The 121,896-nt window shown below is 39.3% G+C and overlaps 2 protein-coding genes across 12 annotated transcripts; one reads left to right on the plus strand and one right to left on the minus strand.

The window, feature by feature from the left end:
- Positions 1–13,209: 13,209 nt before the first annotated feature.
- Positions 13,210–73,755, minus strand: OPA1 (OPA1 mitochondrial dynamin like GTPase). 8 transcript variants are annotated; one of them, XM_068953685.1, is made up of 31 exons: positions 73,589–73,755; positions 69,871–70,189; positions 69,479–69,575; positions 68,151–68,258; positions 66,927–66,980; positions 66,215–66,282; positions 60,399–60,509; positions 55,603–55,656; positions 53,406–53,510; positions 52,296–52,382; positions 51,175–51,288; positions 50,731–50,811; positions 50,229–50,303; positions 49,738–49,809; positions 49,501–49,600; positions 48,806–48,936; positions 48,215–48,287; positions 48,053–48,125; positions 47,208–47,323; positions 45,795–45,859; positions 45,076–45,152; positions 42,121–42,286; positions 41,457–41,609; positions 40,695–40,803; positions 39,983–40,062; positions 38,538–38,678; positions 37,067–37,183; positions 35,668–35,761; positions 33,606–33,716; positions 15,721–15,798; positions 13,210–15,192 (listed from the first exon to the last, which is right to left on the minus strand). In XM_068953685.1, exons 1-30 carry the CDS (start codon positions 73,615–73,617, stop codon positions 15,734–15,736), a joined length of 3,045 nt encoding a protein of 1,014 aa, XP_068809786.1. In that variant the 5' UTR covers positions 73,618–73,755; the 3' UTR covers positions 13,210–15,192; positions 15,721–15,733. The 8 variants fall into 8 exon arrangements, with proteins under 8 accessions (XP_068809786.1, XP_068809787.1, XP_068809789.1 ...); XM_068953686.1 differs by having other exon boundaries at positions 13,210–15,189; positions 73,589–73,754; XM_068953688.1 differs by lacking the exon at positions 66,927–66,980 and having other exon boundaries at positions 13,210–15,189.
- Positions 73,756–77,336: 3,581 nt separating this feature from the next.
- On the plus strand, positions 77,337–121,504 carry LOC104148850 (probable cation-transporting ATPase 13A4). Of its 4 annotated transcripts, XM_068953681.1 has the most exons (30): positions 77,337–77,475; positions 85,457–85,630; positions 89,105–89,242; positions 91,587–91,657; positions 91,750–91,830; positions 92,765–92,834; positions 93,654–93,788; positions 94,211–94,283; positions 94,941–95,072; positions 96,258–96,428; positions 96,881–97,038; positions 100,324–100,512; positions 100,888–100,949; positions 101,698–101,848; positions 103,255–103,341; positions 104,078–104,231; positions 104,862–104,973; positions 106,826–106,950; positions 107,960–108,123; positions 109,171–109,293; positions 110,137–110,216; positions 111,536–111,578; positions 112,497–112,606; positions 113,834–113,930; positions 114,684–114,756; positions 116,047–116,221; positions 116,701–116,918; positions 118,512–118,600; positions 120,312–120,392; positions 120,889–121,504. In XM_068953681.1, the coding sequence occupies exons 1-30, from the start codon at positions 77,422–77,424 to the stop codon at positions 121,108–121,110; spliced, it is 3,612 nt and encodes a 1,203-aa protein (XP_068809782.1). In that variant the 5' UTR covers positions 77,337–77,421; the 3' UTR covers positions 121,111–121,504. The 4 variants fall into 4 exon arrangements, with proteins under 4 accessions (XP_068809782.1, XP_068809783.1, XP_068809784.1 ...); XM_068953682.1 differs by lacking the exon at positions 109,171–109,293; XM_068953683.1 differs by lacking the exon at positions 100,324–100,512.
- Positions 121,505–121,896: the final 392 nt, after the last annotated feature.

The raw sequence follows: 121,896 nt of genomic DNA on the forward strand, positions 1-121,896 counted from the left end.
CAATATTTATCAGTGAGGGTAATAAACTTAGAAAACTTACCTGGGGACAAGATCCATCGTTTAGGGTTGTTAAATCAACCCTGGATGTTTGCTTCTTGCAGGTCTCCTTTAGTCCAATTAGAAGTTGGTAAAGAAACTTTCCCGTGAAATTAACTGCTTGTGTGATAGCAGAAAGACAGAACAGATGGTCACAGAGGCCCATTCTGGCCTTACCATCTATATATCTACCAAGCAGTAGGAATTGAAACACTCAAAACGAATGCTTACAAGCAGGCCACGTATCTTTATTTGTTCCCTGATGTCTTTCAAATTGCCCAGGACAACTTGTTAGAAGAAAATAAGGAAGGAATCTAAAAGGTAAAAGTACTTCTTTTCCTTATGAAATATTTATGTTGCACTGGAAAAATGGTCTTGTAAAAACAAACGAGAAAAAGCACAAAAACTGAGATTGGCTCAAATGCTTCATGCCAAAGGATCACTGAATTCAAATTTCCAATACCAGCAGAAACAAACAGCAGGAAAAACTTCACTTAAGTCAGACAACCCACACCTAAGCAATACCAAGCAACCTTGAAAATCCAAGATTAACGTTGACACAACAAACCAAGATGACCATCAATACGTGTTACACCTCAGAATCTCTCTCCTATTGACCAAGCAAACACCTCATTTCAGATACATCTCAGACCTAACAGTTCCGTTTTCAGTTTATTATAAGTAAAGTTAGTGTGTTTTATCTTGAAAATGTTTGCTTGAAAAGTTATACAGCCAGCTGGCCAATCCTTTTCTCTTTACTGTCTCCTAAAACCTCCAGTGTTGCCTTTAGGTGTTTTACTGGGACAGCCTTTCCCAAGTTAATCCTGCCTCTGTTCTTCACCACAGTAATTGCAAGCAAACTCCACAGCATTGTGGAATCACAGCTATGACTGAGCAAAATACAACTAAGTGGAGTGACATTCTGGGGGACCTAAAAAACTGAATACTGGGAAAATTACTGAAAAAAAAAAGGAATTCCACAAAGACTTGAGAATTTATGTCATAATTTCCCTAAGAAGTTTTAACATAAGCCTGGGTACACTTAGCACATTTCCTCAGTTCTCTGTCTTCTAACACGATATGATTCCAAGGGAATCCTTTTGTCTTTTTACTCTAAATTAAAGCTTACATATAGGAAAGCTATTTCCAAAAGGACCAAGAGAAAGGGGATTTTGACCGCAGCACACTTCAATAGTGAGGCATTTCCAGAGAAAAAGGCAATACCAAAAAAGTCACCCTTGTATTTTTCATCAGTCAGGTGGGTTTGTACAATTAAAACTCAGTGGTTTCTTGCAGGGCTCTGCTGAGGTCCCGAATAGCCCAATGTGAGCGTTCACTGTGGCGTGCCATGACTATTCTCTTTTCTCTGCAGGTTTGCCCAATGTAGCTCCTCTACTCCATGAAAAACTGTTTCTCCTTGGCTGTTGGAAAGGAGTTGTGGTTTTACTTGGCTGCACTTGAGCAGTGTTTCTGACGATGTCCAGGGTCAGGTGTTGGTAAACCACAAGAATTACTTACTTCAGGTCACACGGAAGCCTTTGTTAAGAAAGTGTTTCCTTAAAGCAAATGGCAATTTTCACACTAGCATTTACCATAAAATTATCAGGCCCAAGAAACCGGACAAATTCCAGAAAAATCTTCCTACATTTAAGAAGTTCATGAATGAACTTAAATTTTGATAGAAAAAATGTTTTGTTGAGGGATTTCTAGCCATTTCTCATGCTAAAATAAACTGTGCATGTAACGGCCAGTCCAGTCAACATTTCCAAGCTGAATGATTACGCTACACTCTGTTCCTTCTGCATTTGGCTTAATACTTGCTTTCTCTTTCTTTGAGATGGAATTGTTGGGGCTACTTAGAGTGAAGACTGAAAAGTTACTCTCCATTAAAAATCCTGATTATCAGTTGCTGAAAAAAATATTACCAAAACATAATTGCTCATGATAAAATTTGTTATGCAAATTAGCTGCTTCCAGATTATTTTATTGTTGCTGATGAAGACATAGTGAAAATGTTGAGAATCTGTAGACCTGTACTTAGGAACCTGGACTTAAGATTTATTAGGAGAGAATAATATTTCTCAATGTTTTCTTAACAGCAAACTTGCTTTTTGTTAGGGCAAGAAGCAGTTTTGGATTATTTTGAGGATTAAATTTGAAGCCAATAGTTTCTGAAAGACCGGAGATCGTGAACTGATGCTAGTCAATCACTTGAGCTAAGTTTATTGTGAAAAGAATAGTATCAACTTTGAACACGTGAGAAACAGCTACCTGAACTGGACTAGGAAAATGAGCTTGTGCTGTACACAGCTTTGGCAGGCTTGGACAGAACAACAGCCAGTTCAGCTGTCTACGTTTACAGGTAGACGTGAAAATACTGCAGCTTTAGAAGATGGACAGGCTTTTCTCGCTCACGAAGCTGATGACTACGAGCTTCCTTTGTCCACTTCCCAGCTATTGTTGCAAAAAAGAAAAAAAAAATTGTTTGTTTTTGCAAAAGCAAGAAACTGGTCTGCCTTCTTCTTCCTGGCTGGGATTTCAGTCAAGGCCAGCACAGTGAAGGCCTTGTTCTCCCCTGAGAGTTCAAGACAGTTTCGTTCAGGGAATATAGAGGCTTCAGCAGCTGCTTTCTGGTCAAAGGAATCTCATAAACAATAGGTGAATCATCCCCAAAAGCAGTCACTTGACATCAGCCACAAAGGCTTCCAGCTCCATGATCAACGAGCCTCTCTGTACTAATATAAGAAGAATTACAGTGCGTTTTCCTGAAGCATGGAGCTTCCCCTCTCCTTTTTGCTGGGAACACAATTAAATCCCCTCACCCTGGCTCTGTGAATTACCAAAGTCAAGTCAGCCAAATAGCAAAATGCAGACAGTAGATCATAGGCCTTGTCCCTTCTCAGCACCTGGCGGAGAACTGCACATTGGCCTCTTCCTTGCTCTTTGACCTTTGATTTCTTTTTAGCCTGTGACTGCATTAACCTCAAAGGCAAGGCTGTTGTATTTTTCTGAGATACAAAGGAAAAGGAAATATCAGTAGTTCAACGCAAGAAGGCAGTAAGCAGCACAGGCTATACCTATCTGCGGGTCCAGTAGGGGTATAAGAAGCTGTAGTTTTATTTCTGAATGCATCTGTGGAGGGGACCAATCTAGAGAAGCAGGGTCCAACAGTTCACAAAGGCTCACTTTCTCTGCAGATTCAGCTTCAGGTTAATGCTTCATATGTAGTGTCTTAACTGCAGCAGGATACTTTTCAAACAGGTTCACCATCATCCAGCTTCTCTACCTTCATCTTGCAAACGGTGGCCTACATAAATATTCCAGGCAGCCCATGTGCAAATAAAAACTATAGGTGAAAGTAGAGGTGTGCAGCAAAATGAAGACAGATCTGCTTTAAGCCTCACCTAGAACCTAAATATGAAATAAACAGAGAAGCATTAGTGAAGAAAGACCAAAGGTAGCATAGAAAAAACCTCTGTTAGTGATACCTCTGCCCTTCTGGAGGAGACCTGTTTCCATTTAATGGCACACAGCTGAATTACTCTAGTCTGATTCAGAGTGATTATTCACATGTTGTTAGCAAGCAAGTGGAGCTGGAGATGATAGTGAAGCAGAAGAGAGGGACCATGAAATGAAACTATGGAGGCTGGGACTAAAATGACCCTGGATCTTCACAGAAGTTGGGGGTGAAGTTTAACTTTGAAGTGACGGCAGGAGAAAGGCAAGGATCAGTGCTCTATACAGGTAACAAGATGTCTTAGTGGAACTTTTTGTCAGCTGCGTCTTCGCTTGTAACCATTTTGTCTCTTCTAACATGCTATCATGGAAGAGAGGAAAAAAAAAAAAAGTAACACTGGGCTTTCAACAAAGAATATTCCTACCAGAGAGACAAGCATTAGCTGTACTAATCCTCAGTGATTTTTTTATGCCGAGTATTATTCTCCACAATCAGGCTTTTGAAGCCTAGTCCGGACTCCTCAGCATAAACCTGCAACATAATAATGGAGTAGGAAAGATAGCTTTCCAAAACAGAAAACAGCTCCTTCAACAGAAGCTTAGCCAACGCCCTCCAGTGTTTGCAGGAAGAGTGGCTTGTTTCAACATGAGTTTGGAGTAACCATAGCAGAAAAAGGATGTTTGGTTTCAGAGAGCAGGCAGTAAGTTTATATTGGCAAAGCAAACACTTGCAACTCCAGATCACAACATCCTTTGTTGTTTACAGAGTGCGTTATGCCAGAATCAGACGCAAAGATGCACTTCACGGTAACAAAAGAGGACAACGCCATTATCCTGCAATTGTCAACAGTGTTACAGTGCTGAAGACTTTAGTTCAATATTTGCTAAGCAGTAAAATGAGCAGTGCCTGTCAGTTTGTTGACTTAGATGCATCAGTTACTAGAAAAACTAAATTGGGTAGACAGCAGTTCAGTTTTGACTGCTGGGGTCCGAATTCCAACTGTAGAACTAAGTGCTATTGAGTTATATTCAGATTAACAGGAAAACTATTGAAATCTTGTTCTGATGCTCTGTCATCAGGCTAGAGCAAACAAGTGTCCTTACGTTGAGACACTTAAAGTGTAACATCAGCTTTGTTAGAGCCAGGCTGCAGACTGAAATTCCAAGAGGGATTTAAAATGCTGTAAGCATCCTTCCTGGAAAGGGTGAAAACCTTATAAAAGAGCTGCCTTCACCTTCATGCAGAATGATCACTGCAGCCTCACTGACAGATGTCCTGCAAGCTTGAAGCTATAGCAAATGCTGGCATAGTGGTACATTTGTACCAAACTATATTTCTGTTCACAGTCAGCTATGTCTCAGTGCAGCCAGAAAGGCTGCCGCTGTCTATCCCTTTTGGGAAGGCCAATGAACCTGGGAAAGTACCTGCCCCTCACTTACGCAAGGATAGGTAAACAAGAAGGGTTAGTACTGCAGTTGTGCCCCGTCCAGGGTAAGCGGCACAGTTCCTAGATTGCAAGCAGACTAAGGGTCCTTCCCTTGAGTTCAGTGTGAAGCTTCCCACTGTCAAATCACGTTATTATTTATTCACGGCTGCAATCGGTGCATGGGAGAACGAAAAGCTGTTGGAATGGGGTTGTGCCAGATCACAGGACAGAGGGACAGCTTTGCAAGGGCTTGACTGGTGAAACCTACTATAACCAGTGCCTTTGTGTTTCACTAGGAGATGCTAGGAAAACATTTTCCCCTGTCCTGCCCAAGAAAACTAACTTTCACAAGGATATCCCCTACCACTCACTCTTCTGTAACATGGTGTCCTGCATCACATGCGACTGCTTCTGTTCTTAACCACATGGAATCTAGATACTGCCAGTTTACAAACTAGTAAACACACAGAAACGGGCACCACAAATCCCTAGTATAATTAAGGGCAGAGTCCCCCCATTTGGCTTCATCCCATGCTTTCCTAAGACAATGCACATATGTCACAGAGATTCCTCTCCAGCTAATCCAAGCTCTAAGAAAGGCTTTTCTTTAGATTTTAAATGAGGCCTCGGATGCTAAGATACCATTCTGTTTTCTTAAGTAATGTCACAAGACTTCTCGTTTGGCCACACAGTTGCTCTTTAGAAATGAAAGGGTGAGTCCGTGCGCTTCTGCTTGGAACAAGTGGCAAAACCACTGCAAACTTTTTTTTATATAAAGAATAGAAAAAAAGAAAAGAGAGGAAAAAAGATCAGGAACTCAGTTCAGTCACTCTGGGAACCCAGCCTTTATGTACTGTTTACCAAAAGGATGATCTGGGGAAAGGGGTGAGAGGCAAATATGAGCATTAGATCTCACCTGCTGATCCTCAGGAGTCATGAATATTCTTATAATCCCTGTCTCTTGGCCCAACAGGCTACAAGCCTTTTCATTACAAAACTCAATTTCACTGAGGGTCTAGGAGATGTTCTAAAGGCCAGCAAGTGTTATAATATTCCCTTGTTTCCACATGAAAATAACCTGTTGCCACCAACCAGTCTCCAAAGTTTCTTCTCTGCTGCTCAACCACTTATAACATTTGTCCTTCAGACTAGATTAGATGCTTAAATAAATTCTGTCCTGGGGTATGTGCAGACCAATGAGAAAGTCAAGATTTCTGGTGTAGTCAGCATGTTTTTTCATTGCAGATGTACGTGCACGTAGTATAGATGTGGAGATACAAATATATTTATGAATTATACTACACACTTCTACCTAAAACCTAGACAGCAGAAATGAAATAGAAAAGGGATGTGAACAGTTGTGTGTGAATTATACTGTATAAATTTTTCAAGCCAGATGGCACTATTATAAACATCTAATCTGAGCTTCAGGCCAGAGAAGGTCACCTGGTGTGGGTGTAATTTACATGCAATAGGGCAGAGGAGGATGGAGGAAGAAGTTTATTCTGGCTAGAAAAGCAAATAGGGTATGTAAAAATGTGTAACAAAGTAGCGTTCAGAGATGATGCTTCATAATAGAACCTATGGTCAGCTGTATTTCCATAAACCTTGGCCGATATTAGTTCCCAGATATAATTCTGATTTTCAGGTATTGGGCAATGGAAAGTAATTATCTTTAACTGAAAAGGGAAGCATTATCTCTCCCAGCTGAAGTGATGAGACTATGCAACAACTGACAAGGCAAAAAGACCTTTTTAAACAGGAAGCTCTTATTTTCCTTATGGCAATACTATCCAGTGGCAACTGATCTCAAGTCATGAAACTCACATTTAGCAGATTAAAAAAAGCTTCCTTGCAACAAGATCTAATCAATTAAGAGTTGCCAGATAAATGTCACCAACATGAAAAATAGTCTTCTGTCCATTAGCTAGAGTAGAGGTACCACATGATAAGAAAAAAAGGGATGGCATCGCCTTCCTGGTTATTGGCGGAAGATAAGGCGCAGCAATTCACTTTTAAGGACTTTATACAGTCAATATTCATGCTGGCCTTGCTTGTGAGAATGTAGGCAGAGCCTCACATAAAATTATGCATCACCAGTATTAGAATCCTGTGAGTCATTTAAGAGCAATTTTTTTTTTTTGGGGGGGGGGGGGGGGGAGGTTATTCTGTTTGTATGAAACATTTAATCCATAATTAGTCCTAAACCACAAGAATAATTTGCACAGACAAACATCTTTCAGGTGAAGTGGGTCTGAGGCCTACAATGATTAGATGAGCTCATCTTCCACCTGAGATATAGAAATGTACCACTGAGGAGTCACAAATGAAGTGTGAGCAAAGAGCTTGTCTTGGGGATGCCCTGAATCTGTGCAGGCTGCTGAAGTTTGCTTTTCAAGCTTAATCCTATTTGCATCATATTATGGCATTACCATGAAGTTTTATGAGCACCTACATAAAACACATCAATATGCATAAGCATCAAAATGATAAACATACCTTCAGTCTGTACCTTCAAGCTACAATGCACCATCATAAAGCCATTACCATATATGTATGTTTAAGAGAACACTCTTACCTGGGGCTCTTACCCTTTCATTTCTTTTTTCCCTTTTATGTCTGTATATCTTTCCTACTAACTCTGAGGCCAGATTAGCTGAAGCTCTTGCAGATTTGTACTAGCGTCTGCTTCACCTTGTGGAAAGCTCTGTACAACATGCATGCAACACGAAGCGATGCGTCCATATCAGGAACAGGCATCCCACCGAATTTCTACTGGATTAAGGAGAAGGAGGTTGTTGGTACGTCTCCCATTTTCCTCTCAAAATGTATGCTGCTGTTGCAGGTCAAGTTTTCCAGAATATTTCCGCAAAATACTTTCATGAATACTAAATCTGAAATAAAGTAGGTTGTTTCCTAGTGTGCTTTAATTATAATTTCACACTTCAAATACTGCAGATTTACTGCTATGTACAATTAGGACTTTCAGGGAGTAACATGTGTGTGTTATATTTGACACCTTAGGAATCCATCACTCCAGAGGTAAGAAGGACCCTCAGAACATCACAGTATTGACTATGCAGAGGGTAAGCTTATGACGACTATGCAGGACGGCTAAGGTGACATTCCCACCTCACATTTTGCTGTTGGTCATGTTCCTTTATTTCTCCTTCTACAAAAGCATCTTCAAGGATGCACAGTTCTGGCAAGTCTGGTATAAAAGGACAGAGTGCTCCCAAAACTCAGCCTTGGTATGCAAGAAACCAGTGCTTGCCTTATAATCAAATATATGATCCAAGATCAATCCCTAACAAATCAAGATCACTCTCTTCAAACCTAAGCGCTTTGCCACTTTCAGACCAGGGTTTGAAAGACTTCTTTGCAGACAGTTGTTGTCTAGTGCATACTGTAATCAGCTTTTGCCTCAGCAACTTCTTCCCGACTAGAAAATGAAACACTGGGCTGTTCAAAGGTTGGTTTTGTTTGCTTCTTGAGTGCTCTTAAGACAGATGTTTCAAGGCATGAGAGAGGATATAAATACATGCACACTGAAAAACAGGTGTCCAGGTGTTTAAGCAATGCCAAACGTGAAAGAAGCCAATCCGCTGCCTTCTCCTTTAATCTGGCAATTCCAAGGGACCAAGCGTGTCAGGACTTCTACCCAGAACGCTTTCCGCTTGGGTGAATTCAGACAAGGTCTGCATTAACTCCCCAACCTGCAAGAAATTATTTGAAACAAAAGGTTCGTATATGTCCCTTTCCCTCCAACAAGCCTGGAAACAAATGGTACAGGAATGAGGTCAGAAAGGAATCATCCGCCTACCATACCACTGAATTCATTTACCTACCTCAGAGCCCATTCAGGGAAAGGGGTGGGATGGAGAACAAGGGATGATATAAAGCAGAATGAAGCTCTGGGGTCGCTTGCTACATTACAAGATTTGACAGGCCTTTGCCAGCCTTCAGCTTCTTTGTGTCTTTCACATAATAGAGAAACACAAACTGAGCAGCCTGTGATCTGAGGGTTGCACTATTAGACGGAGCAAACCCTTTGCAAATGCTAATAGTATTGTAGCATCCTGTCAGGCAGCAACACAAAAAAGGATGTTGATTTTCACATGAACCAGAACACACTCATTGTAACGAAGGTTGCAATGAATGTTGCATCTCTAAACATCAAAAGCCATAGGCAATTGGCTTGTGGAGATGAGTCAAAATACTGCTATAAAAGTTCTTAAGTATACCAAGCATACTGTTACCTTAACATTTAATTTTGTGAGGCTAATGAAAAGAGAACAATTTACTGAAATGGAAGTGAAAACGATCTCCGGTTAGGATTTTTGTAGTGAAGTCATTTCTAAATCTAAAGGGGCTTTTGTTATCTACTGTACTCCAGCAGTCTGGAAGCGATGCTCCTTTATGAAACACAAATGTGCAGACTAAATCAAGGGCACAGTTTATGTCATTTCCAGATGGTAAGGTTGCTAGTAATAGAGCATAACTAGAATGTGTTTGTCCTTTGCAATTTTAAGTATGCAGCAGCTGTCAATCTTGTTCAGTGACGTCCAACTCTTTCCTAAAAAAAATTTCTCTAAAATGTTAAAGAGGATAGAACACTTAAACTATTTCTGTTATTAAAAATATAGCCTTCTAGGGGACTTCACACCTTTCCCTGTATTGGGAATGGTTTAATCCGAGATGTTAATAAATGCACCACTCTGACTAACCTTCAAAAGTTCATCATCCTCCTCTGGGTGAAAAAGTTGATCATGATACATCTTGTTGGCAGTCACTACCAAGTATAGTTAAGGAGTCCGTTTTAGAGTGAACAAGATAAGAACACACAGATTAAGATGCTTGGCTCCTGAAGCTATTTCAGACCCTACAGATTTCCACCAGCAGCAAGTAGCAGCCTTCTGTGAGTGTTCTGCAACATAAACACAAAACCGTTTGTAGCTATGCACAGTGAACAACTCTAGAAGGAATTCTAGCCATTTCTGTTCAAGAGTTGGTTATAGAACAGCCAATTCCAGGAGTTGATTCTAGAATCCCCTCCAGAGCTGAATCCGGCATCATGTTGGGAACCCCACCTAGAATCAGCCTAGAAGCACTTCTGGAATAGCTGCTAAACCCAGTTCTCAATCTTATTGTAGAATCACTTCTAGAGTAAGCACTCCCCAACTAGCTTACAGAAGCCACCCTGGAAGCTCATCTAGAGACAATTCTAGAAATGCTTCTAGAACCCGGAGGTCAATTCTAGAATTGTTTCAAGATCTATTCTAGAAGCACTTCTAGAACTATTTCTTGAACCACTTTCACAGTCAAAGTAAAATCATGCCTGTAATTTTTAGCGTTTGTTTGCAGAACAATAGACTGGCAATTTCACTTTCTGATGGGCTGAAGCAGACAGGTGACGGCAGATGGCAGCAAGATATGTGCACTAAATGGGTTTTCCATTCCAGCACCACTGCATAAACAATTGTTACAATCCCTGCATTTTCCAGCTTCTTCCCTTTGTTTCTATATAGTATTTAATTTAAAAAATTCCCAAAATCTTAACAAAAAAAGCCTTAACAGAACAAGGCTGTGATTACAGGTACATAGAACGTATAGCATGTGGTTCTCTTCTGACAAACCATGGCTTTAAGAGCTGTCCAGTTACATAGAACCCAACTTGCAAGGGGACTACATTGCATTTTATTTACCTTACCTAATGAAAACTAGCATATGCTTGATCTCTAAAGATTTCTGCAAGGGAAGAAAGATTACGAGACTAATGAGAAAATAAGCCAGGAACCAATAGCTTTAAGCTGAAATTATAAAATAAAATAAAATAAGCAGGTACCTTAGGGGATAGTAATGCACTGCAAGGGTATCCTATTAAGGAAAGTGACAGAATCCATCAAGACTTAAGGTTACTCCAAATCTTCATGTCAAGATGAAAACACATTTTTTTTTCCTTAAGTCCTATATTAAGCTCTATAAAAATATATATTTATTTCCATTATGCAGGAGATCACATAGTCTCACAAAATATCTTCTAGTCTGGAAAACAAGCATCTGGAACCATCCTTGTACAAGAGACAACATTCTGTGGAAATACAGTAGTTTATGCTAGCATGGCAGTTCTTATCAAAGTTGTACTACTTTCTCTCTGGGCTTCGGAGATGTGCAGGTTTCTCATTCTCAATCCAGTCTGTTGCTTCCTGAGGAAATGAAAGCAACAGGAAAATATGGGAAACTAGTTTATTAGCTGCTGTTTTTTCAGCCAGGCATACGTGCTAAACTCTTGTGAGGGACTCTAAGACCCGAGTAGTTCTCACCACCGTACAACCCTTCAGTGTGAGGAAGTATGACCGGAACTTTTCCTGAAGCACCTCAGAACCCACAAACACATTCCAAATAGTCAAAGAAAACTTCTGCTGCCATTTTGCAAAAACACAGAGACCATCACAGACTCAGTTCATACGACAATACTTTCTCTGACAACAGAAGATCCCATGAACATCTCCAAATCTCACCAAGATTTGGACCAGGACCAAATCTCACCGAGAATAAACAGTTTTGACTCACTCAAAGGGCCTTGGGTCAGACTTACACATCCCATATTTCAACATTTTTCAACTGAAATGATGAAATGTCTTGTACCTTTCTTAATACAATTTTTAAAGTTCTTAAGTTCCTTTTAAGATATATCAAAATGTAGACTCTCTAAACCTCAGCTCCAGAAACATATCAATACTCAGTTTAGGTTCAAAACGTATTCAATCAGAAAACAGACTAAAATATCCTTGATAATGAAACAGAACACACTAGTGTGTGTCTGGAAGGGCTAAGGATTTTGCTCGACATTTTCACCCCCTAACCTGACACTTTTAGCATATTTCCAAGTTTTTCATCTGTCTCAGTCTCGTAACTTAGGATGTGATTACTAGAAACTACTACAAAAGAGTAACTCTGCTGACATTTGTAAAAGGACCATTCGTCTCATTTTCACGAAAAATTGACAGAAAAACCCTTTGCCATTAATATTTAACTCTAACTTCTCTGTTAATGGAAAAATGAATTATCTTTCTTACCTGGTACATCAGGCTTTGGAAATGAAATATTCATTTATGTAATAATTATATATGCATTCCTCTATCCTCTCCCTAATCTCAAAAAGTTGCAGAAATTATAGATTAAACCTTGTTACTCACAATACATGGCTTTATGCAGAATCTTAAAATAGCATAGATAGTACAGAAAAAGTATCCTAGGCTTACAAAACATGTAAGTTTTTTGGAGTTTTAGTTAAAAATATTCTACTCATTTTACTAATTTCAAATCTGTTTTGCATAGCTACAGTGACTTTGCAAAATTCAAAATTTGAAAATACTTACACTTTTCCATATCATATGAACGACAAACAACCGTGTTTACTATCTAAAAATTGTGTGCAACATAATCAGCACATCCTTCTCATGCTGCTTAACATAATTACAGCTAAATATCCAATAAGACATTCCTTACATGGAGTAATTTTAAAGTGTTCAGCTAAAACTGTTTACTAAATATATTTTTACTTTTGGTATCTGATGTTAATTTACTAGAGTTAAGCACAACTTACCATTACTCCTCTTTCCTCTATCCTAAAAAACTAAAACAACAACAAACAAACAAACTACAAAAAACACCACAAAATTGCCTTTTCCTCATTTGTCAAGATCTTTTTTAGTTTTGTTAGTTGAAGATATTCAAGAAAATAAATTAATGCAGTTATAATTCTTTACTGGCACTAGTATGCTTGCGTCTACAATTTAAGATTTGCAGAGCAAACACGCAGCCCCTTCAGTATCACAGTTTTACAGTGAATATTTTTTCAATTATTTTGCAACATTTTTTCTTAATCTGCAAAAATAGAGTAAATACTCCTGAATTCACTGGTGGGTAAGCTGACCGTTCCATAATTCTCAAATTCACTGTCCCAACAAGTATGTTTATTTTAAGTGCAGCTAAAACATTAAAGCTCCACAGCCAGTATTCGTTTATACTTGGAAAACATATATAGTATCTAAGCTTCCAGAGAGAGAAGCTTTCAACAGTCCCATGATGATTTTTATAATACATCTTGTCTAAATGCTGTCTTATATAAATGGTAAGGTAATTATTAATTTATATAGTAAAATATCACACTTAGCACAATTACCCCCGAGTTAGTGCTGACACAGCACTTTAGAATTAGACATTTTAATATTATTAACAGTATACCCTTTTTACAGTTTAATAAGTGAGAAAAGGAAGGCCAAAGTGACTTTTAAATTAGGTGCAATAGCACCGTGTTCGAAACCCACATTTTATTTTTCCTTCAGTTACATTTGTACTCAATAAATACCTAATTTTCATGGAATACAACATGCTAAGTCTTAGATGAGCAGCAGAGAGAAGTCAGAAGTAAAACCATAATAATATCACACTAAAAAAGATTAATGCTGGACCACTGGATGTGACATTTTGCAACATTTACATTACATAGAAGTTTCAAACAGTGATCTCTAAGTAAATGCAAAAGTTTTTTTTTTTTTTTTTTTTTTTAAACAAAGAGGGATTTAGCGTGAGTACAGACATATTTCACTTGCTATACAGCCTATGGAACCTGCCCTCAGAATAGTGCATTCAGAGAATGATGATCACACAACCCAATTTTTCATTTTTCCATCCTCAAACACTTGTTTTCAGAAAGTGGTTTTAAACAGAAAAAAAATCTCAAAACATGCAGTTAGGTCACCTTGAAATATTTAAGCTTTCAACATCACTTTATTAATAGCTCTGTGTTAACTTTTCATACACTGGACTAAGTATTTTGTGTCTAAACATTTGGGGGAACACCCTACCAAATTTTCTACGGTTTCCTCTGAGACTAAACAGAAATAGTAAGTGTCAGTACCTGTTCAGATCCCTCTCTTTTAATTGCTGAAAGTTCAAAATCAAGTTTTTTTTCAAGAGAGGAAAATAAACCTATGTCAATTTTTCAGCCTACATGATCAGACAACTGCAAAACAAACTTGTTTAAGCCTAATATTTCAGAAGTGTATCCAGATCATTTGATAAATATAGTTTGTTCTATCACAATTGATTGTAACGTGTGGGCATAACAATTTGGAGGTGATTAATCACCAGGCAGCTATGACACAGTGCCTAAATTATGCTTAAATTTGTCAGAATTTCTATGGCAACACTAACTAAAAGGCAGTAAAAGAATGACTACGTTAACTGACTATTTTTACTCTCATAAATGATAGAAATCACATGGCTATGACGGGACCTTGTACATAACATTTGTATAACAGTAATTTTGGTCTTATGAAAGACGTTAGAAAAATGAATACATTTTTGCTTTTTTTAAGTTAAAAGGGTTGGACAAATTGGAATTCTACAGAATATCTTTCTACATTCCACACACATTCAATCAGTTTACATTGCAACTAAGGGAAAGGGAAGAGTTAACAAGGAAATCAGAATCTGTGCAATCCCAAAAATGAAATGTAATCGGTTATGATTCAGAGTAACAATATATATTAGGAAAGAATCAGTAAAAGGAGCAGCTGTTGACATTATTTCCTGAGCCAAACCTTTTAAGGTGTCAGTGAATAGCAGTCTGTACTTTCACTTGAAAGCACTAGAAGAATTCCTTGGATGAGGTCTCTCAAGAGTTTAAGAGTTTAACAAAATCCACAACTTCCTCTCAAGATCACTTTTTTCAATACCAGGCTTTCTAAATCTGTACCAGAGTGATCAGAGAATGCTTCAACACACAGCATAACAAATACGAACGGCATTACTTAGAAGGGCATGTTAATGTATATACAAATACTAAAACTTCATATCAAATTGCCAGGATCGTCTGCAGGCAGAAACTGACAACAAATAAAACCACTTTATGAATCTGATCCAGCCCCACCATACATAACAGATGCCAAAAATAAAAGCCTTTCTTTCATGAAAAGGAAAAAAAAAAAAAAAACTTTTAACTGTACAACTTCGGCAAGCTCCCACGTTATTTCAGCAAGACACAAGTCAGATTCCTCTGTCATGTACATCTAGCTTCAAAAATTAACAGAGTGGTTGAGTTTTATTTGAACTTCTCAATCCCATGAGAAATTATTTCCTTTCTCCTACAACATTACAGGATGCTCCACAAAAGATAGGAAAGAGTGGGATAGAAAAGCCATTTCACTCAGTTTTCTTGTGCAAGATATCCTGGAAAAGGCTGCATTCTTCTGTAAAGTTGCTGCTGAAACGGAAAGGAGATTACTTCAAAATGTATGCAAATACAACACAACAACTTAGTATTACATATTTTAAGAATTAATACAGAAGAAATAAATTGGGAAGCAATCTGAACGCAAATAATTTTTGCTTGCAATATATAGTGCCTTTTAGGAAAGGATTTCAAATGCTTTATCACAAGAAACGTAACTATCTTAACTTTTCCAACTAGTCATGACCTCTTTCTTTTAACATAGATAAAAATAATAAATTGAGAGTAATCAAATAACCTGAAGTATTTAACAGTATCTGAATAACTAGTCAATAATTATATTTTACCATGTTTAATATCAGCTTGCAGCACAAAAGGTAAAAGTGCAGTTCTGCAGATTAGAAGAAAGAGGAAGCAGTAGCCAGGCACTGAAATAAAATAAAAAGGAACTTGCACAAGGGCTGTATGAAAATATGTGCCTGTAAGAGGGAGATGTATAATTATTTTATACAGAACACAGAGAAAACCGTAACAATCCTCTTATGATCTAAAAATGATTACCTGTTTGAATAATCTATTTTTCTTGATGGAGGGCTTCAATGAAGGCTTCAAGTTTTTCCTGGATTTCCCGAACTTTTTCTGGAAGAATTAAAGAGATCCTCATTCAAATGTCTAGCTACTTTATTAAGAGCATACCCAGAAAGAAAAAAAATTCCCCCATACATGAACAAAATTAAGTCTGCCATCAATATTACGCTATACTTTTCATTTCTTAATAATTAAGATTTGGTAAAGTTATTCTGCATCAGAACAAACGAAACCCTTCCCCCTTTAAAGAACTTCTACAAATATACTTTATATCATTACCATGCTAATTTATAATTTCATAACTTACCAAAGCAATCTGACACCAAAAAAGCTTTACTCTGAAAAGCTGAAATTTCCATTAATTCATGAACAGCGGAACTACTGTACACCGGTTACATACAGGGAGTTGTTATCCATTAAACAACGTACACTAATCCCTTTCTCTTTTAACCAAATATCCTCATTCTCCACAGTGTCACAAACACCACTAATCATTTGAAAAAGAATTCAAAGCTAGTGCTCCTCCGGCAGGTAAAATTTTAGGGAACCAAATGTCAGTATTCAACACACCTGTACAAAAAAGAACGCACAATATTCAGAAAGTTTAATGCTTACAGATTGTTTCCTTGTATTTCAGTAGTAACCAGACAGACACGGTCAGAATCATATTTTATAAGAACACCAACGCTGGGAGCTTATTTCCCTAAAAAATTCACGTCTTGAATATAACTACAAATAGTTTATAGGAATAAGAAGTTAACACTGATTGGAAAAAATACAGGGCTTTAGGCATTTTTCCCCTCTTTTCTCAATTCCACACAACACTTGTTAGCATATAAGCTATTTGATTTATTGAATTGCTTATGAAGTAAGATTTAGAACCTAGTTGGAATCCAGAGCCTGTAAGATTTCCTGCTTCTCTGTCACCACATCCTCATTTGAAGACCCTTCTGTGTGTGATTATAGCTATGAAAAACACATACTTCAGAAATATGAAGGAAACAGATAAAAAATAAAGTTAGATGAGCACAAACATATAAAACCTGTTTTTTCTTTCAAGCTAAAAATATGATCAGTTAAAGCCTTATATTCCCCTTTATGAGATATAAGCTTTGGGTAAACTCTAGCTTTTTTTATTGTTAATATTTTCTTCTCTTTAGCAATATCATATGTTATAAATTTATGTTATTGAACTGAACTAACTGCCTAATAGAAAGAAGAATACAACCATCAGCCTTAAATAATGTACATAAGTATTAGGCAAAAAGAAACAAATATGACCTACAAAGGGAGTGCTCTAAGAATGCAGCTAACAACAAAGTGATAATCCCCTAAACAGTTATGAAATCCATTTTAGAGTAGTAGTGATAATAATAAACCACAACAAAACCCTGTAGTATTGTTTTAACAGAAGCAGAAAATGTTACTTAACTTTCAAAATAAAAGAATATTAGATGAAATAGTCTGCATGGGAACGAAAACGCCCTAAACTTCTACCCTATCTTTACTATATGATTCCTAGATGATAAAGAACAAGTCATTTACACTCTCAAAACTTCAGTGCCCTCTTGTTCAAAAAGAGATAGTGCTCATCTACAAACACAGGTGTACCGTGAAGCTGACTCTCAGTGTAGGTCATAAAGACACCCCACAACCTTCTCTAGTTCCAGCTACTTTCCAAGCACTGTAGTATTAAACTAAGATTACAGTAAGCATAAGAGAAAAAAGGCTGTATTTTCAATTTGGAAAAAATTAAGGAGGCAATGGAACACCAGTAGCTGATTTTTAACTGGAGGGAGGGAAAAAAGAAAAAAAAAAAAAAGCCTGATTCAGTTCAGCAGAGAAAATCTTTGAACTCTGCCTATGAAAAAAAGATTCCTATGATCACTTCTTACTAAGCAAGTTCACAAACTGTTTCATTACTGTGTTTTTAAATCAAAGAAGAGTAGGCATTGTTTGCACATCAGTATGTAAACCTTCCATGTAAAGAAAACATTAATATTCTGGCAGTTTTTAGGCAGATACTTAGTACAGCTAGTAATACTGATGATCTGTGCATATTTACAAAAGTAGCCCTTGAAACAATGTCCTGTTGTCTTGGACAGAGTCAATACATTTTTGCAAATTATTAATTCTGCACCTCACTTCCCAAAACGAGCAGCGAGTGCTAGTGATAACTGGGGATTAAATCTAAATGCCCCAGAAGGACTCTTCATGTTGTGTTCTCACAACATGGTTTTGATGTGGATTTTCTTTTTATTTTTGCTATATTCTTTCCCTAAACATGCCTTTCATATTGATCAAGCCAGTAGACTAGTTTTAGTAGTATTAAATGCAAATACTTTCCCTTCTCAACCCCTGCCTAATGAAATATGCCAGTCTTGCAAATTAATAGCATCAGCAAAATCCGTAACTATTATTTCACTCTAAAAAAAAAAGTTTTGTGCCAACAAAACCTATTTTAATTTTCTCATTAGGGCATATTAAAATAACAGGATGGCAAATATTTATTCCACTAGAATGTACTGAATCAGCTGTGTTTGCTCAGAGAACAGACATACTAAAATTGCCTCTATATTACAAGCATTTTATTAGTTTTTATACTTGGACAGAATTGAAGTGATTGCTTAACTGTAATAATTATGAAGTCTTGAGGTAATTTAATACTTTGAAAAAAACATGCCAACTATTCTTAAAGAAAAGTTACAATGTCTGCCAAGGAGCTGCAATTATTCATGCTAAGCTTAGTGTTCCTAGAAGTAGTAAAGTCTATAGCAGCAGCAGCAGCAACCAGCCAACATGTAACATTTTCTCAGAAGCCTGTACTGTACCGCAGAGAAACAGTATGCCGTTCAGTTTACTCTCTAAACAGTATAATGCCAGAGTTTCATACTTAATACAACATGCAGCTTGATGTGCCAGTAAATGTAAATGCTTGGAATGGATTTTGCTGTTGAGAAGAGGGGCAGGGTCTGCAATTCTGGAATAACTGCCAATAATTTCATCAATACCAGCTGACATGTCATTTGCAACAACAATAATTGTTACAAATTAAGTCAGATGTTACCTGCCTTCACTTTGGGGAATTTTTTAGACCCAGCTCTCTTCTGTGTGAAACACACAAACTGTGTGCCCCAACTTTCCAGGGTTATGATTGACACCTAGATTGAAATGTTAACAACTTAAACCCCCCTCAGAACAAAATATACATTAGTTTACAAGTGTAGCAACATCCCAAACCCAGAATGCCCTTTGGGTTTCAAATAAGAACCTTTACTAAGGGACAGACGAAGGTGACGTGTTGCTCTTGCTACATATTGCGATACTGTGTTTTTCCCTGTGTAAGCACCCACCTTGCTCACGTAGGATTTCTGTAACACCCTGAATTACCCCAGTACTGTTACACAATGCTCCAATATCACAGAAGGCTTTTAAACTACTATTGTGTTACTATAGTTTTATATACTAAACGACTGCATAGTCATATACGCTATAGCTGTAGTTATAGTATAGTTTTATTACATTGTACTTCAGAGATTGACATTTAAACTATCGCTTACAGTGAATGACAGGAAGACAACAGGGTCTTTGATAGTTTTAATGAAGGCTTGAAGTTATGAAAACATAACTCTTCCAGCACCTGTTAAGCAGTGATCAAAAAACCAAATGAAATCAGTGAAGAATAACTGTAACAAAACCCGTCTCCATCTTTAGAACAGTGAAATTCACAGGCCTAGGGGCAATGAAAGGCTATTCTACTTTCCATTTATCCCATGTTTACCTAAAAGATAAGCTCTTCCATACATCAGCTCATTATGCCTCTTGATCTGGTCATGAATATTCCCATAATCCTCCCTCCATATCCCATAAAACTTCACTGACAGAATGAGGAAATTCTTTATTCAGATGTCTTGAGATCCTCATTCATGCTTAGTCTCTCCTTATCTCCATATGAAACGATACTGCTGCCCACTCATTTTCTTTTCATTAATCCTGTGACACTAAATCTAGAAAGCTCAAAACCAGACTAATTGATCTGTAATTAGGATTTGAATAAACCACGAACACAACAAGAAACAGCCACAGATAAAGTTTGCTTTTCCTAATAACATAAGCTGGTTAGAAGGATACCCCCTCAGAAATTAAGCCTTATAAAGGACTGCTTGCTTACCGATTGCAACCTTAGAGGCATATATCTAAGACTGTCTAATAATTAGCACAGTCCAGAAATAAGAGAATCAGTGCTAAGATGAAACCCAACTAAAAAAAGTTATCTACCAAGCAAAGCTCCTGAGCTGACCAAATAATATCAAAATAATATAAACAGAGAACTACACAGCTAAGGTATGCTATTGAATTATTTCAACTGTATTTAAACTTTACACCATGCCCTAAGTATCAAGAAAAAGGTTTCTGGATGTTTTCCAGCCGCATTAGTTGCTTTAATGAAAGATGCTTCCTCTCGCCACAAAACTGGTCTTCCTTATACTTCTAAGTGAATTTTGAGACATTCAAATCATACATACTTATATGTAAATAAGAAACAGTTTGAGCACAGAACTTTAAATGTGCCACAACAGGGAGAAAACTGTATTTTAGGCAGCTCAAAAAGCCTTCCTTGGCCCTTTACAAGTTTGCCCATATCACATCAATTTTCAATTGCGCCATCAAGAGAGACCGTAAACTCTTTCAGGACAAGGATCTATCTATATTTTGTACTTTGATGAACCATATAGCACAAAACAACCATTATAAAATGTGTTAGCATTTCATTATTAATTGTCCTGTTCCACATTAAAGTCATTTCTCCCTCCACAGAGTGCTTATGGGGTTTTGATATTTGTAAGCTTTTGGTTGCTCTTCCTTTTGCTCTGGATTTTGCTTAGATTTTAGTCCTTTTTCATCTTCCTTTTTAATTCCTTTCTTGCCTATAAACTTCCTCATTGCTTGCTGCGCTACTTCTGTGTTACGGTTAATTAATCATAGAGGGGGAAATGTTGAACTGACTGCTGCGAATGCATCATCTTTCCTCTAGTAAAAAGGAAAGCCCAGTCTGCAGTCAGATTTCATCAGAAAAGCCAGAAGCACGCTATGAAAATCTGGGAATACTGACCCACTGCTATTTGTTTTTTTTTTTTTTTTTTTTTTTTTTTTTTTAACTGAAAGCTTAACTTCAGCTTAGAGCTGCCTAGGGCATAAACCCCATACTTGTATGCCACCCTCTATGAACAGTCAGGTGAGAAGTGAATAACATCTCTGGCTCTTTGGAGTTCAGCCTGCTGCACCACACTCCTGTATTTTCTAAGGGCTGTGCAAAAGCTGTACGTTCTGTTGAAACAGTGTGCGACAACATGCTAACAGTCACTCCAAATAATACCCCAGAAAACAGACTTTCCACCCACAGTTACAAGACCTGCATCAACATGCTTTCTCATGTCTCACACAACCGCAGAGTCTAACAGCTACTATAATTTACTGATCGTTGCAGGGTCATGTCCTGCTTGCTGAATTTTAGAAAATCCTTTGAAACTACCCATCACATTTTTTGCCAGTTTCCTCTTGTTCACATACCATATTTTCCTCTGGATGAGGCCAACAGGAAAGCTAAAATTTTAAGAGAGGGAAAAAAAAGGCAAAACCACCCAGGCTGCCCTTAAAGGGACAGAACATCATTTATCAGCTGCAAAGACAGATTTATAAGTAGAGGGCCCCCTCAGTTCCTTTAAGGCTGCAAAACAGATGGGAAGTGAATGGACAGTCAAGGGGTCAAGAAAACACATGGGAGGTGCTGCTTGTCTGCTGTATGTATGTTCCCAGCATAAGAAAGAGGTCAAGATTGTAACTGCATGGCTGGGTGCTGGAAAGGCCCTTTCTTTAAGCTGTTACAAAGACAAACGCTGTTCCCCATCCTGCTGTCAAACTGCTATAAATATTGGTTTGTCAAAAGGGCTTCAGCAGCTAAAAGTTCTTTAAAAAAAAAAAAAAAGGCAGAGCAGGAGGATGAATCATGCCAATGATTCTTAAACAATTAGCTCATTAGTGTAATAAAAGCACCGCAGAACTCTGAAAAGTTTAAATGGAATTTATAATGTGGTAAATCCATGAATCATTAAAAATATTCAGCCTTTAGAATGCAAGCTTGCAGGAAATAGTCGGAATACTCTTTAGTTACTAGCAGACCGAATGAAGATGCTAACTGACGCTACATGATGGTAAAGTTTTCCTTTATTGTTATAAAATGTTTCTTGTATCCATTGCAACATGCAATAGATTTGAATTCATAGCAAGATTAACTGAATTCTTTCTATAAATTCTGACTTCATAGTACACTCACTGGGACAGGAAAATCATGATTTAAAAAAAGCTGCAAATACTTCTCTAAATCAGGCTTCTCCTTTCAGACGTATAAAACAAGACATAAACCATTATATTTGCCAGATAGAGTTCCACAGTTAGTGGCAAACTTTTCTACTTGCCTTAAAATCCTTCTCCATTTTAATCTAAGTAACATCTGGAATCAGTGTATTCTAGCTATCAGTCCCAGGAAGATAGTGACAAGGATAGGGACATGCTCTAACTATATGAGTGCCATTATTACATGGATGAAGGTAATATTTCAGTATCCTCTGAGAAATACTTATTTTAAGCCCTAGAACAAGAGATGGCACTAAACTCAACCCTGAAATACCACTACTGAAATCTCCAAGGATCATTTAACACCTTAATTTCACTGATTACAGTTTGTCTGCAACTGCTTGCTGGTGACCTGGTTAAATATCTTCTTTAATAAGGCATGAACAGGAGAAAACATCCAGAAATCTGCTTCCTATAAATACATACAGAGCACACATTTTTTCTTTTCCCTCTTGTAGGTAAATTGTCCTCTAAAACAGGGAAAGATCACCTCCAGATTGGATATTTAGCATGCTGTAAAAACATACATAAAACCTGAGTCTTAAGAAGTCAACCTTAGACAGAAAAATCATGGCTGCTATCACTGAAGTCACTTTTGTTACAAGTATTAAGATGATAGTCTCTTTGCATATCATATCTGAACAAAGTTATCAGCTGCCAGTATAAAACAAATATCACCTTTATTTCAGACTAAAGAGAACCAAGCAGGGCTAGAAGGTGGCTGGCTGCTCATCTGAAAACACTGAGGTTATTTTTACAAAGTATAAGTATTGCCACGTTATTTTAGCGTAACTAGCAATGCGTTTGAGCACCAGAAACAGGAATCGTGCATTGTGCTGATGAAACCGTAGGTTATTAATCAGTCAATGTCTTGACCTATAGTGGCCCCAGATCCACAAGTGAGACCTTTGCAGCTAATGAAACAGCTTCAGCAACACATTTTCCCCTTCCTCAGTCAAACAGAACAGAAGCTGACTGTATTTCTTAGAGCGGTCCCCAGGGCTCTTTAGGTTGGCAAGCATGAAGTGATCTGTCTATCCCTGACAGGGCGGGAGCGCAGTATTAGAACTGAGGTACGTGGCTGAAGCAAAAATGACAACTGCATAGACTACTGACCTTATTCAAGATATGTTTCGATGGGGCTATCATACATCAGTCTCACTTGCCTACAGAAGAGAATCTAAATATTACCACAGCAGGATGACAGCTCACAGACTAGTACACATTTCTATGCTTGTCATCATGGTTAGCTTGGTATACAAATGCAGCTTAATATAGATCAATAATCAAGTTTATGAAAGCCTGCAATAGCAAGGTAGGACTTGGGCCTCTTGCAGTCCTCTGTCACTACAATAGATTGTTAATTAACAATACTCAAATAGCTCAACCCTTCAACAGAATTCAGCTATATTGCTTACTAAAGAGCTAGAAGGTGCTTAATGGCAGAATGACATGGAAACCTGGTAAGAAAAACATCTTGAATCAGACTTCCAGACACACAAAGATTTTGTTTCAAAATCAATTTTCAAGCTAGAATGAATGAGAACAAAATGGTACTCAGTAACTTGGGTGGAACTAGGTTAAAAGTAGAAAATAGTAGAAAATAGTAGAAAATAAAGGCACCAGAAATATTACTCAGTGATATATTACTCAGTGATTCATCTGGTGCTGTAAAAAGCTTCGCTTTTTCTACTGATGCGCAAAGCATGTATGTAGCTAAAAATGTAAGTTACTTGTGTAAATGCTACTGTATCCCTGGAGCTATAAAACTGTAAGGGAACTTTAATATTATAAATAACTGATATATGTTGGTCTCTACCCAAAATAAACTGCACTCTGATGTATTATCCAGCTATCTGGAATACTTTTGTGAAGCTCTCTTAAAATATAATGAAATGATAATGAGATAAATGTTTAGTTAAGAATAACAGTGAACTTTATTTCTGAGAGTCAGAATGTCATCATGCCCTGAAGTAAAACAGGTTGTTCTACTACTTTTTTAAGTTTGCTATCATTCCTAGATGACAATACTTCTTTCCCTTCTATTTTAATATGGACTTCTACATTAGAAGCAAAGCAAAATTCACTACAGTGTTAAAAATGTGCAACTCCCACGATACCAGTTTCTTCAGCTTCTGGAGATCTGAAAAATCCATTCAATAGTTCCATATTAGTCCAAGACAAATACACACAATGGTTAATTCAGAAGTTTGCGTTTATACCAATGGTAATACTCCCTATAATAAAAGCTTCTTTATTTTAATTTTGATTAATAGCTACCCTAATAAGCAACTAGTAGTAAAAAGAAAATAGCATCCAATTAGATGTTCTGATACTCGCATCATTAAAAGAATTTTAGGAAAAAATTAAGTTTGGCAGACATCATCAGGATGACCCTCAAGAATAAGGGGCTTTGATCTAAGGTAAGATTAACAGGCATTAAATACGTCATTACTCATGCACCATTTTATCGTTAATTTTCAATGTCAACTTTAAGTGATAGATTTGGCTTAGTCAGTGACAAATGCACTAAACTTTGTAAGGATCCGTTTTAGAGCCTGGACATCGGTGCCTAACTCTTCATCAATAACTTTAAGGAATCACAGCAGATAGATTTTGGTCATCTGGGATTCTTAAGTTAAGTAAACCGTCACTCCATCACAGGAGGTTTACAATTGATGTTTATTCTCCCTAGAGGATTACTTCCCTCTCTGAGAAGCTGGAGCTTTTTAAAGCACTTTCTGCAATGATATAAAGCAGGAACTACCTTATCTGCACTTTGACACAAACCGTCCTACACATTCTTCTGGCTTTAATTCGTTAGCTTCATGCAGCTGCCCCGAAACTCAAAGAACAAAGAACTTAAAAGTTTAGCTGGTTTCCTCTGTGTCAAAGCAGACTCACTTGGATAATTTCATAAACTGGCTCTACGGAACTAAAAACAAGATAATTATGCAAAAAAAATCAATTTGCATTCTAACAGATTAAAGGCAAGTTAGCAAACCTACGAAAAATAACTGGATACGTTTTATTCTTATGCTGTTGGCGGGAGGCAGGGGAAACGGAAGACATGACTGCACAGCCTGATTCCAAGCATGTTTTCCCTGACTTCCAATTCAAAGGTGCACTAGGACCTCTACAGAATTCAAAGGGAGTAGGGGAATCATACCGCCACCAGCAAAAGTTCATTAAACACAGACAGCCCACAGGAGCACTTTATTTGACTGACTGAGATTTGGGCAGAGATGCATATGTTCTAACCGAGGGTCAGGCGCTGATAAGACACAGGCTATATGAACTTCCTGGTGGAAGCCGCCAGTGGAAGACTGTGAAGATCCCTGTACTTGCTTATTTCAGTTTGGAGATCCGTTGGATGATGCCCAGAGAGAAATGGCTGCTTTACTTTTGTCTGGTCAGAAGGCCACAGCATCTCCTGGTACAAGCTTTTGTCAGCTCAAGATCATACTATAGCTACTGTGTTCCTCCCAAGAACACCACTGAGAGAGATGAGCAAAACAAAGCTGCTGCCACTTCTCTGAAAAATCTCGCTACCTTGAAGTGACTTTTTTTTTTCTTCTTCTAAAAAGCTTCTAAAAGTTCTAAAAAGCTGCTAAAAGTGCAATATTTAGGCACACTGAGAGCTCATAATAATCATAGTTCTGCAGATCCTTATAGATTACTCCTTTGAGGTTCCCTAGGATGCATTCCTCTTCCAGGCCTGTCTTGGAGAACCCCTTGTGCAGCGGGGACAACCTCTGGGCTCTATACAAGAGATATCTTCATAATTTTTCCTTTTTTCTGTGTCTTGCAAACACTATGGTGGCTCTGAACAAACATTGTAAACACCAATATGAGGGCCACTACCACTTGCCTGTTTTGTCTGCCGGCTGGTTTCGAGGGGGAAGTTATCAGAGATCTGCCTATTTAAGAGAAGAACTTTCCCCCTACAATGGGGCGCTTCCCTCGTAAAACCCTTTGACCTTCAGAAGGTAAAGCTCATTAAAAAAAAAAAAAAAAAAGTGAGCAAAGGCTTGAGAAGCCAAGCCAAAGCATGATTTTTAAGGAGTATATGTAATCGACAATGTCATGTAGGACAGAGTTCAAATCGAAATACTGTTGGACAGTCATCTCAAGGGTCTGAAATTTAATTAGACTACAGTAATGACCGCAGGATAAGATTAGTTTTATGCAGCATTTTTATTCCACAGCGTATTGCAACAAAAGAAAAAAAAAAATGTAACCACAGAACAAGTTGTTATCCTCTGCAAAGTACTGCTCACAGATATTCTCCTCAACTTTGCATAAATGCATAACAAAAAGAAAAAGATGACTGACTCACATTTAAATCAAGTTTGCTAAACAGGCGCACAACAGAGCCCACTCAACTGAGCCAAACATATAATAAAAATTCCAGATTCTGGGTTAGTAACTATTTGCATATGGAAATACCAACCTTAGCTAGTGTTATCTTTGTAACTAAATTAAAAGAGCAAGTTATGTTTGCATATTATATTCATATATGATATTAAATCATCCACGCTAAAAGAAAGTTTGCAAAATAAGATGCAGTGTCATATAACTGCAAGGTTTAGACTCAACTCTAATGGATCCAATACAAGAGAAAAAGTATTAGACTTTAAAGTAATAGCTTTAAACTTGAAAGCATTTTGTATAGCACTAGTTTATTTAATTTTGATACACTTAAGCCTTTACAAGAAAATACTTAAACTCTACATACTGTTTTATTTTATATATTACAAATTTACTGCAGAATTTAAATAAATGGCCGTAAGCTAAGAATCTTTTCTTCATGTGGGGGGCTCAGTCCTCAAAGTTGCAAGAGGCTTTGGTGCAGAACAAAGTCTCAGGCAGCCCATGACACCTGTACAGGTGTCAGTATGACTGACAAAACGGACTTGGAGGCTGACCCCTTTGCGTTCATACCTAGTAGTTTCAGGATCAAATTTCCACAGGCATTCTACAAATCCCTTCCCACCTTCTAGCAATGACCAGCCCTGCATAAGTGCACTTGATTTTACCTATGATTTAGTGAAGGTCTGGGTTTTCTTTTTATTCTGTTTTTTTAACGTGGGAGGAAATAGGATGCTGGATGAAAAAAAAGCATGCTGACTCAGGAAAGCAGCTTTGCATGTACTGCTCTTGCATGTGTTTATCCTGGGCAGAAATCACATTTTTACATAAACAATACCTTTGTAACATTCACAGTTAAGCTGTTTAAAAGGAATAAGGGAGAGGAAATAAGGGAAGGTGGAGCATGTGTATATTTCTTTGGAGTCAGTAAAATTTAGTCTCTAATAAAGTCAACAGTAAAGTTCCTGCTGACTGGACTGAAACTAGGATTCATCTTAAATATTCTATGTACTTGTGCACCACCTACCATGCTTTAAATGCTATTACAATACAAATACATATAATACACACATGCACACACACACACCTCTCTCTCTCTTTCTCTACATATATATCTCAAGTTTTGGATAAGACACCAGAAGCTCTCATTTCCTTTCCCCAATGGTTGAAGTATTCAGTTTGTAATAGTTATTTAGCAAAATAGTTTGTTAAAATAAACCTTGCTATATAGTTGCCAAGGAGAATCATGTAACTGAGGAAAAAATGACCATGAATTGCAAAATGAGAAAATAGAGAGCAGAAAACGAGAAGGGCAAGGCTGGGCAAGCGCATCCTCCTTCCAGAAGAAAAAAAACCTAACACTGAAGAAACAAACGCCTGCTGCCTGGGCAAAGAGAAGCGGTCACCAGAGACAGAAGGCTTGGCACCAGCTGGGCTGGCGTGCTAACCCTCACCACTTCTACAACGGCCAGTCATTGCCATCTTGTGTTGGAAAGCTGTAGAGCAACTTAACCACAGTAGAAAGTTCACACTATCGAGGAAGTTTGCTTCGGCCTTTTATATAAGAGAAATTAAGACCAGCAGAGTGGAATTCTGGAAACAGTTTGGTAGTTCTGGGAAGCCTTTCACTATGGGGCTCAACCATAAAAACTAGCAATGTTAAGAAGTTGTCAATAGAAAGTTGAAATTTATCCACATGCAATCAATTTTGTGTAGAACCGTACAGCACTTCTGCTAAAATTACTACTGTCATTTATGTTAAAAATAAAATAGCAGACAGAAGAAATTATTTATCTGGAAATGAAATCATTTCACTTATATTCTTTTTTTTTCTAGGAAAAAAAAAAGTATATCGTCCGATATTGCAAATCATTATACGGATATAGCTCTTTCAAACAAGCAGGGAAGGTTTGACATCACAAACAATTCAGCTTTTTATAAGTAATTAATCAGCGTTAATAATACCATGAAAAAGGTCCTCAAACTAATAAAAGGACGACAGTTTTGCAGCTTTAACAAATACTGCAGAAAAAAATCTATTTTTTCAAATGTAAAAACTTTCGGTAAGTTCAGAGACTGTCTGCTTGAATGTTTAACATCAATCACTTCAAAAAGGTTAAACATAGACGCAGCAGACAACAGCATTAACTGGTAAATATTACAAAAATTTACTGAGAGAATTAAAGGACATACACTGACTGATCCATCTTCTAAAATACTGTGCAAACAAAGGGTAACTAATTTTCAAAAAGCCTACATCAGGCAGGATTTTAGAACAATCGAAAAAGCTCTGTGCACAGCTACGCACACCCAGGCACACCACCGCCTTAGGCATCTGCAGGGACTGGGACCCGCCGTACGAGCGAGTTTCTCTCCAGCACGTGTTGCATGCCTTAAAGCATACAACACAGAGAAGGTAGTCCTGACAAAAGGCAGTTCTATGAGAGGAAAATCTCCTTTAAAAGCATAATAGTAAGCATTCATCTTTTAGCTCCCTCTACCCTATTTTACTTCTTCCAGGACCTTGCTCATCCTACATTTAAGGTTTAACTAAGCATACAGTAAGATGCTAAGTTGTGTGGAGTACAAGTTTCAAGACAAACTACCTTGTCCTTTGGCAACGAGACGCAGGCACCGACTGGAAGGCAACTGTAATTCTTGTAGCTGTAGACGAGGCTAGGGTGAAAGACTTGGGCGGGTTTTTCAACTGACAAGATAACTTAGGGGAAGAACCTCTTGATATTACAACAGAGTTATGAAGAAGGTTGCAAATAGCCGCATCACAACTGGTTCCTACCAATTGCTGACTACGTCTAAAGTTCCCGATTAGACGAGTAAGTGACAGATGGCAGTTTCCTCCTTTCCACATCCTGAGCAAAACAGTAAAATTTTCTCAACTCTCCCTACAGTTGAAAAATGTGGTATGGAAAATAATTATGCTGATGGGCTCTAAACCGGCTATTATTTCTCACAGAAGTATCTGGAAGGTTTAACAGATAGTCCTGCACAAGCATCAGCTCCACTGCGCAGCAGCAGTCACAAAAGGGAATGGACTGCGAGTAATTATTAGTAAAAGGCTAGATTAAAAAAACAAAAGCATTACAATGCCACTGCATATAGCCATAATACAGATATATCTTGAATACTGTATGCAGTTTTGTTCTTCCTCTCAAAAAGAATTTAGTATTACTAAAAAGAGGACAAAAGCGACAAGGCTGACTGAAGCCAGGAAGTAACGTCCGTACAAGGCGCACACAGATTAGGACTTTTCAATCCAGGAAAGAGAAGAGCGAGTGCAGGCAGTAGAAACATCTATAAAATCATGAGTGGCACAAAAAGTGAATAGAGAAAGATTATTCAATGTTTTTCACAGTGCAGGAACTAAGGAGAATCTATTTTCTCAAATGAAACTGGCAGGTGGCTCAAAAACAAACAAAAGGAAGTACTTTTTCACACAATGTGTAGTTAAACGCTGGAACTAATTGCCACAGGATGTTGCAGATGCCAAAGTTTACGTGAGTTCAAAAAGCAATTAGAGAAATTCATAAGAGGAAAAAAAAAATCCATGAAGGGCTATTAACCACAAAAGGTATTACCTCAGGATTAAGAAAATCTTGGAACAACAGACTGTTAGATGCCGGGAAAGCATACCAGGGAAGTATCACTATATGCTTAACCTGTTCTTACACTGTTCCCCAAGCACCCGCACCTGCTCATTGCCAGGGACAGGATACTTGGACACACAGACCACAGGCCTACTTCATTACAGCCATTCTTACAGGTTTGCAGCATTGAAAAAAAGTTTTTAAAGTCACTTTTCCCAATTTGACTATTCATCTTTAGCTCTACCCCTTTTTATATCTTATGCATATCTGTCTTCCAGATGTCCCTAGTCCTAGGGCTTATTTATTTCCAAAAATTTAATATTTGTTCTCTAGAATAAGTATCATGATGCATAATTCTTGTATCAGTACATTACAAACTTTGTAATTTGTTAGAATCTGCGCCAAGGGTCTGTTTAGAGTCTTTAAGATATCTAGAATAAAATCTGAAGTAAACACTGAGGAGAAGCAGGACGTGAAGGCGACTGCGTACAGAGCTAAAACAGCATTCGAGGATTGAGAATACTGACAGAAGAGCTGCTCCAGTAAGTTCTGAGATGTTTACGGGCTTTCACTATGAGGTGGGTCCTTATGCTGTAGCGTAAGCGAGACAGTGTTGCTGTGTTATCGGTATCAAGACAGAACCGCCCCAAACTCAGGTATTTAAAAAAATTTAGATTTACAAGCAGAGTTTCAAATCAGGAAGCTCATTAACAGCAGCACATTAACAAATTTAGGCTGGAAATTAAAAAAGAGTTTGTAACCATCGGAATGATATTCTGGAGCAGATTCGCTGCATGAACAGCGAGCACTAACAAGTTAACTGATGAAAAGATGGAGCTCAAGATATGTGAATGACCCGGACTATATAAACGCAGCTGCCTGCAACAGAAGGAGACTGGATTTCATGACTCAGGAGATCCCTTCCGCTCCATTCCTAACTAAAATACAAACACTTTATGAACACGTGTTGTGGGAGTGAGGATTTTCTTTCCTTAAGCAGAATCCTGATCGCTACTGCATGCTGTAAGAGGAAATTACTTGTAGAGCATTGAGCTCTCAGGTGGCTCTATGCTATCAAAACAGGTCTGTCTCAGGAGCATAAAAGATTGTAACAAAGACAAGCTTTCTGTTCACTGAGGGGAAGGCAAAGAAATCCTTTTTCCCTGTCATTTGCCCATAAAAATATAACCACTTAGCAATAAAAGCATGCAGAAAGCAGAGAACGCTTCTGATTTGAGTGCAGACCTAAGCAATGATAGTTTTAAAATCTTTCCATAGGTACAATAAAACAGAATAGGTCAGCACACATCGTTTTGCACCGAATAATGATTATTTCATTAAAAAAATGTGCCTGTCATTTGTGACCTGGACCTGAAGAAATATAGTGCAGTGATGGCGTTTTAGCTACACTGTAATTTATGAAATGCATACTAAACAAATGAAGCAAACTTACTAATGCACAGATAGTTCTGATCATAAACACACAGGCAGACTGCTCTTACAGGTCTAGTCATAGTTTATAAGATGACCCCAGCTGCTACTGCTTTGAAATGGAAAGCTATTCCTAATGCTGGTGAGAAGCAAAACTGACAACGCTAAAATCCCAAGTCAATTTCAGTGCTAAATAAAAGCAGGTGAACTTAAATGCTCTGTATTTTTTTAGTGTTCTGTCTATTTTGCTTTGAAATATGGAATATTTAAGAATAAATCAAAATTAGCAATAATTTCACACCATAACAGTATTTGCTCAGGGAAAAAAAAAGCAAGACAACACTTGTCAGAAAGCAAGAAACACTGCTCACTAATAAAAGGAGATCATTGCCTCATCTATGTCCCACTATGCAGCTTATTACTAATTTTACTCAAAGTAAGCTGAAAATAAAGAGGAAAAAGCCTCACTGCGTGAAATACTTTCCAATGTAAACAGAGGGCTACACCAAGACTGATACAATGCTTTAAAAGCGAGACAGGATGTTCGGTTACCATTTTGCACCAATAATAAGTATATACAGTCACACCAGCTGTTTCAGAGTCCAAACAGCATAAAAAGCCTGTTTGGGCTAAGTACACTAAAGCTGCTACTCGCCGTTCCAAAATACTACAGCAACACTTTCTAAAAGTCAAATGCATGCCATAGTTACCTGGGTTTTTAACTTAAAGATAACACTTCCAGTGTAATCAAACCAGCACTGCCAAAGATAAAACCTTAGATTTTTATTGTAAGCAAAACATTTGTTTTATATGACCTTTATGCATGTCAAAAACTGGAAGACATCAAAACATAATTCACACATAGGAAACTGCAAGAGCAGTTATATGCTCTTCTGTCCCACTGAGCCTTAGAAATCAGTACATGGCTAAATAAAAGAAGAAATAAAAGAGAAACACTCAACACAGTGTTCAGAATTAAAGATCCAAAGTCTTATGTTAGGAGCAAACTAATTGCTGCATCAAACACTCAAACCAAAGATAAAACAAAGATAAAACAAAGAAGGTCGCCACTGATCTCAAAATGCAGATATTTATGCATCTACATAAATATTATTTATTGCCCTTTTTTTTAAAAAAAAAAAAAAAAGTTTTACACAGCACTTTTTTTTTTTCCTGCCAAGCGTGCAGGTGGGGTTTGGGTACAAATCTCACAGAATGCCAGGGGAACGCTACCAAAAACCCTACATATGTACAAGAGCTAGTTTCATTAGCTAAAAGGCCTACTAAACCTTCCTGGACGTGCAGGTAGACAGGAGTATCATCTGGCATGGCCTGCCCCGGCCATTTAAAAATCTTTCACTGTTTAAAACCTCCATGCAGTAACAACAGAACTCTTAACAGTTTCTGGGTGACTCCAAGCACTAAATATTGTAATCCTTCTAGAAAGTTAAATCTAGATTTTCTTCCTTGTTAAAACTCTTAATACAATGGCAATCTCACCTTAATTAAAAAAAAAAAAAGCGTATCTGATATTCAGTTTTGACAGGGTTAAATCTGTGTTAAAAGTCAGGTCAGCACTATCTGTGGGAAGGCAACATAATTCACCTAATGAAAGAAAAAAGGTGGGATCAAAACCTCCTTATACTGTCAAGTTCGAATCACCCAGAGACAGTTCTCTGAGGTACAGATTAACCATGTTGTACCTGGGAAACAAGAACTTTCCTTCTTATTTACAACACTACTCTTTTTGACTATGTTTTTCAATATACTGAGGTAATGTACTTTTAATCAGTGAATTTACATCTAGTTTAGATTATGCTGTTTTATACTTTGCACCACCCATGTCCACCACTGAATCAATGAGATTCGACCGTATTCAAAAGGTCTATTTGTAATGCTTGTCAAACACTAGCACATGAATGTCCCACATAGCATTAAGTGAGCTCAGCTTTACTTTTCTGCCTGTAAGAATAGTAGTCAGAATTTAATTGTTTCATTTCAAGTCAGTTCTAAAACACTAATGGAGCATGTACTCACTGAGATCCTCTGCCAGCTGGACCCTTTTGCCAGTTAGTAGCTTAACTTTTTTTTCATTGTCCTCAGCAAAGTCTTCCAGCACTTCCTTAACATTCTTCTCCAAGCGTCTTACTGAAGAAGGGGGGAAAAAAAAAAAAAAAGAAAAAAGGAGTGGTAACACTTTGCACCTGTAATGGTCTAAAGATAAAACTTAGGAAAGGTTTTTGGGAGATGCAATATATGTTACCAGACAAACTAATCCAGTTGGAGAAAAAAAATAAACTTCTGAACACATAAGCCTCTTGTTCACTCTGATGAGACAGTTAATTCTTTAAGAGGGACATGTTCAAACTTAAAAGGATATTTTCTCTCTGAATAATTTTATTATTGGGTGACTTTTTAGGAGACAGAAAAATATCTCAACTTAAAAGAGAGTTCAGTTACTATTTTGGAAGAGTCTCCCTGTAACAATACAGTAATGACTTAAAAAATAAATTGAATGCATACATTATGAAGTACCTTTTTTTTTTTTTTTTAAAATGAGTTTGGATTTGTACTCAGAACCAGACAAAATCCACCATCTACTGAAGATACTCTCCTGAGACGTGCAACCATTAGTGATACCGTATAAATAAAGTGAAGCAATTTTTCCCATAAGAATCACTAGTGGGGGAAGGGGAGATACCTACAAGGGCTTCAAAAATTCACCTGTTGTAAATACACAGGGACCACATATATGACAAGGAGCACGGAGAGGAAAGAGTATGATCACCAGGATCATCAGCTGGAGGAGATGCTGGCTCTGTAGAGGCTGGCTTTTCAGCACCTGAAATCTTCTGGAGCATTAATTCTTATGGGAAAAACTGCTTTGCTGTCTGTTCAGTTCAGCAGTTTCTTCTTTGAGACTGAACGACCAACATAAATCTTTCAGTGCGAGTATCCTTGCTGCCTCTTTCTGAACAGTTACATTTTCAATGTCAACATCTTCCTCTGGTGAATCAAGGCCAAGTCAATTAAAGGCAAAGGATGGAAAACAAGGTAATGATGACAGTTAGCAGTGTGGTATTAAAGAACTGGCGACACATACAGGGATTTGCTGTAAATAGAAGCCTACCAGGAGTCAAACTCTTTAAAGCAGTATCATATCTCATCTTAACAATGAGATCCTTGCCTTTCATACTTAGAGGAAATACCTCCTAAAGGACAGAATTCTCAGCTGAGATCCAGGACAACTGGTTTCTACTCCTAGCTATGCCACTGCCTTGAGAGAAGCCTTAAATAAGTGACTTCCCTTCCTGTGCCCTAAGCTCCATTTTACCTAGCCAGTCCGTTGCCCTGGCATTCCACATGACCCTAACCTACTCTTTGGAGGAACTCCAGGGATGGGTTGTGATTTAGAAGTTCTACACGGCTGAAGTCCTACACACTTCAGGAAATTTTTTGCAGATTCTCAGTCTGGCAGCATTTGTCAATCAGCTAGGTGGCTTTCTACATTTAGGGGCATTTTCTTCTCTATGGAGAGTGATTTGCAGGACACATGACAGGTTCAAACCTTTTCCTTGAACTTTCTTCAATAAGCTAGTTTGAAAAAGTATATTTTACATATAAAAGGTTATTAGTAGTAGTTAAACCATGGCATCAGCTGATTTCTGCATAAATAACGTTTTACAAGGAACCTGCCAAATTATATGCTTATCTAGAATATCGCCTGGCACATTTGCATGGCTTTAAAAATTAATTACAATTTATATTTGATATCAAACATTTTTAATTAAAAGCTACAGCAAGATTGACCTGACAAGGAAGAACACAGCGGCTATTTATCGAAATTCTTTCTGCTTAGAAAGAGATATTGACATTAGTATCACAAACTGAAAATAATTAAAACACTTTTCTCAGTTTAAAATATTGGACATTCTATTTACATTAAATCTCTACATTGTGTCCTTTAATCACTTAACCAGGAAACAAGAAAACAGCCCATCATCATGAACTTGAAACGAACATGCAGGTAGAAGAGCACTAGAAGTTTTTTAAATTATTATTTTTTGCTTCAAACACCACAACCGACTATGAGCTTTACCTTCGGTGTTAGTAAGCTGCTGCCTCAGCGTATTTGCTGTAATCGCCAGCATTCGCTGTATTCGCCAGAAGAGGACAATATCATTACATTCAAGCTGAAATAAGGAAAGTTTTTAGCATTAGTCCTCTGATGTCCACTGAACATCGTATGCTTTTACAAGAATCCCTTGACATACACTCTTAATGACAACCGCAAACTCACGTATACACCTCCTGATCTTGCACAATAACAGCAGTTATTCTGTGGGATAAGTAACAACAAAATATGCCAAAAATGCTGTCAAGAACCGTCTAAGCCATATTTAATTATCTTGCATTTTCTCTAGATCCACTATTTTCATTTTTCAACAGAAAGAGCTGTATCAACATTCTTATTGCATTACTTTTATTGTATTACTAAACAGCAATTTACACCACAGCTTACATACAGTATGTGCATAACCTAATGCTCACAACACACTTGTCCCTAACAAGCACATTGAAAGGACTTCACAAAGCTAAAGTCTATATTGTGACTACCAGTCCGACAAATGCTTCTGAAGACAGTGCTGGGCTAAGGGCTATATTAATTAACAACAGAAGAGATAGTTTCTGCATCTGGGAGGATGGCAGGAAGGAGTACTATCTTCACAGCAGGACTACTTAAAAAGACAATAACAAGAAAGAAGAGGTTGGATACCACAGAATAGCAGCTCTCCATCCCATGATCTCATTCTCTCCCATTCTTTTTTCTTGTCTTTGCTTGTAGTCGAGATTCCAAGGTCATTTCTGCACTAGTAAAGATTTCTAGCTCCATGGAGATCATTGTTTCTCATTTAAAAGCAAAGCAACGCTCCAAGGAAAGTGAAGACATCTACCTTTTCAGTAATTTCTCTTTGATTTAAAAAAACAGTGATAAGAAAAGTATGTTTTTTCTTGGTGTGATTTCGTGTGTACTGTCATTTGTTTTCCAAATTTGGCTCTACAAAAGCAGCAACTGATTTAACTGAAAAGGTCCAGCTGAAAGCTCTGTGGTTTATTTTTATTATGAATCACCTGTGGTTCCAAACATTAACTCAAAAAACCTATTTATCAGACTTATCCCACAAAAAATGCCTTACTTCATGTTTTCTCTGAATTTTAAATATCAGTCAATAGCTGTGTAATACTGTTTTTTAGCTGTGTCTTTTCAATACACGTTGATAAGTAACAGACGTTTAGACTGATACCTAGTGGCCACTTTATACAATTACCACCAGGATGGAATTTTATCAATTACAAACCGATGTAGTCAAGATAAAGGATATAAAAGAAAAGTTAGTCTAGATTTAAAACGTTTAGGGGGGAGGAGGTCTCAAACCGACATGTATAAATATTCAGACAAAAAAAAAAAAAAAGCGTCTATCTGTTCTTCAATTTACCTCTGAGTCCACAAAGTGCCTTTGATAGTAATAGAAGCCTCTTCGACACAGATTGCAGTGGCTCAAAGCAGTCCTCAGGAAATATCTTCTATAAATTTGGTGCCATGTGTCTTTAATCTAGAAAAACAGAATTTAAATTTGATTAAATAAATACAGAAACTCTACTTTAACAATCACATTTGATCTTAAAATAAAATTCAGAATTCCACAATCTTTGTCACATAATACACATTTAAATGTTTCTCAGAAATTGATCAATTAGGATATGATCAATGTTTTCGCTGAATTTGGCAAACATTACAGATGATTTTGTCAATTTCAGTCTACTCTTCTATGTTTGTTATACATTTGAATGGTTAAAAATATTGTCTACAGCCAAGATACATTTTTAAACGATATACTCCAGATTAAGAAAAATTATGCTGCTCTTAGCATGATGCAGCTTTCACTTTAACACTGAGAATACATTTGAGTGGAGAACATTAATTTATTAGCTAGATCAGGTTAAAGTGTAAAGAAAAATTTCATGGATCTTAGTGAATTATGTAAACAAACATTTGTAACTTTCCTTGATTTGGTTTATTTGTTTCACTTCTTCCGACTAAATACATACATTGACATGACTCTTCAAAAAAAAAAAAAAAAAAAGTTGCTTAGGTAAAATCAAAACTAAATTGGCGCTTAGTGTCCTCATATAGAGGATATGGATCGCAACACTGACTTTTGTGAAAAGTTGTGATAAGTGCTATATAGGAAATAGGCAGCAGATATTTGAATAACTTTACTACCTCAAAATACATTCACAAATGTCAGAAAGGTAGCCAAAGCTACTGCAGAAAATAAATTGTTGTTAAAGCAAAACTATATTTATTATTTGAATTTCTGTTCATTTAAAATCTTGTATTTAATTAGATAAAAGGTCTAATTATGATTAAGAGCCTTGCCCTGCAATAAAATGAATAATTTTTCCGAACATTTTAAACCTACATTACCATCCTTCAAGGTAGTTCTATTAAACTGCCTTTTTGCAACTATTTTTGCAAAGTTTCCCACTCTTGCATGTAGCTATGACCTTCAAACCGCGCATACAACTACACAGAACAGAACCTGTTTTCTCATATCTTGCTCACAAGGGTCTTGATTCCACTGTATACCACTGTATACCACATACAAAATAATTTTAAGTCAGGCTTGCCATAATTCAGGCCTTTCTGGTAGGTGAGAAAATCTGCTCAGCAGATTTTGACTTCAGTCTAAACTGTCAGATTCCAAAGTGGTGTCCTGCACTTATCTGACAGCCAACAGAAGAGAAGCGTGTGAATTGTATGCAAGCAGTCATTTAATAATTCATTTGGAAACATCTGGATGACAAACTAAGTATTCGGATATGGTCTTTTTAACGTCATCTAGAAAGAGGATACAAATGTTCACAGAAGACTTCCATATGTTTTATCATAATGTTGTGTCTTACCAGACACGGGTCCACTGTTATTCCTCTGGCTTCAAGATTCTTTCTGACAGTCGTCACTTCATCGTTTGCCAGATAAGCTGCATGATCTTCATTGCATTTGATTAATTTCTCAAGCTCATTTTTTGTTTCATTACGAATATTCTGCAGTAAAAATGACCAGTTAGAATTAGTAAGTTACTCAGGGATGGCAATCCCTGACTCCACCTCCTTAATAAAGGAGGCAGACTTAACAATTACTTAATAATGAGTCTGAACAGAAAATCCCTTTGAAACTAGTAACTCTTACTTGTATCTGATCTAGAAGTGCATTTACTCACAGACAAATACAAATACAGTATTTTAAAATGCTAATTAGTTGTCATTTTTTCATAATATTTTTCCTGTTCATTGCGGACAGAAATACAGAAGAGGAAAGGAAGGGAAAAAACATAGGTTTTAAGTCTTCCTTTCTCTCCATGAGCATCAGCTGATTTGGTTCATTCTCACATCAAATGATAGGGATTTTGCAGCTCTGCAAACCCCTCTTTAGTTTGGGGCTGCATCTGCCCCTGCAGTAGGCCTAACCAAAATTTCATGCAAATTTTTGGTTTTGTCATTTTCTTTTGATACAAACAGCAGCAAAAACAAAGGCTTTACATTTTCTGCACACAGAAATAAAAAACATAAGCAGAGGTAAACATACCCAGCATCAGCAGTGACAGTGATGAAAATGTCACCTTCACCTAACAGCTAGCAGAAAGCCTGCCTGGTCTCTACTTTCATGGAGTCATACCTTCAGTTTGTTGCTCATTAAATTCAAGTATGACAGGTTGAAATGACTGCCTGCCTCCCATACCTGGCTGCACACAGTTGACTGCAAAACCCTTTCCTCTGAAAGGATTAATTATGGCAGTATTCTTTTAAACTCTACTTACTTCTTAAAAGTATGATTCAGTTTGAGAAATATCTAGAAAAAGTAACATAAAAAGCCCATCACTGGGCAGTGAAAGGAAAGAGAACTATTTAAATTTAAAAGTAGACGTTTCCAAAAGCTATGAGGAAAGTGAGAACAGAGGTTATGATAGAAATGGTCAGGCGGAATTTACAACTGTTACTAAAATGCTAGCAATAATACAGTCACCTACTAACGAAATTCTGTGAAGCACGATAGGAAACTGCACGAGATTTCTGCTTCAGAGGACATACTTGTAAGTACGCAAAAGAACAGCCCATTTTCTATCCCGTTTTCCTCAATTTCTTTCCACTACAAGAACTTTAATATATTCAGCTAAATGACACAATAGTAAAGATGTAATTCAGACAAAGAATGGAAACCAGTTTACAAACTGATATGTAATTATATTAAAAACTATATGCAATTCTCTGTGATGTAATACTTAAAACTTAATGAACAATAAAAGCAATTGCAAGGTATGCAAAACTTTTTTTTTCCCTTTTGGTAATACCTGTTCTTTGGTGCGGCCTACCCAGTATAACCACCTTTTCTTCCAGTCTGGACCCACCATATCTTCAATAACACATTCAGCTGAAAAAAGAAAACATGATATTAAGTATCACTCAAAATGTATGCAACTAGTGAAATGTATACAGTACTAAAAATAGGTACAAGGTCACGAAGAGACATTATATGCCCAAAACGTAAGACATGCCATACGGGCTCAAGTTAAATGTCTTTTATTTAAAGCAAAAGTCTTACTACAATTTAAAAATGACTGCCAGTGAGAATTGGTAGATATGTCAAGGAAGAATATAAGAAACATGCCATCCCTCCACTGAGACAGCCTTCTGGATTTCACCAAGTCCAAAGACTGCAATTTTCCTGTGTTGCAACTTGCATCAAAATTGTTATGCTCAATAACCATAAACGGACCAATTATTCTCCTCAATTCATCCAACTTTTTTTTATATGTTTGGCATATGACTTTTGATTCTATAGATCTCTACCATTTATCTTTCAAATGCCTTTTTTCAGGAGGAATAGCACTAGGTTACTGAGGCTTTATTTTACCAAACTCTATCAGTATTAGTGCTGACTTAAACTGCCTCTGCTATCTCAGCTGTGCCAATACAAAAAATTTGCACCACTGTGGAGTGAACCAGATCAGGATATTGGCCCAGATTAAAAAATACAAGAGTGGAATATATCACACGACTCACTGTCTTTCAGACGACTTTGGAGGGTCTCTTCCATAAAATGAATAGCTGCATCCCACTGCTGTTTATCAGATATTGATCGATCTTCTAAGGCATTGTGCTGGATCACTCGCTGCAAGACAGGTCAACATTTCAGCATAAAATATATTATTTATTCAGGACTAGCAAAAAAAAAAATAATCTGATATTTTCTTCACTGTTTGGGGTCTATAAAAATAGCATTTAGAAAATAGCATTTAGTGGGCATACTGGATTTATTCAAGAGGAAGCTTCAGAGCCCTGCCAAAAATATTTTCTTGTGCCCTTAATTCAACTCTCTTCCTTAGCCTAGCGTAACAAACATAAAAAAAAGCGATGAACAATATGAGAACCCCTTGGACTGCAAAATCTACAAAGATGATGAAAATGCTGTTATCTGATGCGGCTACACTTATACAGAACAAATGAGTTGATACTAAGCACTTCTCAAAAGGCTGTCTGTCCAGCGCATCATAGAAGACTTCATTTTCCTGAACTGAGCCAAAACAATTTTATTAGCTGCTATTTAGGGTAACAGTTAATGAAAGGTAATAAAAAAAGGAAAGAAAAAGAGAAACATTGACTTGTAACACTGTATACAAACGGAAAGATAGATGCATTTCCCTATCATTTTATGACCATATTAAAAGAACAAATATAATGAACCTGCAACTTAGAACATGATTAAAATTAAAATTATTTCAACATCACCACGGAGGGAAAAAAGAAAAAGGGGCTACATTATACCAGGCTATCTTCTGCTCTCTCATTCCATTTATGTCGTTTAATACTTTCTTCTTTGACAGCTTGTTTTAGTTTATCAAAGATATCATCATGCTCTTTTCCTTTGTGTTCTGTCATGAACCGGGAAAATTCTTCTTGCAAAGTCTCCCATGCTACCTAGAAATTTAGCAAACAACACCTACTGAAGTGGACCATTATGCCATGTACCAGCAGGTAAAAGAAGATTTTTTTTACAGTGCTGGCAAGTACGAATTTGTGCACGCATTCTGAAGATGATGCACAAGCATAAGAGTAAGTCACTGACTTTTCCTTTGCTGCCTTATCCATTACTAACAAAATTAACACTAAAATTTACTTAAGTTGTAGCAAGTGGAATTGTGTTAAATTTGCACAAATTGGGTTTTTTTGTTTTGTTTTTAATAAGGCAACATTCACTAGAAGAGCAAAATAACTTTTGAAGTGTTCCTGTCGTACATGCTTCTTGACATCAAGATCATGGCAACTTCCTAACAGGTAAGCTGGTTAGAAGAACTTCAGCCAGTCCTTCAAACTATCACTTTACATCTCTGGAGCTATGCTTTCATTTAACAGACTCTGAATAGAAAACATTTGGTTTGTTTGTTTTTTAAATAAAAGATAGGGTAAATAAAAGTAGTAAAGTTCTAACCTCTACTGCTTTATTAGGTAGTTGCTTGTCAGTCCATTGCTTCAGTTTGATGTCCACAGTGGTGTTAAATGTCCCTGAGTTCATAGTCTGTGCTGCTGGTAGGTAAATATTCTCAATCACATGAGTTGATACCCTCTCCCACAGTGTTTTCTGAAGAATCTCCTCCCTAAAATAGAAAGTTATAACATAAGATGGCTTCCAATACAAAGTGTTCAGCAAGTAGGCACTCAAATTATGAAAAACACTGAGAGAATAGAAATATAGGAAATTTTCTTTAACGTCAGCACACAGCTTCAATGAATATCTACTGGAACTAAGGATGTAGCTACACATTGCCTTCAGCAGCAAACACAGCTTCAGAAGTTCACTTCTGTGCTGCTTGTGGATCCTTTGCACCCTTTAATTACATCAGTGTAAGCATGCTGAGCTGCGTATGCATGTGCATGGAAGGTGAGGGAATGACAAGGGAGCACACTGTCAAGCACTGCAATGATTTGACTAAAAGTCCACACTCCCAAAACAAAGTGCACGTGTTTTGTTTCTGTAGCATTCCAATTTGTTTGTTGGAACGTGTCATAGTTCTCCACTTGGGATTTTCACGGGTTGTTCCCAGGCTTAATGAACAAGAAAGTAAGCTGAGAATTCCAACCTTTTACCAATATATATACTGACATTCATTTACAGATGTGCCTGATGTCACTATAAAACTAAGCACCACTTTCCTATTTATGGTGCGTTTCAAAACGTAATAACGGAAAACTTTATTAATCTTAGTTCAATCTTTTCAAATAATCATAAACTTACTCTGAAAACTTTGCAGATGCACTTAGACAAATCAGCTGAGTTAGTGTAACACGCAGTCACTGACTACAGAGGCAGTCATGCTCCTTCTGCTTCCACACAGTGTTTTTTTTTTTTTTTTTCTCTTGGTTAATTTTATGCTGGCTCAGTATGCTAAGTCATCTTACCAATGGGTCATACAAATGCCAGAGATGGTGGAAGGGTGGGAGCTGAGACCTCAAGAGTAAAAAGGGGCAAGGGAAGGAACTGTCTTTTTTGGTGGAACACGAAAGCCCACAGGCTAAAGTTCAGGACACAAACCTCATGCCTGATAATATCCCTGCTCTAACTAGGCCATCTCAGAAGAATGACTGAAGAACTTCTCACAAACGTCACTCCTCTTGTCTCAACAGCAGCATAATTCAAAGTTTTTCCTTCCTGTTTAGGCATCCTTCTTGAGTTTTAAAAATTTTGAAGCTGTGCACCTGACAAGCCAGTATAAATGAGGGTCAAGGCCTTTAGTTTCTCTACTGTTAGACCAGATTTCTGGCATTTTTAGGCTAGTAGAAGAATTTATACAAAACTAAAAAGAACTAAGCATTTAAATATATAAAAAAATTCACTACAAATAAAAACTAATATTGTTATCAGTAGAAGTGTTTTGCTTAACAACCTTTGTTCAAAGTAAGATGCTTTGATTAGTATTCAAACAAATATGCACTTTGATCAAAAATAACCACCCTTAAAGGAAGTGAGCATGTAGCAAAATAATTTCACTTACAGGATGTGCTAAAAACCATCTGTTATGGATTTTACCACTTAAAAATGCACTTTAGGAGAAGGGCAGTCCTCTGATTAAGAACAAATGCAATCTCATTCCTTCTTCACTGACGCGCCAATAAAAGCACACTTTCTCTTCACTTGTTCCAATCCAACTTAATTGGAAGGAATGGAAATTGTAACAGGACAGAAGTGTTTGCATTCATCAAATGCACTGATGTTTTTAGGCTGTATGTAATGGCTAACAAAATTATGTTTTCTGACTCAAATTTCTAATTCTACTTTATAAGCTCATTAAGTGTTATAAAATTAGAATCAGCACTATGTTCTAACTCTCAAAAGAAAAACACAGGAACTTTTGTGTTACGCTTCGTAACATACCCGATCAACAACAGAAAACGAAGCAGACTAGACGTGGGCCAGGGTACTTCAGGATCTGCGACGCAGTCAATAGCAGCAAACATCAAAATGGCAACACTTGCGTTACATTTGGACTACAGCATACACAGAGACTAACACACTGCCTATAACACGTTTTCTGAATACACTCCTATAGCTGGACTTATTCAAATGTCATTAAGAACAAGTCATATTAGGTTAGTTCTTAATCTATGACCAAATGGCAATTCCCTTCATGTTACCTCAAAGCAAAGTCATTGAAGGAAACTTTGTGCTTGTCAGTTCTGATACAGGCTGTCATCAAAATAACCCTTTACAGTGGCTGTTCTCCCACACTGCATCTACAGTGGCTTTACCTACTCTTCAGTCATGCTACGCTCTTAAGATGCTTGGGCTAAGATCTCTTTCTCACACCTCTGTCTGCCTTACAGAGTAATAAGTTAGCAGAGTACGTGCTACTCGGGATTCAGGTTATCAAGGAGCTCTACATGCAGGATGAAATCACCAAACATCCAAATAAACTGATTTTGTAGATAAGAATTATATAATCTTTCAACTTCCATAGCTCTGATTAGCAGAGACATAAATTTTTTTTTCCAAGGTCACGTAGATTATTTTGGCATGGTTAGCAGTAATCCAAAATAGGAAGTCAAGAGGAATTACAGATTCATACTACAAATGAACATTTTAAAACATTCTTATTATGATTATTCCTTTCCATTGTGGGGGAAGAGCTGTTTATTATACTGCACAAAAAGAGAACAAAACATGAACTGCCATCATATAATTTGTGAGAGAGGTTTATACAAATATTTGCTCATTCAGAATAATAGACCGACAGTTTACTTATGCATGGACAAAAGAAACAGGTATCAGAAGTTTACCTTTAAAATATAAAGAGTTTTAAAAAACAAAAGTCTTAAACAAAAAAAAGGAATTGTTCTTCTGAGAGCAACATATTTTTAACTGAAAAAGAAAAAAAAATGGTTACTGTACCAGTGCTTTGGTGTGACCTGAGTCAAACTTATGACTTCATCAAGAATCTCATTCTTGGCTTTTTCAAACAGTTCATTCTATGCAAAAGGAAAAATAAGAAATAATACGATTTTATTGTAACTACAGTTTGATCATATGTTCATACAAAGAGTAACAAAACCTTTTCTTATGGCTTTTAAGCCTAAGATGATACCTTCTGGTCATGTTCTGGGCAATGTATGTGCTTGTCATAAGCTACCCTGGTTAACCATGCATCTTCCCACCCATCTGTTGCATGCCGCTGGCCAGGCAGGGCATTTGAATATTCAGGGACTCTATAAAAGAATTAGAGAATGGGATCATGATTGTTTTGTAATTGTCTGTCTGTCTGAAAGAACAGGGAATGTAACTTCTCTTCGCCAGTTTTAACTATCACGATCAAAAAGAAATAGATCTATTCTGGTGGGTAAATTAGATCAAATAACCAAATAGTAAAAAGGGTGAGTTTGTTTACTTTTGTTAAGGGTTAAATTATCAAAGTTTTGAAATGCACTATTTCATAGCAAGGAGAGCGCAATGTTTCCTTCCTCCAGAACTATTTAAATTGTCTCACGTTTTAAAATGTTGGTATTTTACGATAACTTTAAGAAACCTTTAAAAATTAGATTAAATGGCTAGAATTCCAATCTATAGTCTTCAATATTTTATAGCATACAAATTAAAATGGAAATGTAATTTACCCTGTCAAGCTCTCGCAATCGGGGGTAGTTGTTTTTCCATTCAGTCTCAAGATTAAAACGTGTGGCTACAAAAGAAAAATTGGAAACATGGCCTTAAAATTTGTGATCATCTATACAAACTTCACAACTATTTTAAAAGTTTAGCTGTTCTTCAAATTCCCCAAAAACTAGCTTATGATAAACCTGCCTAGAATTTCAAGTGTCAAATAGAACAGGTGGCATTAGAAAGATGTGGTTTTACTCACCTACAGCGCAAACTTGGAAGAGCCCCATAAGAAAAGGAGTTGCATTTTTAATCATAATTCTACATATTAATCAACACTTGCGTGATATCTTGTACTATATCATCTAAAGCTATGATACACCTGCCATTAATTTGATTGTTTCAATGTTAAACACATGTACAGTTCCAAAGAAATGCATTTACCAAAAGTTTTCTCTGTGGTTGTAAATATTTCAAAACTTTAAAAATATTACATTCAAGTAAAAGAACTTGAGGGGAAAAAAGGGGTACGAGAATAATTTCACAAACTGTCATATAACTTACGATAAAAAAATCTTACTTTCACATCATTTCTAAATCAGAATGATTCAGAAGAGTACATTCATAATCCAAAGTCACATTCACGTGTCAGTACAAGCTGGTAACTGACTGGCTAGGTAACAGCTCTGCAGAAGAAGACCTGAGGGTCCTGGTGCACAGCAAACTCAATACAGACAACTATCATGGCCTTGCAGCTGAAGGGAAAGGACTGTCCCCCTCTACCCTTTACCTTTGACAAACAGTACTAATGAAAGATTCTGGACAGATTGCTACTTTAAAAATAAAAACAAAAATGGTTCAGGTAGGTAAAAAGTTAGCCTTAAATGATCTAAATCGGATCTACACCTCTAAGTATTTCAGTGAAGACAATTTTTATAAAAGGTATTTAAAGTCCTTCAACTAACAGCTTATTTTCTGTCAATTCATATACTAAAAATAACATACAAATATCCATTTAAAGCATATCCAGATAAAAAGTTATTTGCCAGTTCATTCTCCTTTGCAGCTAAATTAATAGATTCATTAATACAGGAATCAACTGTTTGGCCTAAGCATTACTGCAACGGTAAAATTAAATTTCTGCAGCAGGAAAGATTTGTTTTATCTTTTTTCCCCAGTTGAGTATAAAAACTGGGTGCAGTTCTGTACTTCCTCATCAATATATGGAGGAGGTGAAGGTATTTGATCGTCTCGCGTGCGATCATGACACGTCATCATAATCTCATGAAAAACTGCAGCCATATAAAATACATAAAATGCATGGGCCCAAGCATGCTGACAAAACAGGGTTAAATATCTGTGGAAGAATTGCATAACAGCAAGCTGCTCTTTCACTTGGTCTTTTGAAACACTGTAGGAAAGAAGTTTACCTTTAAAAGCATCTGCCTGCTGCTCCACAGACTCCCTCACCATTTTCCAAAAGCAATCCGACACAGCAAGACTTAAGTTCTTTGTTGTTACCTGGTGTGCCTTCAGCATGCACGTCCTTGAAAAAAAAAGACAGCTATAGGAAATTCTCCTATGTATAACCATCCTTCCCTGTCCCCATTTTCTCTTCACAAGAATAAAGCTTTACTTCTTGTGCTGGACAATAACATGTCAATGTGCACCTAAACTAAAATCCAGGATCTTCCTCCAAAATACTCAGTGCAGATAATCACCAAATAAAGGAGGGGAGTAACAAATACACCGCAACCTCTGCAATAAAAGTTTAGGTACTTCAGTCCCAAAGACCATGCCACTTTCCCGAGAAGTCCAAGCTTGTCACATCAAAAATCCTCTGCTCAATGAACTTCTGATGGAACACTCAAGCTAACCCCTTTGAGTGTAACACTGTCCTCACACCCACAGCACTGATCTTTAAAATGTATTAAAGATGATATGTAGGGCTGGATTCGTTCCTCCTCGCTGTCTCAAGTGCCTAGACATTGGTCAGGAACTTAATTCTTCTGGAGCCAATGAAAAGATACACAGGCTCAGACCTGCAGTAGAATAAACTGCTGCCTGAAGGCGTCTGCTTCCCTCCGCTGACTTACAGCGTGCACTAGGAAACCAGGCTAACGCGATCAACGCAGGAAGATACTTAAATTTAAGTGGAGGAGATCTCAAATAGCGTTTCCATACTGCAGTCCTTGTAAAAAGTGCAACCAGAAAACCTGATGCTAGCATTTACCAATATGGATTCATTTTAGTGAAAGAATAAATAGCAACGTACTTTAACAGCTTTGAATTTTGAAAAAATTCCTCTTCATACTCTTTAATAGAGTCAATACTTTCACTGCTGTTTCCTGGAGAAAGAAAAGAGTGCTGCAACAGTTCCATTTAGACCATCGTTCTATGCTACCACGGAGAAAATACGGAGAGGCAGAACTCTTACCTTTTCCTGTAACAACTGCAAAATAACCCAAAGCTTTCATTGGGAAGAGTTTGCCTTCAATTATTTGTTGGATCTATGAAAATAAAGGATAAAAAAACTGGTGACGTTTTGTAGAGACATTCATTCCTTCACGGCAGTTTTAAAGCCAGCACACGCAGATTACTATAAGGAGGAGTTTGTCACAGGTCATCAATTCTACTGGTACTTAAAAGAAAAAAACAATCACAAAAAAGGCATGAAACTAGTTAAGGACAAAATAGCTAAATATAAAGTGAAAAAAGCAGCACAGCTTGCAAAGTACAAGAGAGAGCAATCCTATTCCAAAAATACCCTAAAGTTTCCCAGAAAACGGAACTTGCTCATGTGGCCCGCATGAAAGGAACTGTTTGATAGCAAGCTTTAGTCAGGCTGTGACTTGACTGAACTCACGTAGCTGATCACTAGAAGCAAAGCCTGAGACACATTAAAACAACAAAAATGTGTATTAAATTCAGAAATAAATACTCAAACATGCAAAACAGAGAGGTGAGGTCTATACTTTTGATCGCATCTCAAATTTTTTTGGTACATGTGACTTCAGTTTCAACTCACCCTGCTTGGGCTAGCCACGTTTTTCTCAGCAAGATCAACTTTAGTCAACACAAAAATTGTCCTTTTTCCTTGGGGATCCATTTGGCTGACTAAGTCAGTGACAATGCTGCGTTCTGCATCCACTGATCCATCTATAAAAGAAAAATATATATACATACAGCTGTATTTTAGGGACTACAAAATCTAACATTCTGAACATGCAGTACCGAAGATACAGTAGGCAGGAAAAGAGTTTCACGTTGCTACTAAAAACCAGTAAAATGATGGCTACATTCAGCTTTTGGTACATGCAAATGGATTTTTTTCTTCTTCCCAGTATCATTAAAAAATTGTTTTATTGTAGTAGTATAAGCTTCCACCAAAACTAAAATTTTCACTACTTACAAGCTTGTTCAAAACTTTAAACTCTACTATTGTCTGTTATCTTCAAAAACACTTTTGGAGAAATCTTGAATTTGTTCATCGCTATTTTCTTTTTAAGCGCTAAAAATCTTATCAAAGTTTCTTTGTGCCACCAATACTAAAGGGGCCTTAATTTATAAGCAGACATTCCACAGCATGCTGTTGGGTACTCAATACAAATTCCCACACATCAAAAAAGAGAAATAGGAGAGTTTCATACAGAGCACAAGAATCTAAAAAAGAAGCTAAACAAATAATCCTGCTACTTGAATTACCATCTAGACTTCAATTACCTTGAATACAGAGGATGATGGCATTAGGATTCTGCATATAGGCCTTGCTTATGCTAAAGATAGTTTCCTTTGTATCCGGAGCCATACCTGATGTCACAGTCTTCAACACATAAACATGCATTTTAAAAGGAAAAAGAGAAAACAGAAAGATGTTAAAAAAAAAAAAAGTTAACGCACTCACCAATAACAATACCTTACTTGAAGATCTTACATAGATTTATCTTACTGTGTACTTACGCTGATGACACCAGGTAAATCAACCAATACCATTCTCTGCAAACCAGGACCTTTCACACTTAAGGAGATGGTCTGTAAAATAAAATTGAAGCGTTTATATATACTCATAAGTGTTTATATACATACACACATATCTACTTTATTGTACTATATATAATATAATATAGATATTGTAGTATATATTATGCGATATATACACTTTTATATAACTACACACGCGTAAAAATGTCATAAACAGATACATCAAAACACATTTACACACACACTAATGCTATAAACCATCAACAGTCTGTAATTTGAAAAAGGAAGTCAAATGTCATATTCCACGTATTTATGACATAAAACTGATTTTAACAATCCAAATATACTTTGCATACAGCAAAATCTCAAGTACATACAAACTGGATTGGCCAGAGTCTCATATTTGAAGGAACGCTTACAAAAGACCTGCATGTGCAGCTATTTGGCACCAAATATTTGGCAAGTCTTACCTCAGTGCTAACAGTGCACCCTTCTTTCACACTGTTTCTCATTCTGATTTCTATTTCATTTCTCAAAGCTGCAAGCTGTTTTGACAAAAACAAAATGTCAAATGTAAACTCTTCATAATCGTGACACCAACATAATAAAAAAGATGACCCAGGGATTATGTAAGATCTTTGCTTGTAACTATTAACTAGGTCTCAAATGCATGTGGGAAAAAAAAAAACACGTTGAATAGATAGTTTGGCAAATGGAGCACTAAATAGATTACCTGCCCACCACTGTATACTCCAAAAAAACATCCCGACACAAGAGCTCTTCCTCTATTCTACCCACTTCAGTACTAGCCAAAAATCATACTGAGAGATAAGTCAGTATCTAATCTATTACACTGCCCCTTTCAACGTGTTTCACTCTAATAAAACAGGGGCTAACTGTCCATAAAGACATTTAATTTTTCAGAGAATTAATCAACAACACACTAACTTCAAGCCACATCTTTATACTTACATCCTCTTCCTTGGAGAGATCAAACTCCCGAGAGCTGTCTTTGAATAAAGCCACGTGGTGAGGACCTTCACTAAGGGTTACCTAAATGGTGAAAGCCTTACTTGAGAAAGCATAGTAAATCTAACCCAGAGAAACATCAGAAGTACATGACATGTATATGGCCCACCACAAACAAACAACTGTATGCAATGCTTATTTAGCACAGGACTATTTATAGTAGGGACTGTACATACAGAAACACTTATAGTAGGAACTACTACTACTCTGTGATAGTATGTGTGGCTCTTATAGAGGCCCTGCAGAACTTTTGTCATTGACTGTAACAACTCACTTGGTTAGAGGCCGTTTTACAACCAAATGTTCATATGGACTTCATTAAACACCATCATCAGAAAAAGTACTATATGGTGAATTCTGATACAGAGATTATGATGCATTTCTTACCTTAACAGGTGAACGTGTCATCATCTCCCCAGACCCTCGAGGGAATATGCGAGCTTGGGCAATCATTTCTAACACACTGGTTTTTCCTGCACTTTGATCTCCAACAACTACCACCTCAAGTGAAAGTTTAAACAACCGTTAGCTTTTGGCAAAACATTTTGGAAACTTAGCTAAAAACTGACTAAAAAAAATACATTAATCCATATAAACCCATTATGTTTAATAATAAATGCATTGCTTTAAATACAGAATCCTTAAAAGAATGCTAACTTTTAGTCATGCAAAAATCTGCACTTTTGCTTAAGCCAGTACAGTCTAACCAGCAGCCTATGAGCCTGTTCTGCCAGGACGTCTGATGAAAGAGAGGAGGAGTGCTTGTCATTCTCATGGCTGGCAGTTCCTCTCTGCTCCTGCGAACTCCCTTCATCAAGGTGAAACACTGAAAACTATTCCTCCGGCACACACTGCTTCTTCATGGAGAAGGCTGAATTCTGATGAGTTGTTGTCACCTCCCCATCTTCCTACCTTCCTATAGGTAGTACTACAGGAAGCTGTGCAAGCAGGAAGCATTCCCACCTCTCCCGCATACCAGCAATCAGATTAGCCAAATTCCTTCTCAACTCCCTCTTCCAATGGCAGTACTATTGTGGGAAGTGACCGGGAGAAAACTTTCCTTCTCCACTCCAAAGGCATACACTCTGAAAATCATACTCATTTTACCGTGCTGAGAACGTTGAGGTGCCCTAACTTATACCATCTAAAACCAAAGGCTGAGCACAGCAGCAGTGTCTAGATTAAGTTTTACCTCTGATTTGGGACAGACTCAGTACTTACATGGGTTAGTCTCAAAATATTCTTGTCACATCTAAAATGGAGAATATGTCTCAAGGAAAAAAGCTGGAGTTACAAGGAAATAGTCTACTTCTAATTCTGAATTGTTCTGGAATTAAACGTTCTATTCAATTACAAGATTGGTCTTTCAGTAAAAATTACTACTAAGTTGCATTTATATTAATTTCAAATGCACAAACCAGCAACAATAACTTATTTCACAACCTATCCTCTCCACCAAGCACTGATAATTTTTCCTAAAAGTACAAATACCTTGAATTCTTACTTACTCGAGGTAGATGATCTTGAGTGTTATAGCTGGCATCATAATCAGACAGGATGTCAAGTACTTCAGAATACATATCAATCAAAGATTTCTAAAAATAAAAATAAATAAAAACACCAAAAGAATGAACACTCCACTGATAGACAGAACAAAGACTGAGTTTCAGACGACGTCATCTATATATCCTGTAAAAGCATGTTTATTCTCTCCTAAGCATTTGAATCCTAAACTGTCTATAGTGCAGCACAGATCTCTGTTTCACAAACTTCAATTTCCAGCAAACAAAGTAATCAATTGTCTTCTGTGAACAAAAACACTGCAGTTCCAGGCGTATCTCACTGAAAGAACAATGTACGCGCTGGCAAAACGAGGGGTCTTATGTAAAGCATAAGAGAGCAGGAGCACTCAGATTTCACAGGTTCCAAGCTAAGCAGGTGAACTGAGTTTCTTCTATTAAACGTCTAGACTTAAGTTTCCAGCTTGCTCAACAGTAAGCATAAAAAAGGGCACAGAACTATTAATCTCAGTCAGTAAAAATAAGAATTGAACTCATTGTCTTCTAGTTTCTAGAGGAAAGAGGAAGATCCACAGTGATGAGCACATGACATGCAAAGAGAGGCAGAAAAACGTCCCATTTTTAGAGTGCTCGGGATGTTGGCAAACAAAAGCAAAAGCACACTTAGTCCGTGGATTTACACGGGGCCATTAAAAGATGCTTTCCTAACCTCATAACTATACTGCTATCAATTTGAATAAGACCCACTACGAGCTGTGGACTATGTGCATATAAAGAGCTGGAAGCATATTTATTATCAAACGCAGTGAAGCTACAACAAAACGTCCAATCCACATTTCTACCTACTTAGGCAATTTATTTAGTTAGAACTAGTAACCTCCCTGAGCTCTTCAACTGAAACTGTTTTCAGAAGTCATACAGTTCGAAAAACACTTTTATAAAGCTTTAATATTTTTTAGCCAAGCGACATTTTAACACATGGGTATGTTGAAACAAATGTTGAAAGTTCATATATGAATTGTCAAACAAAATTTATAATAGAATGATGGAATCCATGGCATAATTATATTTCTATGCTGATGTGTAACACACAAGTACCTTTAACTTCCTCTGATGAATTCCCTTGTCATCTCTTTGCAGTACCAATTTTCTTAATTCTTTGTTCTCCTTCTCTAATCGCTCCAGCATTCGTTGGTATTTCAGCTTCAAAACAGTGGTACAAATATATTGTAATTATGGCAATAATACACTCAAACGAGCAAAGTTTTACCAATGAAAAAAAAATTACCCTTCAGGCAAGTCTTTCAAAAATATAGAAACCTGCATAATCACCGAAGTTTATTAAAATACAAGGCCAATCAAGAGAGGACTATTAGGAATTTTTTCTTCAGCAATACCACATCTTGACTTAAAGTTTTAATAAGACCACAATGTTCAAACTTGGGGACACACTATTCAACATTTAAGCATCTTAAACAAGCATCATTTTCAGAGGAGCTGGACATTCTCAGTCAGACAGAATTTAGCATCACTGGAAACTCTTGACTTCTCAATCAAGAAGATCATAGGGCCTAAATATGAATTTGAAAATCCAGTTTAGACCTTTTCTTCTATACTCATACTCAACTCAAGAAATAAGTGGACCAGCTCAATCCCTGTTGAGAAAAAAATTATGAGAGAGTCCTCTGAACGTAAGACATGAATACAGTTCTGACACCTTACTCAGAAAGCTGTTTCCTATTGCATGCAAATGTATTTGGTCTGTGTGTACTTTTAAGTGCAAATGGAATTTCAAGCTGCCATTACAAAAAAAAAATATATAAGTAATAAATGCTTTCTAAACTATCCAATATATCCAAATACAATAATATATAAAAAGGTTGCAAAACACTGTGTCAAAACAGTTTGGCAGAGTCAGAGAGCAGATCAATTTAGAAGCTTACACATACAAAAAAAAGTAATTGTACATTAACTTGAGAAAAGCAAAGTAACGACTAATAAGATTCATATGCATAATCACTGAAAAAAATACATAAAAAACTAGGTAAAATAAAACATTCTGCCTTGCTGATTGAGGTGATTAAAACTTTAGTGCAATGAGATATGCTGAAGTTCAACTTAACTGATGAGATAAAAAGGAGGAGTCCCAACTGATAACCCAATTTGCACTGAAAAGCCCACTTAAGGTATGCAACAGGAAGCTGTTCCTCAGCCGGCTCCTCTCGTAAGACAACGAACCTAGAGGGCTTTCTAAATAAGAGCATAAGCCATATACATGAGGAAACACGGTCCTTGTTCTTTAAGGATTGCTTAAGGGAGGAAATATTTCTTTGCAAACTGGATCTGCAGCTGCACACTGTATTGCCCAATATTATGAAGGCTACATTTCAGAAGGCTGGAAACGCTCCTCCTTTGAGCTCATGAATGAAAATCCTAGTGGAGCTACCGAACACAAGATCAAATTTTAGATAATATGAAAATTTCTATTTTTGTGACCTCGTTCTTACAAAACATATACTAATATTTACTTGTAACTTTGATAGAAGATGCTAGATTTCTTACTATTTTAACCTTATCTAGTAGTAAACAGAAGCTTTATGTAAAATGAATGCACACAAGTCACTTTGTTTCCATGTATACAAAAAAATTCATATACAAATGGACTTTCTGCATGCCTGTCATTGAACTTCTGAGCTCTCTGAAGTTATGGCATGCACCTTCTAAAATGATAATTCGAAAAGCAGTCACCTTAAACTTAATCTCTGCAGTTTTCTTCCTTTCCTGCCAACCAATAAAGCAAGCTTCTTTAGTAAGCAACAAAAGAAACACTGAAAATGAGATTTCACTTGCAAAAGCATACTCTCTCAGACCAGTTTAAATTGGGACAACCAAACTAGGAAGAAGATAGACTCAAAAACTGCAGGAAGTTTGGGTTTTTGGAAGCAATGATTTAAAAAAATGTGCATTTAAAAAAAATCCTACTAGTAGTTGTCGTTATTGCTCAACTTTTTAATTTCTGAATTTTTTAAAGGGCATCAGTCTGAACAGTGATGACACTGTTCATCAGTTTCTTAGAGGATCTAATTGATTTTTTTTTTAATCCCAAAGAGAGGGCACAGGAAAAGATTTTAATCTGTCTATAACAAGTTTCATACCATGCAGTCCAATCACAGAAACAACTTCAGTTAAAATAACTGCTTACTGCTTTACGAAGCAGATATGCATTTAAGCCAAGCAGTGTTTTTCAAGCCTATCTAGCACTAAAACTGCAATTATTTTTCTTGATGGAAGTTACCTGAGTGCGTAAAAGTTCTTCTTGAAGCTGATCAATCTTCTCTTTGTCAGAAACCTACAAAGGAAAATAATCGTGACTCCTGACACATGGTTTAGTTTATCCACTGCAAGTAACCAAATCACAACCTGAAAGCTTCATTCCATGTAAGAAAATGGACTTTACATGCATCTTAAAGTAACTAAATTATTCAATCAGCATTTGAGATTTAATGCTGATGGAAAGTTCCATCTGCAACAGGAAGAGCATATGAAAAAATTTCTAAGTCCCAGTGCATGCAAATGTAAAGATTAACCATTCAAGACTTAATAACGGGAAAGTGGATTTACGGTGAAGTAAAACTTTGTTTAGTGCTCAAAGTTTTCTGGCCACCGACTTGCATGCAATTTAGTGGTCAAAATGTCAGGTTCTCGTATGCTCATTTTTGGAATAAGAACAATTTTTATAGGATGCAATCACTGAAACACCCGCTTGCTATAGAAATTACTTTCAATTGAATCTTCACTATTTTTGGAAGTTGAAGTGGATTCTTACTTCATATTTGTTCTTCAAATCGTCATCCTAAACATGCATGCTTAAAGTTCATAAACTGTTGTTAGTCAGTATAGTCTTGAAGGGTTATTTTACAATCATTTAGATGACATTAAAAACTGGAAAAAATTAGAAGATATTATAATATAAAACATTTTGAAGTTCAGGGCAGAAACGTAAAGATTAGGCAATCAGAGACATTCTTAGTCAAATATTTAAAAAACAGGTTTTTCAAGAAGATGCAATAAAAACATAGATGTTCAAAACAATTCATTTTTAATACACTAGGACAAAAGCATGAATGGTGCAATACAAATTCTTATCATATAAATAATTATAAGCAACATAAGCCTGATGGCTGACTGATAAAATATTAATTTCAGAAAAAAATGATAATCAAAACAATTACTTAAAAGAATGATATAAGTAAAAACTTCGATTTGAAAATAATGATACATAACATTTGCATCTCAGATTAGCTTCGCATCAGAAAGAGCACATATTTAACATGCAGAGAGTACTGATCATTTAGAGGTCACAAATCAATTTAGTTACTTTAATTGCATACGCTACAGATTTTTTTTAAAAAAAAATTCACGTTCATAGCAATTGACAATATCAAGACACTAAATCCGTAGTACACAGGATCATGTATGCACTTTGCAGCAGGCAATCCCAGCTGACACTTCCCTCTACATCCGATTACTATCCGATTACTTTCTTAATCGCTATTATATCCCTTTAATCAACAAAGGAGAGGTGCTACAAATTGATTTCCTTATTGCTTCTAATGAATTCAGTGATAGCAAAAGTGCATCAGAAACAGGATGAGTTTGGCACACAGACAATTTGATGCCTGAGGCAACAGTATGGTATACGCAAACAATCATTTACAAATACACACACTTTAAACATCTCGGAGACACACGGGGAAAATAAAAACAGGCAAAGAAAACGGTGAAGTGTGGGGAGTTGGGAAAAGCAAGAAACTACAGGGAAGAAAAGGAAAACAAAACGTTTCCATGCAACGCAGACTCTTGAAGCAGCTAACGCTTTTCCACTCTTTGCTCTTAAGCAAGCTTTTCCTGAAAATATTTCTGGGGGCCTGATGCGTTTCTGAAGTAGAGAGATGACAGATGAGCTCTAACTGCTCCCGCGTGCACCTGTCTTATGTGCAATACACTAATGTTAAACACCGCAAGTAAAAATACTGCACTCAGATATACGTTGCATGATCTGAAGGAAACAATTACCTAGCACTAGACAACAATTCTAACAAGGACAATTAGGTGTGTCATATCAAAAATAATAAACACTTCTAGAACGAGATATATGCTTCAGCATTTGGTTCTGGTGTGCTTTGCACATTTAGCTGCAGTTAGCACACTGAATATTTTGAGCGTATAGTTCATGGTATTTCTAAACATTTTTCAGTGTTTCAGCCAATAAAAGCTACAACTTTCATAACGTTATGAAGTACTAATAGATCTATGATTTCTGTCCACTAGAAAACACATCAACTATTAAATATATGTATATATACACTTATCTATTTATTTATTTGATCCAATTCAGTACGTTTTGTATGTCCAATGCACTCCTCCTTTCCCTAATGTCATCATAAAAGTCATGAAAAAAGAAAAGTGTAGGGCAAATTTTAATTAAGTGATACCTATTTACTAAGATTATTACAAGCTCTCATTGTATTCTTTTACAGAGATACTCACTTTGAACAGCTATTGCTTTCTAACAACCTTTGCCACACATTGTACAAAATAAATGCCTCTGAATATCTGGTACTTTTGAAAGCATATTTTCTATTTTTTTATATTCACTAGCCAGACAATAATTCAAAATTGAACATCTACTGAAGAAGTAACATGATTTCCAATAATGTAACTGAAAAGATCAAAACCCAGCCAAAAGGCATTTAAGCAGCAGCCAAGGAAACTCCTGCTATACAACAAGAATACGCTTTTCTGTTAAATATTTATCACTAGGCTGACACAGCAAAAAAAAAAAAAAAAAAAAAAAAAAAAGAACAGGAGACAATGACATTTTTGCCTTTAATACTCTCTCATGATTATAAGTGAGATGAGTTACTGGTATCTCTCATTATTATTCAATTTACAACGGAAATAGATTTAATATTGAAGAATTAAATTAAAATGGAAAATTCGTAAGTAAATCAGGCAACGGGGACTTTAAAGAATGGCAATGAAATGATCATGTTCTCTAGTAGGCAGGCAAGCAACTGAATTAAGTTATGGAATAAATAAAGCTAATTATGGGGGCATAAATGAACTCAACATAATTCATGCCAAAAGGCCATGAAAACATTTCAATGACAGTAACAATTTCTCCTTCCAAGGGAGAATTTGGATCAATGTTTGGAATCTTTAAGTTATATCCTCATGTCACGGTGTTAAAGAAAATGGTTTACCATCTCTTAATTTGTTTCAAGCAAAAGGATTAGTGTCACAAACAGGACACATTCCTCGTCATTAGACACGTATTCCAAACAGCACACCTGAAAGCTAAATTAGAGTTTTTATATGGAGGGACAGTTAGGTTTTCAACACTGAAAATACACGGAGTACCTGACATTGTAGGACAGGACAGCATTTACAGGGAGAGTCCTTAAAACTATTCTATAATTCCCAAGCGGTGAAATTAGTTGCAAGGAAGTGGTAACAGGGTAGAATTTCCATCAGAAACACATGTAATATCAAGTTCATCTTTTCTTTTTTTCTGATTCCTTTTTGTATGTAGACGCACTTTTAAATATCAAATACTGCATTGCTTTTCCAGTAATTTTTACATATTCATATACTTTATCATAACCTTCAAGCAGCTATTCCAAACTCCAACTTTCTCAATATTCTGTATACAAACTGAAAAAGCCTGAAGGAGTTACCCTCATCAAAAAAAGCAAGTAAACAAACAGGGAATATTTAGATCACTGAAGACACCTAGGCTTTTCTAGTAAAATACTCAACTAGAAGAGAATGAATGCAAGAACAACAACAAAAAAAAGAACAAAAGAATCACTTTTAACTACTTTTATGAGACACCTTTTGAGATGAAGCGTATCTCCAAGGACTGCATTTCTATTATATTTTGTTATACAGTGTTTAGATTCACCACTGAGGATTGAATGCATCAGTGTTATTTTTAAATCTAGAGAGAATAATAGCTAAATAAATTTGGAAAGTGAAATAAAGGGAAAGATCACTTTCACTATCTTTGTTATCATTATTAAAGGAAGAGTATCAGTTTAGAGTAACCAGGGGTTGTAACCCTAAATCATGGTAAGAGAGGAAAATATTTGAATTTGAAATGATTTGCAGTTTCAAAGAACAAAGTGATTGCCTCCAGACCCTCTACTAAAAACGTACTGTAACGTAGCAGCACTGTGTCTAAAAGTTTGATTCACATTTACTGTGATCCTCTTTCTGTGGGATTCATCTTCAGATGTACAGAAGATTAAGTTCTGTATCCACTGTTCAATGCCGAAACTATTCAAAAACATGAGCAATCACAAAGATTTCTTTAGCCAACACAGAAACGTGGTTAAGAATTACGGGTTGCAACAGATTAGACTGCAGAAAGTTTCCCAATTTCGGAGGCATTTCCAATTCATCCCAGTCGCTATATTTCGAGTAAAAAGATTAGAGCTTAAATTAAGTAAAATCATGTGCAACAATCACAGTATACCAAGATTAACTGTGCTTTACAGTAAAGAGTAGGTAAAAACACCTTTGCTGAATATACTGTAGAGACTGTAATTAACAGCAATATTTAAATGTCTGCGCAATATTGCTTCTAAGGAGCTGGTGCCATTATTAGACTGGTAACAGTATAAAGCAGGAAAAGAGGTTCCCAGAGAAATATTGTCTGTAAATGCCTATATTCGTACAAGACATTGCTGCAAGTAACAGCAGAGAAACCAGATTTGACTTGTTTTGACTATTCAAATATTTTCCTTAAATCCATTTTTAACACAAGAATTATAAATATTTTTTTATAGAGGTTGAGAACATACAATTTCAGAAAGAGTTATACAAAGAACTTGTCCTGCTTTTAGCATCATGCTTTAAATGTAATTCGGTTAAACTGAATCAGGACTATATACTTGTAGTAAAGTTGGCTGTAATAATTATTTGGGCCCATGATTTAATTAAAGTTAGACTCTTCTAGCTCAAATGCATGAGGCTGAAGTGTTTGATTAGTGTGAACATAGCACATATTGTCCCTTAAGCCATCACCTTTCGCTTCTGCTGGGAAGGGCCCGTGTTATATTGGCCAGCGGCTCTGCGTGCTTCTTCTTCATGTTGCTGGATTTGTTGTTGTAACAGAATGAGTTCACCAAGCAGGCCCTGCCATGAGTTTATAATAAAAAGGAGAGGAAAAATTTGGGGTTTAAGGAGAACAAAGTTAAACCAAAGGGCATGACATAAAGACAGATAAAAAACAGGAAATGAATGGGTCAGTTCAAACAAAATGGAAATTTTATTTGCAAGATCTCTTGCTAGCTAGCTGGGACTGGATATAGCTAGCAAAACCATGCATTTTGCAAATAAACGCAGAATAAAACAATAACAATTTAGCCACATTTTTATAATAAAATTCAACTTTAAGTCGGCATTTAAATCCTAAAAAAGTTCAACTACTCTGGCTTTAAGATATTTTAAAAGATTTCAGCATCGCATTTCGATTATTCACACCCAAAGTTCTCAAGTATCAGCTGTTTTTCACAACTTAACCATGCAAGTATTGCAAGAGAGCATTGTTGATACGTCACACAAAGTTGTGCACAGCAGCTAATAGGCTCGGTTGTATTGGAAACATGCAAGTTCTTATTTTGGTCTTGCTGTCAGCAGCACAGACGGTTTATCAAAATGTGATTTGTCCTGCTACTTAATGTTCAAACTAGAAGTAATATAGTTTCTGAACCATAAAGAAAATCTCTCCCTAATTCTATAGCATACTGCAGTTTAAATTACTGCTGTCGTAGTCCTTCCTGATCACTTCAAAATCCCTGAAACTCAATGCTTATTTCTTTATTTATTCAGCACTTCTGTGAAGCTCAGTTTTCTTCTCTTCTCCTTCTATATCAAATAATCTTGTAACAGTAAGCTGTCTTTCAAAAAGTTCACGCTAGTTCAGAGATGCTATGCCAGCTTTATTTACAATTTGTTCCAGAGAACATAGTTAGAAGTATTAATGAGATACTTAAATAAAGTTATTTTTAAAATATAATATTTTCCTCATTGAGCAAAACAAAAGGTTTCAAAACATGCATCACAGGAATCAAAACAAATCCTGAAATAAAATTTTCATGTAAAGTATTCCAAGACATCTACGATCAAATTATATGTTTGTTGCACAAAATACACAGGCATGTACACATAAGGATAAACCACACAGGAGAAAATGGATAAAAAAGAAGAGAGATACACTCAAATGATCAAATGTAAACATTTGTTTAAAAAAGTGATTTGAATAGCATTGCAAGAATAGAAAAATCTTCACCTTTGTATTTTATTGAAGCACGTTAAGCATTAATTAATATCAACATTGCTGGACTAGAAAACACATTAAAACTGTGCCAAAAAAGAGATAAAACACAAATGATCAGCCATGCAGTTTCACTTCCATACAACATGGAAGTGAAACATTCTCATGGCTGCACTTACTGTTACAGGTTTAATAGCAGTTCACTAGTTGACAAATAAGGAAATTCTCAATATGACCTGAGAGACTCCCTTTAAATATTACGCTATGAGACAGGCCCAGGAAAAAACACTGACCAAAATCTGCTATAAAGACCTTTCAGCATTTAACAGGCACTGTAACAAAAGTTGTGTCATCAACTGTAACGCTGTTCAATGGGCAATTACTTTCAAGGATATTTAGTCCATATGCCTTCTTAAGTACGAAAAACCCTCTAGAAATAAAATTAACCAATTTAATAAAACATTCAAGTTTAAAAAGGGGATACAAAAGGCTAAGGTTGCTTTTCAATAACACTCTCGTCCTTTTTGCGCATATAAGTCAACAGTGTTACTTCCTTTGCTTTTCTATTTCCTTACTCTATCAGTTACACTTAAAAAAGCCCAACAACCCTTGAGCAGCATAAAACAGTACACGCAATATCTACGCTGGTATGAACCAAAACACAAAACAAAAATGGTTACCTCCCTCTCACTGGACATTACCACTGTTTCCCCCCACCAAATCAACCATTCCAGTGTAAAACTGTACTTATTTTAAAGAATTTTATCTAGGAAAAAAAAGCAATGCTGATTAATGGATTTAAAATAACAAACTGTCTAAAAATATAATCTTATTCTCATTATCAAAGAAAATCTAAAGGGAAATAACACTAATTGACATACTTGTAGAGTGACAGACTCCGCAAAGACAGCAAGAGAATGCACATGCATGATAAATAAGACGAAATAAGGCAAAACAAGCGCTTACACTCCAATTGCCTATACCTTTTTTTAATAAAAAAGCCAAAGGCATTATTTTACATTAAGCGATAGTATACTGCAGGTCAATTGAGTAGGACTATCTCCTAAAAAGTTCATGACTACAGCATTTATGTTCCATTTTCAAAAGCAATTAAGGCCCAGTTGCTACTTAGATCTTTAACATTATCTCCTTCCATTAGCTCCCACTGAGTTCAGTGAGATCACTCGAGAGAAAAGTTAAGCCACATGAAAGCCCTGCAGGAAAAAGAATTAAATACTGAAGAAGAAAAAGAGGAGAAATGATGATGAAGTTATTTACCCAGAATACTTAGCATGAAAATCTTCAATATTAGGTTGAGAATGTAACTGTACAATGAAGCATAGCAAAGAAGAAATTAAGTAAATTTTGCTGCCTACCTTGCACAAAAGATTAAAATAAATGACATTTAAACAAAAAAAGATTAAAAAATCCTATTGTGACAGATAAGCTGTTGGCTAAACACAGATTACTTGCAAATGGCCTTAGAACTTAATGAGCAGGAATTCACAAGGACATGAGCACCAATTTTCTCATCTGTGTTGTGTATGTTTTGGAAGGCTACTTATATTACTAAAATAGCTATGCCTGACATCTATAACTTCCTTACACAGTAGTGGTATTGTCAACACCTGAGATGTCCTGACTTGGAGCACAAAATATTTTCTTTCTGGTCTTTGAGAGCCATTTATTTGTTAATGTAATTAGCTCAAACTTTTTTTTTTTTTGCCTACAAATAACATCAGCATGTAGTTTTTTTATTTTTCCTTACAAGTAGTTCTGAAGTGACATGCATTGAAGACTATTGAATTATCATTCTCAACCTAATTTATTTTTTTTTGTATGCGTGCAGACACAAAATGCAGGTAAGACGGTGCAGACCTTTTATGTTATCAAAATTACAAAATACATATTTTACATAGAACCCTGCAGTTTGGAACTGAAGCTGCTTGAGAAGGACTTAAGGGTGCTTACTAACCTAGGATTGAGACTAAAAGGAACAACAAAGATTGTATAGTTTCCTTTATTTTCCTACACATTTGGACACCTGCCAACCAAAGTCCAGGGAAATAATTAGTAGAGAGGTTGTCCTTAAGAACTTCTTAATCGCCGGCAACTTATCAACACAAAAATGAAAGTTAATGAAAAAAATCTTACAAGACTTTTTTGAAAGATACAATAGATGCTAGACAGACTATTTCATAGAACTGGAACACAGTCGTAGTACAACATTATTTTCAGGTGTATCTGAACCGCTACCTAAGGGATATAACTGTTATCTGAGTTTCTTCTACTTATTGCAGGTGACCCTCTGCTGGCAGATGAAGGCAGTATAAGTATTGCCAAATCCTTAATAGTGAATCACATTGTCCAAGACATGATATTTTATCAAAGTATCAAAAGTATAGATAGAAAGGCTTGTTTTGCCAGTTTTGAATAATTCACACTGAACTATTCATTCATCTACCGTTTAAGTCTCAGATCAATACTTGAGTCACATTTCTCACACCTACTTCATCACAGCTATAATGACTACAAGTTTTCTTTAAAACCTAGGCTGAGCTACAGAATTTGCTTGCTGTAAGATGGAGCTGAAGCTCTTCAGGGAGATTTTCTTAAGATTAGCAACATAAGCAATGTAAGGTCATTTTCCAAGGAGCAAATGCTGCCATTACAGTAACAGTCTGAACTAGTCCCACAGTACAAAACAGATACAATACAATAAAATACTTCACTACAATACAGCTTTATAACTGTCTTCTCTCCTCTTCCTCTTAAAAGAAAATTTCTTATTTAATCCAGGTAGAAACTGATTTAAACCCCATTTAATCACTTATCTGAACACTGCTGTAATTAATCATTTCTGACTCATCCTAGAGGAAGATTTTAGAGCCTCATCTTAGCATAATGCCCAATAACAACTCTACAAAGCACTCTTCCAAATAAGAAATTCTTAAATCTTTATCCAGTTACTGATCTTTTCTCAAAGAAACCTGGCTCATCAGCCATCAGACATACTTAATATCAAGCTATAGCATTTTATGCGTTCATACAATCACAATTCTTAAACTAGCATTGATTGGAAGTGGAAAGCATTCTGTGAAGAAAGGTGATCTAATTGATTGTCTAGAAGATGAATATAATTTGGCTCGACAATAAACTAAGTGATTATTCTATGTTAGCTATTCATAAGTAAAGTGCCTGGTTTGAAACATGAGCATAAAAACTGAATATACTGACCGGCAAAACACCACTTCGAAAGCATAACATCCTGGATATAATTGGAATAACAAAAATTAATATCCTAGACCAAGTTTTGTAAATCTTATTGGTTTAATAGGGGCTGCTACTCCCTCTTTCAGCCAAAGTTTTTTTGGCAAAATTAAAATGTAGTGGTCACTGAATTTGAAAAAACAGAATAGTTAAGTATTAATGACATTAGTGGCACTCAGCACAAAACTGAGCTAATTCAGCCACCGAAGACAATAAATTAAGATAAATATTCTTCAAAAATCAATAGTAATTTTTTAAACAGTGAAGTCTGTACTAAGCCATCTATCAAGAAAAAACAAAATATAAATGCGCAGCTTGCTGACAAGGGGGTGAGAAAAAGCTGTATTTATTTCTAATGTAGAAATCGGTCACTGTTCCAAAAGGAAAAATTGACTATAAAAAGTGGTCTTTGTATAGGTTTCACTATATATTGACATGCAGAATTAACATAGACCAAATACATACATGTCTGAATATGCAGAATCGTCTTTCATGTAAAACCTCATTTACAGGTTAGCAAACGCTGGGAATTCGTCAGTTGCAAACATAAATAGGATACTTTACAAATTTCCCAATATATATATTGCTGTTGTTCCAATTTGTTTAGAAATTTTTAAAATGTACAGAGGCAAAACGAAAAGCCTTGCCATTTAGCAATTTAATGGAAATAAGATCTGCTATTCATGAGAGCAAAATATTAAATTTCTTTACCGAAAAGAAAAAAGGGTAAAATTATTAGTTATCAAAATATAGTAAAAATTGTTTCCAGAAAATGTTAAAAAAAAAGTTGTATAGACTTTCTAAATGAAGAAAGTAAAAGGACAGAGTGCTTTAGGAAATACAAGCGTTTTATTAAGACAAAGATCCACATATAAGAATCACAAGACTGAAAATGCCAATGGAAAGGCGTTTGCAAGTGGAAGAGCTTCAAAATAACTATAAAAGCCTAACCCAACATCAGTAAGAAGCTCTAAGCTCAAGTGCCACTAGGAACGTGTCTTGGAAAATTACATATGCACACAGGATACTTAAAAGGACATGTTTATCACAATCCAAGGTCTTGAGAATGTAATTTTGAAAGATATTTATGATTGCTTTGTATTTTCTTTATCACAAAATATGTTGTCATTACACTGTTTATATATTAAAAACATCAATGTAGCCTCAAGCCATTTTCAAGGATAAACTCTATTCATGCTGCTTTGAATAAATATCCACAACTAGATCCTGAAGCACTTTTTTAAAAAAATACCTGATGGCAAGACATTTTTGTCTTTGAAAGAGAATAATTTACCTTCTTGTACTGCTTGTCATTTTCATATCCCTGGTCTGTAGCTCTGAATGCTGTTTCTCCTGGAGAACCTGGGACATAATTACAGAAACTCATTAGAACATCCAAAATGCACTCTAAAATTCTCAAACTACAACTAATCAATATAAAATAAAAGTTTAAACTCATAAGTATTGTAACATCAATAATGTTTGAAACTGCAATCAACCCAATAAGATTTACCATATGTAAAGAAATTGAAAAAGAAATTCAGTTTAAAATTCATCTGAAAAATGTGTAACCAATCCAGTTTGAGACTCAATGAAGTTGTTATAACAAGGGAATAGGCAACTTCAGCTAGACTATTTACATTCTGAAAGCATTTCTTTAAGTGAATACATTTTGTTAGACAACAGATCATAGTACCAATTCCATTTTGTAATGAGAAAAAGAATACTCTTTCCTATTGCAAAGCCATAGGTTTTCCAAGCAAGCTTCTGAAAAACGTCTGAAATAAAAGTCATCTGCTAAGGACTGTGGCAGAGAAACATCAACTATTCATTTGCACTGCAGAATCTCTGTATCTTAGAGCAATTGGATGATATTTCTAAATCAATATTAAATTACTGCAAATAGTTTTGTTTACATTGCTATTCACTCCCTCTTAGTATAGCAGCGTTCTAAGAATTTGCTTTAAATATGCAGGTTAAGGGCAGTAAAAACGGCTTTTACACACCTAACAACAGAAGCAGATCAGAAGCTCCTGTGACTTCACTAACCAAATTGTAACCTGTGAAAAATCAGCAGAAGAGGGGAAACAAAAATTATAAATACAAAACAAAATGCAAAACAAAGATGAGGGATCTTTGTCTTATTTGGAGGACCACACAACCGTAAACGGCAACTATGCCCATGTGAGTACGATAACAAATTCCATTATGATAGGTAACATCTCTCAGTCCCAGGTAATAATATACTACTAATTTAAACAGCCAAAATACATAAGAGTGTCATCTACTGGTCACTCTGTTTAACTTGATCCCTACTTAGGTGCGTTCTGACTCTCATAATAAGATGAAAAAAAACTAATCCCACAACAAACACGCTTAGGGCAACAACTATGCCACCTCATAGACATGATCTTTCATGAACACAAATTTAAGCGGTTTTGTAATTATTTAGGAAGGATCTTTCACTCTGCTACAAGAATGATTGGGTGAAATTTTGAGCTGTACTAAAGTAGTAAGATATGAAGATCAAAACAATCATTTCTAGTTTTTAAAAAGAAGTATAGTGATCAGGAACCTATTATCTAAATCTCCTAAAACTTGGAAAACACTTAGTCTACTAGTACACGGACGCACTGCATTGACAATACATCCCACAGTTTTTTCTGGAGGATTTTAGAACTCCTACACACTCCTGTGGTCTGCTGTCCCAGAAATGCAGCCCCTACCTAAGCTAAAACTTCCAGTAGGTCCTTCTGTAGCTGCATCCAAATGAAAAATACCGCTCAACTCAAAAGAATACCTTAGTTATAAATCTCTTATTTCACACGCTTCCAACATTAAGAACCATGGTTATTTAATAATCCAGCCCTGTCCTCTTGTAACAGCTATAGTGCTTTACTGTTCAGTGCCAATCTCACCTTCTCCAAACTCCAGCTGCACACCTTCAGCTCTCTGAAAAACACCTAGCTTTCAACCTACTTGTTTAGAGTTGAACAAGAATTCTGCTTTTCTCTTCAGTTATACATTTTGGTCTTCAGTACTTACTAGTAGAATTCTTGCTTTTAAAAATACACTTACCTGTGTCCAAAACACTTTCAGATGAGATATTCAATGAAAGGCATGCATTTTCAGGATCCTCTTTCTTTTAGTGCCTAAAGACATATCTGTGACCTCATCTTGTAATAATATACCTTTTCAAAATTAAAACTAAGCCGAAAAATTGTTCTCACCAGGAGAAAAAAATCCTTTCAGTGAAGTGAAGCTCTCTCCAATCTTGTCAAAGTCAGGCAGAAGTTTGGCAAGGTCATCTGCATCAGGAAGGGCTTTGATAAGTTTATCTAGGAAAACAGGGTAAGTTTACATTAGTAAGAACTAATGAGTGTTTTTTCTATTATTTTCTGTTAACAAGAACAGCTTAGGCTGTCAAACCTAGCAATTGTTTTAGTATATGGCTTTTTTTGGTTTTGTTATCAAAATATAAAGTATCTTTCCGTATGCACCTCCCCTCCCCCCACCCATTACTGTTGGGAAACATTATCAAATCTGAAACCCAATTCCTTTTCTAGACTTTGAACTTGCTGATAACTTAGTTGCCTTAGGTACTTTAAAATTCCGTAAAACTTATTGCTACTTTTCACCATGTTTGATGCATTATTCCTCCACCTGCTTTGGAAAGGGTGTTTTTAAATTACAGGACACCATAACTGCAGCCACTCTGAATACGTTTTAGGAAAAGCTTACTTTTTCAATTTCATATATAAGCCGATTTTGTAGTCCTTTAGAAAATCATATTAGTTTTACACCACTACACAAGTGTGGTATTCACTGACAATATAAACAAGAAACATTTGTCTGTTATTCAGTCTTTACATTTAAGATTATCTATACAACATTCATACATGTAGTGGAAGCCTTCATAAAGATTTTTAAAAAATTAACACCACCTTAATACCCTGCATATATAAGAAGCAACTCCACGTTTGTTTCTTTACATTTCTATCTTTCATTGGATACCACGTGCTAGAAAACTACTGTAAACAGAAGATTCAGAAAAATAAAATTTAAGGTTCTCTATTTCTTTATTCTGTGTTTTCAAGATAATTTTGTAGCTACGTAGCTTCACTGTTTCTTTCGCATTTTCAGTTAGATCTGTTAATTATACATGTCTTACTTCTCTATTTATATATTTTTTTTCCTGTAGGCATCACCCATATAGAAAGAAAGTACTTCTGCCAAAAACTGCAAAAAACCTAAGTCCCCCATTCATGCTGGAAGTCTCCTTTGAATAATGTTAGAAAGTTCATGGCTGAATGAAAGGATTGAGTACACTGTCAAACTACAGGATAGATTATGGAATGCCATGCTAAATGATGCTTAGTTTCTTCCTGCAGAAACATTGGTACAAATACCTTGGTAAAACGCAGTCCAAACCCTTTAACAATACAAGTTCACTCAAACTAAGCTATGAAAATACTATTCCATTGGAGAGAGGCATTGAGAACCTATGTCTTATGCACTAGTCTTTAGGTACAGAGTAATATTTTAGCTTTTGTGATACCAAAGTCTATATGTTCATCAAGCTCCCAAATGAAGTCAGGAACAATCCACTTATATTCATCAAGATCAGGCATCATGTCCTTCCACTGATCATATGTCTAATATGAAAAGGAAAAAGAAAGCAGTAGAAAAAGAAGACGTTATAGATAAGTATATGAGGACATCTATTGAAAATATTACATCAATTAATATAAAATATACTAACCCACCACCTTTTACCATACTACTTGGGTCCTTTTCAATCTATTCTGGTTCTCTAAACAACGTGTTTTATTTTCACTTATCTCAAACTCTTACTGTCTTTATTTAATCGAACAATGATATTCCAAAAACACTGTTCTGAAATGCAACGACCAACATAAAATGCATAAAATAGCCTCCACAGATAAATACCTTCTTAGCTGTATAACCACCACCTACAGCAGATCCTAATATAAGATAGCGAAGTTTGAGAAGTCTTGAAGCTAGTCTAGCTAGCCAAAAGTTCCTCTGGGACTGGAACCCATATTTTACATACAAAAGTTTTGTTTTCCTTATGGGAAGACGATTAAGAGAAGAGAACAGCTGAACAGATATCCTTAGCGGAGGTCTTTGAAATTTTGAACTCGGATAGTAGGGATGATGTACACTTCGGGAAACAAGATGCAAGTTTTGAAGTGGTGATTTTCTTTTTATTCCATTGCTGCTATTTGCTAGACTCCGGCAGATGACGCTAAGAAAAAGAAATAAAAACTCTTAAGTAACAGATGTCCTCACACACCATTAACTCGATAACCTATTTAGAAGCATTTCACATTACTTTTTAGCTGGTTACAGGTAAATTAGAGCACCACTCTAACTATACGATTTCCAGTTGTCATTGCTTTGCAACAAGGGGAAAAAAGAAAAGCTGCAACAGTGTTAACAGGTATACCATATGTAGTGATCACAGAAAGAAAACCTTAAATATCATTTACTAAGTTTGTTGTTGAGTGAATTTAACTTCCACACTGAATTAAGGCAAATTAAACGTTTGTGGTAAAACATTTTTTTGGTAAACAGGGGCCTAGAGTCCACAGAAGACTATGATTGGCTTGCAACACAAAAAAAAAAAAAAGCATAACAGTTTTATCTATCTTGTTAAACAAAGTTAATTTTAGAGAACATTAAGTTTGCAGAGGACTCTCTACGTTCAAAAACCAATACACAGATGAAAATTCCTTTTGCAAAATGCATTGATTTTTTGGCAGAGTTGGCTCTCCCTTGCAGCTGAAGGAACTAGATGATATCTTTCAGTTTCTTTCACTCTTATTTTCTGCGGTTCTAAGATTATAACATTATTGTTTGGTCTTAGGTCATGCGTAGACAAAATAATTTCTGGACAGGGCTGCACTGTGGTTGATGTAGGTTCAAAAGACTAACTCATATTTATGCAGGATGGAAAATTTCAGCCTCAACGATTTGTGTTTGGCAAAATAAAAACAAGGTTCAGTGATGAAAAGCACTAATGCTGCCCATAATAAAACACACCTATAAGCTGGAATAAAGCTCATACTTTCAATTACTTTCAATTTCTACTGTACTTTCAATTCACTACTGTATGCATACCTGAGGAATCTGTGATAGCTTTGCTAGTCTAGAGAAAAGTCAAGAGATCTGAAAAAGGTAATTTCTTCTATACTAGTCCTTTCTCACCATGTCAGAGTGGTTAATATTAAAGCATTCAAAGAATGCAAAATATGAGTGAAGTAACAGTTCTTGAAATTAATGCTTCTTTCTTGATTTTTTTTCAAGGTTTTGAACATTATCAAGTATATTTACTTACAAAGGGGAAAAACATAAAAGAGGAAAGCACTTCATCCCATTGAGAGGGGAAACAATTTTAAATGATTTAGGATAATGAGGTGAATAAAGACAGCTTAAACAAAATACATAAATGAACTATATGAAATGGAAAACATTACAAGATTTTCTAATCATGTACTCCATAATCTGTGCAGTTCTTTGCCTTGAGATTTTCTGGGTACCTAAGGGAGCTGATTATATGACGTTGTCTTTCACAGGGATATTCTTATATGCCCAGACAACTGGAATAGCCCTGTTATAAAAGTGCTTTTGATGCAGGAATTGAACTTTTATAGATGGAAGATAAGTTAAATATCAGAATTATGTTTATTAAGACATTTTCTTCTCTTAACAGGCCAACTCCAATAACATCTACATATAGAAATTGTCGTTAGGGTAACAGAAGGCTTGAAAGAAGGTAACTCCACGGTTTGTTGTTATGAAATTCCTCTTTCATAAACGCCAACATGATTCGGAAATTTATCCTCCTGCTGCTGTAACTCTTTATACTGTATAGGAGGCTGTGCTTCTGCAATAAAAGCTTAATATCTAGCAAGAGCATAATAAGCAGGAGCAGGATAATCCCTCAAGTGTCCCTCTGACAAGACAGTCAAAAATTAACTACAGATAATACCAATAAAAAGTGGCTATATGACAACAACAACAAAATGAAAGTGCCTCCACACTAGAAATGCTTCAATTTCTGCTTTTGAAGCCAATTTTTGATAAAGTTGTGGTAAGCCCATAAGAAGTAGGTGGATAATTGTGCCTCGCTTCCTTTGCTTTGGCTGTCACTGTTATTACATGGACATTTAGTCCTTTCAATAGAAGTCAAGCGGTAGTATATACTCTGATAGTTATTTCTCATTATTAGTCTTCATCTAGATTAAAGGAATTGCTTTTAATTTTATCTAACTACACTTCTTTGTCTATGATTGTTCTATTAAACATAGTGTCTTTTATAACACTCATTCTGCACGATTAACTTGTCCATAAAGTTGAGTTCCATCCCAAATTGCTATGGCAAGAATTCGATCAGCAACTGCATTGCCTTTTGAATGTCATCTCACACATCAAACCTCACATGCTTTAAAAGCACATATAAAATTTTATATTTCGTGAAAATAAACCTCTACTTGATCATTGCACCAAAATTTCATTTCCTTCTTCCTTTTCTTCTCTCGCTGTAATAAATTACTGATGAAAGCTGACAAAAGAATCATATTAAGACCTTCACTGAAAAACGCTGTTAGGTGGAAAAGGGAACCAAAACAATGATGTCACATAAAATGTTTGAGCCATCCTCAATTTAAGGCCTCTAGAAAGCTGTTTTTAATAAAACAAAGTCAGCTTTCTGGACCCAACTAGCTCTGCCATTAGAATCTGCCTGATCCCAAGCCAGTAACCAGAGTACTTTGGCGCTGCACAGAGCTAACAGACCGCTTCTTCTTATCTTACCAGGTGTCTATTACTGTGATAGCCATATGTTCCATCTGGAAACCATAATACCTACATTCTATGCATACTGATCCATTTAAAGAGTTAAACTATAAATCTCACCTCAGCTGGGACAAAGCTTCTGTAAAGTTCAGTGTTATACATCTCTAATAGCTATGACTGCAAAGTAATCTTTGAAATGTAATCAAACAGAAATCATTGTAGTATTTTCTTTATGAGTCAGTGCTAGACAGCACTTATATTCCTACTACTGCTCCCAAATCTTCAGGGAAACGGTGCAAGATTACAGACCACGCAGTTTCACAGCTCCTGCCGGGAATTATCCAGGAAATCACCGAAAAATAACATGAACGTAAGGCAGCCTCTGGAGAAGGCAGCCACCAAGACAGCCGGCACTCGCTAGGGCAGGGATGTGGGAGACGACCGGCTCCCTCCCACCTCCCGGCCACTGTCCTGGCGGCAGCCCGTCCCCCCGCCAGGCCTCGGGGCCACCAGGCGGCCTCCCCGCCGCTCCCTCCCCGGCCCGCAGCGCGGCTCCCGCCGGGCAGCCCCTTCCCACCGCCGCGGAGGCCCGCGCGGTGCTTCCCGTTCCCTTCACGGCCCGCTCGGCCGCGCGACGACGCCGAGGACCCGCGGGTAAGAAGCGGCGTGAGGGCCGCCGCAGGCCCCGGGCAGAGCTGCCAGGCCCTCGCTCGGCCCTGCCGCGCCGCACGGGCCGGGCCTGGCCCGGCCCAGACCCGGGAGCGGGGCCGCGCCGCAGCCCCCGCGGGCCCGGCCGCAGCCTCCGCGCCCGCCCGCCCTGACCCCTGCCACGGCCCGCCCCGCTCACCAAGCCGCCGCGGACCGCGTCCGCCACATCCTAACGGCCGGGAGGGGGCCGCACTCAGCCCGCCCGCCGGAGCTGCGCCGCGCCTGGCGCCCCGGGCTGCCGCGGGCAAGGGCAGGCGGGAGCCGCCGCCGCCGGGCTGACAGGGCTGCCGCCGCTTCCGGCCTCCGCGGTCCGCGCCGCCGGGCCCGGCTGGCAATGGCTCCTGCGCGCGCAAAGGTTCCGGGCGCTGAGGCGGCGGGGACGGGTTTCGGGGGAGCACCGCTGCCCCGACGGGGACGGGGACGGGGACGGGGACGGGGACGGTGCGGGAGGAGGAGGAGGAGGAGGAGGAGGAGGGGAGAGGGTTATGGCCCCCGCCAGAGCAGGGCATCGCGTCGCCTCGCTTCACGGCCACCCTCACACCCCAGCGACGGCAGGGCCAGGCCTCAGCGCCTCGCGCTGCCGCCAGCCCCAGCCCAGGCCCTCGGCGGGGAGGCCTGCGGCTGTACCCCCCCGCCCCAGCCCTGCCTTCGGGCTCTTGCCTCGCTTAAATAAGTTAAAACCTCCCCAATGAGTTCCCAGCCGCCGCAGCTCTAAGGAAGCGGGCCGCAGCCTCGCCTTGGCAGCCGAGGAGCGGGGCGAGGCAGTCGCGGCCCCTGGGGATGGCTGGTGTTTTGCGGGCAAGGCCAGGTGGAAGCGGGAGGAGGACGGCGACCGGCCGGCGGGTCTGCCTGCCCGCCCTCGGCCAGTTAGGTCTTTTCCCAGAGGTGTGTGTCGTACCTGTTCGTAAAGACCTTTGGCGCTGGAGGTTTGCCAGGCGATGCCGGCGCTTGCTGACTTTAGCAGAAAGTTTTCCCTCCTGCCTAATTTGGATCTTCCTTGCAGCAAGTTAACGCTATGCACAATGAACATGGAGAGCATTGCTTTCTTCTCTGCAGCTGACGTTTACATATTTGAAGACTGTTGTATTTCTTCTCAGTCTCCTCTTCTTTAGATTAAGCAACCCTAAGTCCTTCTTCCTTGTAGATCACGTTTCCTGAATCCTTTCTCATTTTTATCTGTGCTGTCCTGTGGACTGTCACCAGCTGGTTCACATCTTCCTTGCTGTGCAACGCCCAGAACAGAGCACCGTGCTCCAGCTAAGCAGAAGAAGTGATTTGAGGTGTATTATAGGTCATACTTTTGTTTAAATGGTGTGACGTTTGCCTTTTTCAGAGCAAAATAACTTGCACAAGGATGACATAACACATGCGTGTGTTTTCAGGACTGAGAGCAAAATTGTAGGGATGAGGTGAGGCACATATTTTTCTCATGCTTGCTTTCTCTTGGATTTATTTATTTATTTAGACTTTTTAGGGGTTGTCTTTGTTTTGACTCCTATCTTTGCTTTTGTATTTTAATTGACCAGTTGCTGTTGTGATTTATATCCATTCTCTAGGCAAATTTCAATTTAAAAATAGGAATGATGATACTCCGTAGGAGATAATACAAATAACTGGTTTAATTTATGAACTAATCTGAAATAATTATTTTGAACAATAGAGGGCATCAGTTCACTAAAGGTTCCATATTTAGGAAGTTTTAGAGGAATTTTCTCCATGAAATTGAAACTGAACCTCCTTCAGAAAATGAACGAAACCCACCATCTTCATTGGTTCTGGCTTAACATATTTTACCAGAATATTGATTAATATATGTCAGGTTGCCAAACTATAGCAGTAATAAAGTTTTATGCCTTTAATTTGTTTTTCCTTTGTTTTCAGTTATGAAAATATAAATCTCCCTAGTAAGGGTGTTCTGTAGGAGCAGAGTTTTATACAGAAGCTGAACTAAGCCTATAGACAGTGAGTGGATTGGATGAGTCTTGATCCTTCCCTGGAGACCCAGGTGTGGTGGACTATTCTGCATGCAGCTCATCTCTCCCCTGCGTGAAAGGGCAGCCCAGGGACCACTACTGCATCCTATTCCTCTCCTACGGACAATACAAAGAGCAGGGCTGACATTTGTGAACGCAGCAAAAGCTGACCAGGCAGAAAAAGCACATGTGGCAGTCCTCTCTAACCCTCATCTCCCAAAATGATGAGTCATTTCCCAAAGTCGTCAATCTGCTTTGGAAAAGGTACCTTTGTTGTTGTTTCCTGTGTTTTATAGCTTTTCGATAGCACATATCAGCCTTGCCTTTTAATTAGAATTATCATGACTGAACTTTATTGCATTCTTTGTTTTTATTTTTCAATTTAAAATTGGATATAATGCTCCATGTAATAACTGGAATTCGTATTACTAGGTCTCAGAAGAACAAAAGGAAAAACTGAAAGTCTCCAAGCAAGTCTCAGAGTTGCTGTGGGGAGAAGGAAGAGGTAGCACTGAAGCTGGGGTGTGGAGAGTGCCTTGTTCCCCCTCAATCTTCTGGGAGTAAATCACAGTTAATACAGGTTAGTACAGTTATATCCTTTCCCATCCCACCTCTGGTCTGAGTTCCTGTAGGAAGTGTGCTAGGTGGCAAGACCAAACAGTTTAGATCCAATTCAAACTGCTTGTCACCTGCATCTTCCTGATGGAATTGTCTCTGTGCTGCACACAGGCACGCATCTGGTTTGCAGATCTGTCACTGGTCCACGTTATCAGCAATGGGTAACTTTTCTCGTGTTAATTAGCCTAGCTCCCTCATTTTCTCTTCTCTCTTCTCTACGTTTCTCCCATTTCATTTCTCTGCATCTTCCAGTCCTGCTCACTGCAGGAAATAGGTATCGGTTTGTCTCTTTCCTGGTGCTTGAGATATTTAGGATTTGTACAAGCCAGTGCCTCGTGGGAATAAAGTGTTGATGAAAAGGAGCTAACTTGACACCTCTTCATCCGTCTGTTTCAGTTGCTTTAGAAATATTTTAGTTTCTTTAGCATATTTCGGGAAGACAGGTTTTCCTCATTCCTGCAATATTTGGTGTGTAACTTTTTAAAAAATAGCCAAGAACAAGGAAGTAGTAACAAGAGTGAGAATGAATCACAAGACTAATAAACAAATGCAGCCAGGCACTAACAGCAACAACAAAAAAAATAAGGGGTAGAACCCTCAGTGCTACTTTTCTTCTTACTTCCTTTTGGCCCTGATTTGGAGGGCAGAGGGACCTGTCTCTAGCTCACTGACATCAGTGGGGAGCTCCCTTTTCCCCAAGAGGGAGTACGCTTTGCAAAGCTGTGCGCTGAGGTCAGAAGACATTGTGTGTGATGATATTAATAATGAATGAAAATACTGGTCGCAGATCCTACATAGTTGGATCCTGACACACAGACAGTGCATGAATCCTCCTGCACAAACTGGGACCGCTCTTTGCAATTCCAGAGCTTACATTTTTCTGTATAGAATATGAGGGGATCACAGCTGGACTCTTAATTCAGGCAAGTTGCTAAGAATATAACAATAGCAATGCCTGATTTCCGTCTCATGTGGACAGACTCCCTAGTCCCCAGTGATTTAATAATCTCTCGATTCCGCTCTTGCCCTCCCATGAAAGCTGTTTGCCAACAGCACTTGCTGGACTCTCAGTTATGACTACTAGTCACATTCTAGTAAACACTCAGCAGATCTAACTTTTGCTGTTTCCTGCTGTCTTCTGAGTGAGTCTTGCATGTCTGAGGTATCCTCTCAATCACAAAACCCCAGCAGCACAGCAAAGGGAGGAGGGATGAATGTTACCTGCTAACCCCACAAAGAGGGAGGAGCTCTGTTCTTCAAGCATCAGCAGAGTTATAAGGAAGGTGTGTGCTTAGAGCACTTCCTTAATGTGGAGGTTCAAGCACATGACGCTGAAGACCTGTCTTGAGGGTGCTCTAGAAAGTCTCCAGAGGGTCATTTCATGGAGGCCAGTAGCCATCATGCACAGCTTAACCAGGGAGAGGAGAATGAGATGGTAAGTTGTTTTATCTCTGCCTGGGTCTTTCTGAACTCAAGGCAGCAGATGGCACATGTTCTGCAATAAAATGCTACAGTCTGTAATTTAGTTTTTTGATGGTGGAGGTGTTCCTGTAGCAACAATGTACAGTTAGAAAGGATTTTTTTTTCTTAAGCAAAAAGAAAATGAAATTGCATGTGTCCACTGGATTTAACTGGTTATCCCCTCCAACAGGGGATGGCTTAAGAGAGTCTTGGAAAGAAATGACAGATTATTGATGTCGCATTATAAATCTAGGTGGAGCTGGTCCTGCCTGAGCTAGAGGCATGGGCTACAGCAGCGTTCCTAACAATTTGACAGGTGAATCTCACTATGGCCAGCTCCTCTTGGATGAGAACTGGGTATCTTGGCTTTCTCTGGAACATAAAAACCCATGTTATGTTTGCATTAATTAATAGTAAATGCAGTCTGGTAACACTTGGCAACACTTTTCCAGCCTGAATGCCTGTATAAAGGTGGATTTCTAAGTACAGAGCTACCATATTTCTTTCCAGAGTTTCCCAGGGAAGAATACATTTGTATGTGCTGCGTGGCATTTGGAAGTAGTCCCATGTTTCCAGGAAACATCTGATCTACCGCATGGTGCTGCTCTTAAATAGGGAGCTTAGTGCATGACTGTAGTAAACTCCGTGCTTCTGAGCTGCTTTGGCATGACTGCATGTGTATAGATCAGCTATTCTGCACACACATAGTATGTCCATCTGACAGATCCTGGACATGGCAGGCACATAATGCAGCTGTACAGCAAAAATTGTCGTGCATGCCTGTTAAATATTGTGCTCCTCCAAATTCTCATGCTGTGCAGCTGCAATGTCTGCATCTCCGCTATGAGTATGTGTAGGATTTCTGGGTGCCCAGCAGCCGTAGCAAAGCTAGTGAAACGCACAGTCACATCCAAGCTGATACAGCTGTTTACTTCCAGAAATCCTGGATAAATCCTCAAAATCTACTCAGCAGGTATTCTATTTCAGGGAAAAAGAGAGCATGTCATAGAAAAACATGGACACTTGCTGTCCTTAGACACAAACATATTTTCAGTCAGCTCTCAGCCATCCAGGCAAGGGAAAGTGTCACATTTTGCATACCACAAACCTGGGTAATTTGGGATATGCTGGAGAATGAAGTACAGAGTCATCGCACAGCATGAAATGAGCACTGCAGGAAGCACAAGGCACTGGCTCTGAGGGTGGGGACTAATTAGCTCAGTGCAATACAGAACCCAACTGGCTCTGCAGCTGAGTTAGTAAACCTGCCCCCAGCACCCCACTCCTGGCTCTAACACTCGTGCTGATGCGCCACTACTCCTCGGCTCCAAAATGCTGCTGGTGTTGTGCCCCCACTCCACCCTGTCCTTTTCTTTCTAGGACCATAAACACGTCGTCATTCTCTTCCCACTACCAGCACTCTCACCAGCAATGCCAGAATTGAACCTGAGCTGATTAGGCTTACATGGACCTGGCTGTTGCTGGGTAGAGCCACGCTATCGTACCCTGTGTGTCCGGTTCCATATGTTCATCAGTGAGATGTGCCAGCTGTGCTCCCATCAAACCAGCTGTCCCACATTACCTTTCCAGTAATGTTCTTGATTCTCGCTTGTGTCGCAGTGAGTGCGTCAGTGCAGCGCTCATGGATCTACACTGTGAATCTGATGTTTTCCATGCACAGCTGTGCACTGTGTGCACAGTGTTGAGTCAATCTGCACCGTGAATCCAAGGTGTTTGGCAGTTGCCACGCTCTCCATGTCTGCAATGAACGTAAGCAGTGCTCATTCACCCGGGATTCCCAAATGTCTGAAAATCATAGACAAATGGTTGAAAAACAATTGAGTGGTAGATGAGATTTAAAACCATAGTAATTTGTTGTGCTAGAATTGGTAGGTATGTATGTGCCTGTTTGTGTTACGTGTGTGTAAGAGAAAGACAAGTTACGGGTATTACAGAGAGGAAGAGATCTACGTGGTTGTCCGAGGCACTGTATGAGAATGAGGAAGAAAGCAGTGCATAAATAGAGACACTGAACAGCTGGTGTGCATGTTTGTATGAGAAAGAAAGCGATATGTAGGTGAGAGAAGATGTGAAGAAGGAGACAAGGAAGGCAGTGTTTAAGGACGGAAAGAGACTGCATATGCGTAGAAGAGAATTATGTGTGGATATAATTTCTTTGCTAAAATCACATCTTTTAAATTATTGGCAGCTACAGCAAGTGACATTGGCATGTGGTGTCTCGGTGAGCCTGCAATAGCTTTTTAAAGTTCTAACCCATGAAAAATATTTTTCTACGTTATTTTTAACACTCACTTTAATCCACCTGCACCAAATTATCAACATGTAATTCTTGACTCTTCAGAAAGATCATATCACTTGATGTAATAATATAACAGCTGACATTGCACAGGTGCTGGTTCTTACAGAGTGAAATAGTTCATGCATTTTGAAAGCGTGCAAGTAGTGCGTTTGGACTCCGGGCAAGCACTGCTTTCTTCGATAGAATAGAACTACCTGTCCATTTTACTGGAGACAGTTGGGGAGCGCTAATGAGAAGAAATTCTTCTAGGTCTTCTCCAGTGTTGTCCATTTCTTGCAAAAGCTGAGATGCTAGACAGACCTGTAAGAGCAATCATTCTGACTTAGGAAATCTGCCTCATGTGCCCTTGTGCACATCTTTGGGATTGTTCATGTAGCTGTAGCGTGCTTGCTTGAATGAGAGCTGCAGGAGTGGGTGCCTCAGAAGCAGAGATTCACTCTCCTGGTACCCAACAGAGACTGAGCAACTTACATTCAGAGCATGAGGTAACATCCCTCTCTCATCATAACCATTTGTAATATTGAAGAGATTTCAGTAATGTGAGAGAGCTCTCTCTACACGGCAGCTTGCTGGGGAGAGGGCTAATAGATAATGGTGTTAGAAAGGGATTTATTTTAGGAATTAGCTTTTTTTTTTCTTTTGCCTGCAGAAGGATCTACTTGAAGGTTTTTTTCAGAGTAAGTAATTTTTGGTGCAATAGGAGGAGAGAGGAAAAACACACCTTTGTACCACCTACTAGTTGACACTCCTGTCTGTGCAGCCGGGGGCTCATCATTCCCTTTGAGAAAGCCTTGAAGCACAAAAGACTGTAGTGGACTTTAATGCGCTCCTGTCCCAGGAAAGATTTGCTAGACTCCTCGTGTTCCTCAGTCGCTTATGTTGGAAGGGTTAGGACAGCTGCAGTCAGCCAGCTGGTAAACCTCAATCTGCTGCTGCGTATTGGCAGCTGTCTGCCTCCTCTGAGCTGCTAAAATTTGGAGGGAAATCTGGTTCAGGAATTTCACATACTTTGAGTTTGAAAAATTCAAATCTTAAGATAGAAACTGAAATGCACAATCTTGTTTCTGCTGGAACAACTGTGAATGTTGCTACTGGCTTCAGAGGGAATGGAAAAAACTTCTAATGAAATAGGTTCTAGTGGCTAAGAATGAGATTCAGTTATTAAATTCTTTGTGAATCTTAACCACTCTTTCTAGTCTAATCCTATTATCTGTTGTTATAGGAACAGGTTATTCATAATAGGGTACATGGTGATTGGGTTGCCAGAAGTGTGATATTTTCCAGGCACTGTTTAAGCTTCTTGCTCTTTGGTAGCTACAGGTCATTTTTTCACCAAGGAAAAATATGTCTAAACTTGTTTGACTTTGCATTTACCTTCTGCTATGTAAATGACCAAAAAGTTCCAGGCAATTTTTCTTTTAACCACAAGCAACAAAGACTTACTGGACACTAAGAGTGATAAGCTCTTGAGCTTTGGGTTTGGATGCTTGTGCATCCAAATGCAGCTAAGAGGCTTCCTTTGAATAAGCACATCTTCTGCCAGTTGACCAGGTCTGACAGCTTTTTCTGTCCAATAATCCATGTCACTTCCCTAGACCCTTAGCTCAAGAATTCAAACTATTCCATATTAATTGGGTAATCCTCATATCACTCTTCTGAGTGTTAAGAGTCTCAAGGGAAAGGTCGTGTTAATAGGTGAGGAAACAAAGTTTTACAATGTACCATGATTTATTAAAACTTTTGCTGTGGAAATTGGAAGAGTTCAGAATGCTAGCCTATTTTGTAGGCAGTGCTATCTTATGTGAGATACCGTGAGGCCCTCTGGAGGCTTAAAGGTAACTATCTTGGCTTTGTTTTCCACCGTTTCTCTGTCTGTGGTGCCCTAGCAGACCCACGTATGCCAAATGCACACATCCAGCCCTCAAAACATGCCCACGTGGTAGATAAGCTGACAATGTGCAGGTCTGCATTCATCAGGCTCATCCTCACAAGAAGCTTGTCTGTGTCAGCAGAGCCTCCTTTTGCAATGAAATACAATCCAGCGAAAAGTATTCTTTTTTCCTGAACAGTAAGCCAACCTGACAGACATGTTCTTTCTGGTGACGTCAACCCTAGGATTTTTGCCAGCCCTGAAAGTATCACTGGCCATAGGGACATAGGTTTGCTCGCAGAACTTTGCAGAATAGACCTAGGGAATCCTGAATGAGCTTAACTTCCGAACACTGGTTAATGCAAGATATTCACATGGCAAGATGAACCTGCCGAGAAACCTGCATCATGTGTGTGCCTGCTCTCCCCCCTCCTCATGCACACTGTGGTTACCTCTGTTGTGGGTCTAATATTCACCCCTTTTTGAGAAGAGAATTCTTAAGAATTTCCCTTGTTGACTTACTTGACAAGTGAGAAGTGTTTGCACAAAGACTGTTCTGGTTTCATCAAGGAGTTATTTACCTAATAAATGTTTTTATGAATCCTTCCTGCTGAAGACCCATAGTCAGGGAAAACACCCTAACCTGACAATGTGTGTTATTCTAAAGCTAAGCTTTGACGGGTTCCTGCACAGTGAACTTTGGGACAGGTTAGGTTCAGAGCTCAGTTTCTATTTCCCTGCACAGGTTTACTTCTGGATGGATGTGGCCTAGGTTACTTGCTCCAAACATTTCTAAACCATGGGAAAAACTCTCTTTGTTATGGCTTTAGAGTCCAGCTGAACAGCCAGATACAAAACAGCAGTTAACATCTGATGTTTTTTCTTTCCCAACTCCCTCTTTTTAGAGCCCCTGAACACCTACATTCAGGAATGTCATGTTCATCCAGACACAAACAACCCAACCTAAACTAACACTGGTGTTCATGTCTGTAACGCAGAATGTGCACTATGTGAGCAGCAGCAAGATAACAGCAGACAGTGCGATGGATGACTTGAGAAAACAGCCTTTTTTCCCAGCTGTACTGCTTTCCAAGATGAAGAGTACTGATGTGTGTTTGGTTTTGTGAAACTCTTGAGATCTAAGGGATCAGACTGTTTTTTGAGGAAAGTTATTGTGGAAAACAAAGGCCTGGAAACATATGTAGGTGTAGACAGGGCTCGCATACCTACTTTGGTACTAGGTACCTAGTTTCCTAGACAGAGTCTGGCCTGGCTCTGTGCTTCCTGTTTGCTCGCTGTTTTGTTTGCATGTTTTTCTGCGGATGCTCGTTGGTGAACTGGGATGCTGTTTTGTTTTGCTGCATATTTTTATTGCAGCTCTTTCAGGTGTTGATTTGCGTAAAGCAAGAAGATTCATTTCAAAAATGCCAGAAATTGGACTGATGAGTTGTGCCCCGTGACTCATCCCAACTTGGCATTATGAAAGAAGACACCATTATCTCCCCAAACACATCTCTTTGGTGGGTGGACCTCTTGGTTTTGTTGTCCTGTCGAGCTTGGGGAATCATTCAGCATCTCAGAACACTTACAGCAAGGAAGAACGTTGCCAACAGAAGATGCTCGCAAATGACTGCCAATAACATGCTGGTGCCAACCCTTGTTAATTAGATTAACTACAGCCTTATTGACTTATCAGACTTTGGGTGTAAGGCACAAAACCTGGAAATTAAAAGAATGATTCACTCACAGCAGCAAGGTGCACATGGCAGCAATATCATGCTTCCCCACCCTGATATGCCCATCCCTATTTGAGAAGATTATTCCAGTTATTCCAGGTTTGGCCATTTACTGGAGGAAGTCCAAAGGCACGTTCTTTTAACAGTTCTTCCCTTAGGCATTTCTGTCTCCTTGGGAGTTTCTTTGCCATGCTGACAAGATGTAATGTCTGGATCCAGGCACCTGGACCTTGCTAGTAAGCCATCACTGTGAACAGTGTTAGCATCATTGTATATACTAATGTGTATGCTGCTGCTGACACCAATTTTGTAACCTTTTTGTTAAGGATACAACTAGACAGAGGTGAGTAGAGCTCCCTTTCCATGTCTGTAGAAGCATGTGAATATCAGTAGTATGTGACTGCCGCACCAGCTACCTACTAACAACCTTGCTGACCTGCTCTCTTCCATGAGGTTCATTCTATCTGCTGCAGAGTTGCCTTATATCTTATTCTCTTGGCCTGTCAGAGATTATAGGAACCTTTGAAAATGCTGAGCATGTACATCTCAAGGTGGTATGAACAGATCCCATGCAACGCAGACCTCTTCCACATGAAGTTTGCAGTACCTTTTGCCAAAGTAACCAATGTCTTCCCTTTAGAAACCGTATGGACACCACTTAGGACGATGTAGTCTGCCCTTTTGGAGAATGAGTAGATAGGCCATGGCAATGAGTGGAATCGCTGGGAAGGGCCTGCATGTCACATACCAAGCAGAGACACCAGCACAGAACCAGGAGTTATGTATTACTCATCCTTCCAATTACATTGCCTTTTCTTCTCCCCTTATGAATGGATGTTGCAATATCTGTGGCTGCAGATATCTCATCTTCAGAAGCAGATTGCACAACAGCTGCAAGTACACTAGGAAGAAAGAGTTTGAGGAATCTTAAGCCTTACGTTAACATATTCTCCTAGTCACCTGATGTAATTGCAGCCATGCAATCTCCCGTTTAAGATCCGGGTTGGATCTGTTCTGTAAATTTGCTATATGCCAGCCTCTGTTGGGGCTACTGACAGGAAGTTTGGCAGTGGTACCAAGACCGGGCAGCTCCTCAACTATAATGCTGACAGTCATCCCTTTGAAGTTTTGGGCAAGTCATCTTGCCTCAGTGTAACAATTTCCCCACCTCTAAAAATAGAATGATAATACACGCTCACATGGCTTCAGTGAGTAGCTTCATTCGGCCCTCTGAACATGTAAAGCGTTCTGCACGTGTTCATTATTTGTTATTACTAACAATTATTATTATTACTTTGGGATATTAGGACAGTCGCACATTGGCCTATCCAAATGTGGCCAAAAGCCGCACACTGGAGCTATCATAAAAGGTAGTTAACTACCCTACAAAGGCTGTGTCTGTGCCAAGCTGTTCAAAGCAGCTCCAGCTTGTACAGGCACACAGTGTCATTCAGCAGCACGCAGAGACATAGCTGAGTCTCTAAAGAAGCGTAGGTGCGTTAGCACAGACTCACTGCTGTGGCAGGACAGCAATATTGCTTCTGATTCTGAAGCAGGCACTGTCTCAGCTGCTTTGGTGGGTCTGTACAGTTCTCTACCCCCTAGAGCAGATATGCTCAAGTTCTTCAGCTGTCTCACCCAGGGACCTGAAAAAGCCAACCAGAAAAATCTGGCTTCCTATCTCAAGGCCTCGAGGTTAGCGCCTGTATACTTTGGTTTCATTCCAACTCTGTCCTACTGTTTAATGCAGAGTTTCAGAACTATATAGAACTATTTTAGAAGTTTGGTCAAACTGCAGCAGTCCTGATTTTGTGCATGTGGCTGAAAACTTCTGTGGAACACACAAAACTTTTTTCTGGTCGTGATTGGGAGCCGTAAAAAGCCTAGTGTAGCTTCTGTGACTTCTTTTCTCACAGTACCATACTAAACAGTACCTTATGGGTGAGCGGTGGATCATTAGCAAGTATAGTATTTCAGGTGTTTCTTTAAGAAAAATTGCGCTGACTTTTTCCTTGTCTTTGCTCTACAGGAGATATTTGGCTACAAAAGCCAGGGCTGCCGGAAGGCCTTGTGCATTGCTGGATGCATGTTGTCCTGTGGGGCTCTGCTGCTGCTATTTTACTGGAAGCCAGAATGGGATGTGTGGGCAAACTGCATCCCCTGCAGCTTGGAAGAAGCAGATGTTGTACTTCTTAGAACAACAGTAGGTGCCTACTTTTATCTGTAAACTGGTTCCTAGTACATAGTTAATTGCAAGGTGAGGGAATCCAATTAGCTGAAATCTCTCACATTGCTGATGTCTTGCAATAATATCTTGCATTTGGCATCATTCATCTAAAGAACCCTCGAGTGTTCCACAAATACAAATTATGTATGAGAAGGTGATTGGAATGGAGGGCAGTAGCTCATCTGGCAACAGGCTGAAAGAAATTGGTATGAAAGAACCTGTAGTTTCATGGCTGTGCTGTTTGCTCTCAACTCTTCCCTCCTACTCCCTTCTGTCATTCCTGTGCTCTCCACATTGCAGATCTGTGCTCCAGATTTGAAACTATCTCTTTGCTTGGTGTTGCCCAGAAGGTCCTTTTTCCTCACTTGGTTGTCCTGGTGAACCTGCCTCTCTCGACCCAAGTTTAGCCATGGAATTTAGTGAACGTGCAGCTGCTTTGTTCAACTCTTCCAAATCTCCAAGTCCGCTACCCTTTTCTCAGCCATATGCAGGTTCATCACTGTCTCCACGGTGTTGCTGCTGGCTGATGTGTCTCAGTGTTCCTAGAAAAGGATTACCTCAGGATTTCACAGCATATTGCTAGACGATGAAAAAAGGTTACACTGCCCCAAACCAAAGGTTGGTCTAGCTCAGCATCCTGTCCCCAACAGTGGCCAGTAGTCCACAGTGAGGGATCAGTATAAGAAAGAGGGCAAGCATAGACTGCTTATTTTCATACTTATGTGCTTCCACTTTCTGTCAGTCCTTCCTCATGTCAAACAGGCCCGTAATCCTGCAGATAATGCTTTCAGGACTGTTATTTTTGCTTATAGTTTCTTAATAGAGATTTCTATCCACTGAGAACTGCACTGAAGCTCTGCAACGTACGCAAACCCTGAATTCATTTCATGCAATCTACTAATAAAAACAGAAGAAGCAAACTGAAACTTGACTCAGAGTCCTAGCAGAGCCTGACTATTCTGGGAACTGGAAGGGTTGGTTTACTTCCAGAAGTTGGATTTGTTCTGCTTCAAAGATTCTGAAACAATGGCATGTGAAATTGCAAAAGGGATCATTTGCTGTCACTATATTTGAGCAGCCTTCTTAAACTGAGCACAACAGCATGCAGTTAGAAGCTTTCGTTTTGAAAATCATGGGTCTTCCTGGTACATGTTTTGTATTGAAGCAATCCACATCCTAATAAGCCTGGAGAGAGGTCTTTGAAAAAAATATCTTATTAGGTCTAATCTCCTTTTTTAATCTTCAATTCAGTTTGCATTTTTAATTGCCTATTCTCATGTGTCATTTTACATGGATTAGCCATGCCAAATACTTTTCAGATAAATGAGTTTTTAAATGAACCTTTATGTAATTAAAGAAGAATTGAATTGTATCTTGCATTCTTGTTATCAGGAAGCTCTCTGAAAGCGTGCTGTGGGCATTGGACAATTTCAGATTTCCTTCTTGGGTTCTTTGCATGAAAATGACAGTTTTTTTTTTCCTTACATTTTTTTCTGATTATGTCAGTTCTCAAATGTGATAGCTTCCGCTGATGAGGATACGAGTAATCCCATTAGCTTGATCCTTGGATTTCTCCTCTGCTTCATGTAAAAGCTTCATTCATAGTTTATCATCATCTCTGCAATGGTAGTATAAGAGCCTATTAACACACTTTTGTTATTGAAGTTTGAGTCACTTGAGTTCAAGTAGTGAGCACCTGTGCTATTCACTGCTCCCCATCTCAATCTGCATCTCAGTGTCTGCTAATTCTGAAATGTAAATTAAAGATAAATATCCAAAAATGAATGTTATTCTACTCAAAATATGAATTTAAGAGGAAAAGTACACAAGTAATTAAGATATGTAAATAGTCTTAAAGCTCTTTTTTGAACCCTTACGTTATTCAGAGGGACTCATATTTGGTACAGAATCTTACCTTTCTGTTGTCGTTTCCAAGTGAAGTATAATGACCATGCTTTCTGAACCTCACCAGTAGGGAGGCTTTCATTGTAGAAAACTATGATAGCTTCTTAATACAAACTCATTGGTCTCTCAAGTCTTAGGCACTCCCCCTCCTTCCTGATGCACAGCAAGGATTTTTTGTCTAGTGTCAGTCACCACAGGGCATCTCTTCTATTCAGACCCCTGTGTTACCATCTCACAAGTTGGTCTGTTGAGACAGTTATCCTCTGGATATCCTTCCAGTTTTACTGGAGTGCTGGGCACTGAGAGAATGGTTTGTATCCTAGTTTTAAAACTGCCATACTTTCAAGAACAGAATGCCTGAATGTCTACAGTACTCTCTACACAACCAAGATTAAAATAACCCATTTTAGACAATGTAGTTACAAAGATTTTAGAGAAAGGTGTATGGAAGTCAAGAAAAATCTGTTCTTCTCCAGCTGCACTTAGGTCAGCACCCAGTTTTTTTCTCTCCTGTGAGATATTTGGCCAAAGCAAGGATAGGCAGTTCTAATGCAAATGATAAGTCTGTATGCTTGCCTTCATAGAGAAGAACCTTGGTTTTGAGGTAATTCATTCCTTTTATAACCAGATCATCCTTGGAGTTCTGTTGATGCTCGAATACAAAAGTTATGTCAGTCGTCATGTTGATTTAGTATAAATACCAGCCTGGGTGGAGCTTTCTCCTGGCTGATAGGCAGAAAATACCAACAATTGTCTTATAGACATGTTGTTAAGCTGTTTTAAGGTAACTAGCTTTTTCCACATGCCAAGGTTATATTCACAAACTTCTCATGCACTGAATATGATGTATTATATAAGTCAGTGCCTTAGCTGGCTTCAGTGCACATGAGTCAGTGTTCTGGACTGAGACTTAACATGATGGTGCTTGTTACAGTCATTTCTCTAGTCACTAAGACTGCATTACCAATGCTAATTGTTGGGCAATTCCAATGTTGAACATCTTTTATGAAAAAGTAAGGTCATGAACTCAGCTGAGTGGCAAAGGCTTTTCTAGGGATACTGTAAGCAAGGCATGGTGCTAACACACTTGTTCCAATGAGCTGTTAAGGAATGACTGAAAAGGTATTGGCACTAATCCACATCCATTCTGTGGTACAGTTATGTGCTTTTGACCCTCCCTTTATAGTATGGTCACTACATCTCAGATTGTCCTATACTGTTTACCTGTCCTACAGCATGACCTGGGTGTTCACATTCCATCCTTATCAGCCGAGCGCCAGACCTGTACCCCAGGAATTGTTTTGCATTACTCACATTTTGACAGTACCATGCCTCTGCTCCCACTCTACTGATTTCACCAGCACATTCTGACCTCTGCAAACAGTTTATCAGTCACAGGTGTGGGGAAGCCCACGTGGGTTAGCACTTTAACAAAGCTAAAGCAGTGCTCTAGAAAGGCCTACAGTAACCACATGCTGTGGGGTGATAGTGAACATGGTCTGATTGCGTGGGAAATTATGACACTTCTTTTCTATATTTGATTAGGATGAATTCCGAATTTATTCTCGTAAGAATGTGATGTGGATCTCTGTGTCTGCACTTATAAAAAGTCGATCAGATTATCCAGCCATTATTGGGGAAAGCTCAGTCTTCAACGAAGCCATAATGAAGCCAAATTTACAAGTAAGCAGATTTATCCCAGCAGGGTCCGGGACGTGACAGCAGGTGTCAGCCACGCTTTATGGGGTGAAAGTGAACTGTGAACACATCAAGCTAAGATACCTGCAGCCTGATGAATACAGTGAGCTGTGGCAAAACGAGCTAGAGATTTCAGGAAACTGTACTCACCTCCTCTTTAAAATCCTCTCTCTCGCTCCAAGGGAAAAAAATCATCACTTCTCCTGAGAGAAGACCTACATTATGAACAGGAGAGCTCTAAGACACTGGGTTTGGAAATGAAAGAATCTGAGTTCCAAAAAAAACCCCTCATTTCTGACATGGGAATCAAGGAATGTAGGGGTGCTTGTATGTTTGAAAGGAAGCTGTGAGGAATTGTACATCATAGCTTCAACAGCAACATGAAAACACAGATGAGTGCAGATTTGAGCTTATTTGGTCTGGACTGCTGCTGGTTGAGGGAGAGTAGAGCAGACAGGTGCCTAGGCAGAGCTGCATCAGCATCTTCAGGAACATTTCATCAGGAGTCTCTGAAGCACATTTTGCTTTCTTGCTTTTGTATGCACCAAATTGTGCTTTAAAGTACTTTTGCTGGAGTCAGGGCCTGTGCTGCTGACTGCTCCTGCAAAACATGTGTCCTGTTCTTTGCCAGTTCCATAGTTTGGAGAGCCCAGCGAGGCACTGGGGAGAATGCAAGTGGTTATTTGATCCAAGAAGATCACAAGGACTCCAGTGAGCTGAGTAGAATCAATTGTTCCCATTTTAGAAAAAATACCAGACAGAGCAGCTATGTCTTGCTTAGCATCACATGTTAAAGCATAAAGCAATCAACTCTGGGGTACTTTCCCTATCTGGTGCAATAAGCATTATTTTAGGTCCATGAAATCCATTTTTGTGCAAAAGGAATGCAATGCCAGGTTTCCCAATTTCTGCCTCTCGGTTATAGACACTAGATCACCACACTAGGAGCCCATAAAAGAGCTTTTATTCCTCTCCAGGAAATAGATTTCTAACCTGTTAGCATTTACTTCTGTACCTACAGCATTTTTTAGGAGAAGTTTTCATTATAAACCTAACTTTAGCTGAGAAAAGCTGTTGATGTTGTTGCTGTTTTGTGTGGGCTTATAATAAGGTACACAAGAAAGTTAACTGCCAGCTAGTTTAATCAACTGGCACAGTATGAAAGTGAAGATTGATTTGTAACATTCTTCAGAGGATTGAATTAGTAACATATAAAAAGGCCCAATATAGCCCTCAAAGAACAGGGCCTCTGAACAACACTTTCATATCAGTCAAAACATCTAGGTTGAAAAGAACAGATTTCAAAGACGCCAAGAGCAAACAATGTAATCCTTCACTAGCAATTCAAAAGCTCCTACTTATATATCAATTATAAAACCTCTTTGCCTTTTAAGCCACCTAAGTCCACAGAGTATTGCGTAGAGCCTGACGGTTATCCAAGGGCCTGTTCCTGCAGTAAGTTGAGCCCCTCGTTTCCCACTTCAGTTTTTAGCATCAGAAATATTGCAGCTCCTCTTGTATGAAATTTTAACCACTGGCCTCTTGTTGGGTTAATGACTGTGGTTATAGCTCTATTTTGAGTCAGTGTACAAGTTACATATGGGTTTCATGGACCTATAGTAGTGCTTATTGCACTAGATAGGCAGAATCCCATAGAGCAGGTTTCTTTATGACTTACATGTATAGCCTTGCCTTACTTCAGGTGCTACGAAGCAGTGTTATTTCTAAGAGGCTGGTTTATTATTGCATGGGGCAGGACAGACTCATTTTGCAAGTCATAAACAGCAGTGTATATTCCTCATGGATATTGCTCTGCAAGGACTTAGCATTAGCAGTGACTTAGGAAGAATCCTGGAATTGCCATTTTTGTCTGCTTGCATATCTGTTCAGCTGAAGGACTCAGCACCATGCCTGCCGACTGTCCAGAGCCCCCTCCTTTCCTCAAGGCCATAATAGAAGATATGGGAGTTGTAGACTGAGGCCAGGCTTTGGGAATTTCTTGCATACCCATCAGGACTACACTCCTTGCTTCACAAAATGGGGGGGGGAGGGAGGGGGAGGAAGGTGCAAAAATGCTGCTTTTGCACTCTTTTAACCTAAAGATCTGAAACACTTACTGGAACTCCAATAGGGTGGGGACCCCACACTATTACATAACTACAGAGTTAGTAGATGCAGTGCTGCCTACTCCCCCCACCCATTTGCTTTATTTGTGCTCCATTGCAGAGAGAATTCCTTGCTTTTCAGCATATCTGAGCCCTATGTGCAGGCCCGGGAGTATTTTTGTTTGCTATTTTGCCAGTATTGTTGCTCCTGTTTTGTTTTGCAGGTGAAAAGTATCCAAGTACAAAAAATCCGGTATGTCTGGAATCTCTCTGCAAAACAGTTCCAGAAAGTTGGGTGAGTTCAGTGCACTGGTTACACAAGTCTCTGAGGAAATCAACATTCTTTGGGAAAATCCTCCTAAGGAAAACACTCCATTTATATTTTAGAGCCCTGGAAGATCACTACACGTGTTCAGCTATACATGCCAGATTTGGTACTGGTCTCACCTGTGATGAACAGAATGTCAGGTATACATTTTTAAACTTCCTGAATACTCAACACATGTGTTTTAAAACATTTGAATTCACTGCTATTGGAGCCCTTTTCTTGATTTTTTCTTGTGTACCCATACCCATTAGTATGTGCAAAAATTTAGATGAAATGGCTGTGCGTGAAAAAATGAATGCAAAGAGCGAGAGAGTGCAGTACATTCCTTGTCAAAGCTTTTGAAATGTCTCTGAGTATTCATCACTGTTATATATTTTCAAACAGAAAATAACCATGTCCTTTTACTCTGGGCAGTTCCTATTTGGGATAAGAGAAAGTATGTCAACAGAGGACAACAGTCTCCATGAGACTGTGCAGATAAGTGGTGTGTGTGCTTCTTCAGTGGGGCTCCATGTAATTAGACTGCACTTCTAAATGCATTAGTTCTGGTCACTGAATTTGTTTTCATAAACTATTATATCGTTAGACAATTTAAAGACTGTATGTGGAGCTGTAATCACACTGTGAACCTTAGGTATTCCTGAAACTGCTAAATAAATAAACAGTCTTCACTTTTTTGAATATTGAAAATCCAGCTCCTGACCTTAGCTCACATTGAAGCTTACATTCAAATAATGCTTCACTGTATGCAGAATTATTTAGGTTTAGAACATTTAGGTTTAGGTGTGGAATTCCTTTGTTTACGGCACTTGAAAGGAGTTTTTGCATGACAGAAACATTTGTCTGAAAGGCTGTATTATACCTCTTGTCTGTTTGAGTAGATTTCACTGGTACAATTGTTTCTGACATGAGCACCATAGGTGACTTTTAATCTTTTATCATTTTCTTGGGGCAAGATCACTGAAGCCTTTAGATTGGGATCAATACAAGCTCTCAGAACAATTGAAAGATGCAGCTTCTTGAGCTACATTGTCACTATTGTATCTATAAGTGATCTATCTTTATCCCATGCAGGAGACTGATATGTGGGCCAAACACTATTGACGTTCCAGTGATCCCTATTTGGAAACTGCTCGTCAAAGAGGTATTCAGCATTTCTGTTGCTTTTGTTTTAGAGACTACGTGGGGAGGCAGAATATGACTATAGAAAATGATGGATTCTATGTCTAGTTTAGTTTCCCTGTTCTCACCCATCAAGCATGTTCCTTCTTCATACCTTGTTTATAGCTGTTCCATGAAACGACCATAGATTAATTTCATCCCTGTCGTTCCCTCTCCTCCATCCCCATGCCTGTACTGTTGCTTAGTATTTGTTCGTGTCTGTGTCCTGAAAGCTCATTCTATTGGCCTTGCAAGGGTCAGTGAATTTTTACAAGCCACACTGGAAATGAAACCTCAGGGGCAAAAGCTGTCTCTTAAACAGCAGAGATGAAATGAACAGCACTGGCTGGCTTATGCCTTCAGGTGCAAAGAGATCCACTGAGCTCATGACTCTGCGCACAGGACTGCATAAAGCACCAATATGTTTTTCAGACTGGAGCTGGCTGTATCTGGCCTAAGCAGATGTGGAGATGTGCCTATGGTATGCAAGCCCCTTCTGCATTTCACAGCCTGACCTTCTCCTTCAGCTCTGTTTCGTTTCTTATAAAGAACATGGCAAAACAAGGCTTGGGCTGAACCATTCACATCCAAATTAATGTTCTTATTGGACCAGGTTATTCAGCTCTTCTGTCAAATGGAGATGGGCTAGTCCAATTAGACTGAAGCCACTGCTAACAAAATTAGAAGGTGGTGGGGAAAGCATGTGACACTTAACTCAGGAGCTTTTATTCCAGCCAGTCTCTGGCAGGATGGAGCCGTTTAAATGTGACCAACTCTTGAGTACTGTTCTCTCTCCAAATAGGTCTTAAATCCATTTTACGTGTTCCAGTTGTTCAGTGTGTGCCTGTGGTTTGCTGAAGATTACATGGAGTATGCCACTGCTATCATAATCATGTCTCTCCTCTCCATTGCTTTGACTATCTATGATCTTAGACAGGTGAGACACCTCAGCTTTCACCACAAGGAGGATTTATTTCCAATATCTGGGAAAGCCTGGGATATTACAACATACACGTGTACTGTGCTATGAGAGTTACTCAGAATTTTAGTCTCATGACATTATGTAGTAACAGATACAATGGCCTGGCTTACTAGTCATAATAATCCGTGTGGTTCTTTACCCACATCCTCCCTTCCCCATTCCAGTGCTTTGCTTTGTAATCCTTTCGTTACACCTTCTCCATAATTAAGGGCGGGGAGTTTCTTTATATGATTGCGCAGTTCCTGGCAGGGCCAGACCCCAGTTCATATGAGGGTTCTCATAACCACAAATAACAAAGAGGGGTAATCGTTAGTGGATGAATTCCGTCATCATGGAGTAAAATGTAACACTTTTCTGTGTTCTCCTTTAATTTGTAGCAATCGGTTAAACTGCACAGACTGGTTGAGTCTCATAACAACATCACGGTCACTGTCTGCAGAAATAAGGAAGGTGACTCCTGTACACTTTTTTCTTAATATACATTTCATTTCTGTAGCGATTCAGTTCACAGCTGAAAATGTCTAGTGTTAGATTCCTTGCAGAACAATTTTCTTTTCTGCCTGTCAGTCTGGTTAACTGGTTTCTGCAGATTGGGTTAATTTGACCTAGAAGTATGTTGCAATAAATCAGTTGAATTCACAACTTCATGAGCAGAGTCTTATCACAAAATTATCAGGAAAAACTATGTCATTTTTCTTAAACTAGCGCTGCCAAAGCCCACTGCACAGTTAGCCATTTAATAGCTGTAAGTCCACCTAATTGCTGCATTTGAAGTCTATTCATTGCCATGCTATTTGGAATGCAACCAAAAGATAGAGTCAGACTAAGAAATGTGGATCCAGACTTCTTCAGTTAGGTAAGCACATTGGAACAACAACTACTGGTTGGGCTCCTGGAGAGATGGGAAAGAATTCTGGAGTTTGAATCACACCCAGACTTTTCTAAGTATGGGAGATTGTAGTCCTAGATCCTACTTGTAGTCCTGTGTCTGTTTTCAGCTATTATAAGGAAGTAACGAGCTATTCAGCTGGTAGTTTCTTTTATTTCTTTCCCCTTACTGCATAGAAACATATGAAGCAGAAAGTTTACATTACATGTCACCTACAGGTTTTCAAGAACTGGAATCAAACCTTCTTGTCCCTGGAGACATGCTGGTTTTCAAAGAGGGCAGAACTCTTTTACCTTGTGACGCCATCCTGATCAGCGGGCAGTGCATTGTAAATGAAAGCATGCTGACAGGTACAGCTCATCCCTCCCAGGTTTACCATCAAAACATCATCACAGTCATATGGCTTCAGTCAGTGACGTAGGACTTCTCAGTTACGAGATTGTCCATAGCTAGCCTAGAAGGGGATTCTCTGGGATATCTGCTATAGCAAAGACTGAATTGCAGTTAGCCCTTATCTAAACAGAGGAGATGGACTTTGAGAAGGGCAGATCATCTTTTACTTGATTTCTAGGTTGGGGCATTTAGGAAGGGATTCTGTAATTAGAAAAGAAAGAAGAGTGCACAGCGAAGGACAGGACAGGACAAGAAGGGGTAGAAATGGAACAAAGCTGTTCCCACACAGAGCATACAGTCCGGTAAGACTATATGGGTTTCAGTCACTGAATGTTTCTTCTCTGGCTGCTGCAACTGCTCCATCGTATTGGAGTGTCTTCCTAGTTCTCCAGGCAGTTATCCCCACATTTATGTGATAGCAGAGGAGGAGACATCAGGTTGAGAAGTTTAATGAAAAGCAAGATTTTTGGTGCAAGAGATGTCTGTAGTTCTGTTTCCTGTTTTTAAGTTTGGCCTTTCTCTGAATCAAACTGAAAACAATAGTTCTGAAATTTAATGTAAGTGAAAAATTCCAGAAACCCCTTTCCTGTTGAAAGCCTCAGTTGCCAACTGCTTGGTAAAACTATTTCTGCTTCTGAGTGTATCAGCTCTGATGTAAGTAGGATATTTGTCCTCTGTCACAAAGTGAGCTAAAGGCTCTTCATTTTTTTAGGAAGGGGAAATAGATAATGTCATGTTTAATCTGCTTAAGGGAAGAGAGTAGTGACTGGCACATGAGGTTCAAACTAGGTAAACTTGTGGCTTTCAGCTGGAGTCCTGCGACATCAGTTCAGGCCTCTGTCTGCTTATCTATAGCCATGGTTTGGAGTCCTTGGCCTGTTTTCACTTCTCAGATGTACAAGAAGCTGCTGTACTGATGCAAAAAAGAGCTGTTCTCTGGCAGAGTCTGGATCTGTGCTTGTTAGGCTGCAAAGCCTTACTCATTCTGAAGATGTCACAATATAAATGTAAAATTTCTCTAAACGGATTTCTCTGGTGAATACCTATCACTTACCATCTATCTAGATAGTGTACTTCCTGGAAAATCAGCAGGCTAATTTTAAGGTGTACTGCAATTTTTCTCATCTGAGAATCTTCTTTAGGGGAAAGTATTCCAGTAACAAAGACTCACTTACCTCAAGCTGATAACATCAAGCCCTGGAGAATGCATTGTGCGGAGGATTACAAAAAACATGTCCTCTTCTGTGGAACAGAGGTCATACAGACCAAGGCAGATGACAGAGGAGAAGTGAAAGCTGTGGTGCTGCGGACTGGTCAGTCAACACTTCAGTGTGCTTTAATTTTCGTGCTTTTTCTAGCTGGACCAGAGTCTGACTTAAAGGTCTGTTGTGCCCAGTCGCCCTTAAGTTAAGGGAGTTAATCCAAACTCACAACAGTCAGCCTGAGAACTGATATCCCAAGCTGGACTGAGCTAATATGCATTGTTTCAGGTTGCCTGGCATGACCTTTACAGAAACCACTAGCATATGATTAGGAAGAAGAATCTATCTTTGTTTCTGAGACATTGAAAATGATCATCTTGCTTAAGAAAAATATAACTTTTTTTTGGAGGCTTCTACAGAGTAGTTTACATACACTGTAATGAAAGATCTGGGCCTCCTATTTTAAGTTATAGCAGTTGTGTGTCATTTCAAAGCCCTCCATTTTTCTTAGAGAACTTTTGGAGATAGTTTCCCCTTGGAATGATTTTGGTTTGTCGTTCCAGGTTTCAGTACAGCCAAAGGGGATCTGGTGAGGTCCATTCTGTACCCTAAACCCATGAACTTCAAGCTGTACAGAGATGCCCTCCGGTTCCTGATGTTCCTCGTCGCATTTGCAGCCGTTGGAATGATCTATGCAGTTTGTATATTTGCGCTTAGTGGGGTGAGTTACTTTCTAGAAGGTGGGACACATCATCACACCAAACTTCAAAAGACTTGAAACTTGAGTGGCTTCAAATATGTTTATATACAAGAATTGTGGTCCTTTTTACCTGCCTTCTTGCCTTAACATATAAAGCCATTTTCAATGAAATTGGTTTTGTAGCAACACAAAAACCTCTCATATTTTCACTTCCAAGGTGTCAAAATCCAGTATTCCCAATTGTAATTTCCTGTGAGGTCTTAGTGAATGCTGTGTATGCTATGTTTATCTTGTGGATTGGCAACATCCTGTATGCTGCCTCTCTTGTTTTGTGACATGCAGTGAGCACAGGCTAGATAAGGCATCACATGTGGTGGGCAGACTGGTTTTTAGAAATAGGAGATCCCAAGAGCTTAGCAAACATGCAAACACGTTTTGCAAAGTTCTAGTAGGACTTTTTGCACATTCCTAGAGAAATTACAAGTGGATCTTGGGTTACATTGGACACAGACTTATGTGTCTCTGAAAAAGCAGCTTCCAAAAGATGCAGTTTATTAGATCAAAGACCCATCTGTCCTAGTCCATTGTCTCTCCCTGTAGCAGGTATCAGATGCTTATGGAAAGAGGATAGGAAATGGAGCAAGTATAGTGCAATTCTTTCCTTGGATAGTCTTCTAGCATGTGGGAGAGAAAAGTTTAAGGAGTCACTAAGCTGGCTTTTGTATCTGGATCATCTAGCTTTAATAGCCACTGTTGGATTATCCCCTAGAGTCTGGTTTAATAACTTTGTGAAGTCATTTATGCTTTGGCCTTGACAACACTTGTGGCAGTTATTTCCGCAGTTTCATTAGGTACTGTGTGACAGTGTTTTAATACTTGGTGTCTGATAAGTTCTCTGAAGGCACCTTAGGTTTTTGTTTTAGAGAATTAATGAATAACTGTTTTTATTTGATGTTTCCCAACCATTCATGATTTATTAGACTATTGTCCACCCCTTCAGCTACCCTTCTTCCATGTTTCAGAGCCCTGAAGAGTACAGGCCTGAACGCAGATCCCTGAGGTTTACTGTCGTCATAAAGAACTCCCCATTTTCTTCTGCCCTTTGTATCATATCTTTGTATAGTCATTTATGAGTGAATAGAGCCTTCACTTAGTTAACACTCAGCTTAGAGAGAGCTTCCTCGAGAGCTTTTGGGAAATAACATCATCAATAGCTTTTGGAAAGCCAAGTGTCCTGTATCAACTGGATCACATACCCATGTGCCCACTGATTTTTTCCAGAGTTCTCAAGGATGTTTATGGGACATGAATTCCCTCTGTGAAGACTATGTTAACTCTTCCCTAGTGTACCATTTACATCAAGAGTCTATTGATTCTTTATTGTAATTTTAGTCAGGTTTCTCAATGTAGAACTTAGACTTGCTGCATTAGAGAGCAGCAAGGGCCAGCTGCTCCATGAGGGAAAACAAGCCAGGGTCAAAGGGTGACCACAGCAAAGGCAGTGTCCTCATCTTCCAGAGTGCAATCCAGCAGCATCTAAACATGACAACCATAGCCAGGTGCTGGTTAAATGGTCCATCAATAGCCCCATACAAGGCAGACTGATAAATCATGTCTCCTGATGGGGCCAGAGACACGACCAGAGACAGGACTGCAATGTAACTGTGAGAGGGTCCATCCAGGAGGCAGTGCCAGAGACCAGCACTTCTGCAACACACCACAGGCAGGGAATGAAGGCCCAAGCCTGACTGTAAATGGAGTTCCTGAACCCATGGGCAGAAGGTGTGCCTGGGGTCCCCGGGTGAGCCTGATGAGGGTATTTAAAGCCTGCTGATAGCCCTAGGGTTCTGGTATACTGGTCTTTATATCTCTAGAGAGCCCCTGAAACCCTTTTACAAACAGTTCAGAAGTGCTATTCCCATTTCTCTAGCTGACTCAGGTCAGTGTAAGACATAGTTGTACGTGGTAAGCATGGTAGCAATTTTTACAATGTTATTCCTTTAGAACTTCTTTAGAAGTTTTCTAGAAATTGTGCCATGCATTGACAATTATGTGCCATTGGAAGGGCTAAGTCCTGAATGGGAAGTTTGATTCTGCAGTTCAGCTTTTGAATCTTTTTTCCCTTTGGGATAATCTACAATCAGTTGTCTCAGAAGATGAATTCCCCCCAGGATAGCTAAGAAAGTGTGCTTAAGAACATACCCTGGTGTCTGCTTTTCAGCTTTTCTTTCTTTGTTTAACTCCTCCCCCTTGTAATACATAAGACACAAGCAGATATAATCACAGCGACTGGAACTGTCTTGTCAGACTAATGGGAGGTTCAGTCATATCGGTATTGTATACCAAATACTTTCTCTTCTGTGAGTGCATTTATCTAAAGGGGTAACTGCTTAATTCTTACATAAAATAGATACCAAATGATATCAAAGTAGTTCATTCTGTGGTCCAGAACAGTATCAATGAAGGGAGAGTGAGAGCCTGATGGAAATTCAGCACACCAAATACAGCATGGTTTTATGTTCAAAGCCCCAAGCTCAAAAACAGTAATAATGCTGTTTTTCAATGATTTGCCATGGAAAATCCTTCTGAACTATATATCGACTTTAGCTTGCAGTGTCTCAGTTCTGTACCTCAATCTGAAATGCTCTGAATGCTTTAGCAGTGATACTGACTGCCTGGGATAACACTGCCAACACTTATCACCCCTGGCAGTCAGTTTTGCACCAACTTCTAAGCCCCCAAATTAAAGATGGCTTTAATAAATTTACTTCCATGTCTCTTCCTGCAGATAAAAGTGATTTCTTTTCACACCTCCTAGTGCATAAGGTCAGAAGAGATCATTAGCTTATGCTTTCTGCTCTCCTCTTCAGCACAGCCACATATGTCTCGTGTGTTACCCCAATATGGAGCCCAGAGCTGTGTCTACAGGCATTTGATTGGACGTGCATAAAAATGGCAGGCTATTGTGTGCTGCCTTATGGGGGCTGGGCTTGCCTGAGGGTGTCTTAACCTGCCTGGCGTGTTTGAACTCATGTCCTTGGGAGAAGGCTGTCAGCCCTGGTTAGCAGACCTTTTAGTATGCAAAATGAAGGAAGCCCTGGAGGTTACACCGTAGCAGTGGTGTAGACTCAAAGCCTTTGGTTAAATCAAAATAATTCGTTTTTTAGCGAGATGAGTATATGATATAGCATGGGCAGAAAACACCTGCAGCACAGAGGAGGAGGGATGAAGAGGGCTTTACTCAAATGATCCAAGGAGCAGTGCCTGCTATCTTCTTGCTGATAACTGCCTCTGGTTTTATGTCAGGAGGAGGCAGGGGAAGTAGTGAAGAAGGCTCTGGATGTTATCACTATTGCTGTTCCTCCAGCCTTGCCAGCTGCCTTGACAACAGGGATCATTTATACCCAGCGGAGGCTGAAGAAAAAGGGCATCTTCTGCATCAGCCCACAGAGGATAAATATGTGTGGACAGCTGAACCTCATCTGCTTTGACAAAGTACCTGCTACATGTTGGTTACTCTCTTATACGGATGGGAGCAACGTTAGGGGTGGGAGAGGATGGATTTTGGGCAGGCATTTGCATTGTACTTTACAAATGCACTGACCAGTCCTGCATACTTCAGTTTGTGTTGTCTGAATGCACAATACTGAACATTGAATGAATTCAATTCATTCAGTACTGAATATTGAATATTCTATTGGATATTGAATGAATTGTTGTTTTCCTTAGAGCATAAGAATTGGCTGGTAGCACCTTTGCTTGCTCTATGCTGGCATTGCCTGGATGGTAACTTCTTAAAATGTGTTTTATTTTTTATTCCTCTTGGAGCTCTCATGTGGGAAATTAATTCAAATGTATGTTTTAACTTAGACTGGCACCTTAACAGAAGATGGCCTGGATCTCTGGGGCTTGCTGCCCTCTGAAAGAAACTGGTAAGGCTCCTTGACCAGCAGTAGCATTAAGGTTTGGTGAGAGAGCGACTGGATTCTCTTCCTAGACATGTGAACAAATCTCAGGGACTGCTAATGTCAAGCAGTTTTTTTGAAGTTCCATGTGTTTAGATTTCCAATATTTTTTCTATGGTATTTGTGAAATGAGTTGGTTACCTCATCCCAGGTCCTTCTCCACATAAAAGGATGCAGCTGATGTTAGCATTTAGTACAGCGCTAACAGGCAGGGTAATCTGGAGTAGACATGCTAGGTCAGATCTCAAAGCTACAGCAGTGTCCCAACTGTTTATGACAGGGAGTCACCGTTACCCATGAGGTTGCCGCTCGTTTCCTGCAGTGCCTGTGTTTTTGCCTATTTACATATCCAGGAATGTGCATGCACGAAGATGCTCAAATTTGTATCAGCCTTACAGCTCAGAGTCCTTCCACAAGTCTCAAGCACGATTTTTCATAGTTATCTGTTCCTCATATTGGACTCCCTAAGTTCTTAGAATATGCCTACTTAGAATATGCCTATTATGACCATATGTATCCCAGCCTTTAATGAGTGAGGAATAACTCATGAGGGAGGACAAGTCCCCAGAAACCTGCTCATGGTCTGATCACAGAATAGGATTTTAATAGTCCCTGACCTATGTTTTTTGGTTTTCGTGTTTTTTTAAATTTTTGCTGTTAGTGAGAAGTTGTTCAGTGTTCTGTGATGATACCTTTTTCTGGTCTCTTGCATTAGCTTCCAGGACATTCACAGCTTCCCTGCAGACCACGGCCTGCCTTGGAGCCCACTGTTCAGAGCAATGGTAGTCTGTCATTCACTAATTGTATTGGATGGCAAGATCCAAGGAGACCCGCTAGACGTGAAAATGTTTGAGGCGACTGACTGGGTAAAGCTATGCTTTGTTGTTATGCAAATAGTGTGTGGGTGTGTGTGTGGGGGGGGAATTTTGGTGTTCTTGCAAAGGAGAAGTGTCCCAAGTCCTCCCTTGCAAGTAGCCAGTTTCCACACAGAAGTGAAATGGCCAAACCCCAGAAGGGCTACCACATGCTCAGGTTTTTAGAGTAATGTTCCTTATTTCTGCTCAAAGCTTTTATATAGGGGAAATTTGAGGCCTTAGTTCATTTGCCTGGAAGTTTTGGATATTATGCAAATTCCACTAGGGTATTAACTTTGACTGTAGCTGCTGGATGACAGGAAGTCCCAGATGTGGCTTATGTGCGGATGGAGACTGGTTTTACAGAGCATGTAACAGATCTCTGCCAGCTTTGAACTGGATATAAAACTTTTGACCTTTGTTAGAGCCCTGTCATTATGGAGATACTTCATATGGGCATGGGATCTCAAACCTGAAGATGGCACAAGGCCTTATGGCTTGGAGAGAAACCACATATCCTACTGCTGTGAAGTAATATGAACAGCATAAGCGTGGCAGATCTCAAAGTACTCTACATACAGTCTTTGTCCCATTGCCCACAAAACACCATCGGTGTTCTTATTTACTATCTGATCAAGTGGGGAAAAAAGGAGCATTTGTAAAAACTGAAAGGCTGCAAATCTGAAATGGGTAAGGGAAAAACAGCTCATAAGTATCTGGTGGAAGGTGTAGCCACAAGCCTTTGCTAATGCAAGACAAGAGATTCAGGGCAGGATTAGATAGCTACATGGGTGACAATGCACTAATCAGCTGTCTGTTTTCCATCTGCAATATATATAATAAGAGCCAAGTTTTAGGGAATAAACTGTGCAGTAATGACAAGAGTTAGAGAATGTCTTTCCCTGGGGCATTACCCTGCCGTTTCAGCCTTAGGCAGACATCTGGCAAAGTCATAAGTTATTTGAAACAGGATTTAACTTGTGGCCTTTGACATCATCATCATTTGTGTTCCTCATAGTCCAGTTATGGTGATTAAAAAATGCAGCTGGTTTGTGGAAGACTTGAAGAGCAAAGGAGCATTAATTCTTTTCCCACTCGGTCTACATTATATCTAGGAAAAAAGTTTTTTGCACGCTTGAGTGGGCTATAATGGATGAAATATTTATTGTCTGGGAGTAAGCACAGTCTGTTTGCTGTGCAGAGTACAGTGGTACATCAGTGAGGCTGGTGGAGCACAGGACTTGATTACCAGGGGACTCTCTGTCAGTGTTTTTTGATGTGAGGTTAGACTAACCCTTCTCAGGAATGAAGGAGACATCTTGTTTTAGGGGATGGAAAGGCTCTAAATGATCCATTGGGGTTCCTTTCTGTTCTACTGATGTGTGTGATTTAAAAGATTTTCGTCTTTCAATACACAGGTGATAGATGATTCCAGTGAACACCGGGTTGAAGGTCAAGGATCCACACAGGCTACAGTTGTTAGACCTGGGCCTAAAGCCAGCAGCGTAAGCTATTTGAAAGACACACATCCATGAACAAGTTAAACTGTCAGTATGAGAGTTATCTTTCAGTAGAGTAAGATTTGGTTGTCCTAACCAAAGACAGCTCTTCTACACTTCATCGTGTTTGCACTGCCTGCAAAGAGATCACCTCATTCTCTCTGACTGAAGAGAGATGCCAGGAGGAGTTTGCTGTTCATATCAGCAGCAGAGCTTTGAGCAGGGGGATGTTAGCTGGCATGATTGTCCACCTCAGGAATCCAGCTCTCTTGGTAGCTCCAGGCTCAGTCCAAACTCGGTGGAGTTATGGAGGCTGAAAATGCACTTGAGACTGCAGTGGAGTGTTGCAGCTGATGCCCGGCTGGTGATCCCCCCAAGGGAGGGCTTTCAGACATCCCTTTTCTCTGTGCGAGACCAGTTTAAGACCTAGCAGAGTCTTGTTAAAGTAAAAGGACATTCACTACTGAGTTCCTTTCAGTAAAATATATCCAAAAGTCTGCTAAAACTGCTACTGAGCTTTTCCTGCTGCTTAGGCTAGACATTTCTATCCAGTTTCATCCCCTCTTCATCCCCAGTCCTTTCTGTCCCACTGTGAGAAATCAGCCCATTTATTCAAGAAATGGCAAGGGTGAATTATATTTTGGGTTAGCTTCTCACCTTGGCTCAGATGATAGGCCTACAATCCTTTGGTTAGAAGTTAAAATTCTTGCTGCAGTGACTAATCCCCCTGCTTTTCTTCTAGGCCCCAGTGGAAGGAATTACCATTTTATACCAGTTTCCATTTTCTTCAGCCTTGCAAAGAATGTCTGTCATCGCTCAGGAAATTGGTGGGGAAAAGCAGGTCTTCACAAAAGGAGCTCCGGAAATGGTAGCCAAGTTATGTAGAGCAGAAACGGGTAACTAACATATGTAAATGCTTCCTAGAAACACATATGTATAAATGACTTTTAATGGTGTGATGAAATGGAGGGTCCAAATATGATTTCTGGATCTAAGACTTTTTACCTCAGCCCGGCAAGTCAGAATCTCTCTATTGTGCTCCAACAAGTCTAAAGCTAAGCTCTCATCCAACCCTTCTCAGCAAAGATGTGCTGCTAAAGGACAAGAGCAGGTACAAACGGTTGCATAAGGTGTGCAGTCTCTGCTAGAATAGATATTTGAAAAAGTTGTCTAGAGGTCCAGTACACACCAAAAAAGGTTTTATTTTCTCTCCATGCCTGGGGAGAGCAGCTAGAAGAGCACAGTTCTTTCTTGAGGCGCTGGAATATTACGTTCAAGCCCTTGCACAACCATTTAGGATCCTAAGTACAGTGACAGGAGAGGCGATGATTTTCTTATTGAGCAAAGCTCAGCTCAGCAGCTTTCCTTAATGCCTTTGGCCTATTGTAAATGGTAGGTGTACCTTCTGGGGTCCTCCTAGTCCTCCAGGACAGGAACTTTTCCTGCTTCAAGGCTTCCAAGATTATTCCTCTTTTCTTAGAAAGCAGTCAAATGTCCTGATGAACTGTCTTTTGTCTTTTGCACAGTCCCATCGAACTTTGAAAGCAAGCTTCTAATCTACACAGCACAAGGCTTTAGGGTCATCGGACTGGCATATAAACCTCTACAGACAGGGAGGCAATCTGCTAATCTAACAAGGTAAGCAATGGGTTACTTCTTATCAGTCACATTCAACCATGTGTTTGTAGTACCTCAGACAGTACCGTTACCACAGAGCCTCTGCCAAGAGCAGGGCTGTAGAACAGACAGTTTTGGTGGATTTAATCAAAGGGAATCTGATTTAAATGTGGACATAGGTCTGTCTGAGAATGGGTAGAGGGCAGTTCACTAACCCATGCTATAAGCCCACACCTAAAATTCTTAGACACTTTTTAAAAACTGATCAACATGGGGAGTATAACTCTAGTACACTATGAGCCATCCTTCACTCCATCATTTCTACCAGTCTTCTTGTTAATGTATCTAGGCTTTCTGTCTAAGAGAAATCTCTTTCTCTATTGTTCTGGCTTCTTGATTAAGCAAAGGCAGCGGATGACTCCCATCACTCCACCTATTCTCTAGTCCAGTAAAAGAAAGCAGGCTATCTTCTCTTTCTGTCTTGGTCCAATCTGTATTCAGCTTTCTAGCACAGAGCAGCCAGCTGGCTAGCCAACTCTTCTGCTACTCTCATAGTATTAGTTTTCCATGGGCCTCACTCAGGAGCGCCCACACATGTATCCATATGCTCTTCCCAAGTCCGTGTAGCTCTTGCCTGTGATGCTCCAGAAACATCATTTATGAAACATTTGTGGCTTCTTAGGGCGTCTGCTGTCCTTTCTGTTTACTAGCTGCAGGTCCTAGCCCAGATGGTTCTCACTTGCTTTTTCACAGGGTTCTTCACTTTGCTGAAAGGGCTAGTGGCGCTGGCACTGAGGCAAAGTGCACGCAGTTTGTTTAATTATTGTGACAGGTATCGCAACTGACTTATCCAACCCGGTGAGCAAATGTGTATGATACGTCCCATGTTTTGCAGTTGTGTGTGCAGTCATAGCATGGGCAATGTATCTATTGCCAGGGGAAAAAAGAAAACTGGAAGTCAAACACAATCAGAGTTCTACTGTGAAAGCAACCGTTCAGGCATTACCTGACTTGGCTACTCTGCCATGCAAGTGTTTGATATCACCTCCTCCTGACTACAGTGGCTAAAATAAATGCTTAAAAGCTTTTAATTTTTCAGGCTCTTCAGAGGAAACCCAGTTCCCTGGAGGAACCTGAACTCTCTCTAGTTATGCCTCGGTGATGGGATTGTTTACTAAATTCAATCCTTACTTTCATTTGTTCAGCTGTAAAAAAGGCAAAGCGCGGGTGTAAAGAAGAGAGTAGGAAAGAACAGAGCTGGAGTTCCCACATGCTGTTTGCTCAGGTGTGAATGTCAGGAGTAGCAGATACTATTTGCTAATGTGGGTATGTTTGCTATATAGTCCTCAAATGGGAAGGGCTAGTGAGCATGAACTTTCCCAATCGGACCACCACAGTTTGGGAAACCTGCAGGAAATTCAGGAAGCTTTTTTGTGCTGGCTAGTGATAGTGCATGAATAGAAAATAGTCCAGTTTATTAATCAGGCTTCATGTTGGTTTGTAGGGCAGACAGCTCCAAATTGGCCCTTTTTTGGTTTTGTAATTAAGCAAAGATGGGCTGGAAACTGACTATGTACTGAGCTCACTCTGCAGAACAAGAGAAGAACAGAATAAAAGGATGAAAAATCAAGTGAAGTTCCTCCACATACAACCAGCACCACCTGCTGCCAGTGGGATGCAAACCCTCCTGGTGTGGAAATAGCACCATAATATATAGGCAGCCTGGAACTATTGAGAACTAACTCGTTACCTGAATTATTTTGAATTAGATTGGATGTTTAACAGTTATAGCTAGCCATCAGCAAATTCAATGCAAAAACAGGCCAAAAGGAAGAAGAAGAATTAGACCTGTCTGTCTGTTCTTCACTCTAAGGGAGGAGGTGGAATCTGATCTGACATTCCTGGGCCTGCTGATAATGGAGAATCGATTGAAGAGAGAGACAAAGCCTGTCCTAGAGGAGCTCAGTGCTGCACGCATCAGGAGTGTTATGGTCACAGGTATCTAAATAGGGTGGATTATTTATGTGGCCACTGGCCCAGGCATGAGGGAATTCAACCATATATGAGTGAACAAGCAGTCTGCTGCTTCATCACTACCACTGGCAGGAACGCAGAGACATTTGTGTCTTTCAGAGAACTATATTCCAAGAAGCATCTGTGTTATAGTAATGGCATGTCTGCAGGTTTATGTCACTAATAAATACACCAGGCTTTGTCAGATATCTAACTCTTAATCTATCCCACTTTCACCATGGATCAGAGCTTTGCTGTTCCTCTGGTGCTTACCAGTGAGTCCATTTGTTCTCCCTGGTTAGGATTACCAGATGACATGCATAAATACATGTCCTGCAGGATCCCTTCTTTGTAGGGCCTCCTGAAATCCTGTGGTCATAAACCAGCCCACAGGGAGCATGGGTGCCAAGACAAATTACTGAAACGTGTGGCTGCTGTGATTTATCAGGACATATGGTAAGTCAGCTTCACCTGCTTGCCTGCCTACCAGTCCCTATTTATGCTATTTTTTCCTTGAAGGGCTGGTTTGGATTTGGACATCAGAAATCCAAGTACCAGAGGAGTTCTTCCATGGTCCAAATGCATTTTTTCCAGAAGTCACACAGATCTTGTCCACTTGGGCTTCACCCCCTTCGGCACTCATCTTACACCAAAGCAATCTAAGGGCAATTGAGGAGTGACAGTGATACTAGGAGCAACTTAACAGTGAATCCCTTATTATTTATGGAGTAAAACATAGATTCTAGGAGCATATTCCCCAGCTCGATTTCTTCAAGCTCAGGCCAAATGAAATATATATTTAATTATTGAGACAGACCTCATCTGCAAAGTTTTGATCTTCATCCAAAACTATCGTGTGTTGTTTCTTATGCACAAAGGCTGAAATCTTACTGGTACCTGTGGGTATATGTGAAAACTCATAATTCAGGAAAAGGCTAATGTTTTCCCCCTCATTGCCAAAATATGCAGATAACACTCCCCTTGGTTTTTGTAGGTGACAACGTTCAGACAGCTATAACTGTTGCCAAAAATGCTGGGATGATTTCTCCGACCGACACAGTGATTCTTGCGGAAGCAAACAAAATACCTGGGTCTTTTTCAGCATCTATTACCTGGAAACCACTAGAAGAAAACAAAACTAAAGATTATGAAAGCCTGGTGAGCATAAGACAAGCGAGTGTTGTGCAGCAAGAAAACAAACTAATCTAGAATGCTTTAAATAATGCAGAGGGATTATGCTAGTATAACAGAGAGCAGTCATTCACCATCATCTGCATTACAGAATGTGATTTGCTGGAGAAGTGTTTAAAAAGAAAGTGATCTTTATAAGGATGTACTCCGCTCAAGTTTCCATCCTAGCATACTATCAAGTGAACAGTATTTTTGCGAACTGCTTAGGCTAATCTTGAAAATGTCTTTGCAGAAACCCATGAAAGATTTGTTTCCAACCCTCAGAATGGTCTGATGTGAGTTTCAAGAATGTTTCCCTGCAAGATATGTTTGATGGGACAGATGTGAAGTTGAAATCTGTGGGACTGCCCTGCCAGCCCTGTTTGAGCAGATAGAGAGTTAGCGCTTTGCCATACATGCAGCATTAAAACAGATGATAAACTTGAGAAATTGTATGTACACGATGAAACATAAGCTAACTATGCTAAGAAATTATATTAATCAAACATCTCCACAATGAAACTGAGATAAAGACCAGTTGCTCTTTCCCTGAAGAGTATATCTGAAGGAGCTGACCCTCTTCTGAGGGATATTAGAGTCAGGCAGGTAGCAGGGAATCTCTGCAGGGTCTGTGGCGGAGCTGCCATTACCAATGCCCGGTCTGAGCAGTGTCTTCACCATCATTCACTGCAAAAAGGCATGCCTAGCTGTGGTGCCGGTATGCTCTCTCTGGTGCCTCTTACTCACCGTGCAGTCCACAAGGTTGACACTGTTAACGATGGAGCTAAAGCACAGCTATGCCAAGGGACAGTTTTTAAAAGACATACGAGGCACCTAGTTCACACTGAAAATAATGGCATTATATGCCTAAATCCCTTTACAAATCCTGCCAAAGGAACCAGGCCTTGAACCTTGGTCTTCTAAAGCCTTTGCAAGTGCCCTCCCCATTGGATGTCTTTTTCTTTCTCTTTGATGGTGCGTGGAGAAATGCACACAGCAGCCTAGGAACAGCGCTCACTCTGGCTTGGTTTATAGGATGATGACAGTCAGGCTGAGAGAAGAATGAGGCTGGCAGCTGGATCAGGCCAATACCATTTTGCCATGAGTGGAAAATCATACCAAATTGTAGCACAGCATTTCAGCCACTTACTTCCAAAGGTAAGGAAGATCTGAGTTATTTAATTGGGGCAGATTGACCATTCGGCAGATTCAGATTTTGCTTATATAATGAGCTGGAGAGATCTGGATCTCTAATTTGGGAATAAATCTAACCCATTTGAAATATCCAAGCTGTGGGCTGGCTAGATTTCTGATGTTAATGTGTAGAGAAAGATCTGGAAACCCTTGAAATCCTTCTCTACGTGAGAGGAGCAGGCAAGCCTCATGCGGTGAAGACATGACTTAAAACACTGGTGCCCGTGTGCCTGGCCATTGCACAGCATTGGTTCTCTCAGGATTTGGAGAAAAGGAGAAAATATTGTATTTCACAGAATGCCTTTCAAGCATGGCTAGTCTGTCTTATGGCAGGGAAAGAAAGGTATTTAGGAGGTAAGGATAAAGTCTCATGCAATCCCTTCTGGTAACTCCCTGCCTGGTAATCTGTGTTCATCTAATAACTCAAATAACATGCTGATCTTCTTGTGCTCATTGTAATTGTTATTTTTTACAAAGTATTAATTAAGATAAGTTTTATCTTAGGTTATCAACCTTTCCTGCTTTGGAGTCTAGCAACAGTTGTTTGGAAACGTGGATTTTTGGTGGTTTCCATTCCAGATCATCATTTAAATCACTGTGATTCTTGGATCAAGTGCTTAAAAAATCACTTTGTTTTCACAGAATCACAGAATCGTTTAGGTTGGAAGGGACCTCTGGAGATCATCTAGTCCAACCTCCCTGCTCAAGCAGGGTCACCTAGAGCATATTGCCCAGTATCACATCCAGACGGGTTTTGAATATCTCCAGGGAAGGAGACTCCACTACCTCGCTGTTTTCTCCTTACAGCTCCTGCTGAATGGAACAGTTTTTGCTAGAATGTCTCCTGGTCAGAAGTCCAGCCTTGTGGAAGAGTTTCAAAAGCTGGAGTAAGTTCATAATGAACACTAAAAGTTGATGAGTGAGTCTAGTAAGAGCTAGCTTTTGTCTAGCACAGTGTTCCCTGGAAGCGTACAAAACTGAAACTTCTACCAAAGTACAGCTTGGCAATTAAATTCCACAAGTCCATTCAAGGGACCTTGAAGTCCACGTTAATCTGGCAACCCAGCAAAGACCTAACACTCCCATGATTTTGCGTTTCCTTTGCTCACATCATTCTTCATTCCTACTTCTCTTTCTAGGCCTGAAGTAGGGGCACTTGTTTACCCAAGACTTTTAGGGATATCTCCCAGCACTGCAGCTTCTCTGATGCTAGCAGTCTTTTTACTGCGCTATCACTGAGCCAGTCTGATGGAATAGAAAACAGCAGTGTGTGGGCAGTGTGAGCAATCAGGGCAATCTATGCCCTGTGCTCTTAGAAGCCATGGAGATGTGTATAGATCTTTGAGTTTCAGGTGTCTTGTTGCCCGTTATTCAGCTGCTTCCCCAATTTTTTGAAGACCCCCACCCCTGCCTCAACTAGCTAGCCTGTGACCTCTCCCTAGAACAGAGTAAGCTTGAAGCTGTTTCAAACTTGTCAGCCTGGTGTGAGCAGCTGTGAACGTGCTAAGCACTGTCTGGCCTCCCTGGAGCACCATCAATGCCTCCCAGAGAGAAGTTTCCCTGCACTGGAATCCAGGCCCCAAGAATAAAAGACTCAAGTGAGTCTGGTCCGGAAGCAGTAGGTTGGTTTTATTTGGATGCCACAGATATAAAGACTTATTTTGAGGCTTGATGAGCCTAGGGTCGGTATTTCACAAGATCCTTTCAGCCTCAGGATAGGGATCTGTGCCCAGATACCCTATTAAACCCATGCTCCCCTTTCCCTACTCCAATTGCCTTTCTCTCTGCCTCTCCCAGAGATCCTGGAGGGACTGGACCCCAAGACAGAGTGCCCATTCATGTCTGTTTCTGTGAACGATGAGATACCAGATCCTTCCTGTCTGAGCTGGCCCATCACCCTGAACCCTTCCCTCTGTTACGAGCCTGCACCCAGTGAAGGTGGGAGACTGAGGCCACCGTAGTGAAAATAAAACGAGATGCTAATATATTTTTCAGTCCATCACAGCAGAAATTCTTTGCTATAGATGCGTCTGAGGTGCAAGCTCAGGCACACACAGAGTCCAGAGTCCTGGACTTGGGGTGCTTCAGTCCTTCAACCTTCCAGATGAGCTTTTAACAAAAAAACAGGGGGAGGGGGCTCTGTTTTCCTCCTGTTTACAGGTCTCACCTTCCCTAGCACTGAACTACAGGTCAATTTATTTTATAGTTACTTTGTGGGCATGTGTGGAGACGGAGCCAATGACTGCGGGGTAAGTGAAAACTCTTTACAGTGTATTTATTTAAAAATGAATGCAATGCCAGTAGTGTACCCCAAGCTGAGCGCACACTGGAGATGGGAGTCCTCTGCTTATTCACAGAGTAGCTGTACTGACCCCAGTACGAGCTCAGGTCTGATTCCACAGTTGTAGTCCTTACCACGTAGAAGCTATCCTAGGTAGAGATGATTACAAATTGTGGTCTCAAGGACTAATTCATTTTTCTTTGGAAAAACAACCAAAGGACTCTCCAAATCCTCCACTGGGATTTCTAGCAACACTTTCAGTGGCTGAGGGAGGAGAAGACTGGGGTTAAGATGAGTTCCCTTGAAGAAAAAAAAAGGTGTAGCCCCACTGGCTTTTTGTAAGTTCATCTTTTAAAAGTGCAAGGAAATTTTTTTTTTTTTCAAAAGGAAGGGTCAGCATTCAGGGAGGAGCCCATAACTCCCTTTGGCTTCGCTGACAGGTTCGGTTCACTCCTGTGACTTTACACACCTTTGTGTCAGTGGGAGCAATGCCACTCAGGCAGTGAAGCACTCTCTGATGCAGGGTATATGCAGTCTTTGGGGGAAGGAGCCAGAGGATCTAGACTGTCTGCGTAAGTTGTGACTGCAGTGAAGCACTGACAAAGGAGGCACAGTCAAACCTGTCTTCTGCAGCTGGTGGTGGGTGGTTTTGGGGGCCTGTGGGGAAAGGACTTTGCTCATGCTGCCATCCCCTTGTTGCTTCTGGACCTTGTACTGCAACCATATCCCACTGGAGGGAACTTAGGGGTGGAGCACACCCAGGGAATGAGGAGGGACTGCTGTTCACAAAAAAAACTTCATGTGGTAAGAGGTTCAGTTCTAGGTTGGCATATCAGTCACTGTGTCTTCCTTGCTTGCGAGTGTTGAAAAGGAGTGTGCCTTTCAGGCTTTGAAAATGGCACATGCAGGGATATCACTGTCAGAGCAGGAAGCATCCGTGGCTTCACCTTTCACGTCACGAACTTCCAGCATAGCATGTGTGCCAGAGCTAATCAGGTAAGTGAGGATTCTTGTGTCCTGTTATGTCAAGGGGACAGTCCCCGCTCCTCTCTAATATTAGTGTTTGGTGTTCCCACCAGCCCAGGCTATACATACAGAAGGAAAAATAAAATTCTTTGACCTTGAAATTGTTCCTGTCTAAAATTCCTTTGAAGAAAAAAAAGATTTATCTTCTCAGAACTACAGGAGGAGGGCAACTGCAGCTGAGCATTGTCATTAACAATATTTTAAGTTCAAAAGAAATAACAAAACAAGCAGTGCTCTGTAAGCTGAATCCAGTCCACAGTACCACCCTGTGCACTATTATTAGACACAGCCTCTGATATACTATGCAAACACAAAACGAGCTCCTGTTGTGCCATTCCCTTAGTTAAATTTTGCAAGAAGTAAGTTACTTGTTCCTTCCTCAGTAAAGCATATAAGGGAACAGGACTGTGCCAAACTTAAGCACTTCATGCAGTAAACATCAGGAATCACAGGAAGTTGCTGTCTAAAACCGGGAGCTTCATTAGGAACAGCTTTAGCATTGGATCTGCTGGTTACTTCATAACAGTGCCTCCCTCTACAACTTCCCCCAACCACTGCTCAAAGAATCAATACGTCTGGCTAATACTGTGAGCGAGGTTGAAGCTAGGAACAGACCCAGCAACTGACAGACCGTTGCTCTAACCACTGAACATGCTGTCTTCTGAAGAGTCTGTAACAGGGAATAGGACTATTCCTTATTTAGTTGGTTTTTTTCTGTAAAGTGCACAAAGTATTTGAGAGTACTGTGAAGAAGGCCAGGGTCCTGATTTTGCTTAGTGGGGCAGATGAATACTGGAGAACATTTGGAAAGAATCTGTTACCCCAGTTATATACTGTATGGTCACTGCTGGAGAAGAAGACATGCCAGTTTGAATTGTCTGAGCAGCTGCCTGGCTCTGTGTGTTTTTTCTAGTGTGTAGTTGTTACCTGCACTATTAATGTCAGCAGGAAGACTCACTGGAATAAATCCTAGTCTTGGGAACATGGATGACTGGAATCAAGTCCTTTCGCTTGCAGCAGCATTTCTGCAAAGGAAGGTTTTACTTTCATTCAGGCCAAATTTTATTTAATTCACCTCCCAGCAAGATACTGGCAGAGACTTCTCTCCTTGTGACAAACGTCCTGTTTTTCCAGAGGATTGGCAACAGGAGCAGACCCATCACCTAATTGCTGTCATTTATTCACCTCTTTACACAGGGAAGGCCGTGCTGCCCTAGTCACTTCCTTCTGCATGTTCAAGTACATGGCACTGTACAGCACCATCCAGTACCTTGGTGTTCTCCTGCTGTACTGGGTATGTCTTGGGAACGTGGGACTTGTTGGCTAGAATCGGATGGACTACTGCTCCCTTGTAGGATAAACTTGCTATAAAAACCAAGATAAAACTAGGAAATGGAGTTCTTCCTCTGTCTGAGCTACCAACTTCGATGACTGTCATGTGGTCCTTCTCTATCCTCATCTGAAAACTGGAAAGGTTCTTCCCATTAACTTCAGTCAAAAGGCTGAGGGTCCAAGCTGGACAACAGGGAGGCTGAGATACTGAGCAGTAGTTCAGATGAGGGCATAGGTTTATGGAAAGGAAGAATTTGGCATAAGCATATGATGTTGCAATTTATTCAGCATTTACAGCATGAATTAGCTTAATAGTAAGCAAAATCCCCTAGAGTGCCTTAACCCACTTCTATATGGCTTCTTCCCAACCAGGGAGGAGGGCTTTGCATTCAGAAGTCCCCCAGCATTGAGAAAGAACATGTCTCTTCAAATAGGCTTCTTTTTTTGTTGCATTGAGTGAACTGGAAGCATCATTAGCTTGAACAATGCACAAAATAAGAGTATTCACTGCAGGCCCAATAATGATGAATATATTGGCAGGGTGGTGGATTGTGTCTTCCCCTTATCTGCTGAATAGCATACTCTTGGAATTTCAGAACAAACAGCAGAGCATTAGCTCCATGAAAATAATACAGTTTCTGGAGATGATATAAACAAGCCCAGGGCAAATGTCTGATTTGTGATTTTTTTTTTTTCTTTGTGTTCCTCTTTTCAGCAACTGAACTCCTTTGGGAATTACCAATTTTTGTTCCAAGATCTGGCTATTACCACTATAATTGGTGTGACAAGTAAGCCCCTTAGTCATCTTATGTATTAGTGAGAGAACAGATCTCGAATATTTTTCACTTCTCTGGAAATGCAGTATGTATTTAGAGGGAGAAAAGGGAGAGACTGCATAGACTACAGGATATTTAGATCAATAGAGAAGGCTTGTCTGAGAAAAGAAAGCTCTGAATTTAAATGGGCAGTTCTTAGTGGTGGAGTTGCTGGGCATGTAGATTGTTGATAACTGGGGTGCTGTTTCTAGAGGAAGAGAAGACAAACAGACCTAATGAAGTAGAAGGGAACATTCAGGCTTTTTCCTGGGGACTTGAGAAGGCCAATCAAGAAGATGCTGAAGGATCTATGCCAAAAGGAAAGAGGTTGCATTGTGTGGAGCCTTAACTCACATTCGAAGCTGTGCAGGCAGGAGACACAAGAGGAAAGCATTATGAAAATGGGCAGGAAAGAAGTGACAGATGTCAGAAACTGCAGAGGAGAAAGCTGTAGGCCAAGAATGAGAGAGGAAACCAGTGCTGGACTAGGAGGGGAAAGAAAGAAGCAAGCTGATGGGATAAAATAAAGGAAGGGAGCAGTTTAGAAGCAAGAATGGCAAGGGCAGGGGCGTGAAAAGCATGTAGCAAAAGCACACAACTGTTTTCCATCCCTGCGGGATCACAGACAACTGGAAAAGGCCTTGATTAAATCAGTCCTAAAGGGCCAGCCACCATACTGTATGATGAAAGCTATCTTGCTGTAGATAGCCCATTTGGCAACATGCATCGAGGCTTTCTGTACAGTACTTTTACTCAAAGGCCCAGTAAGCCTGGATAACGTGAAACCTAAGAACAGAGGACTTGAGGGAAATCTGTTGGGTCCTCTACAAGCTAAAATAATCAGGCACTGAGTGTGTAGTCCAGGAGGACACACGGGACATGGACGGCAAAATATCCCAAGCCACAGATGACAATAAGTCACAGAGGGAACAGGAGAGTTTGACTATATCTTTATATCCTTGGGCCTAACAGTAAACAAATAAAATCAGTGTAAATTCAATAAAATTCAAATAAAATCAGAGTAAACAAATAAAATAAAAAAGTGCCTAATAGTAGTCAGATGCCATTAATTAACTCCTTCTGTGGCCAATAAGATTTGATAAGAAAATAACTCTATATTTTGTAATTCAAATAGTGTTTGTGTATATATTATAGTGAACCTTGTATACTCTAAAAGAGCTGGCCATTGATAACAGTCAGTAGTAGACAGCAGCACTGCTGGTATTTTAGACATGCTAGTAAACGTATCTGTGCATATTTCAGTGAGTTTCACAGATGCCTATCCAAAGCTGGCTCCCTACAGGCCTCCCAGCCAGCTCATCTCGCCCCCATTGCTGCTCTCTGTCCTACTTAACATCCTCTTCAGTCTCAGCATGCAAATTTTGGGGTTTGTGGTGGTCCAGGAGCAGCCCTGGTATTCCAAGACCAATATACACAGGTAAGTCCCCTTCTTGGGACACTGGGGGGGCCCAGGCAGACACAATGGGACCGGTCTGCATGACACTGTTCTTTAGCTTGACCATGATTTTGATCAGCAGCTGCAGGCAGACCCTGTGTTCTCCCATGGGGTGCTAACAGAGTAAACAGCGATGTCTGCAGGTCCCAGTCTCTCCAGAAAGTCAGCTGTGGAGTACAGTTCTTGTAGTGAGAATCTTTCTGCTGAGCACAAGGAGGAGTATTTGATTGCAGGAGTGGCCAGGGTATCCAAGCAGGTTTGAACTCAGACTCGGAGCCAAGTTCAGCCGACTCAACCCAGTGGCTGAAATTGAGGGTACTGGCAGTACACCACATCCTCGCGATAGCAGGGCCAAATCATGACTACGAAGAAGTATGAGGATTCCTGATAGTGGTAGTGGAAGCGGGGGGGAAATGACCAGACAGTAATCATTTGCTGAACAGAGTGACATGGTTTTACAGTGCTTGCCTCTCAGGAAATGACAGCCACATGGAGAGTTCTTCCACTATTTCCAGCCTTGGCTTCCATGGAGTGAGAGATGAGGCCCTGAGGGAAGTGGACAATGGCTATAAGAGCTACGAAAACACCACAGTGTGGCTGCTAAGTACTATCAACTGCCTCATCGTAGCACTGGTTTTTTCCAAGGGAAAACCTTTCAGGCAGCCTGTCTACACAAACTGTGAGTATGGGAAGAGAGGGAGGGATCTGTGGAATACTCAGCTCAGGAGATCAGTTCACTAGAGAAAAAGTAAAACTTGACCGAAATGATGTCAGCCAAACAGCAGAAGCCCAATATAAGATTCCTAAATCTCTACTTTGTTGATAAAGGCAACCTTTTCCGAAGTTTTAGTCCCAACTGCCTCCTATGATCAGCACCTCTCTGAGCTGGACTGATGCTTTGTGCTTCTGTGCTGCTAGAAGTTTCGCTCTGGCATCTGGATTTCTCAAGAAGACAAATGAAAACTGTTAACAAGTAGCAGGCAGGTGCTGTTGACTGGCAGAAGTGTTATGTCACTAAAGAGAGCTTGAATGAGGCATCTCAAGAAAAGAAGAGCCAGAAACACGTGGTTTCACTTTGCTCTTGTCTTTAGAATATCACAGGATTAGCCCTATCCCTGTCCCTGCAAGGCAAGCTGGTTGAGCAGTGTCTGAGGGGGCTTGTGTTCAGGACATTCTCTTGGGCCCATCTTAGAAGGAAAAATATAATGAATTCTGTGCATTTTCAGAATCCCTGTTTCCCATTCCAGAACCAGAAATATTTAGCAATTGATAATTCTATAGCCAGTATGTCCTTTAAAGAGAAAACATCAAAGGAGAGAGCACCTTGAAGAAGCTCTACTGAAATCTAGCTGCTCTGTTCTGCCTCTGAAAGACTGTCAGGTGAAGGGAAGATCAGCACATGTGATTGTGGCAATTCTGGAAGTCGCAGTGAGGCATAGGAGGGCTGCTCTTTTTTTCTGTGGGACAAATTGTGCAGCTCTCCCTCAGGGAAAGCTTTGCTCAGCTTTTCTCTGCTGAAAAGTTATATGTGCTGCAGGTTTCACGGCCTGGCTCTTTTCAGTATGGACATAGTGAGATGGGGACAATCCTCCCGGAAAAGGTGAAGAGATAAACTGATCTGGATCTACAATCACGTACATTAGCAGAAAATTTCGGATAGCAGAAGGGTCATCAGTCTCACAGAACCAGGCAAAACCAGAGTGCGAGGCAGAGGGGTGAAGTCTGATCCGTGCCAGCTGATGAAAAGAAGATGAATTTACTGATCATTGGGAAATCCGCCTAGGGATGAGGAGGGCAGTAGATTCTCCAGTAGCTGGAGCGTTTAGATACTGATCGAGACCTAAGTCTTGATATCACTGAAATCGAGGGTGGAGCTCTTAATTAATCAATGAGAGCAAGGCTGCATCTTGGACATCTTTCTGAATGCCAGAACAGGAGACACTGGGCTCAGTATGAGATGTGCCAAAGGCTTTCTGGTTTCGGGGACCTGAGAGGTCATATTAAACGATTAAAACAATCTTGTGGCCTCTTAAATCTATGGCTGCAAGGCTTGTCCCAGCCTCACATATATCTGCTTGAGGAGTGAGTAAAGCTGGAGTTTTACTCTTTTTTTTTTTTTTTTTCCTGCGCATTCCTTGCTATTTCATGGATTTTTTTTTTTTTTTTAAGTATTTGACACAGAAAATGATATCTACAATCCTCTTTAGTAAAGGCAAGGAGCCGAGAATGCTTGTAAATCCGTGGTTTTATTTACTTCCTCTTGCCCCTTCAGATGTGTTTGTACTGGTGCTCACAGGGCAGCTGGGTGTTTGCCTCTTCTTGATGTTTGCTGATATTGATGATCTCTACTCCAAGATGGATGTAAGTATTGTTCCTGGGTGGGTTTTCATATTACTGCCAACCCATTATAAGTGCACTAGGACTGTTTTTAGCACAAGGCACCAACTTTAGCAGGGTCATATGATGTTTCTGAAGACAAGTCAAATTTAAAAGAGGTAGATCTTAGATTATGAGAATGAAGAATCTTCTGGAGATATGCTAGCTCCACAACTATTAGGAGGATATTGAACAAACTAAGGTCTGTGCATTCTGACACCTGGCCGTCTATACAAGGACCTCAGTTTGATTGTTTCAGTGCATTGTCCATGCAACAGAAGTCCACACCGCTAAACTTACAATGTTTGGTAAGTTGGTGTCTTGGTGGTGAGTAGCGAGGCCAGCAGAAGAAAGGGACTAGGCCCTGCAGGTTAAGCTACAGTACTATGCACTTCTGTTTCTCAGGCTGTACTTGCTCTACGGGCAAAACACACGAAGAGGATCTGCCAGTCAGTGCTCACTGCAGCTCTTGGTTCTCAGTTTCCAGCATTTTCAGGCACTCTGTCTAGATTTCAGAGCTGACTGGAGCCCACAGTTTCCTAAAGCATCGTATGGGTTTAGAACAGTTGTGGAGAAAGACTAACGAGATCGTCACAGGAATAGAGCATCTGTCTTGAAAGATATCAAGAGCCTGACAGAAGGCAAGCTGGGAGTTGCCACGTGCAAATACATCCTCGGGTAGATACCATGGAGGGATAAGAGCTCCATCAGCCACAGGACAGGGTTGTCAGTGAACCTGACATGAGTACATTCATGCTGGAAATTGGAAGGAAGATGTTAACCTCTTCTAGGGTGACTCTCACACAGCCTTGTAGTAGGCATCACAGAACAAAACAGAACAAACACACAGCTCTTTTGTTAGTAAATTTTTGATCAGAACAGTGCAATAAGGTGGCTCTGGGTAACAAGTACTGGACATGATGCTGCTTACAGTTCTGTATCTTTGTGTAAGAGTTGGAAAGTGGATCTAGAAATGGGAATAGTGAAACGTGGAAACAGATACATAGGCAAGAAGAACAGACGTGGATTTTGATTGCCAAGCATTCTAGCTATGGCTCCCTCACTGTGTAACAGCTCCCAGAGCAGAGGCTCACCAGGAAGACACGATTAAAGACTCAGCCACGAGGTGGCACTTTTAAGCAAGTCTTAGTCCTGTTGTGGACGGTGGTGACACAGGACATTGCCAGCACTGCAGCACTGAGGGACTAAAATGGCTTTGGGAAGAACTGCAGTACTCACAGTCTGGCTGGAGAGAATGCACTGGATTTGTTGGGAAGAGAAAAGGAGTGGCAATAAGACAAAGTCTGAAGTAGCTTGGCCCTGGAGAAACTGCTGATCCAAATTTTGGATCTGAGCTGCATCTCTGAAATAGGTTGAGCTACAGCCAGAAACCCAGTGCCCCAGCTGTAGGAAGCTGGAGTTGGATTTGCAGCTGAAATACTCAGACCTATTTCTTATTTTAGGAAGAAAGCAAATATTTAGGTTTTCTGTTGCAGTTCTGGAGTATGGTTTTCTATGCTGGGTCATAATTTTAAATGCTTCTTCATGAGTAATTCCTCAAGACAAGTAGCAATATCAGCTTTTCAGCAATGTATGCAGTCAGTGCGGGATTTTGGCTTCTGATGATGTGTGCTCCCACCCGTGCCCAGTGCATGCATGCACATGTTGTTGACCACTTCTCCTGCTTTCTTCCCAGCTTGTTTGCACTCCAACCACATGGAGGGTCTCCATGGTGATAATACTTGCAGTCACACTTGCTGTGTCCTTCATTGCAGAGGTGAGTGAGCTTCTTTAAACATACCTGTCAGTACTATTTAGATCCTCTGTCTCCATCGTTTTCCATCCAGCTTGGGAATATCTAGTAAAAGAGGAGGGAGCCATTGCTGCTGCCTTACCCTTCTCCTCTTCCCTCAAAGCTCCACATCAGAATGATCAGATATGAGGGGATGCCTGGCCCCAACCACTTTTTCTTTCTTCTGGTGAGCAGGATGTACCAGGCCCTTCCCCAAGCCAGATAAATATGGGGAGTGTTTGGTGTTTTCTATTCAAATCCTGCAGTCTGTCAGGAGGAACCACTCTCAGCTTTCTGGTGGAGAGCTCTGGTGGAACTGATGCAAGAAGTGCCCAGTAAAGACTGTTCATGGGATGTGGATGAGCAGGACAGGGTGGGAGATCTGGCTCTCCACTACTTCCCCTATATGTGTCCTGTGGATGAAGAGGAAAAGCTGTTCTTTGGGTCCTCCAGAATTTGCTGTCTGCTCTTGCTTTTACAGGAAGCTGTCATTGAGAACAGAGCCCTATGGCTGCTTTTGAAGAAGACCTTCGGGTACCACTCGAAGAGCCGCTACAGGAGGCTGCAGCGGGTGTTAAAGCAGGACTCAGCCTGGCCACCTCTGAATGAAACTTTCTTCTCAGATTCTGTTGCAATATCAGTAGACGAAGATATGGGAGGCCACAGCAATCCAACGTTTGACAGCAATGAGGACACACTCTGAAGGAAACATGTCCAGGACAGTTGTACCTAACTGTGAAAGGCCTGTCCTAGAGACATTAGAAAAGAGGAAAGGCTGATCCACTCCTACCCTGATTCTGAGGCTAACCAAGTTTGGCTCTGTCATGGTCCAGGTCTTCCGGGCGGCCACACTGGATGAGAAACATTGCTCCCTTTTACAAGAAAGTTATTTATTTGACTGAATCTGTGAACTGAGAATAGGTTCGGGGTGGCGGTACAGGATTTCTTACTTTTATGAACAGATTTACAACACTTTTTAATCAGCAACACAACACCTTTTAATAAAAGACCATACAAACAATGTAATATATTTAACTATTTACAGGTATGTACATGATGCTTCAAATAAATAACACAAATAAACTAACAGGGAATATAAGAAAGAAATATAGGAAGGGTACCCCGATGTTGTGTGAAGCGGTGCTGGATGTTGATAAGGTGAAGTTCTTAATATAACCTTGCCTATAGGCGTTACCAGTCCCGTACAGGACTCTATTATACCCAGCCACACCAGTGGGTGTGCCAGTTCCTGGCTTAACGCCGTAGTAACTTATGTGTCCACAATGACTTGAAGGATCCTGAGTATACTAGGACCCAGTGTCCCAAGCCTAGGGGCGGGGCAGGTATCCCAGAGGTGTTGCTTCTCCACTTCAGTGGTGGCCAGCTGCTTTGGTGTCAGATAGTCTGGCAGGTCTTCAGCTGGAAGGGGAACCTTGATCAAGGCTGCTGGGCTTCTAGCCTTGCAAAAGGCCACTCAGCTTCTCCACTC

This window comes from Struthio camelus, chromosome 9 (assembly GCF_040807025.1).
Source record: "Struthio camelus isolate bStrCam1 chromosome 9, bStrCam1.hap1, whole genome shotgun sequence".
Lineage (NCBI taxonomy): Eukaryota > Metazoa > Chordata > Aves > Struthioniformes > Struthionidae > Struthio > Struthio camelus.

Bases quoted from the DNA above. Each gene is read 5' to 3' on its own strand.
- OPA1 (XM_068953685.1), bottom strand. From the start codon at position 73,617: ATGTGGCGGACGCGGTCCGCGGCGGCTTG. The intron at 69,576-69,870 runs GTATTTATCTGT...TTTTCATATTAG, and splicing joins GTGGTTATACAGCTAAGAAG to ACATATGATCAGTGGAAGGA. The intron at 40,804-41,456 runs GTATAATGTAGC...CCTGTCTTGCAG, and splicing joins AGAGAGCAGAAGATAGCCTG to CGAGTGATCCAGCACAATGC.
- LOC104148850 (XM_068953681.1), top strand. From the start codon at position 77,422: ATGGAGGCCAGTAGCCATCATGCACAGCTTAACCAGGGAGAGGAGAAT. The intron at 89,243-91,586 runs GTAAGCAGATTT...TTTGTTTTGCAG, and splicing joins TAATGAAGCCAAATTTACAA to GTGAAAAGTATCCAAGTACA. The intron at 91,658-91,749 runs GTGAGTTCAGTG...TTTATATTTTAG, and splicing joins AAACAGTTCCAGAAAGTTGG to AGCCCTGGAAGATCACTACA.